A 144,179-nucleotide genomic window follows, 5' to 3' on the forward strand; every position below is an offset into this window, starting at 1 on the left:
ATTATTGAATATATGTATTGCTTATTAGAAATCCAATAAACCTAAAAGACCCTTACTATTATATGAGTACTTGAACTTTATGTGGAGACATAAAAATGGATTAGTTTCAAGTAAATAGTCAAAATGATTTATAGTATATGAATAAGATTGGGTGCCTTATTCTAGTAACACTATTGGATGCGGCCTACTCTGTAGTTGTTACAAAGAGTTGTAAAATACTACAAACAAAGTGATCCTAATTTTTACATGTTATGACATGAGGAATGGGGGCGTTCTGTGCAAATCGATTTGTACAAGATCGGACCACGATATCAGTCACACTTACTTTATAACGTTGTTTACTATTTAAGACTGACTATTTCAAAGCGATGACCTAGGTAACTTGACCTTAATCCTAAAGCTAACTATGAACTCCTGTTTATTTGGGATTATCCTTAGATTTGCATAGGTGAGGGCTGGCTTAATAGCGTCGGCTCAATAAACCTCCATTTCAGGGGTAAGACCAGGTAAATAGCTAGGGACATAGAGTGCAAGAAGGAATTCACTCTTACCCGCTTTTAGGGATAGTAGAGAGGTTGTTCCCTTAAGTGCTGACTCTGGGTCTTGAACAAGGGGACCCACCCTCTCATTGGCCTAAGAGGGACTCGGTTTGTTGTTGGATCACAAATCAATTGTTCATTAGAGAACCAGTGGGACTTAATGAACAAGAGGTGATCTTAGGGGTAAACTTATTACGAACAACCGAGATCATGAACAACCTGTGAAGGGTAAACTTACTAATCATGGTTATATCGAGTGGACATAATATATCTACAATGAAGGGAGTTCAATTATAGGCTTTAGTGGAGTGACCCATTAGTTAATGAATGGGGGTTAATTCGGTATAATGAGTTTAGCCATTTAATCTCGGATCGTTGGAGCTCATGATCTATAGGTCTGCGAGGTCCCCCTACTAGCTCATAAATGGATTAGCTTTAGAATAGCGTGATAAGTTAATTTGAAACATTCAAATTAGAATTAAAGAAATTAGTAATTATATGAAATATAATTACACACTTAATTTTAAGAATTAAACGGAATTGGAGAATTAATATTTAAATATGATTTAAATATATGAAGGCAGGTTTGTGTAACATTAATTTAATATTTGATACTAAATTAATTAGAATTAATTAAATTGTGTAATTAATCATTTATTAATTTTATTAGAAAAATTAATTTTGCAAAATTAATACTATTTTCAATTTTAGAAATCAAATTGATTTTTGAAATCATTTTGGTAAAAATTGAAAAGTTGGAATGTTGGTTTTTTCCAATAACACCTTCAACTTGCTCACACAAAACCCACCTATTTTTTGCTTCAATAACTACAAGCATGAGCTGCATCTCATGTAACCATCTTCTTTGTATGAAAGTTCTACAATTTATTGAGAAGATTGGAGTGGAATTGAGGCATGCATCCTTAGAGTTTTTGCTGGAAAATTCGAGTTGAAGAAGTTGTTCTTCACGAGGGGTTGTAGCAGTGAGTTCTTCTCGAAGTTGCCTTCATTCAAGCTTATTTTGAGTCCCACAACTTAATCTAATGCTCCAAGAGAATATGAGGAAGATCTTGAGGTAGTCTACAACAAGATTTGGAGAAGTTTGCAATTGAGAAGCAAGATTTGAAGAAGTTCTATAAAGGTATGGCTTGAAACCTTCTTGTTTTCGTATGAACATGCTTTTGTCAAAATTAATGAATTAGAGTGTTTATTGATCCTTGCTGTTTCCGCTGCTTACTGATATACTCCAACAATAATCCAATTACAAGTATACAAAACAATAAACTAGGGCATAAATGCCCAGTACAACATCTCCCACTTGCCTTAGTGCAACCGTGGTTTGTCTCGTAGACCCATACTCTGTAGGTGACCCTCAAACACTGTAGCCGCAAGGGCCTTCGTAAACGGATCAACAACGTTGTGCTCTAAAGCTATCTTTGTGATAATCACGTCTCCTTGATGCACAATCTCTCAAATGAGATTGTATTTCCGCTCAATGTGCTTGCCACGCTTATGATTCCGAAGCTCATAGGAATTCACCACAGCACCACTATTATCACAATAAAGGGTGATGAGCCTAGACATGTCTGGAACAACTTTCATATCAGTCTGGAACTTCTTGAGCCAAACGATCTCCTCAGCAGCTTCACAAGTCGTAACATACTCGACCTCAATGGTGGAGTCAGCGATGCACCCCTGCTTGATGTTTCGCCATACTACAGTCCCTCTGTTAAGAGTGAACACTTATCCTGAAGTGGATTTTTGGAAATCCTTATCAACCTAAAAATCAAAGTCTGTGTATCCTGTAAGGATCAAATCCTTAGAACCATACACAAGCATGTCGTTCTCCGAAGATACTTGAAGATGTTCTTGACATTTGTCCAATGGCCTTATCCTAGGTTAGACTAATATCTACTAACTATCCCCATAGTATAGCAGATGTCAAATCTAATACATAACATCGCATACATCAATTGCCTACGGCAGATGCATAGGGGACCCATCTCATTTTCTCAACCTTTTGAGGTGTCTTTGGATACTGTTCCTTAGACAATGTAACTCCGTGCTGGAAAGGAAATAGGCCCCTTTTGGAGTTTTGCATCAAGTACTTGATCAACATCTTGTCAATGTATGATACTTGAGACAGTGCTAGCATTTTGTTCTTTCGATCCCGAAAGATCTGGATCCCAAGAACAAACTGAGTCTCTCCCAAATCTTTCACTTGAAATTGGATCGCTAACCAATTCATAACTGAAGTCAATAAGCTTACATCATTCCCAATGAGTAGGATATCGTCTACATATAACACTAGGAAACTACTAAACTGTTGATGATTTTCTTGTAGACACAAGGCTCATCAACGTTTTGGTCAAAGCCATAATATTTGATCGTAATATCGAACCTTATGTTCCAAGATTGAGATGCCTATTTCAATCCATAAATGTACCGAATCAGCATGCAAACAGTTTGCTCTTGATCTTGGGATATGAATCCCTCGGGGTGCACCATATAAATGGTCTCCTCAAGATTTCCATTCAGAAAAGTAGTCTTGACATCTATTTTTCATATTTCATAGTCATAATATGAGGCAATGGATAGAAGGATGCGGATAGACTTCAGTATAGCAACAGGTGAGAAAGTCTCATCATAGTCAACTTTCTTTACCTGGGTATAACCCTTTACCACGAGTCTAGCCTTAAAGGTTTGCACCTTCCCATCAACACCTCGTTTCCTCTTGTAGATCCATTTACAACCTATATGTTTAACCCCATCAAGTTGATCAATAAGATCCCAAACTGAGTTAAAGTACAAAGACTCCATCTCGAGATCCATGGCTTTGACCCATTCATCTCTGTCAACATCCTCCATTTCCTTCTTGTAAGACAATAGATTCTCAACCTCGCCATTAGCTACCATAGCTAGGATTTCAGTTAAACCCATATAGCGAATAAGTGGGTTCGTAACCCTCCCACTACGTCGTGGTTTCCTCAACACTTGAGGTGGATTTGACTGACTAGATGAACTTACATCAATAACTCTTGTTGAGGTAGTAGGCTCTTCAACAACTCTTGTTGAAGTTTCCGTAGTTTCTCTAGAAAGCTCATTCAACACAATTTTACTTGTAGAACTGTGCTCCCTTATATGATCATTCTCAAGAAAAATAGCGTTTATCGATACAAATACCTTGTTTTCCTTAGGATCATAAAAGTAACCCCCTCGTATCCCTTTGGGGTAGTCGACAAATAGGCACAACCTCGAATGTGATTCCAATTCCTTAAGATTAGCCTCAAGCACATGTGTTGGGTAACCTCAGATGCGGAAGTGATGTAAAATAGCTTTATGCTCGTTCCACAACTCCAATGGTGTTCTGGAAACACTCTTGAAAGGAACACAGTTTAGGATGTAAGTTGCTGTCTCTACTGCAAAACCCCAAAATGGGTCCGATAAGGAAGCATAACTCATCATCAACCAAACCATATCCAACAAGGTTCAATTTCTCCTCTCTGATACACCATTCTGCTGAGGTGTACCAGGTGTTGAGAGTTGGGATACGATTCCATGCTCTATCAAATAGTTCTGGAACTCAGAATCCAAAACTCTCCATCTCGATCAGATCGAAGTGTTTTAATCATTTTACTTAATGCATTTTCAACTTCAGCCTCGAACTTTTTGAACTTTTCAAATGACTCAGACTTATGTTGCATTAAATAAACATACCCATACCTTGAATGGTTATCAATAAAAGTGATGAAGTATTCATTGCCTTCTCTGGCTCGCACATTCATCAGACCACAAAGGTCTGAATGCATTAACTCTAGAGGCTCTTTGGCTCTATAACCTTTTCCAGTAAAAGGTCTTTTAGTCATTTTACCTTCAAGGCATAACTCGCATACAGGTAAAATTTTTTCTTCAAACTCATTTAGAAGTCCATTCTTCATCAATCTCTCAATCTTATTGAGATTAATGTGCTCTAAACGCAGGTGCCAAAGTTGAAACTTTAAGTTGTTTGTTTTGAGTTACGACAGCTTTAAACATCTCTATGTTATTGAGGGAATTTATTGCCAAGGGCCTTAGCATAAACAAATTGTTTTTCAGTTGAGCCGAACATATAACAACACCATTTTTCAAAATAAACACTTTATTGACTGAAAAGTTCAAGGTGTAATTACATTCAAGCAATGACTTTATAGAAATTAAGTTCCTCTTTAACTTGGGAACTACATACACTTCATTCAAAATGATAAACCTATTCTGTAAAGTAGGGTTGGCAAAAAAAACTTGCGAGGCCCTGACCTGTTTAGGTTGGGGATTCCCCGGTTTGATTAGGGGTGGGGTCAAACTAGGAAAAAATTTTGGGACCCCGTCCGGGGACGAGACGAGGATGGGGCGGTATCCCTGCCCCGACCCCAACCCCGACCCCAAACCCAATTTGATATATTTATATTTTTGTAAATATATATTTATAATATATATAAAATAATTTATTTATATATATGTTTAAAATATGTTGTGTTGGAGTCCAATATTAAATATCCAAATTCTAACTCTAACCCCAAGAAGCCAAGCACAAACTTAAAAAACTAAAAAAAAGGCCCTAAATTGAAATATGACCTATCCGTAACATGTCGTATGTCATGTGTGTGCCCTATGCCATCTGATTTCTGCAGTGTGAACTTGAAGAAGACCACTTCCACTTCAAAGTTCAAGTCTTCAAGTCTTCAAGCGTGAAGACCATTTGCCATGAAGAAGACCTACCTGCCATCACCGTGTGTGTGCTTGTGCCGAGTGATTCGTGAAAATCCCTTCCCTTCAAGCCAAGCATGATTCGTGAAGAGTAAAGACCCCTTTCCTTCAAGTCGAGCGTGAACTTGAAGACCGTTCAAGCATGAAGATCACTGCCGTTCACACTTCAGGTGCCGTAAAGAAGACCTACCTGTCGTCGACGTATCCATTCAGGTCTTCTCCTTCACGTCGACGACCTGTTCTTTAGGCGTCCATTCAAGTTCGAGCCATTACCATCCGACTTCCGAGAGGTGACATCTAGAAAGGTAATACATGAGATTAGTTTTAAAAGTAGATAAGATGATTGGTAAGGATATATTTTGATTGTGTTGTTTTGTTTTTCATTTGAAAAAAAAAAGACTTGTGATGCTGCCCTAGACAAACGTCTGCCGAGATTTGTCCATTCAAGTCGCTGCCGTCTGACATCTATTGTTGCTCAAGCCGGTAAAATTTTTATAAAAATTAGTAAACAATAATAATAATTTCATGTGTATTGATATTAAATGATTTGAGTCTTTGTGTATGTTTGAATGCTTTGAACTTTAGGCTTGAATATGTTTGAAAAGTATGTTTCAATGCTTTGAATTTTGGGGTTGAATATGTTTGAAAATGCTTTGAGTCTTTGTGTATGTTTGAATTCTTGAATTTTAGGTTGAATATGTGCTTTGAGTCTTTTTAAATGCTTTTGGGGGTTTGAATTTTAATTTTAAGACATTTCATAATTCTAAGAAATTGTTTGAATGCTTTGAATATTGGGGTTAAATGCTTTGAAAATTAAGTCCAAGTCTAAAGAGGGCTTTTTTAAATTAAACCTTTGATAAGTTGAAAAAAAAAGTCTTCATCACTTTCTACAAATAAAGATTCTCCAAGTCCAATCCTAGATCCAACCCCAAATTTAACTACATACTCCTCGAATGATGATAATTTAAATGTGTATAATTGTGTTATTCTTGGTGAGGATATTGAGAAAGAATTTTTAAAGAGGAGATTGACATTGGTTGTTTCGAACCATTTTAAAAAACAAAAAGTAGATGGAGTAGACAAGGCGATTTGTAATTATTGCAAACGAAAATTAGGTGGTGAAAGTAAAAATGGAACCAAACATTTCCATGACCATATTAAGATATGCCCATATAAAGGACAAAAGGACATATGACAATCTCTATTGAATCCTAACAGAGAGAAGAACAATACATTAGGTTTATATAATTTTGATCAGGAAGTTGCAAAAAAAGCATTAGCTAGGATGATAATAAAACATGAATATCCTCTCTCAATAGTTGAACATGAAGGTTTTAGGGAATCTTGTAATGTCATCCAACCATTATTTAAGACGGTATCAAGAAACACAATAAAGAAGGAGATTTTAAAATTTATGAGACTGAAAAGCTGAAAATCGTGACATTATTGAATGAGATCAAAGGAAAAATTACCCTTACAACGGACATGTGGACTTCCAACCACCAAACAAAAGGTTATATGGTTGTCACTGCACATTTTGTTGATGATAGTTGGGTTTTGCAAAACAAAATAATCAGGTTTATATATGTCCCTTCTCCACACACTTCTAAGATACTTCATGAAGAAATAATGGAATGTCTGTTAGACTGGAATATTGATAGAAAATTGTCATCTGTAACTGTAGATAATTGTAGTACAAATGACTCCATGGTTAATATGTTTGTTGATACTTTGTGTGGAAACTTATCATTGGATGGGAGTTTACTTCATATGCGGTGTTGTGCTCATATTTTGAACTTAATTGTGAAAGATGGGTTGGCAGTGATAGGAGATGGGATCGAAAGAATATGTAGTAGTGTGTCTTTTTTGGGTGCATACATAAAAAAAGAAGGAGAAAATTGAGAAAACTGCTCGTCAGTTGAATGTTTATAATGGTCAGATGTTGATTCTTGATTGTTGTACTAGGTGGAATTCTACATATTTTAGGTTAGCCACTGCATTGAAGTACAAGGCTGGTTTTTATTGATTAAAACAACGAGAACCAAAGTACAAGTGTTTGCCTTTGGATCAAGATTAGTATTTGATGCGTGGAAAATGGAGCGTAAATATGTGTGCGTCTTATGATATGCGTTGATCTCCATGTGTCGATAGTCATGCGTTGGACTAAGAAATATGCAATATGTGTTTAAGAATATATGTGATGACCATGCATTCCTGCCACAAGTTTTCTTACTCTCTTACCAAGTATAACGAGATCACAAGTTTCTCGGGGTGATCCAAGGTCGAACTCAGGGACTTGTGACTGAATGTTGCGAAGTAATGTGTTTTCCGCAATGAATAAAAGAATAATTAAGTTAAAGGACTATGCACTACTCCTACTCTTAATTAAACAGATTAAGAAATGGAAGTATGACTATGAGAGTTGGTAGAGACGCGGCAACTGTTAACGGATAATAAGATGCATGGAAAAATAGATAAAATGGTGGAGGGGATAACTTCACTGCATCATTAAGCTTGATTACAAGGGTAACCCTAGCCAGCACAAGTTATGCAATCATGCTATACACAAATATACGCATGCGATGCATATACGAAAATGTCGATAGAACTTATTTCTAAGTTTCTATTCTTGCTTATGCGCACATAAGACAAGATGACCGTATACCACCATATCCTATTTCTAGGGTGCATGCGATGTGTAAATAGCAGATAGAACTTATGTCTAAGTTTCTACTTCTTGCTTATGCGATTCTAATCCGACTCTCTCAAGCCTAGATTCTATCTTTAGACTACTCTTTCAAGTATGTCCAAAGGGTGAATGGTGTACATAAGACAAGATGATCACATAAAGCATGGTTGACATAAGATTATTCCTATCTCTAGGAACACTGCTTACTTTGCTTAATACGTTCCACTACTACTTACCCTCTCGGGCAGTTAGTCATCGCTGATCAGCTTATAGACAAGCGTTGATACAGCCTCACACCAAGCAAAGAGGATTTACTCACAATACTCGCACATCGCGCACCTCTCGGTGGTTTATTACATGTTTCATATGTCTATGTCGCATGATTAAGTATACAATACTCTTGCAATCTTACTTAGTTCATTGCAATGAAAGTAAGGGATGATAAAGAAAAAGTTGAAGATGGAGTCGAAGGAAATAAAGAGATGCATTTATTACAAAATGTATTAATGTCTTAAGCCAAAATGTAATACAATACAGAGATAAGAAGAGAAGTGGAGGGCTAGATGTAGGCAATCTCCTGCTTCCATCAGATGTGTGTCAAGGCTGCTGGTGGTGCCATGGATGGGCAGTGGAGTAGTCTCTCTCAAGATCTATCTCCGGTAAAGCTCCGGTTGTCACTAGGAATAGGTGAAGGAATGAAGAACTCTCAAAGAATGTCTTCTCACGCTCCCATCTGTGATCACAAGGATCTGCTTTAAGGCAGAAGCTCAGATGCCTTGAATTTTGGGCTCTAAGGCTCTATTTATAGAGCTCAATCACCAACAGCATTGATGGTCCCACTCTGAGTCTCTATTACTAACGACGCGATGGACCTGCTCTGAATCTCTACTACTAACAGCATGGTAGGTGAAAGTCTACCTCATCTTTTTTATACTCCCAAGGTATGCGTTCATGCTTGGTTTCCGAAGTACCATCGCATTCCACCACCCTTGTGATCACCCTTATATCATGGTTATTACTCTATAGCTGCAACCTCCATGCGATGGACGCATGTGATTAATAGCCGCAACATCCATGCGATGAACGTATGCGATCACCCTTGCGATGGTCTAGGATTCACCGCATGCAATTGGTTCCTACGATAGCTACAAAAGACAGACATTTTGACGCAGAATAACACATAATATTGAGTTAGCCGAGATTTTCAATGCTGATCGACGCAAGTTCACTTTTCACATGAATTCTTAGTATAATCACTGCATATTCTACTTGTTAGCCCTCATAATTCTAAATAAGAGGCTACAATAACTTGTATTTCTACCAGCTATCAGTATTAGCAAAAGAGATATGTGAGAAACTGAAAATATTTCATCACGTGACTGAAATATTTTCTAGATCCAAATATCCTACTACTAATCTTTTTTTCCAAAAATTTGTAAATTGAAATTGGCTATTTCTGAGTGGACGAATTCTGGCATTCAAGAGATAAGAGACATGGCTTCAAATATGATTTCAAAGTTTGATAAGTATTGGAAGAAAATTCATGGGTTAATGGCCATAGTTGCAGTTTTAAATCCACATTACAAATTGAAGTGGATTGAGTTTTACTTCCCTAAAATTTATGAAAATAGTTTTTTTCTTGAGGTGGAAAGGATAAAAAAAATGTGTTCAGATTTGTGAATAGAATATCAGCCGAAGCATAAAGGTGAAGGTGATGATTATCGCTCTAAAAATTTAGATGGAACATCACAAAATATAGAATTTGATGATTTTGATTATTATGACTTGTTTGTATCAAATCCAATAATATGAATCAGAAGCAACAACTTAATGCATATTTGGATGAACCTGTCTTACCTCGATCATTTGATTTTAACATTTTGAGTTGGTGAAAATTGAACGATGTCAAGTATCCCATTTTACAAGAAATTGCAAGAGACATATTAACCATCTCGTTATCTAGTGTTGCATCATAGTCTGCTTTTAGTACCTGTGGTAGGATTGTAAGCCCATGTCATAATAAACTTCATTTGAAGATGATAGAGGCTTTGATGTGCGCTTAAAATTGGATTGCGACTGAATTTTTGACAAGTTAGTTAGTTTATTTTGTTTTACCTCTTTTTAGCATTTAATATATTAATAAATATTTTCTTTTATTACAAATATGTGACAATGTAAGGTACTAGCACGGAAAAGAAATGGTTAAACATTTAGCAATTGTTTTAGAAGATGTAGACGATTCTGATGAAGATGGCATGGTGACTAAGGTATGTTCAAGGATTAACATTATTTTCTTATGACACTTTTTATTTTTTGTGGTCTAGATTTTTTTTTGGTGACATTATTTGTTAATTACATTTTAAATATAGGAATGAATAATACTCGCAACTAAGGATGAGATGATGCTAAGAAAGGAGAGAGAATTGAATGTGAAGTCATCGGTGAAGAGAGAAAGACAAGCAATTTATATATTTTAAATGTATAAGATATTTGTCTTTAATTAACTTCCTTATTCAGACTTTATTTACTTTTAAGTTATAAACTTATTTAATGGATTTGTGAGCTTTTAAAACTTGTTTATTTCATAGATTAGCCTATTATTATTTGTTTATTTTTTGTGGACCAGTCAAATTTTAAATAAGATCGTTTGAATTAAAAAAAATGAGGAATCCGATAAACTTATTTAATGGATTCGTGAGCTTCTAAAGTGTGTTTATTTCATAGATTAGTAAATAAATTTTATTTATTTTTTGTGGACTAATCAAATTTTAAATAAAATCACTTGAATTAAAAAAAATGGGGAATCCTCGTGTGGAACTAATAGAGGAATCCTTGTGGGAATTCCCCGTGGGGAACTAGTAGGGGATTCACTACGCGAAACTAGTAAGGGAATCCCTGCGAGAAAACGAGAAATGGGGCCATGCGGGGACCTCGTTTCCCTGACAGGGAATCCCCGCCTCCATCTCTGCCTTCAAATGGCGGAAACGGGGCGGGGATGGGGGTGAATTTCCCCCACGGGACCGGGGACGGGGGACCCCCTGGCACCATTGCCAACCCTACTGTAAAGTCAACTGGAGACCTCTCACTGCCACAATTGAGACGATGTGTCCGATTCCAACTCGCATCGTCATCTCACCAGCATCAAGCTGCTGCCAAGGACTAATTCCCTGAAATGAAGAACAAACTAATGGGGTTAATGCCCTAAAGTCTCGTCACTTGTAGTTTGTAAACAATTTGCACGAATGCTTGTGTTGTTAATATATGATATTTTCTTCACATCTTGTATTTTTTTCTCATTTGCTTGTTTTATTTGCTTTGCCACAAACCAATAAACATAAAATCTCTGGTTATTTGTATGTGACTCAAGCATGTATGTGGTGACATACAAGTGAATCATGTCTTGAGTGATAACGGAAATGGTTTGTAGTATATGGATATAAGAGGGAAACCTTATCCTGGTAATGCTACGGATGCAGCCTGCTTTGTGGAATGGTCACAAGTGTTGTGACTTATCACAAAAGATCTCAATCCTGAGTGAGTTGAGAACTCCTACCATGGAGGGTGGTCCTTTGATTTGTATGGGTACGAGTGGCCAGATCGCCGATTTAAACCTACCATTTTGGGGATTCGTCTAATTTGAGAGCTGGGAACTCAGCTACACAAGATGGAATTCACTCCTTCCTTGAGGCAGGGATAAGTAGATAGATAGTTCGTTTAAGGACTGATTCCAGGCTTGAACGATGTGCCGCCACACACCTTCTCTTGGCCCGAGAGGTGTTCACACATAGTTGGACTATATTGTATTTGTTTATTAGAGGAATCAGTGGTACTTAAGAAGTGAGATGTAACTACAGGGGCAAAATAGTAATTTGGCCCAAGTGTAATTACGAGCATCTGTGAAGGGTCATCGTACTCATGATTGGTTATATCCGATGGACACAGAAATATATTTATGGTAAGAAGAGTTCAGTTGTTGGTCTTTAGTGGAATGTCTGACAATTAACGAATGGTGGATCTCGTGGCTAAAGAGTTTAGTCAGCTATTCACGACCTGTTGGAGCTTCGAGCCACAGGTTCATAAGGTCCCTTGGGTAGCTTGATAAAGTCGAGAACCAGTATTTCGGTTAATTTGAAATGTTCAAATTGACAAGAAGAAGTTCGATTATATATGATACAATTAGATTGGTTAATTATATATGATATAATTGGCTAAATGTATGAGATACATTATTTTGGAGGAAATTAGATATAAATATGATTTATATCAAGTAGAGGAGAAAATACTATAGTAGATATGTGATATCAAACTATAGGATAAAAATATAATATGATTATATTTATTAATATTTTATTTGATTAATTATATGATAATTAACCCAAAAAATCACGTTTGGACGTGAGTTGGTAGGGCAGCGTCGGTTATTGTAATTGATGAAATAAAAATGAAATTGTTTCATTTTGAATCGTTCGTTCAGATCGTCCAAAAGAAAGAGTGAACGCGCGTTGGTAGAATCCTAAGAGATCACTTAATAATTTCGAGAACCTATACGATAGTCCTCTCCGCCTAAACGATTGTCCTCCTCGTGCCTAAACGATCGCACATTAGTTCTTACACGATCGTATAGCTTCTATAAATGATTGTATAGTGTACCGATTTTGCTAAACGATCGTTCAATAAAATCTACACGATCGTATAGCTTCTCCTAAATGATAAGCATTTTGCTATGCGATAGCGCCTTTTTTCCCTCTCACTTGCTTATCGCCTACACGATCTAGTATTCCTCCTTCCTCTACCAAATTCACCAAAGGTCATGCTTTGGGCTCTCACTCCGAGAATACCCAGGGCTCTTTTCTGGTGGTGTTGTCCCCACGACGTTCGTGTTCATGCAGTTGTTCATGCTGTTGTAGTCGATGCTGCTGCTGGGTGTTGGTAGATCGTGTGGAGGGTTCCACTACGTTGACTTCTGAAGTTTGAAGATTGTCTTCAACTGGTATGGAAACTTTTTCCCTTGTTATTTTGTTGTTCAAAGCATGCTGTTAATTAAGAATTGTTTGCATAACTGTACGTATGAATGTATATTGTTGTATTTCGGTCACTGTGAGATCGAAACAATCCAAACGTGCTCATGGAACTCTTCAGTAAGAGATTCTTCAATTGGTATCATAGTCAGGTTCTGATACTCCGATTTCATATGTCTAGGCAAGCATTGCGGTTCTTCGAGGAAGGAGGTGATCTAGGGTTGACCGTATCGTGTAAAAGATGTGGTATGCGATCGTTGTTGATTGCATCATAAAGTCGATGGAGTACGCGATTGCTGTTGAACGCATCGGTTAAACGATGGGGTATGCGATCAAGAGTTGATCGTATCATTTTGACAATCGGGTAAGCGATCATAGAGTATCGGGTCGTGTAGACGATGAGATGCTCACGTATCGTTTAACGTGCACGCACTAGACGATCATTTAGGTCAGCAAGCTTCATCGCTTAGTAACTGACTAAACGATCGCTTAGTAACGCACGATAAATCATTTACCTGTTGTCACGCTACGCGATCGCATCGACGATCAGGCTTCACTGCCTCGTCATTGTCTACGCGTTCGTTTAATTATGCTCTTATCGTCTAGTGCGTGCTGAGCGATCGACTACCTACTGGAGTTTACTACATGATGGAGACCTCCTGGCGGTTCGAGACCCGATTCGCTTGTGAACCGGTTTGCTCGATGAAAAATGTAACAGATAGGATTTTTTCATTCCAGTTTTTGTAAAGGCTCATCTCAGTCCATTAATTCTTTATTTATTACATGCGATTTATGTTTTTTCATATGTCATATGGTACGAACATATAGTAAATCCCACCTTAGGTTATGCAATGGTCATGCATCATCTCTTTATTGTAATTGTTATAATTTAGAGAAGCATTATCTAATTATGTAAGAGCATGCTCATGCATCATATAATAATATAAGAGTTATATTTATGCATGCATAAAAAGCATTGACATGAATCATCTTTATATTATAATACTAGCTTCATCTCGAACCTTGATCCATCCAATGCTGGTTTCATGATTCTTGAGGAGAAATCATATCAGTTTGGTGACGCATAGTCCCGAATGGGTCCATTGCGATTATTTGCCAAGAGGATAGGATTTGTCATTATGTTGTTTTCATTTTCTACTCATTCTTCAGGTTGTTCAGCCATTCTGTGAGCTATTCTTTGTCATTTACGTCTGTTTTTCTGTCTTCTACGAAAGGTTCTTTCGATCTCTAAGTCGTAGTTAGGCTCAGGAGCATGTCCTTCACTCATGCGATGCTTCCTTCTTCCTTTACAGATGGAATGGCAATGCAACAAAGGTCGAAAGTTGCAAAGATCAAAGAGGTTTGATGTTAGCACAATCTATACAGTAGTCCCCGGCAACGGCGCCAAAAACTTGATGCATTGAATTATAATGTGATGATGTGTGGATGCGATGATCATACAAGTTTTCCTAACAAAGCCCAAGTATAAGCCTTCTTAGGTTCCTGGTAAGTCCAGGGTCGAACACAGGGACTACTAAATAGATATGCGACAGACTCTCTGATTCTATTGCGGTGGTGATAAAGAAGTAGATGGTGTTTTGATTTAGACTTTCCTATGCGATGGAGTTGAATGCGGAGTGATGGAAGCATAGAGTTATAACAAGTATGCGATGAAGGGGTTGAGAAGCGATTTAGCTAACATTTCTCAAGATCATGTACAAGTCATGCGATCATGCTATACACAAAATTAGTACTACATTTCTCAATACATAATGCCACATTTCCTATTTCTAGGACGCATGCGATGTGTATAGAATGCAGCAGATAGAACTCATTTCTAAGTTTCTACACTTGCTTATGCGATCTAATCCGACCCTCTCAAGTCTAGATTATATCTTTAGACTACTCTCTCAAGTACTTCCAAATAATGAATGACGCATACATAAGACAAGATGATCGCATAAAATGTATAGCTTAAGTCATGCTAGCTAAGTACTTCTCAACCCATTCACAAATTTAGTTACTCATGCATGGTGGGGAGAGACTGGACATAAATCAAAATGAAGTTTCTATTTTTTCAAATAAAGTGTTGAGTACAAATTAACAAATGGATTGAGAAATAACAAGCCAGGTAAGCAATATCTTGCTTTCCGTGGACTTGTACACTGCTCTTTATCACTTAAACTCTGTTCTAGTTCGCGGACACTTGCTCTCACAAGGGTTGGGCTTCTCTCTTTTGTATTATATTCTGAAAGTCTCTCGATCTGTCCGAAAAGTGATTTCTCTCGGCTTTGCCTCGTCTCCTTGCTCCCTCTCCGTCTCTGTATATGTATATGTATATTCTCTCTGCCTCTCTGGTAGCATTGGGTATTTATAGATTTCAAGGTGAAGCAGCTCTTCTTACTAATGATTGCAATGATGGGAAACATAATTTCCCTACTCTGTTGCACCGTTTAAAAGTCACCAAAAGTTTAATGTACTTGTAATAGTATGGTTTTTAATAACTTGTCAACTGAATTTGAAATCGACCATTATCAGCTTTACATCCCATCACGATTTATTATGTTGTCGCCTTGATGCGAGGTTTTTATGCGATCACTTTTGGAGAAACTTCTTACGATCGCAAATTCAAGCGCGCTGTCGCATTGTGCCCTTGGATTGCAATTTCATATTTGCCATCGCATTGTACCTGCATAGAATAGGCAAATTAACTGCTTTTATGCAATGAGCATTAGCGATCGCAATTCCTTTTAGTTTGGTGCTTTCAAACATAATATTGCCTATTTTATCATCGTTTTCTCTCATTGTTTTACTAATTTGAGCTGTAATAACTTGTATTTCTACCAGTTATCAATGCTCGAGTCTTTTCTTTCAACTGTGTCCAATTATTGAGAGGTGGAATAGGAGAACAATCCTCCATAAGGAAAAACCTTAGGTCATCGATGATTAGTATCGTGTTAATCGTGTTTTTCCAACTAGCGTAGTTCTCGCCAGTCAGTTTATCGGCGATTAAAAGTGCAAGAGTAGCAGTAGCCATTTAAATAAAGTTGCTGAAAAAAGAGCAAACTTAATGAGTCTACTTGCATTACCACTTTTAATACCAATTAAGTTTTAGAAAAATAGTTTGATTGTATCCTAAGTGACATCTATTTTTGCAATGATGCCCCAGTGAGGCAGGACATAAGTCACCATTGGGGTGATTCCCCTTCATTGGAATGAGACAATCTCAACCATTAGACAGAAACAACTCCTTGTAACTAAATCTAGCAATCATCATTTTTCGATCTAAAATATGTTAACATCCTTAACAATTTCGTGTAAGTGTAACCCCTCATTTTAGGCCTTAGAGTCCTGCCCTAATATGCCCACCATAGAAAAAAAACAGATTAGGACAAAGGATAAAGCAACCCTATCCATTTATGGAGATCAGATAAAGAGTTGTGCAAATACAGTCATCCTTTAAGGGGACACTCCCAGGGTGCCTCGAGGCGATACATGAAAATTTTATCCAACCAAATGAGAGAGACCGAGGGATATTTTATCACATGTCCCGCTCCTACTTACTATGAATATTCTCTCCATTCACCTTGGTATTGACCTACCCAAATGCCATCCTATAGGGGGACACTCCCAGGGTGCCTCAAGGTCGAGGATAAATCTCACGGTATGAACTTTTAAGGAGAAATGTGTAAAGGTAAAGTGAAGTATCATATACCCCAAGTACCTCCCACTTAATGTTCTACCTAAGGATTCATTAACTTAGACAATCCGGCTACTGATTTTATCTAAGTGGATGTTTAATTTACTAAAAAACAACACTTACTTTTGATAATTAAACAAGTTTGATTCAAGTCTTATTAAACACTTTAACAAACTTTCATCAAATCTTCATGCATACAACAAATCTATCTAATTCATCTTTCCAGGTAGGTTCCCAGGTAGGGGTGCGATGTTTCCATCGATAAGTACCCCAACCTAGCCAGAACCAGCCTTAGCCAAAAGGTCCCTTATAGATAGATTTGGTACATATTTAATCTTTTATTAGTCAATTTAATCCTATTAAATCGAATTAAAAGATTAAACTTAGGTATCTAATCTCATTATAATCGTGATCTTAGGTCTATCTCAATCAAATTCTAAAACTCTTTTAAAACATGATTAAATCCTAAGTTTGCATGCAACTCTTTCTTATTGACTTTAATTCTAATTTCATTAATTATAACACTTATAAAGAATGAAACAATCAATCAACCACATTGCTAAACGAGACATTCACAAGGCATTTATAACATTTATAAATAAATGTGTCATGCTTCATGCAATGTTCATTCATTACTACTATATAACTTTTATATAATAAGTAATGAACTAAACATACATGCTAATATATACCCTTATACTATAACACTTATAATACAAAGATGATGCATGAATATGCTTTGATGCATGCATATATTATCTCTTATATTATATAATGCATGAGCATGCATTAATGTAATTTAATCATGCAGACTACTATATTATAACACTTACAATATAAAGATGATGCATAAATAAATGCATAACCTATGGTGGGTTTTAAAACCATATGACATATATTATGGCAAATAATTAAACATACATCACATGTACATTCATTAAAAAATTGATGAACCAGGATAATTAGCCTCAAAACCAGAAAAAAAAGCTAACTATTACAAAAGGAATCAAGTCAACCGGTTCAAACAGGCGAACAGAGTCTTAAACCGCTCAGACGAAGCCTCGTCACTTGATTGTGTAGCATCTCCATCATCAAGTAACACCCATCGAGTATAAACGATCATGTAGCGTAGATCGTGTGGCTAAGGATTATGTGATGAGCATGAAAGTCCACGTGATCTTGCAGCACATATCGAGTAATGCATGCCATGTGATTGTGCAGATACTGACTATGCGATGAGCATGATTGTCTAAATGATCGAGTAGCAAGCGACGAGTATCATATACCTAGTGATCGTGTAGCCAGTGACTATGCGATGAGCATGCTGGCCTACATGATCGTTTAGGTCGCATGCCATGCGTCGAGTATCATATACTCTGCGATTTTTTACCCCGAGCATTTACGCGATCGAGTAGCCAATGCAACACGATCGAGTAAACTCTTTACTTGATCGCGTAGCATTAGCTATGCGATCATTTAGCAAATATTACACGATCGAGTAGAACTTTTCTACACGATCGCATAGCCAAATCTAAACGATCGTTTAGCTTGGGCTACACGATGCGACCAACGTTTCGTCTTCTTCCTCAACAACTCATTGCATCTGAAGCTTCATCATGAACGACTCAAACAAACAAAAACATGAATACAAACTCAAATAGCAAGTTAATTATGCAAAAAAACATAGGGGCCCTTACAAATTAACTTTTGTAAATATAAATGAAAGCTTTAAACAGAGGCAATTATCCCGTAAACATCCATCAATAACATCCACAGACACATCTAACACTTAAAACGCATTATAGAATTCATAAAACCCACCAAGACTGTAAATGAAATTCAATACAGTAATGGAATTTGGAAATCATTTATGACGGACAGAAATGCACGTTATCTTAGGCCTTTTATTTAGAATTATGAGGATTGTTAAGTGAAATATGCGGCGAATATGTTAGGAATTCATGAAAAAATGAGTTTGCGTCGTTCAACATTAAAAATCTCAGCTAACCCACTATTATGCGTTATTATACGTTCAATTATCTATCTTTGTAGCTAACGCAGGAAGCGGACACATACGTGGAAGCCGGGCTATCGCAAAGACGACCGCATGTGGAGAATTTCTCCATCGCAAAGGCGAACGCATGTGTTCGACGCATGGATGTTGCGGCCATCAACCGCATGCGTCCATCACATAGAGGTTGTGGTCATCAAGCGAATGCGGTCATCGCTGAGAAGTTGCGGCCATCGAGCGAATGCGGTCATCGCAAGAAGATTGCTGCTACATGATGATAACCATAATAGAGGGATGAACGCAAGGTTAGTGGAATGCAATATGAACGCATACCTCGGGAGAATCAAAAGATGATGTTGACATTTCACCTACCATCCGTTAGTAGTAGAGATTCAAAAAACGACTATCGTGTCGTGAATGTTCGAATCAGAGCAGGTCCATTAATGTTGTCGGCGATCAAGCTCTATAAATTGAAGCCGCTGAACAAAATTTCATATCATCCAAGGTTTTTTGCCTGAGGCTTGCCTTAGGGCAAATCCTTGTGATCCAGATGGACGTGTGAAAAGAAAGCTTGAAAGTTCTTCATCTCCTTCATCCATTCCGAGTGACGACTGGAGCCTTCCCCGGAGTTAGAGCTCGAGAGAGAGTCTACTCCACCGCCCATCCATGGAACCACCGGTAGCCTTGACACACATCTGCTGGAAGCAAGACATTGCTTCCAGATAGTCCTTTCATTTTCTCTTCTTTTCTTATAATGTATTATATTACATTTTGGCTTAAGAAATTAATACAGTGATCAATGCATTTCTATAGTTTCTTCGATTCCATCTCCATCTTTCTTTACTTAGCATCCTTAACTTTCATTGCATCACTTAGTGAGATTGCTAAAGTATCACATACTTAGTCATGCGGCATAGGAATATGAAGCATGTAGCAAACCACCGGGAGGTGTGCGTTGCATGAGTGTTGTGAGAAAACCTTATTTGCTTAGTGTGAAGCTGTAGCAACGCCTGTATATAGGCAGACGCAATGCTTGTCTATGAGTAAAGTCAGCAACAACTAATTGCCCGAGAGGGTAAGTGATTGGTCGCATTAAGCAATTTAAGCAAGTATTCACTAGAGATAGGAATAATCTTACGTCAGCCAGGTTTATGCGATTACCTTGTCTTATGAGCGCATCATTCATCATTTAGGCATACTTGGAAAAGTAGTCTAAAAACCAAATCTAAGACTCGAGAGAGCGGATTGGAACGCATAAGCAAGAATGGGGAACTGAGATAAGCTTCATTTGTTATTACACAGCGTATGCATCCTACAGATGGGATATTGCATGCGTCCAGAAGTAGGATACGGTGGTATGCGGTCATCTTGTTTATGTGTGGGAGCACATGAGTAGGAATATAGACTTAGAAATAAGGCCTCTCGACACTGTCGCATATACATCGCATGCGTCCTAGAATTAGGCTCAAGTGTGTGTAGCATGATCGCATAGCTTGCGTTGCCTGAAGTTACCCTTACGGTCAAGCTTAGGGTTGCGATGAAGAATTCCTCACATTTTATCTATTTTCCATACATTTTACTGCGCGTCAACAGTTGTCGTGTCTCTATCTCTCATTCATATTCCCACTGCTTTGTCTGTTAGTTAGAAGTAGGAGTAGTTTATTAGCTTATACCCCCATTATTCTTTTATTCATCCGCCGCAAACACATCACCGCATACATTTAGCTACAAATCCCTAAGTTTGACCTCGAATCACCCGAGAAACTTGCGTTCGCGTAATACTTGGCGTGAGCGCAAGAAAACTTGTGACAGGAATGCATGGTCATCGCATATAAGAGTAACGCATATTTTAATTCCAACGCATGACCACCGACGCATGAGTATAAACGCATAACCTAATTCATGCATCACAAAATTGCGTCCCACATAATTTTAGTCATCAAATTTGTGGCGGCTAAATTTATGTCACCAATCATAACAACCTGGCTCTGATACCAATTGAAGGAACTCTAAAACTAGAGGACCTATGAGAGGAAGCGGATCGTTCCAAACTCCATTGTGAAAGAACTCAAATATTTACAATCAAACAGAAACGATTATGCATTAAAGATAAATTACAACATGCTTCTTAATTAAATACAAAAGATTGAGTGAAAATACCTTTGAAGAACTCTTTCTTCACGTATTTCCCTCGATCGTTCAACAACGCGTCGAACAGCGCGAACGTAACAAGCAATTAGAACTTCCTCAATCACCAACGAGTAAAACTCGATCCTCAAATAGAACTAGACACCACGACAAGATTACCTTGGTATTCTCGATGTGAGAATCCAGGGATTGTGGGCTCTGTATGATTTTGGATAGAGGGATAGAGGAACAGAGGAGGAAGAGACGATCGAGTATTGGACATAATGATCATCTAGAACATGGAAGTCTATCACATAGACTCGACGCTCGATCATGTAGTAAACGAGTACTATTGTCTAGTAAACTCGTTCCCTCTTGTTTAGTCTCTCGATTAGTAATCTGATTACTTGTGAGTTTTGTTGTCTTAAGAATTTTTGAACTCATATTTCTTTTTATCTCACAGTCAGCCATAAAACCATATAACCACCCATTAAGGGTGGTTATTAGAGAAAAAGAATTATAAATTATCTCATAATTAATAAATTATAAATAATTACAATAACTAACTTATCTTATTATAATTATAACCTATAGTTTTAATATTGCATCATATGCAACATATAAACCATAGTTCTTTTTCTATTTTATGGCATTTAATATAAATCATATTTATATTAATTCCTCCAATCAAATAATAATGTATCAAATACATCATATCAATTATATCATATATAATTTAATTAATTTAATTATATCATATATAATCAAATTCCCTCTTGTTAATTTGAACATTTCAAACTAACCCAAAAACTGATTCTCAACTTGAATTCATTAAGCTACCAAGGGAACCTTATGGACCTGTAGCTTGAAGCTCCATCGGTACGTGAATAACTGACTAAACTCTTTAATCGCAATATCCATCATCCGTTAACTGTCGGACATTCCACTAAAGACCGATAGCTGCACTCTTTGCACTATGGTTATATTTATGTGTCCATTGGATATAACCAATCAACAGTACGATGACCCTTCACAAATTGCTCGTAAGTACAGTTGGGCCAAATTACCATTTTCCCCTGTAGTTACATCCAACTCCTTACTTACCACTGATTCCTCTAATGAATAATGGATTATAGTCCTACTATGACTAAACCCTTCTCAGACCAAAAGAAGACGAGGCGCCACATTGTTCAAGCCCCAGAATCAGCCCTTAAGGGAGCAATTTATCTACTTACCCCTGCATCGGGGAAGGAGTGAATTCCATCTTGTATAGCTGGGTTCCCAGCTTCCCACTCCAAAATGGTAGGCTTGTTGAGTTGGCGATCTGACCATTCTCACCCATGAAAATCAAAGGACTGTCCTCATAGGTAGGAGTTCACAACTCATTCAGGATTAAGGTCATGTTACCTATGGTCATCCTAGTGAAATGAAAATTTCAATTGTGAACGACGTTATATAACGAGACTAAATATTTCGTGGTTTGGTCTTATACAAACTCCTTTGTATAGAATATCCCCACTCGCATGTCTAATACATGAATGATTAGGATTAAATCATTTGTAGAACTTTACAACATTTGTAACACCTACAAAGTAGGCCACACTCATAGTGTCACCAGGATAAGGTATCCCTCCTTTATCCATATACTACAGACCATTTAGGTTATCACTTAAAGCACGATCCACTTGTATGTCTCCACATGCATGCTTAAGTTACAACGATAACCATGGATTTTAGTTTATTGGTTTGTGGTTAATGCAACTAAAATATCTCATATTTCATAGACTGGGGTTTATAAAATATCATATATTATAAATCACAAAGTATTTGTTCATACAAGTGTTTACAAACTACAGAACCCTACGAGATTTAGAGCATCAACCCCAACAAGGTCATCAAAATGAAATAGTCAGTTTTAACAGTAAACATTGTATAAAGAAAAATGAAAATTTCATGGCCTGGTCTTATGTAAACATTGTTTATGTGTGGGATGCCCTCATTTGCATGTCTCTACATGAACGATTCAGGATTATATTGTTTATCTTAAATAAAAAGTGGGTCGCATCTATAGTATTTCCAGGATAAGGTACTCAGCCCTATTCCTATACTTATAGACCATTTTTTTTATATACTCAAACTTGATCCACTTTTATGTCCCCACATAAAGTTCAAGCATTCATGCTATAGCCAAGGGTTTGTTAGTTTATTGGATTTAGGCTTTAACAAGTGCAATTTACATATTCAATAACAACTTTACTGAATATAACTCAATAACATCTTTATTGTAAAATAGAATATATTTAATGTTTACAAACTGCGAGTTTTAGGATATACAACCCAACACTTGAAGGCCTCGTGCCAGATCTGAGAAGACGCTTGTCCAAACATCTCCTGGAGAGACTCCATGATCTGATGTGCAGTGATCATGGTCTCGTGTTTTTTGGTAAGGACGTTAGACAGACTTGCCAACATGTAGACTCGGGCCTTGTCATTGGCCTTTGTTCAGTGGTCATATGCATCCCCCATTGCTTGGGATACATTTCGATCAGGGGTTGGAGAACACTCCTCTATTAAGACGAGCCGCAGATCATCTATAACTAGAATTGTATTCAAGTTAAATTTCCATGTCGCATAGTTTTCACCAATTATTTTTTCATTCTTTAGCAAGGAAATAGTCGTGGAAGACATGTTGAAGAGAATAACAAACAATTGATTGTATCAATTATATTTTCCTTAATTCATTACACAAAATACAAGCATCCAATCAAGTCAGCAGACACAAAAAATCAAAGAACCCTAGTTAAACTATTGATTTAGTTTTTGCAACAATACTTCAGTGGTTTAGAGCAACAACCATCTAAGGGTGATCAACCATCCCTCCCCTGAATTGAGACAATCTCAGCTAATCTTGGAAAAAGGTCGAATACCATTAAGTTCTTATCTACAATTTTTTGGCCAATGACTCATTAACTACTTTAATTCATCTCGTAAGTGTGACCTTACCATTTTTGGATCCCAAAGGTACGCTTCAACAGACTACCGTAAGGAAAGACAACTGTTGAATATTAACCTAAGAAATCTTATCCATTACTGGAGTTTGTGTTGTTCCAAATCCTATGATCAAGTCCTCCGAACGGGTGGTCACTCCAAGATGACACGCAGGTGGATCATAAAAATCTTACAATGCAACATAATGGAGGAGACCATGGATTACGTTGACACACGTCTTTCTCCCACTTACTATGAACACTTTCCTTATTCACCTTGGTATTGACCAATGCAAACACTTTTCGAAGGGAAGTCGTGTCTAGGATGCCATGAAGCCAAGCATGGATCTCACGGTGTGAACTCTTAGGGACATGAGAGCTAAAAACTTATATATCTCATATATATTTTTTCTCCCATTAAAGTGTTCTACCATTTCAGGGTTTTATTATACTTAGTTAAATTCCAATTAATGAATCTATATAAGTCTATGGCTATTATAAATCTTATAATAAGGTATTTACTTTAATGTTCTAGGTGAATCAAGTTATTTATTTAACCTAGTAATATTGCATGCTAACAGGACTAAAGTTAATTCAACTTAAGTTATGGGTCAATTCTCAAGAAAAAGGTGTTCCGTAAACTGTCATCTTAAATACCCCCAACCTAGACATAACTTTACTAGTAGAGTTCCCTTAAACCTAAAGTCTTATTTGTCCTACTCAGTCATATTTTAAATCTATATAAAAAAATAGGACTTAATTCTAATCTTATTAGAATTAATGTAATCTAAAGTCTAAATTACTTACGATCTTAAGGATTGAAATTAAAATCCTTAATATCCTAAGTTTGCATGCAACTCTTTATTATAGATTGTTAAGTTCCTAATTTACGTTGTTTAGAAATTGATGGAATATCGATTAGTTATGGATACTAACAAAATATATACTAATCGATTAATAACTCCTAATGCTTAAACTTAACTTTACCGATTTTTCTATTTTCCATGGAAGAATTAGGAAGATTGAAAAATATCCCTAAATTCTTAAACTTAACTCCAATTTTAGGGATTTTGTACAATGATTCTAAATTCTTCATCATCTTTCTTCTACATACCAGATGTATTTATCAACAAATAAAGAAACTAAAAGGCATTAATCTAAGAAAGTAAACCCATGTGTTATTGAATTTAGAAGTTAACTCGTTAAGTTCCTCATTTACGCTATTTAGAAATTGATGAAAAATTGATTGGCTATAGATACTAAAAAAATATATACTAATCGTTAATAACTCCTAATACTTAAACCTAACTTTACAAATTTTTCTATTTTTCATGGAAGAATAAAGACAGATCGACAAATGTCCATAAATTCTTAAAACTTAACTCCAATTTTTTTAGGTATTTAGGTACAAAGATTCTCAATTCTTCATCATCTTTCTTCTACATTCAAGAAGCACTACTACAAAAATCACATTACTTGACGCTTGAAACTTTTGAATACTTGACGTTTTTATCAAAAAAAATCAAGTAACATGTAAATTTGATGAAACACTTCAAGAATAATGAAAAGGTGGAGGTTGGTGAAAATTTTCGGATTTTTTCATCCCGTGTTTACTTGACGCTTTATAAACATCAAGTAATCTATGGTTTGTTTTTTCTAGGGTTTCATATATTAAAGAGATGAAAAATAGGGGGAGGCGCCTTTAAACCTCCAAATCACCCTAAACCCCCAAAACCACACCAAATGCATGTCCCTCTCCCATCAGTCAAAGAACACCGCACCTCTGCTCATTCTAATCGTCATCGTGTCGTCGTGTCGTCGTGCCAAAAGAAGAAGAAGAAGAAAAAGAAAAAGAAGAAGTAGATGGGACATTGATTAAAGTGGTGTTGATTTTCTTGGATTTAGTAGTAAACTAATCTTAGGTGAGTTCTTCCCTTTAAATTTCATCTCGTAATTGAAGAAATAAGTATAGTTGGATTGGGTATGATTCAAATTCGAAAGAAAACTGAAAGACAAAGTAGATACATGAAATTAGTGATATTTACTTTGATGGGCTAAAGGAAAATGAAAAAGTTCGTAAGGAGCTGGAGAATGCTATCCACATAATATGGAATTACAATCTGCCTTCGCAAAGAGTATGTCTATCCTATTTTTTGGTTGTAGTTTACTCATCTCTCTACTTTTAGCAAATGTCATTATTTTAAACGTCTTGTTGTTGACTGCAGGATGTTGTCATCGATGCCATTGTTGAACACAACTTGGTCTCTGCTCTTCAACTGTCTGCTTTTCCAGAGATTATCTTCAGTAAAGAAAATCTTATACCGTGAGAAGGGTAAGTACGAAACGAAGAGAGAACATTGTGAGTTTTTTTTATTTTTTATTTTAACTCTCAACTTTTGTAAGTTGAGCTCTGAGTTTTGGTTTGGTTCAGAATTTGTAAGTGCAGATGAGTTGTCCAAAATAATGGCATTCTCCTACTATAGAGCAACTAAGCCACCATGTTTAAATGACATTGGGGATTATCAGGAGACGATCCATCAGTTTTTATTGGGGATTATTGGAAGAAGAAGAAAAAAAAAAAGAAATAGATGAGATGTTGATTAAGGTGGTGTTGATTTTTTTGGAAGAATATTTAGTAGCAAACTAATCTTAGGTAAGTTCTCTCCTTTAAATTTCATCTCTTAATTGAAGAAATAAGTATAGTTGGATTGGGTATGATTCAAATTTGAAAAAAAACTGAAATAACAAAGTAGCTACATGAATTTTCATCTATTTTTTTTTTTTTATAAAGTTGCTACCTTTTTTAGTTTGTAGAGATGAAAGCGTTTTTCTATCCAAATATTAAAAAAAAAATTCATCCAATTTGAAAGCCCAAATTTATAGAAAAAAGTCATGCAACATTTGCATGAAACAAATTCATAAAAACCAACACCTCAAAATCCACTATCTATGTGGGCTTGATGTCTCCACTATAAGCCAACACCTAGCTCACTATCTTGTTAGTGGAATTATCCAACAAAAGTTTGGATTTTCCCATTAACTTTAGTCAAAGGGCAAAATGGTCATTTTGTCAAAGTCAAAATTTGACCAAAAAGTCAACATTTTGACTTTTTATAAATTTTTTTCGTGTTGACTAATTTTGACCTCCCGAGCATGAGTCCGTATTTATTTTCTTGAAATTCAAATCACATTTGAATATAACGGCGGTCAAAGTTTGACTTTTCAAAGTCAAAAGTCAATGATTTGATTTTTAACATCTTTGACCATTTCTATTATTTCCAAGCTTCCGAACATGAACGTATTCATATTCTTGATATTTAAATCACATTTAATCATTAAAGCTGTATCTCTAAATTGAAAACCGACTATATCACATATACTTGTCGGTTTCTCTCTCTTCGCCTAATTTCTAACAATTCGAATCATTCTATCATATTGTTCTAAGTTTATTTCATATGAACTAGTAGAGGAACCTAATGGACCTATAGATCATGGGCTCCAACGATCCGAGATTAACTGGTCAAACTCTTTTAGACGGAGCTAATCAACATTCGTTAACTAACGAGTCATTCCACTATAGTTCCGTAGTTGCACTCCCCTCACTATAGATATATTTGTGTCCATTTGATATAACCATGATTAATAAGCTAATCCTTCGCAGGTTGCTCGTAATCTCGGCTGGGTCATAAAAACCGTTTTACCCCCAAGACTACATCTTGTTCCTTAAGTTCCACTGATCTTCTAATGAACAATTGGTTTAAGGTCCAACCTATAAACCAAACCCCTCTCGGGCCAAGGAGAGGGTGGGGCCCCTTGTTCAAGACCTGGATTCAGTACTAAAGGGAACAACCTATCTACTTTCCTTATAACGGGTAGAGTGAATTCCATCTTACACTCTATGTTCCCAACTATCCACCTGATCTTACCCCTAAAATGGGAGGCTTATTGGACCAGCGATAATGAGTTGTTCTTACCTATGCAGATCTAAGGATAATTTCGAGTGAACAGGAGCTCATAGTTAGTCCAGGATTAGGATTAAGTTACCTAGGTCATCAATTAACGAAATAGTCAGTTTTATACATAAAACAGCGTTTAGAACGTAAAAAGTAACTATTTCATGGTTCAATCTTATGTAAACTCTTTACATAGGATGCCCCCACTTTCATGTCTCCACATGAACGGTTTAGGATCACATCGTTTGTACTAACTACAAAATGGGCCACATCCATAGTGTCACCAGAATAAGGCGTCCAACCTTATTCATATAAGACCATTTTGGTTGTATATTTGAACTTGATCCACATTTATGTCACTACATAAAGTTCAAACTAAATTAAATAGCCTCAGGACCTTAGTTTATTGGATTGAAGATTACAATTTCAATAACAATTTTATCGAAAAACAAAACTGAATATGTTTATCAATTTACAAACTACGAGTTTTATGACATAAAATTCAACATGTAGCATGAATAACCCCACTTTTGGTTTGAAACTTCCAGATTCTAGTATATGTAATGTCTTAGAATAGTTTTAAATTGAATTGAGCTTCAAATTTATGGAAATATGGATTAGCAAAGAATTAAAAGGATTGGAATAAGCCAGGTGATTAAAGTGACTTGTTTTGATAAGATCATTATATCATTTTTTTAGTTGGATCTAATTGGTCTTCCATTAGGACTTTAGTTATCGGGAGGGACTTGAACGAGACAAAAACAAGGACTCTTTGGAAAGTGGGAATGTTGGCTAGATAATGTTTGAAGATTAGGGGAATGCCTTAGACAAGCTCATAGTAGAACAAGGCAAGGCTAGGGACACGATTGAGAGTTATGAGAGAAGCAGTGTCCTTGAGTAATATCCTTGAAGTCTATTCTTAGGTACGCTGGAAAAAAAATGGTTGATGGGACTAGTATTTCCTTCCAACTACTTGTTGAGCTCTTTGGTTTTGGCCCAAAGAGTTATGTTCTGCAAGAAGATGTGATCGAATTTTGTAGCATGCAATAAGTGAAGACTTTATCAATGGTGGTTTATATCGCGTAAGTAAATGTTATTTATTTATGATATATTATCACTTTATTAATTAGTAATAAGTTAATGTGTTTGATCTATTATTGTAGGTACTTACGCTCGTTCATTGCTGATTCAAATAAAAGGGTCAAAGTACATTTTTGTAAATCCATCTCTTATATCCGTGGGCCAAAATACTCAAGAAGTTAGAGCTTGAAACCTTTATAGTAGATTAATGGCTTCCGAACAAAATCAACTAGTTATTGCTCCTTATAATCCTGAATAAGTAGAATTTTACTCGATTGATCATACTGGAGTTCTCAGAGGCATTCATTGTTCTACCTTACTTCTTGGGTGACTTGAAAGCAAAATCCCTTCTTTCTTTCTTTCTTTCTTTTTTTTTTTTTTTTTTCCTTTTTTTTTTCAATGTGGAATTGTGTTGGGATCATTGAACTTGTATACCAAATAATGGAATATAAGAAAATTAGGTTGAAAATTTTACATGTGTGGTCCATGATGGAGTAAAAAATATCATGTGCTTTTAGCCCAAGAAAATGTTAATGTAATGAATCGCCTTCATGTTCCATACTAATTAGTTGTGCATTTTATTTAGTGATCATTGGTCAATAATTGTTATTAATGCATATGATGATGTGGTGTACTATCTTGACTCATTGAGAACAAGTCTGTGAGAATATATCAAATATATAAGAAATATGTAAGCTAACTTTGTTTTTTTGTTTTTTTTTTTTTGGTGTAAAGTTTATTTCATTTTGAATAATATTTTATACTCTTTGGCAAATGTAGGGTAGTGACGATTTTTCAATCTCAACAGAATTTGCAAAAGTAAAGGCAAGTATAAGAGCATTAAAAAAATTATAGAATGATGTATATTGAGTGCATTTGTATGATATGTATTAATTATTGGTTTTGTATTGTAGTGTCCTTTACAAGTGGGAACTGTCAAATGTGAGAATTACGTTATGAGATATATTCGAGAAATCATGACTAAAGAGAAGAATATGATCACAAATGCGGTATGTTTTTAAATTACTTATGTATATATTGTAATATTATAAATAGTGTAAATAGTGTAAATAATGTATATTTGACTTTTTTATGTTTTATAGATTGATACGAGGAGTTCGTACTCGCAACTTGAATTGGATGAAGTACACATGTAATGGACTGAATATCTAGGTCGTTATATATGATGGACTTCTTGTAAATTTTGTGTATGTGGCTACAGGGGAATGCCATAAACTTTTTTTTGTGTAATGTTTTGTTCATAGGCATTATAGGTTATGTTACGAAATCAACAATTAAAGAACACACAAAGGAACGTAGAGATAGAGAAGATCGACACACAAATATACGTGGTTCACTAACAGTGTGTTAGCTATATCCATGGGCAGAGGGAGAACAGCATTATTAGGAAGAATGTTTTCAGAAAATTACATCAAACGGCACCTCTAGAGTTAGAGAGTTTATATAGCGCACTACTCTAAACCCTAGGGTCATAATCGTAAATAACTACAAATAAATAAATATGATAAACACAAGTGCGAGACCCCCGTACTTGGTTGTTTGAAGCGCCAACAAACAAATTCAAGGCATTCCAACAGGTTATATACTTCAAAGAAATGTGTAGTGGGGGATATAATTTTAGTTTTGTGATTTTTAGAGTATATAGCACATATGGATTCATCTTGTAATTTTGGAATTATCATACATTGGGGCGGGTTGATAGAATATATATTTTTGTAAATTTTAGAATCGTTCATATACATGAAAGGTAATAGAATAATGGAATTGTTAAGTTACGTTGGATATATTGGACTAATATATAGACCTGAAATATGTGCAACTGTTTATTTTAGTTGATAAAATTGTCTTATTGGAACACATGTAATGCAGGAAATAAGAAATGGAAATTAAATTCGAATGTTTAATTTTTTTTTTTTTAAAAAGCATAGATTACATTGGAAATGTGTCAAGAATTAAATAACTTGTCCATTATTTCGTGTCAAGATTAAATATATTTGACAAATAAAAAAATGTCAATAGTAATCACATATGATACGTAATAAATGTCAATAATTAATCAACTTGATACGTCATCAGTGTCAAGTGTATTATCTTTTTTTACACAGAAATTGTATTAAAAAATACTTGTCTTGACATTTTTTCAGAATCAAGTTATCACATTATATTTGACAATTAAATACTTGACGTTTTCATAAGCGTTAAATATACCCTTTATTTGACATTGAAAAAATGTCACGTAATCCAATTTTTGTAGTAGTGAAGCATTTATCAACAAATAAAGAAACTAAAAGGCACTAATCTAAGAAAGTAAACTCATATGTTCTTCAATTTAGAAGAAAACTTGTTAAGTTCCTAATTTACGTTGTTTGAAAATTGATGGAATATTGATTGGCTATAGATACTAGCAAAAGATATATCAATGGATTAATAACTCCTAATGCTTAAGCTTAACTTTACCAATTTTTCTATTTTCCATTGGAAGAATAAGGAATGATTGAAAAATATCCTTAAATTCTTAAACTTAGCTCCAATTTTAGGGATTTTGTATAAAGATTCTCAATTCTTCATCATCTTTCTTCTGCATACAAAAAGCATTTATCAACAAATAAAGAAACTAAAAGGCATTAATCCAAAAAAATAAACTTATATGTTCTTGAATTTAGAAGTTATCTTATTAAGTTCCAAATTTATGTTGTTATAGAAATTAATGGAAAATTGGTTGGCTATAGATACTAACAAAATATATACTGGTCAATAAATAACTCGTAATGCTTAAACTTAACTTTACCATTTTTTTCTATTTTTCATGGAAGAATAAGGAATGGTTGAAAAATATCCCTAAATTCTTAAACCTAACTCCAATTTTTCTAGGGATTCAATACAAATATTCTCAATTTTTAATCATTTTTCTTCGACATACGAGAAGCATTTATCAACAAATAAAGAAACTAAAAGCATTAATCTAAGAAAGTAAATTAATATGTTCTTGAATTTAGAAGTTAACTTGTTAAGTTCCTAACTTACGTTGTTTATATATTGATTTAAAATTGATTGGTTATAGATACTAACAAAATATATACTAATCGATGGGAATTTCACATAAAAAAAAATCACCTAAAAATGAGTGGGTTCTCTGAAAATAAGTGCCTTGTGGTTTTTCAAAGGAGGAAATCGTCAAAAAGTTGTATGAGTTTAGAAATCGGGGTTAAATATGTACTAATAGATAGAAATTTCATACAAAAATACGTGAAAATGAATGGATTCTAGGCAAACAAGGTTCCATTCACATTCGTATGAGTTCCATTTTGGCGTTCTGTCTAAATCGAGTGCAGAAACTCGTCCAAACAGGTGTAACAGCAGTCACTGTCCATTCGTGTCAGAGAAGATCGTCATCATCCATCCATTCAGGTGCACCAAGTATGGTCGCTGTCGTCCATCTATTCAGGTGCAACAGTAGTCGGCCATTCGCACATAGTAGTCGTGTTCCTCCGTTCGCTTCCTCTGTTTGCACACAACAGTCGGTCGTTCAGGTGCAGCAGTCATCCGACAGTGAAGTCGAGTGAAAGAGTGAGGGAATGGAGAGTTGAAAAAGGGAGAGAAACGGTGAGTGGGTTGAAAATGATAGGGAAAATGGAAGAGGGGAAATAATTGGGGGGAAGAAAGAGGGAGAGAGAAAAACCTAAAACTTTTAATTTTTTTTATATAAAATTATATATATATTTAGTGACACCTTTCTATGTTGCTAATATTAGGATTGGTGTCCTAAGTCTCTCTTGTATTCTCGTAGTTTGTAAACTTTGTGAATAAATTATTATCAATAAAATGATTATTATTTTATTAGCATACACTCAATTCAATAAACTAAGATCCTATGATATTTTATGTAATTTAAACATGTATGTATAGAAATACAGGTGGATCATGTTTAAATGGTTACATGAACAGTATGTAGCAAATGGATAAGGTTGGATACCTTATCATGGTGCTATTACGGATATGACCTGCTTTGTAGTTGTTACAAGTGTTGTAAAGTGCTACAAATGATATGATCATGATCATCCATATGGAGACATGTAAGGGAGGGTACCCTATACAAAGAGTTTGTAATACCAAACTACAAATGAATAATATCTCTTTATAACACTGTTGCTAGAAGATACTTACATTTCACTAGGATGACCATAGGTGACTTGACCTAAATCCTGAGTGAGTTTTGAACTTCCTGCCTATGAAGGCGGTTCTTTGATTTGCATGGGTGAGAGTCGCCAGTTTCACCGACCCGATATGCCTACCATTTTGCGGATTCGTTTGAGGAGCTGGGAACACAGCTACACAAGAAGAAATTCACTATTTCCCTATTGTTATAGTAAGTAGAAAAATTCTCCCTTAAGGGCTGATTTCGGGGATTGAAAAATGAGGCGTCTCACCCTCTTCTGGTCAAAGAGTGATTCAGTTATAGTTGGACTATAACTTATTATTCATAAGAGGGATCAATGGTACTTAAGAAGTTAGAGGTAACTATAGGGGTAAAATGGTAATGTTGGCCTTTGGCCTAATTGTACTTACGAGCAATTTGTGAAAGGTCGACATATTGTTGACTGGTTATATCCAATAGATGCATAAATATCTCTATATTGCGAAGAGTGCAGCTGTCAGTCTTTAATGGAGTGATCGGCAGTTAATGAAGGTTGATTAATTTAATTAAAGAGTTTAATTAATTAATCAAGTATCATTAAAGCTTCAACCTATAAATCCATAAGATCTCCTCATTAGCACAATTAGGATTAATGAGAATCGAGTTAGTTTTGGATTAATTTGAATTGTTCAAATTAATAAAAGGGAATTAATTATATCAGATATAATTAATAATGTATATCATACGTTATATTATAAAGTTTTAGTGGAAGAAATAAATATTTGAATATGACTTAAATATTACATATATGAATATGGTTCATATAAAAACTATACACTAAAATTAATGTGAATTTAATTCATTCTAATCTATTGGTTGTGTGAGAGACTTATAAACTATAGTTTATATTATATGTGATATAATATAAACTATACGTTATATGTTATATGTGGTATAGCATATGGTTTTATTATATGTGATATAATATAAATTATAGGTTATATGTTATATGTGATATAATATATAGTTCTATTAATAAAATTGGTTTTATTAATAATTTTTATTTAATTTAAATATTAAATAATAAGTGAGGAAGTTAATTTTAATAACCTCATTTCCTTTAATCTCTCATCATCTCTTAGTACGTGTAGGGAGTTACTTCTTTTCACAGAGAGATGGTTTTTTCCTTCCTCCTTCAACTTCAAGCAAGCCCTGGGCATAACATCTCTCATCATCTCCGTCTGTCTCTTCGCAGTATTGCAATGTTGTTGTACAGTGTCGATCTCCATCAAATTTACTCTGATTTGGACCTCGTTTTCTCTAGAAATTCGTCGAAAAGACCATGAATGAAACAGACAATAAATAAACAGACTTGCATATTAATGCTCAAAACAACGGGCCCTTACAAACCAAATTGTAAAATAAAGCAGTAAATTCTACACAGTCCAATCCTGAAATATCCATAATTGCAAAATCATACATTCATCAACATGAAATGCAGTATGGTAATGCAACCCACCATTAAAGAAATTTTAATTCTAGAAAAAATTAAAATTGGGACCAAGAACGTTGCTCTGATATCAATTGAAGGACTGTGAGGTCCAATGCGAAAGTGTAAATTGTGTCCCAATTTCAATTTCACATAATTGTAATATAGAGAATCCTAAATTATGCATTTTACAAAATTTTACAACATGCTATTTAGATTAAACAAAGAAGGATAAGGAATTAAACATAGAGATCTGGTCACTCTCACCCATGCAAATCAAAGTACCGTCTTCATAGTCAGAAGTTCACAACTCACTCAGGATTCAGGTCATGTCACTTATGGTCATCTTGGTGAAATGTAAGTCTTTATTATTAACGAATTATATAATGAGACTATTCATTTTGTGGTCCGGTCTTATACAAACCATTTTGTATAGAATACCTCCGCTCACATATTTCTACATGGATAACCTTGATGTTAGTTTATTGGTTTTGTGGATTAATGCTATTAAATGTCAAATAAAACACCTCAAATTTTATTAAATATATAAATTGTTTGATTACAAACTATAGGACTCACGAGATGTAGGGCATCAACCCCAACAGTTCACACACTTCCACCTAGGATTCAATCCCTTAAGTTAAAAGTATTCAGTATTTTATGGTGCTGGTAGCTACATTGCTAATTCTTTTAATGACGTTTAAGATGCATTGGTAATAAAAAAACTTTTTGTGATATTTTTACAAGACATCGTAAAAAGTTAAAATGAATTGGTCCCTCCGACTATTTTATTGTTGACTTGTTTTCTTAAGAAAATATTTAGTCTATATTAGTCTTCTTTAATATGCATTTTTAAAATATATTCACATCCAGTCTTTTCTTATATATAAATAATTATTATTATTTAACTAATTTAGAAATTAAAAAAAAAACTTTGTACTTACTAATTTTAAGATTTATTTAAGTAAGTAAATTAAATTTGGACCTTTAAAAGTATATTAATTAGAATAGACTGAAACTGGATTGTATAGAAATAGTATTTAAACATGTTTTCCGTACGGCAGAAGAAAATAGAATGTTTAGCATCATCGATATGCTCAATTAAATTGACCCTAATATTATAACTACAAATCCACTCCAAATGATCAATTGTAATTAAGAAAAAAAAATGAAAAATGACCTATCAATTCAATTGAGCTCAATAAAATTAATCATTTTTTGTTTTTAAGTTGTTCTTAAAGTCGATTTAATAGGAAAATGGAAAAACAAAGTTTGATTGAATCCCAACTTCGCTATACATAGTTGACTTTGTGATATTTAAATTTAATATGATGTGATATTAAAAATCAAGTATAATATATATTTAGTTTATAATTAGTTAAAAGATAAACATCAACCTTAATTATGGTGAGTTTATTATTGACAAGCAAAACTTAATTAGAATTATTGATGCCAAGTACTTGTTAACCACACATTCGTTCTAATTGTTAGCCACATCATGTTTCTACAAGAAAAAGAAATTTGAATAATTTATAACCATTTGATAATGCTTGTGTTTTTAATTTCTATTTTTGAAATGAACGGTGGTTTTCAATTTTCTTAAAAAATGAAAATATGGATAGAAAAATGAATAAAATCTATTTGTGAAAGTAGTATTTAATTTATATGTTTAATTTTTCAAAATTATATAAATGATTTTCAAATAAGATATTAATGGTTAAATTTCTATGTAAACCAAATAATATTTATTAAACGGGATCTCAGTCGTTCAATTTTATAAATCGAATTATCATATATATTATATATTAATCATCGATATTTGAACATTGTAACTATTTGATCACTACCGCATCAAAGTGTAACACTTGATCTTCATGATTCAAACTATTTGATTTTTAATTAATTTTTGAAGTTTGAATTTATTTCTAATTTCTAAATTGACTTCAAGTAAGATTTACACCAGTAAATCTAACAAAAAGACGACTGTTGGCCTACTTTACTTTCACGTTAAAGTAAATTAAAATTTTCACTTTAGATGAATTAATCAAGCAGTTTTACCTAATAACATAGATGATTAGAATTTTTTTTATTTAAAAGTTTTTTTTTTTTTTTTTTTTTTTTGTAAACTAAAAGAGTCAAATATAAACTAAGTTCACCAAATTATATTTTATCCTATTAGTTTGATATAATTTTTCTTTTAAAAAAAACCAGAATTATACTTCAAGTGCCGTACCGTTTTGAAGTTCTATATTGTATCAATTTATCAACAAGTACCGTACTGATCTGAATGGTTCAACGTACAGTTGATCATGTAGCTATTAAACATGCAATAATTAGTAAAATAACTAACAAAATATCTTATGAAAAAAAAATCTCTGGGAAGCCTTTCATACATACACAGAACAATATTTAGGTATATTTCAAGATACATCTATCTTTATACATTTCACTCTTAGAAAAAATAAAATATTTTTTAAAAAATTAATTCCGTCTCTCATTTTTCGCCTAAACGAGATTCCCAATCCTAATCCTCCAACTACAAGAAATGTCTCTCTAGAGTAGTATATTAATATCTCTCTACATCTAACCATATAAAATTATTGTTGGCTACATTATACAAACCTTATTAACTCCTTGATAGAGAGGTTCAAATATGAAAGCAACGTATTGATATTATGGTTTTTTTTTTTTCATTGAAGTTTATTTGTGATTGAAATTTTTAGGGGTGTTCATTTAATATTGTGGATGAGTGACCTAAATTGTTGTTACATTAGACTACTATAGCCATAATAAATTAAACAATCAAATAGAACGACGAAGAATCTAAGACTACCACAATATCATCTACAACTTATAATAATTTAGTGTGTACATTAAAGAGCATGTTGAATTTAGAATATATTTCCAAATTATTATTATGTTACAAGGTATCCAAGATTTTGTTCCCCTTTCTTGCTCTCTCTTTTTTTTTTTTTTTTTTTTTAATTTTATTATTTTATTATTTTTTACATGTTTGGTTAGAAAGCTGAATGAGATTAGCCCATTGTTTTGCTAAGAAAGATGTTAGATTAATGATCTAGTTACTCTATTTTATGGAACAATGAAAAACTATCCTCATATGGATCATTGATGTTGTTGGATAGAAGATTGATATCAAATAATAATGTGGAATCATTTTATTTTAATTGAGATTCTTTTGTTAATTAAAATTGTATAGAAGTCAATGTTGCTTAACGATTAAGACACTGACACCTTTAATTTTTTAATAGTTCAAAGGGTTCATTTCTCTAAAACGAAAAAAAAAAAAAAATAATCCCGTATGAAAATAGACTATGTACTAAAAGAATTAATTATATAAAATAGGTTAACCTAATTTTTGGTTTTATTTGATAAAAATCTTGTATTAATATGAATACATACTTTTTAAAATAAAACAAATTAATTGGGAGGATTTAAACCATACATGTCAATATACTACTTTGCCATATTAATTAATAAGAACATTATATATCATAAATGTTATACAAAAGACATAGACCAATCTAATTTTGAATATTGATAGCAGGTTAGTTATGTTCATTTTGGTATTTTAAATTTATAAATACATAAGTACATATTAAAGAATTAAAAGATTGATATTTTCAACCAACAACTTAGAAAGTTTCAATTGAACTACATTGTTGTCTGGTATAATATATTTCTAGAACATAAGTATATTTTTTATTTGAATTATAAGAAGTTAAGAGCACATTTTGGAAGTTAGAAACAAAAACTACAAGAAGGTCTTATGTGAAAATATCAAAAGACTACTTATATCTCATTCATCCACAAAAATTTTTATTCATTTTAATTCCATCCCTTAATCTCAGTGTATAATTCCTAACCATTTAAATAAAATTTAAGAAAATAATGTCATTGTATTTATGATTGATTGTTTAAAACTTGAATAATAAAACTTTAAATATATGGGCATATGTATATAGTTTTCTGAGTCCAACATGTGAGAGAATGAAAGAAATCGAACATTGGGCGACCTCCTAGTTGTGTTGGGATTTATATCCCGATCATTCAAAGTTAATTAGTTATTTGATATAATAGTTGATTATTTTAAATATGTAATAATGAGTTATCAATTACAGAAAAAATCTAAGGTTATTTCATGAGATTTGGACAGTATGTAGTGTACATACTGATGGATAATGTTCAAATAATAATCTAAATGGTCTATAGTATATGAATAAAGTTAGGTGTCTTATCTAGGTAAAACTATGGATACGACCCACTTTGAAAGTGATATCAATGTTGTAAGTGTTTGATCGCTTGCTATCGTGAGATGCTTTAGGAGTGTATAAAGTAAAACAGATTGGAAGAATAAAGTCTAAGTGTTGCATTCTGTCTTGATGCGTTTAAATGAATGCAACGCGTTGGAGCATTAGTATTATGCACAGAAGGCACACAACTCCTTATAATAACGTTCAAATTTTCTTAGATTAAACCCAAGTATAAATCTAATCTAGGTTCCTGGCAATTCCAGGGTCGATCACAGGGATTTAGTTTCACTAACACAGATTATGCATTGTACTTGCAGTAGGAGGTTTTTTCTAAATAAATATGAAAGATGTATTATTTACACTAACATGCTATGCATGTGCAAGACAATACAAAAGAGTTGAGTAGAAAATGAAGGATCATGTGAAAATGGAATTTAAGTAGGTGGACACACCGGGTAAAGATAATTGCACACAACTGATGTATTGTGGATGAAATAGGATGGGTTGCTTATCTTTCTATTCATGCGTTAGACATCATTCAACACTTCTCAATGAGAATAACATACAAGCCTATCTCTAGGGTGCATGCGTCTAACCTAGAATGCAAGAAACACCAGTAAGTCTATCTCTAGCTATACTAGGCGTTCTACTTAATGCGGCTTAGCTATTCTTTCGAACAACTAAGTAAAGAAGCTTTCACCAAGTTGTCAAGTTGGTTTAGGCGTTGGAATAGAATTATGCATGAAGTACTAATGCTTTTAACATAAACAGAAGATAAACAATAGCAAAAGTGATGATCAAATATATGAATTTTATAAAGGATCAATGAGTCTTTACAAAGAACTATATTTAATCAAAATAAAATGAAAATGATATTAAGAGAGAGACTGAGTCAAGCCAAAGAATACAATCTCTTGTAGTTCTTTGGCTCAATCTTGTTGTGTATAATCTTACTTTAAAGAGCTGAGGCCAGAGTATCTTTCTCAAGAATAACTTTCTCCACTCCCTGGCTGGCGATGGTGGTGGTTCTCAGCTCCTTCGATTGTATTACACCTCGGCACAGCTTGTACAAACTAAAACTAAGTCTACAAATTTACAGAGAGTATGGAGCTTCTAATTGTCTGAACTCTTAATTCTTGAGGGTCTTCAAGTATTTATAGGCGTGGTCTCTTCCACTTGGAGGATGGGCTGCATTTAAGTCCATGCCCTGGTCAGCATTAAGCTCCAAGTCATGGTTGGCCGCCTGACCTCTGGAAGCTTTTCAGACGTCGCCTGCTGCTGGAAGCTTTTCAGACGTCGCCTGCTGTAGGTGCCCATGCTTGCAAGTAGTGATGTGACACAATCAGCCCGGAGCAATGAATCTTCTATGTGTTGCATTCCCTTCGACGCATGGCTCATGTGTTAGTGCGTTTCTTGCGGCACTTATCTAATGCGTTATTGTCAGTTCTTGAGTTGAAATCCTGCAAAGTAGTGTGTTAGCGCCACGATTTTAGTGATAAACTTCTTTTACATGAAATTGCTATTGTTTAAGTAAATCCATGCGTTTCTATTAAAAATGAGGAGAGTTTATCATTAAAAACCCTAATTGTTCTAACTTAAGAGCAAGGATAACTTGTATTTTTACAAGTTATCAACCACCCCCAAATTTGAACAATGTTTATCCTCAAGAATTCTAAAATAATTCTTCGTTATTTCCTCTGCCTTAGATGTGCAAATTTCACCTCTCATCATATTAGTCTCAAAGCTGAAATAAGAGTTGGGAAAATATAACTTAGATTGACGCTTTTCTTAAAAGGACTAATATTTAGTTTCCGATGCGGTAGGCTTCTCATCTCAACTCCTTTCATTTCTCAAAACATTTCAATCTTTTCTAAACCAGCAATGCGTTAGATACTATTTCCTTTGAAAAACAAATGCTCGATAAAAAGAAAACTATTGTGTACTTGTTTACCCATGTGGTGCTCCAAGTATCCCACTTTTGTTTTGGCTTGCCTCCACAGGTGTCATGCGAGCATCCAACTACGGGTGAGAACCCTTTACAACTAAACTCATATCTAATATTCATTCCTTTTTCAAAGTATAGTTTTTTTCTTAAGACTAGATAGAGGAGTTTTATGGGACGCGTTGGTCTAGGATACTTAACTTCGTTTTGGCTTACCCCCATGGGTGTCATATGGCCATCCAACTACAGCTAAGTGCCTGTTCCAATTAAGCTCATGTCATTTGAAATTTCTTTCTTTTGAAGTAATGACAGAGGAGCTACGTTCAAAATTCTTCTTATTTTGTTTCCCTTTTTCTTTATTACATTGACGCGTCTACGCTCGGATTTCCTTCATCCCCAAATTTGGAGATGAGCTATATCTTCGTTTCTAAAAGAGAAAGAGGGTTTTAAAAGGCTTAGAAATTGAAAGGAGTTTAATACTTCAAGCTTGCATGCGTTAGAAAGTAAACTTAATCTTTTTAAGAGAAGTTCGAGCCTTGTCTATTTTCCTAATGCCTATCTTATGCTTATGAGTTCATAGAGTTGATATCATTGAGGTTAAGTTAAGCACAAAACTTAGAAAACAATCAAAAAACAAAAATAAAGTATGCTAAGGACAAACGCAAGGATCAAAGTGATAATAACTTCTCATTCATTTTTCATATTTTAACATAGATTGCATAAACACGGCAAAAAGATGCAAAAGGACAATTAAACCAAAATTAAAAAAACCCAACACCCTAAGGTTCTACTGTGCTGGCGCATCATCTCTACGTTCTTCTTCAGGTTCTCGTCCATGAAGCGTAAGGGATTTCTGAGATGGGCTGGTAACGGAGGCAAGGCAAACATTCCAACCAAGACCTGATTGATATACTGCGTCATGTAGACAAATTGGTCTTGCATGCGTCTTATCTGTTGCCTCAAGTAATCCTTTAATACCCAGTTTTGTTGTTGAAGATTTTCAATTGATGCAGCCAACGGTCAGAGTTGATCACTGATGAATGTTTTCAACTCCTCCAAGTCTATGCTACGTTGGGGTACTAGTTCTTCTCGTCCAACTGGGTCTTCAAATGCTACTGCATTACTAGACCTTAACCCAGTTGGCTCAAAGATCACTAGAAGTGGCACAAAATTTTGGATTGGACTTTATTGGGGCGAAGGAATGGAGTGAGGGAGGTCCTGATCTATGAATATAGGTTCTTGATGCGTCTGCTCAGGACTCCCCTCTAGCTGGGCTATTTGTAAGTCATGGAAAAATTCGAGTGCAGGCTGTGCTTCTTTAGCCAAGGCTTCTGGCTCAGCTTCACATTCTTCATTCTCTAAAGCTTCATCGATGTGTTCAACTACCATGACGTGTCTTTTTTTGGGGGTGCATTTTGTTGGTCGAGGTCTACGTGCCACTTCTTTGGCAGGTAAGGCTGGTTGATGCTGTGATACTCGAAGGAGACGCCTTACTGCCTTTATATCTATCAGACCATCGACTTCTTCATATTCATCCCCTAGAAGGATGCCCCTGCGTTCGTATAACGCGCAGTTCAGCCACGAAAAATATAGTTGCCCTCGAGGCTTATTCTTGATGGCTTTGATCTGGTCCCGTATAATCCTCCCAATATCTAACGGGATGCATTGCATTATGCAGTAAGTGGCCAGGACGCATTCTCTGGATAACGTTTCATCATGCGTTGTAGGCATGATGTTGCGTTTGATTAAATACCACATGTTAGCGTCTGGGTTCAGATTCCTGTAAGCAAACATCTTTGATCCATTCCTTGATGTCTGCCACTTTCTTCCAGGTTTGGCCACTATCTTCAACACATCTTCCAATTAACCAGGCGTTGGTTGCTCTAAGATGCAGTTTCCTTCTGTGTTAGGATTACTATTCAAGTTGAACACTTCATTTATCTTGTCTGCCGAGAAGCGCACTAACACGCCTTCCATGAAGGCAATGTTCTTTTCCATGTCGAATTCGCTGTTGTAGAACGCGCAGACAAGGTTGGGCCAGATGCGATCGTGCCCAATGCAGAATTGATTCCACCCTAGTGTGTTGATGGTTTCCATGATATAGACTGGCAATGGGTGGCGTTCAGGGAAGAAGCCTTTCTCTACTAATATGTCACTAAAATGACGCTTCCACCTACTTAAATTCCATTTTCACATGATCCTTCATTTTCCACTCAACTCTTTTGTATTGTGTATGAAATGGGATGGGTTGCTTATCTTTCTGTTCATGCATTAGACATCATTTAACACTTCTTAAAGCCTATCTCTAGGGTGCATGCGTCTAACCTAGAATGCAAGAAACACCAGTACGTCTATCTCTAGCTGTACTAGGCATTCTACTTAATGCGGCTTAACTATTCTTTCGAACAACTAAGTAAAGAAGCTTTCACCAAGTTGTCAAGTTGGTTTAGGCGTTGGAACAGAATTATGCATGAAGTACTAATACTTTCAACATAAACAGAAGATAAACAATAGCAAAAGTGATGATCAAATATATGAATTTTATAAAAGATCAATGAGTCTTTACAAAGAACTATATTCAATCAAAATGAAATGAAAATAATATTAAGAGAGAGACTGAGTCAAGCCAAAGAATACAATCTCTTATAGTTCTTTGGCTCAATCTTGTTGTGTACAATCACTTTAAAGAGTCGAGGACAGAGTATCTTTCTCAAGAATAACTTTCTCCACTCCTTGCCCGGCGGTGGTAGTGGTTCTCAGCTCCTTCAATCGTCTTACACCTCGGCACAGCTTGTACAAACTAAAACTAAATCTACAAATTTACAGAGAGTATGGAGCTTTTAATTGTTTGAACTCTTAATTCTTGAGGGTCTTCAAGTATTTATAGGCGTTGGTCTCATCCACTTAGAGGATAGGCTGCATTTAAGTCCATGCCCTGGTCAGCATTAAACTCCATGTCCTGGTTGGCCGCCTGACCTCTGGAAGCTTTTCAGATTCCGCCTACTGCTGGAAGCTTTTCAGATGCCGCCTGCTGCAGGTGCCCATGCTTGCAAGTGGTGATGTGACACAATCAGCCCGGAGCAATGAATCTTCTATGCGTTGAATTCCCTCCAACGCATGGCTCATATGTTAGCGCGTTTCCTATGGCACTTGTCTAATGCGTTATTATCAGTTCTTGCGTTGAAATCCTGCAAAGTAGTGCGTTAGCGCCGCGATTTTTAGTGATAAACTTCTTTTACATGAAATTGCTATTGTTTAAGTAAATCCATGCGTTTCTATTAAAAATGAGGAGAGCTTATCATTAAAAACTCTAATTGTTCTAACTTAAGAGCAAGGATAACTTGTATTTTTACAAGTTATCAGTGTTACACACGATGTAATCTATGTTGGGGATTGTGCCCTAAATTTCATGGTTTGTAATGTATAAACAAAATTCATTTATTTAATAAATTAAGATATAAAGTTATTTTATTTGATCATTAGACTTATGTAACTCAATCCAATAAATTAAGATATAAAGTTATTTTATGTAACTAGAACAGTATGTGGTTGACATATAGGTGAATCATGTTCAAATAATAATCTAAATGATTTGTAGTGTATGGATAAGATTTGGTGCCTTATCTTGATGACATTACGAATACGGCCAACTTTATAAATGTACAAGAGTTGTAAGTGTTACAAGCAATTTGATCCAAATCGTTCATGTGGAGACATGCAAGTAGAGGTATCTTATGCAAATAGTTTGTATAAGACAGGATCGAAAAATGATTAGTCTTTCTTTATAACATCGTTGACTGAAGAGATTAACATTTCATAAGATGATCGTAGGTAACTCGACCTCAATCCTGAGTGAGTTATGAACTCCTGTCTATGAGAGCAGTCATTTGATTTGTCTGGGTAAGAATAACCCAAGTCGTCGACTCAATAAGCCGATCATTTTAGGGATTTGTCCGACTAGGGAGCTGGGAACATTGTTACACAAGATGGAATTCACTCCTTCCGTTTTTAGGATAAGTAGATGAATTTCTCCCTTAAGTGCTGACTCCAAGTCCTGAACGATGAGGCATCTTTCTCTCATTCACCTGAGAGGAATTTGTTTACGGTAAGATCATAAAAAGGTTGTTCATTAGAGAATCAATGAGACTTTCAGAATAAGAGATAATTACAGAGATAAAACGGTAATTTGACCCAACTATAATTACGAGCAATTCGTGAAGAGTTGACTTACTGGTAATGGTTATATCCATGGACACATAAATATTCTACCATTCAAAGAGTGCAACTATGGGTCTTTAGTGGAGTGACCCACGGTTAATGAATATTGATTAATTTAATTAAACAGTTCAATTAATTTAATCTCGTATTATTGGAGCTTATAATTTATAGGTCTATTAGGTTCCTTTGCTAGCTCACTAAGAATAAAATAAGATCAATTAGTTTTGAAATAATTTGAATTGTTCAAATAAATAAGGGAATATAAATAAATTATATTAGTTACAATTAATATAATATATATGGATACATTATAATATAAAGTTAATTTTGAATTAGATACAAAATTAAACTATATAGTTGAAGAGACATATATATTTGAATAAGATTTAAATATTAATTATCTGAATGAGATTCATATAAAAACTATAGGTTAAAATTAATATGAATGAGATTTATATTTAAACTATAGATTAAAAGAGAGATATGAATTTTAACATGATTTGAATGCATAATTAATTAAATATATGATATTTAATTTAAATTGAGTAATTAATGATTAATTAATTAATTTTTTAATTTAATTATTATATATTAAATATGATTTAATATTTTTTAATTAAATATTAAAATTAATTACCCATGTGAGAAGTTATTATGGACGGGAGTTATTGTAACTCCCCGCTTTCACTCTCTCTCTCGTATATGTGTTTTAACATATTGAGATTTGAAAAACAAAAAAGATTTAATATATATATATATATATATTTTTCTTCTTTCCATTTCCTTCATTCTAAAAAGGTTTTTGGATCCCACAATCACAACCCTTGCCTGAGAATAACAAGGTAACCCAATGGTAGTATTCATCATCTTGTTTGTGGTAGTTCGTGCAAGCAAAGGTGTTGCTATTTGTGGAAAATTTTGTGTAGAGAAGAGATTTCTTGAAGAGGATCTTCAAGGGTATGTATTAAATCTTCCCTATATTCACATACTTAATTAAAATTATATGTTTATTATTCTTTGTATTTCTGTAAATTCGAAACTTAAATTAAAAGCACAGGTGATAAATCGCTTCCGCTGCGGGATTTGATCATTTCAATCCAAATTGTTTAAATGGAGACATGCGAGTGGGGGTATCTTATATAATGAGGTCACATAAGACCGGACCATGAAATATTTAACATCTCTTTGTAACATCATTGGCTGAATAGATTAATATTTCATAGGATATCCATATGTAACTCGATATCCATCCTAACTAAGTTTGGATAACTACCTGTGAGTGCTTGTCCTTTGATTTATATGGGTGAGAGTGGCTTGAGTTGTCGACTCAATAAGCCTACCATTTTAGGAATGAGACCGAGTGAGGAACTAGGAACATAACTACACAAGATGAAATTTACTCATTCCCACCTTTAGGGTAAGTAAATGAGTAGTTCCCTTTGCTAATTCTGAGTCCTTGAACAAAGGCTACCTGCGCTCTCACTGGCCCGGAAGGGACTTGGTTTATAATAGGACCATAAACAAATTTTTTATTAAATGGATCAGTGATACTTAAGGAGTAATAAGCAATTACAAGGGTGAAATGGTAATTTGATCCAATTGTAATTATGAACGACTCGTGAAGAATCGACTTATTTTTAATTGTTAAATCCATGGACGCAATATGTTCTAGAGTGAGAAGAGTGTGGCGATGGATTTTTGGTGAAATGATCCATAGTTAATGAAGGTTGGTTAATTTAAATAATTAATCTTGAATCGTTGGAGCTTCTAATCTGTAAGTCTTTGAGGTCTCCCTACTAGCTCACAATGGGTAAACAAAGACCAATAGTATTGAAATAATTTGAATTGTTCAAATTAATTAGTGAAATAATATTAATTGCATATGATACAATTAAAATAATGTATATAGATACACTATAATATAAAGTTAATTTTGAATAAGATTCAAAATTAAATTTTATAATAAAAGAAGATTTGTTGTATTTGAATAAGATTCCAATATTAATATGAATTAGATTCATATTAAAACTATAGGTTAACAATTTAATATGAATAAGATTTATATTAAAACTATAGGTTAAAATAATATGAATTAGATTCATATTGAAACTATAGGTTAAAATTTAATATGAATATGATTCATATTAAACTATAGATTAAGAACAAATAAATATTTGAATAAGATTCAAATATTTAATTAAATATGAGATATTTAATTTAGTAAATTAATTAATTTTTTGATTAATTAAATTAAATTAAGGGAGATTTTCAAAAATAGAAAAGTATGGGAAACTATTTACACAAAATAGTAAAATTTTAATCTTCTTTGATAGAGGTTGATAGAGACCGATAGAAGTCTATCAGTGTCCATCAGTGATAGAAACTGATGGAAGTCTATCATTGATAGACGCTGATAGAATTCTATCAGTGTCTACTAGTTTTATTTTTAATATTTCTATAAATAATTTAACATTTTTTTCTATATGTGAAAATTTCTCTTAAATTAAATTGTTTAGTTTAATTAAATTAGAAAGAGGGGGAGAAGTGGGTGGTTATTATCTCATTATCCTACTTCACGTTTTTTTTCTAGAAAGAGGGGGTCCCTGCCATAATACAAGATGTTGTAAATTTTTTTTTTTTTTTTTTTTGAAACCTCTAAAACTCTCTCTACTCTCTCAAGATTTTACAGAGAAATGATTCTCTATAAAAAAAAATTTGCTCCACAGCAAATATTCTCTCATTCTTTCAAAAGTCGGTTCCCACAAACTGGTCCTTGTCAAGAGAATAGTCGGGAAGACCCTACGAGGTGTCACTATCAAGTTCGAGAGAAGATTCATTGTTGTTCGTAGAGGAAGAGGAATTCCGTGGATTTTAGAAGAAGAGTGTATTCAAAGGTGAGTTCCTTTTGAAGGAAATTGTGAAGGCCTTGAGCGAAAACATAGATCGTCTCAATTTTTTATTTTCACATAATCGGATTACAGAAACAAATTATGCATAATCACAAATAATACAGCATGCAAAAGAATAAGACAATAGAAATCAAGGTTTAGAAAAACCTTACCTTTGAAGATCTGATCTTCATGAACTTCCTCCTCTCCAAAATTAATCAAGATCAAAATAATCTCTAATGGCCACCACCAATTGGATCCTTCTGTATTTTATGGGATAAGAATCCAGGGAGTTGTGAGCTCATGAAAAAATTAGAAGAGAGGGAGATATTGAGAGGGGCGGAAGAATGTCTAGGAAATTATAGAGAACTCTTCTTCTATCAATCTCTGTGTAATTTTCTTTGTAAAAAGAAAAAACCACTAAAATCTCACGTAACCTCTCACTAATTACGTGAGTTGAGAGAGATTAGGAGAAGGAAGTTATTTTTCTCCCTAAAATTCAAATTTTAAATTTAAATTAATTAATAATAAAATAATTATTTTTAATTTAATATATCTATATATAAAATAACTAACTTATTATTATTGTTGTTATATATATATATATAACTATATGTTATATCATATAGTTATATATGGTTTAATATTGTATCATATATAATATAACCTATAATTTTAATTCTTTCATTAATGGTTTTGATATAAATCTCATTTATATTAAATTCAATTATATGAATTCAATTCATATAATTAATATTTGAATCATATTCAAATATTTATTTTCTCTCAAATAAACTTTATATTATAATATATCAAATACATTATAGTAATTATATCATATATAATTAAATTGAATTAATTATATCACATATAATTAATTCCCTCATTTTATTTGAACAATTCAAATTAATCCAAAATTTATTCTCATTAAATCCCTATTGAGCTATAGAGGTGATCTCATGGACTTGTAGATTGAAGCTCCAATGATACTTGAATAAGTAATTCTCCTTTAATTAAATTATTTAACATTCATTAACTATCTGACACTCCACTAAAGATCGACAACTGCACTCTTCGCACTATAAATATATTTTTGTGTCCATTGGATACAACCAGTCAACAGTGTTCACAAATTGTACGTAAGTACAACTAGGCCAAAATTATTGTTTTGCCCCTGTAGTTACATCTAACTCCTTAAGTACCACTGATCCATCCAATAAATAATAAGTCATAGTTCAACTATGACTAAATCCCTCTCGGGCCAGGAGAGGGTGTAGCGTCACATTATTCAAGCCCTGGAATCAGTCCTTAAAGGAGCAATTTATTTATTTACCCGACACTGGGAAAAGAGTGAATTATGTCTTGTGTAACTATATTTCCAGCTCTCCAATCGGATAAATCTCTAAAATGGTAGACTTATTGAATCAACGATTGATAGCTCTCAAAAGAGCTATATTCCTAGCTTAATTCGGACTCGTTGTTGGATTTTACGTGTTTATTTTCCTATTTTTTAGGTATCGAGCAACCATGAGATGAAATTAGTGTTTTGGAGCTGAACAGGATTAATTTGAAGCAATTTGGAGGTGATTTGAACATCTGTGTTTCAAAGGAGCAGAAATTGCGAAAATGCCACTATCACAGAGCTACAACGCTAGCCTAACGCTTGCCTGACGCAATAAGAAAGAATGTGCAGCATTGCAACACTCTGAAGTTTGCATAATGCCAACATTGCAACGCTGTGATGATTTCTATAAATACCTCTATTTGTCTTTAGGTCAAAATATGCTAACTTTTGGGGCTGAATGGATAGAGGTCGAAGTTAATCTTCATTCTTCTTCTTTTCCCTTCAGAATTTAGTGTCTTTAGGTTAGTTTTTCTTTTTGTTTTAGGTTGTAATCGATGGATTGGATGTGTATCTTGTATTTGTCTATGAAAGATGTAAATTCTATCTAATTTTCTTTGAGCAAGAGCCTTATATTTAATTTTTTAAGTTCTCTGTAATTAAATTGTGATGCTCTTCAATTCTATATTTTTCTTTGAATCTTGTTGAATTTAGATTTGCATGTATGTTGGATTGATAACCCTATCATGATTGCATATCTTCACTAGTTAATTTCAAGCTCGCACGTTTCCTCGTAGTTTGTCTATGCTTGATTTTACCCTGGTAGCAATGGTTGAAAATGTATGCTTAAGATTTATAGGTTGTCCTTGAATTTTGGCATTGCATATTTAATCCATATTTGAAGAATAAATTGATTAGTTGAATATGGTTTTTCCTAACTTTTAATCGACGCGATTGAATCCTTATTCTTAATGCATATGTTTTTCTAATTATATATGATCTCTAAGAACACAATAAAATTGAGAGCATATAGTTTAATTAGGGCATGATCTTTCCGACCTTAATTAATAATTAGGACGCTTGATTGATTTCGATTTAATTGGTTATCGGCCTTTGTAGAGATTAATTAATTCGAATCGATTTAGTAGTCCTGCATGCATAGAATGAAATATTTACTTAATTATTGATTTCCATGATAGAAATTACATAGGATACTCTCTTTTGTTCCAAAAATTAGATAGGCCTCTATCCTAGATTACATTTACCATTTTATTTCAATTTCACGCATTTATCTCTTTCACACCAAAACCCCTCATTTACCACTCTAGTTAGGAAATTGGCTTAACGAAACAAATCGCGCTTCCCTACAAATTGACTCAGACTTACCACTATTGCTACGTCTTTGTAGTGATAGGAGTAGTTCAGTATTTACAAATTTTCTTTTGACCAAGTTTGGGGCGTAAGTCTCGGGCCTGCCAGCGATCTAGCCACCCTCACTCATATAAATTAAAGGACTGTTTTCACAGGCAAGAGTTCACAACTCACTCAGGATTCAAGTCATGTCACCTATGGTAACGTTATATAATAAGATTAGTCATTTTGTGATCCGGTCTTATACAAACTCCTTTGCATAAAACACCCCCGCTCACATGTTTCCACATGAATGATCGGGATCAAATCATTTGTAGCACTTTACAACAATTGTAACACCTACAAAGCGGGTCGTATTCATAGTGTCACCAGGATAAGGTATCTAGCCTTATCCATCTACTATAGATCCTATAGATCATATACGTTATACTTAAACATGATCTACTTGTATGTTCTACATATATGTTTAAGCTACATATGATAAACTTGGATGTTAGTTTATTGGCTTGTGGGTTTAATGTTACTAAATGTCAAATAAAACATCTCATATTTTATTAAAATAAATAAAATTTTTGCATAATACAATTACAAACTACATAATCCTACGAGATTTAGGACATCAACCCCAATACATTCTTCTTCTCTGTAAAATTAACCTCTAATTCATGCTTGACCTCCAATGCAATGTGAACGTCTTCTCTGTAAAATTAACCTCTAATTCATGTCATGCTGTGTTTTCTATTTTGTGTTGAATTTTCTTTTTTTTTAAAAAAAAAATTTGAAGTGATTACTCGCTTCCACTACAAGATTCTATCCCTTCAAATCGAATAGTGGACGACCTCTTTAGAACCAAATATATACCTAACTAAAACTATGTTTGAGTTAATAAATTCACACAAATTAGGGAATATTAATCAAAATCGAAATAGATTTTAAAAAGTTAAGATTAGGACAACAATGCTAGTTTTTAAGAATATATAAATTAAATGTATGTTATAAAATTAGATTAATTCATTAATCAAAATATCAAGATGAGCTCAATAATAATTAGTATGATCTTCCTCTCTAGAAGTGAGAGGGAACAATTTTATTTACAATCATGTTTACATGAAAATATATAACAGATTTATAATTCTAAATAAACGTAAAAAAGGATAATATAAATTATATTTAGGTCGTATTAAAAATTTTGAATCTCTATTCTTTTCACTAATCGATATATGCCAATTAGTAAAATATCCAATCCTTCACGTCAAGGCAAAAGTTAAAATCTTATTTTAAATCGCAATAAACCAAAACACTTAAAACGAATAAGTGACGATAAATTTAAATGTATAGCATCTAACACTTTCAAATATCTCTGTACTACAATAATTAATTGCAAAATAAATGTTATAGAATAGAACCAAATTTTAAGAACGAAAATTAATTGCATATACGGAGAATTGCATCTGGACTGTACAAACAAAAATTCAACTTCTTACAATTTCCAAAAAAAAAAAAAAAAAAAAAAGGAAAAGGAAAATAAATATTAAAAAAATAAAAAGTTTCCATTTCTTCGTCTGTACGGCCAATTGTCCTATATAAAAATAAAGATAAAAATAAAACCAAAGTTCATTGAGAGAGAAACAGAGCGAAAAACAGAAAGATGAAGCTCGTTTGGTCTCCAGAAACAGCTTCAAGAGCTTTCATAGACACCATTAAATCAGTAAGTTTCAATTTCATCTTCATCTTATCCACCTTCTCTTTTCTTTCTGATCATCAATTCATTTCATCTTCCTATTTACTAATTTTATTCAAATCTCTGATCGTTCTTAGTGCCACAATTTCAAAGAATTCGGTGTCGCCGAACTGCTCTCCGCCATGGCCGCCGGCTGGAACGCCAAACTGATCGTGCACGCTTGCTCCGCCGCCGCCTCCTCCACCGTCACCACTGTTGGCCTCGCCGTAGCCGCGAGGCACAGCGGCGGACGGTACGTGTGCGCGGTGGCCGACGAGAGGTCGAAATCGGAGTACGTGAAGGCCTTGCAGGAGGCCGGTGTTTCGCCGCCGACGGAAATTGTGGTTGGAGAGGCGGAGACGGCGATGGCGGCGGTGGTCGGAGTGGACTTTCTGGTTGTCGATTGTAAGCGGAGGGATTTTGCTAGGGTTTTGAGGTTCGCCAAAGTGAATGATGAAGGGGCAATTTTGATATGTAAAAATACATGGTCGAGAAGCTTCGAGAAGCTTGGTTACTGTGGGCTCCTCCCCAAGGGGACACGTGTCGTCAGGTCGGTGAGTTTGCCTGTGGGCCAGGGCTTGAGTATTATTCATGTGGGATCTTCTAACGGCGCCGGCGCCATCTCGACGAGCAAGCCCAGTCGTTGGATGAAGCACGTCGATGAGCGGTCCGGTGAAGAACACGTGTACCGGAAGCGAATTTGAAGCGGGTTTTTTTAATGAATAGTAAATAAAGAAAAAACCCGGTCGGACAAACCCGTAGAAGTTAATATTTCGATTTTAGTCGAATGAATCGAATCTCCGTTTCTTCCTACCATACATTTAAGTTTTTTTTTTTTTTTTTTTTTTTTCAATCATAAAAAAAGGTTATATACATGTTGCAGAAACAAAAAGAAATTAGAAGTCTCTAATGAGTTTAATAAAATTTTAAAATCTCTCTGATAGATTTTAAAATTTTTAATTTTCTTTTAAAGAACTTTTAATTTGTGTTTAATTGAACATTCGCTGGTCTTTTATTTTTAGCTTCTAAAAATTTAATCTACAACATCTGTAAGTTTTTAATTTTAATTTTGTTATCAGTTTTCTACTTGTATTTATAAAAACTAAGTTAAATTTTGAAAATAAGAAAAATATAGATACCAATCGATAATGATTCAATTTTTTTTTTTTATAAAAAAAAATCAAATCTATAAACACTCTTTTTAATTTTAAGTTTTTTTAATTTATTATGTACGTTTTATCAAAATTTTGAAATAAAAAAAGTTATTTTTTGTTTTGACAATTTGGTTAAAAATTCAACTCTTTTACTTATAAAAGATGTCATCATTATGAAATAAACTTCAATTTTAAGAAGAAAAATGAATGAAACAGTTACCAAACGAATTTTTATTTATAATTAAACTCTTTTACTTAAGAAGATGAAAACAATGATAAGAAATAAAGAAAAAACAAGCTTAATTTTTAAAATTATCTTCAAATTTTAATTTTAAATCTGCTATATCATTGACGTATTCAATCTTTATTTTTTTAGTTTACCTATTGGATATAAAGGTAAAAATTTAAAATTTTCTAAGACAATAAATTTTACTTTTTATCAATTAAACTTTAAAAATTTTGAATACTTCAAAAATGGAAGATTAAAGCTTTATTAGACAACTCTAAACTTTAAAGATCAAAATGAACTTGAAAATTCGTATATCAGTTAAACATCATTTAAAGTCAAGAATTAGATAAACATAAATTTGTGACTTTGCAATTAAATTCGTAATTTAACCATAGTCTGATTAGTATATAAATTAAAAATTTGTATTTATGTTACATATTTATTATTATTTTTTGAGGTGAATGAAATTCAAAAAGGGAATTTTAAATGAAATATACTTTATAAATGTAACTAACCTTAATTGGCATATAGTATGTATATGTATTAATAACCAATAGGTTGGCAAGTGCCGATCGGAGTGGAAAATCTCCGGTTTGACCAGGGATGGGGATCAAACCGTGGATCCTAACTGGGTCCTCGGTTGGAAATGGAAAGGGTATCCCCCTCCCATCCCTAATTAAATTATTTATTTATATATATATAAAGCCGGGATTTTTTGTATAAAAATAATTGCTTCCTCTTTCTATTGTATAAAAATAATTTCTTCTCATTTTTTTCCTTTTTTTAACCAAGTTATGGACCATTAGTCATCGTGATTTTTTGAAAATGAACAAAAAAAAGAAAAAAAGAAAAAAGAACATACATGTATATGTCAAATTTCTCTTAGTGATCAACATCATGAATATTAACTAATCGGTGAGCGTAGTTATTTTCCTTACAAATTATATTAAGCTTGCTTATTATTTTGTAAATGTAGGATATAAAATTGAAGTTTTGACTTAATGAATAGATTAAGATGTTTTCCAAAGTTATTTCTAAAATAATAAACTCGACAATTGAATAAGAGAATGACTTCTAATGTAATAAAACAATGGACCAAAAAGAAGCAATAATCATACTACGAACAAATTTGTTGTTAGTTGTTACACCTTTCTTCTTCTTACAATATTGAATTTCTAGCGTGGTTTATTATTTTAGAACGTCTTTAAAAATCTCCCTTAACTTTAAGAAGTTTATTATTAGAATATTAAATGTATGGTTAAATGTATTAGAGTGTATAAAGGCATTATTGTAATTTTATTTTTTTCTTGTATTTTCTCTATTTAATCTCATTCCCATTATAATGTTCAAGCGAACAATATTGAATACAAAATCTCTCTCTAAACTTGAGATGGGATTAGAGCAATAAGCTTGGGTTTTCTATTGCCGCCAAGCCTTCTCTACCTTCGTCGATCCAATCCGCCATCAACAGAGGCAAATCTATCTACGATTTGGTGTCCAGCTGTCTCAAACTTCAAATCTGTCCTAATCTTAGATCCATTCACAGACAACCCTCTACTTCATCGTCTGCAACCCTCTACTCATATCCTAGCTGTCGTTGCCCTCTATTTTTGTGGTTGCCGTCATCAATCGTTGATGTCTCCCTGCAGATCCCTTTCACCTCATGCATGCGTAGCTTAGCTTGTGCTTCCGAGAAAAGGTCTGCTTTCCACCGTTCAGGCGTTTTATTCATGCCACCACTCAGTCATTGTCGCGCACTTAGTCGCAGATGCTCCATTCGTGGTACTGCTTTCTAGACCGTTTAGATCGTTCGACACCTACATTTTCTGTCTGTCTTAATCGTTTGTCCATTTATTCACCTTCGTGGTTCTTCACCATGGTTCTTTGATCCTTGCACGTGTATTCCGTCAGATTCGTGATGCCTTCAGTCGAAGATCCGCGCCGTTCAAGCCATTTTTCTCCTCAAATTCGCTTTCATCCTCATATCTGCTGGTTGCTGGTTCGTTCATATCGCACCGCCTTCCAACCCAGATCTCTTTTTCATTGGAAAATTTGTACGAATGAAAAAAAATTGGACCAAAAATGTCAAATGACCCAATTTTTAAAAAAAATGTCAAATGACCTTTTGTTGACGTCAAATTCGATCAAATTACCAAGATATACTCGTGCGCACATGGAAAAGCATCTTGCTCTCAATCATTCTCGGTCTTACTCTCCCTCCCCTCTTGCTGATAATTCATTTGCGAACATTCATAGAACAATGGGTCATCTTCTTCCTCCCTCTCACTCACGTGGGTTTTGCTCTCGTCGGTTTCACTCTTCCTTTCCTCACTCTTCTCTCTCGCTCTTGAAGTTGGTCGCGTCGAAGCTGCTCATGGGAACTCTTCGTACCGAAAAAGAAGATGCGCAAAGGAGAAAAAGTTGGAGAAGAAGATGATACAAAAGAGATGGATAAAGGAAGAAGAAAAAGAACAAAAAAACTCAGCAAAGTGAAGAAAGGAAAAAAAAAAAAAAAAACAAGAAAGCAAGATCAATATTGTAATTTCATGTGACCATGACATTAGTAAAGAATCATTTGACATCTTTTTTTTCAAAATTTTGATCATTTATCATTTTGGACCTTTAAAGTACATTTTTTGTGCAATTATTTTCTTTTCATTTCATCATGGATTGAAGGGTTTAAAAAAATGAAAAAGATCATTTCCCGTTTTTCAATTCCCACTTTCCAATACACTCTCTTCTCACTTTTGCCAATACTACACTTTGCATTCTTCTCAACAAACCCCAACAAATCCTATTTTTTCCAACCTATCAATCTAACTTTCAAAACCATTTTATCTCTTATTTTATTTCTCTCTTCCCTACTTCGTTCTAAAATAAAGAAAAATCAGCTTAGTTAACCAAGTTCGATCTAATCCCTTGGTTTGGTTTAACTAGGTTCAATTTGATAGACCCCCTATAATTAAGAAATATGAAAGAAAACACAATAGGAAGATTAGGAGGGAGGGCATAAATGTAAATGAGGAAATAGACGGGAATAAAATTAGTTAGAAAATGAAGACTGTGTGGGGGCCACAAGGGTTGAGTTTGTTACCATTTTGGGTATAAAGATAGGGAGGGGGAGTGAGGCAAGCCATCCAAAATTTGATCTAAAAATAGCTCAGAGAGTTTATGTACGAAGGGAGTCTCGGCTTCCTAGGCTTATTTTAGCCAAAGTAGTAAATATATAATCGAGTTCTATCAATTTGGTATCAAAGTCGTTCCTCCTTGAGGATATGGTGAAGAAAATGGAAGTAAGAATGACAGCATTAGAGGAGCAACTTACCTTACTAAAAGTGGGGATGGAGACCCAATGGACCAAAGGTTTGTGGAAATACAGTAGGTTACCGAACACTCCATGGCAGCCAAGATGGAAGCACTGGGAGAGACGCTTGAGCAAAAGATGTTGCGGGCATTGGAGGTTTGGAAAAAAAAAACACAGAAGTTCCCGACGACGTGGAGTCAGGCTCATCTGAGCGAACTGTGACGGATAAGGGGAAGCAACCGACGAAGGAGGAGAGCAGGGAAAGGAAAGACATGCCACTGTTCGATATGAGATTAAGGAAGTTGGAGATTCCCATCTTCAAGGGAGAAGTAGGAAAAGATCCGTTAGGGCAGTTTCATCGAGTTGAAAGATACTTCGTGGTGAACCGACTGACTGAGAAAGACAAAATCGAGGCTACAATCCTGTGTCTGGAAGGGGAAGCCCTCGAACGGCATCAATGGGAAGAAGAACGGACGTCGATGGACATATGGTTTAAGTTTAAAGAACAACTACTATTACGATTCTTACTGGTCAAGGAGGAAGATCATCGAGCTCAGTTCCTCACGCTGAAGCAGGAAGGCAGCGTCCGAGAGTACCGACGGTAATTCGAACAGCTTTCTGGGCCGCTGAAAGATCTCTTGGATGAGACATTGGAAAGTAAATTTGTTAGTGGGCTTAAAAAAGATATACAGGTTGAAATGAGGATGTTTAAGCTTAAAGGATTAAGGAAAAAATGAGAATGGCCAAAATTATTGAAGATACAGAGGAGGCTCGGAGAAAAAAATGGGGAGGGAGCAGCCCAAGCCCATCGAAGCCAACCGGATCCGGGGTGGCAGCAGGCCTCAACGCAACCGCGGGTCAGATCGGCAACAACCCGAACCATTTCACCAACTTGACAGCCCAAAGCATTTCACTTAACCTGAACCGCAGCATAGGTACGTTCTCTAACTGTATAACCTTGAGGGATGTGAACAGAAAACCATTCACCATCGGTGCGTTCAAACGTTTGTCCAATAGCGAAATGCAGAACCGGAGAGACAAGGATCTATGCTATCGCTGTGATGAGAAGTACACCCTGGGCCACCACTACAAAAAAAAGTTAAATATCCTGATACACCATGACGAGGAAGAAGACAAAGGGATGGTCGGAGTAGAAGAAGAACAGGGCGAGCCCGAAGTAGCACCTCCAGCGACCTTGGAATCTATGGTGGTCAATACACGGAGGACGAAGTTGTAGAATTGTCGCTCAATTCCTTAGCCGGAATCGATTCACCACAAACGATTAAAGTTAAGGGACCGATTGGGGATAGAGACATGATTGTACTAATAGGCAACGAAGCATCCCATAACTTCATTGATAAGAAGTTGGTAGAGGTCCTCGAACTTCTGCAAACACCTATGACAAGCTATGGCATAATGCTGGGCACGGGGAGCTCTGTCTAGACGATCGACATCTGTAAAGGTGTAGTATTAAACTTTCTAAACCTTACATCATTAATGACTTCTTTCCCTTATCTTTGGGCAGTGCCGATGTGGTCTTGGGAGTCCAATGGTTGATGACGCTTGGGTGGGTAGAATGCGACTGGAGTACGTTTGAAATGGACTTTCAGGTCGACGACTAGAGAGTACACCTAAAAGGGGACCGAAGCTTGATGAAGGCCCAAATATCCCTTAAATCCATGCTGAAGCTCATAAAAGAAGAAGGCTAAGGGATTTTACTGGAGCTAAATTCTCTCATGACCAAAACGGAGGAGGAAAGTCAGCACGCAGATAAAGGGAAACCACCCCGATATCCGAGAGGTTCTATAGAGATTCTGGTCAGTATTTCAGACCGTGGAGGGACTTCCTCCAACATGGCACCACGATCACCACAGGGCCCTAAATCAGGTGACGGTACCAAACAATTTTCCCATTCCGATTGTAGATGAGCTACTCGATGAACTAGCCAAAGCAAGGGTTTGCTTCAAGGTTGATATGAAGTCAGGCTACCACCAAATCAGGGTAGCACCCACGGATGTCCATAAAACAACATTTCAAACCCATAAAGGCCACTATGAATTTTTTATTATGCCATTCAGATTGAGGAACGCCCCATCGACATTCCAATCGGTAATGAACGATCTCTTACGGCCTTATTTACGTAAATTTGTGTTGGTCTTCTTTGATGATATCTTAATCTATAGCCCCTCGATCCATGATCATGTTTAACATTTGTCCCTTGTGTTGCAAGTTTTGGAGGACAACCAGCTGGTGACCAATCTCAAGAAGTGTACATTTGCGTCCAGCCAAATTGAATATTTGGGACATATGATTTCAGCTGAGGGAGTAGGGCTGATCCATCAAAAATTGAAGCCATGGTGCATTGGTCAACACCGACCTCTGTGAAACAGTTAAGGGGATTCCTTGGGCTGACCGGGTATTACCGCATGTTAGAATAGAAGAATGCAAGGATCAATCAGGTAATACCATTCAAACACCTAAGCAAGGCCTTACCAAATCATCAATTCAACAAAGATTTGAAGGATATTAAAATAGGAAGAAAAGGCTATTTAGCCAATCCATTTTCGGTTATTCAATATCCTATGTAAGGCTGACATTTGGCAATTTGTTGTGAACATATTCATTCTTTTATTCTTTATTATTTGTGTAAATTAAACCCTAAGGGTTCTTTGTACAAACGGATATAAATTCCTCCTTTGTATCAATGCAAAATATTGGAAAATACAAAAAGTCTCTTGGGTTGCCATCTCTGTCTTCTTCCTTACTATAATCAAACTTGGTATCAGAGCCTTCTTTAATGGCCAACGCCGCTCGCTCAGGCATGAACACCACCGGGGCTGAGACTACAAAGTTTAGCACGCCGCCCCTGAATCAGCTTCTCAACCAAATCACTAGCACCAAACTCGAACGGGGGAACTTTATGCTTTGGAAGACACTAACATTGCCGATTCTCCGAGGGTACCGACTAGAAGGCCACCTATCAGATACAAAAATCTGCCCTCCCATGTTTGTTTCCCTCTCAACAGAAGGCGTATCAGTTCATGAGACAACTGCCACTATCTCCGACCCTTTGGGAAGTTCATCCAGCTCCACAGGTGAGCAAATGTTGAATCCCCTTTATGAGGCATGATTACAATGGATCAGTTATTATTAGGGTGGCTCTACAACTCAATGGCACCAGAGGTTGCCGTTCAACTGATGGGATATGAGAATGCTAAGGCACTGTGGGATGCCATTCATGCTCTGTTTGGTGTTCAGTCACGAGTTGAGGAGGACTATCTCCGACAAGTATTCCAGCAAACGCACAAGGGCAACTCATCTATGTCTGAATATCTCAAACTAATGAAGCTACACTCAGACAACTTAGCTCAAGCAGGCAGTCTGGTATCATCTCAAAACCTAATTTCACAAGTCTTACTTGGTTTAGATGAAGAGTATAACCTTGTTGATGTTATAATTCAAAGCAAGCCTGACATATCCTGGTTGGATATTCAATCATAACTCCTTTCCTTTGAGAAAAGGTTGGAGCATCAAAATTCTGCTAAAACGTTTGTCAGTTTTGTAGGAAATCAGATCCTGAGAATGCTTCTTAAGGATTCGCTGCATTGCCCCGAGCTTCCACTGAAACGGCCCCTCATTGATTTAAATGTGCCACAACCACCAAGACCAAAGAAGCAGCGCCGCAATGACAAAGGGAAGGAAATCGTCCAAGGAAGATCACCGCAGAAACAAACCAGTTTACCCTTAAACCCTTTGCCCCTATTCATTCACCCACCAAGCCTTACAAATGAACCCCTTTCCCTTCTTCCCGAACAATTCACCAACCTTCTCCTTGCCTCCGACTCCAACCTCGCATCTCCAGCAGCGTCCACCCACCATCCATCTCCACCCCACTTTTCACCGCCAACATCGCCACATGTTGATCACCTACATGGTTTGGGAGCATGCTCTTCCGCTCAATCCCAAATCAATGTTGGTGAAACATCGACGACGCAACCCTCCATCGCATCCCTTACTGCTGCCTTAGAAGATATGCGGGTCTTCTTATCTCAAGAACTATCTCTCTTCCACCATTCATTAATGGAGTTGTGAGAGAGCAACACAGAGCTGCGACAGGCGATGGTCAATATTCAATGTAACATTTTCACCATTTGCCTGAATCAAAGGTAGATGGTTGAACGCAATCATGAGTACTTCAACTTATTAACTGCCTATTTACATGGTCCCATGGTGCCTCAACATCTGCAGTAGCCTCTGCACTTTCAAGAAGCGCCACAAAAAGCTCCTCCGCAACACCCTCCTCACTAAGAGCCCCCGCCGCAACTCTAAATTTGGGGGTGTACTACCTTTTCCACAATTTTGCATTCTTTTTTTGCGGCCATTCAATTTTTTCTTATATAGATAACTATATCTTGTATTCTTCTGTACATACTTATAATTTTGTGTTTCGATCATTATAATTCTTTGTGTACTTGGACAAATTTTATACGACTGAGTAATCATTCTTTCCTTATGCATTGGCCTCTTTATTTTTATCATCCTTTGTCAATTTATTGCAGTAATTCTTTTCTTTTCTTTTGCATTGTTTATTTGCGCTGCCATGATGAGCAGTATGCGTAAACTTAGCAAAATTTCTTTATACATTGTATTTTCTGCCTAACACTTAGACAATTCATCGCAATAGCTCTACTTTACCTTCTCTATTACAAGACTCTACTCAAATCTTCTTTTCAAATTTTTGACTAAGTGTTTTGTCTTTTCTGTAAAAAACAATGCAATGAGAACCTTGCGCATCTCTAAATTTAGGGGTGGGGAAGGTCTGAGCAGATGCAACCAAGTGGATATGGTCATATCAGGCAAATGCGTTCATCATCATAAAAAAATAATAAAAAAAAAAACTCTGATGTTAGCGTAAAGGAAAATCCCAACCTGATAAGAGTTAAGTCGTGAAAGGAACCTGCTCGTAGTTGGATGTTCGCATGACACCCGTGGGAGCAAGTCAAAATAAAGGTAGGCTACCAAGATTGATGCAATACAAAAAAAAAAAAAAAGAGAAAAAAGAAGAGAAAATAAGAATAAAAGAGACAACTCCACTAACCAGCAAAAGTAAAACTTGGCTATGGATCAAGAGTTGAAGTTGAGCTTGGTACACAACCGAAGTTGGATGCTCGCATGACACCCGCGGGAGCAAGCCAAAACGAAGAATGTAACCATGATCAACGTTCTCTATAGGATGACACAAACTAGGCCACCGCATAAAAGGCGCACTTCGTTGTTTTTACAAGAATAAGTAAAATATTCTTTTTAAAACAGAAGAGAACTTTGGGTGAGGTTTGTCTTAGATAAGAATAAAGTAGAGCATGTTGAAGAAATGTCAGAGGATAGAAGGAATTTTGTAGTTTTGAGAAATTATGTAGAGGTGGAGCATTCGGAGTAGCCAATCGACGCAAAGTTATAATAGAAATTATACCGTTTTATTTAGATTATGTGGCAAAAAGAAGGAAAAGTTGCATCGACCGTATAGAAATTGACTTAGAAATGCGAAAATTGTAAAGTGTCGTAAGCACACCCGCTAACCCCATTACGATGGCAAAATGGAATGTCCAAGTCTTTGTTTTGCAAGAAACAGGTCACCACATGCGATAATCGCTCGAGGACAAAAATGAACAACGCATTCACACTGCATGCGACGGGCAATCGAGAATGAAAAAGAATAACGCAATTGCAGCGCATGCGAAAATCGATCATGGATGCAAACGATCAACGCATTTGTACCGCATGCGGCAATCGAAAAAATGATCAAAGCAATTAACCGCATGTGGTGATCGATCGCAGATGTAAAGAGTGACGCATTCACAAGGACTTCTGAAATTGTACAACTTTTCTATTGTAAATAGCTACATCAAATTCAAAGAAGGTAGGCTGGTCTGAAGAGATAATTTATAGAAATCCGGGGAGAGACGAGACAAGACCGAAAGGTAAGTCTCTGAAGCAAGCAACTATTTCCATTCCCAAAGAAGAAGCTCTGTGCAAAGATCACTTCTACTTGGAAAACAAGCCTGAGACGGAAGCTTTCCACTCCATTCCTACCATACGCCGGCAAGCACATCGTCTCCGATTGGGATTAATGTCAAGACATTGACACTCTTTCCGTATTTGTTCTCATTTTCTATTCATCTACTATGTTCATCTCTAATCTTTCATTCACTATCTATAACAAACGCTTATCTTTAGATTTCAATGTCATTATCGTATTCATCATCATCTCTCTATTCTTCACCATACATTCATCATCCATTTCTTTCACCATGTGTAACTAATCCCTTAGGGTAAAGGGGAAGGATTAAGCGAGTAAGTTAATCTTGTTGAAGAAATCGGCTAAGTTTAGCTAACGCATGCTCGACGGTAACTTCACCTGTGAAAGCAGAAGTGAAGATGTTATTCCGCCTCTCGAAAGAAGGTTGGAAGAATGCATTAACTAAAGCGAGAAGTATTTCCAAAGATGGAAACAACCTTGCGTTCACCACGTTCATCCCTATTTCACCATAGACATATGAGAACGTGGCCGATCACTGAAAGGTATAAGCCAAGGGAAAGCGGAACCTTAGTTGCGCTCAATAAGATTGACGAACTTGCGATGTTCTTTCCCTCAAACCATTCTCTTTCTGACTCATTTCACAAGACTTGTCATCGCATTCATCAGATACTTTTGCACATCTTCACAGCCAGTCCTCAACTTGTATATTTAATTGTTTATTCATTTACTTTATTACCACAACTTTATTTATCACCGCAATTTATTTTATCATCGTATTTTATTATTGCACTTTATTTATCATCGCATTCTATTCTTTATCGCAATTTACTCTTTACCGCATTTTACTTTTCTCAAATCAATTCATTATTCTTTTTGTATACCGGTCGCATATATCACATCAGTATCGCATTAATCATCACAATCCTCATGTTCGACCTCAGATCACTCTGAGAAACTTGCGTTGGAATTATACTTGGTTCCAGTATAAGAAAACTTGTGACACACGCACACTACACAAACGCATACTACAAAAGCATCTAAGCATCACCACATACATCATTTAGAACATAGTATCGCATATTAACATTGTCGCAAAGTGCATACATAAGTCAGTCCTAAAAAGTTGTTTGACCACGAACGATCAAATAATCAATCATCACATCAAATTCAAGCTTACAAGTTTTTGGCGTCGTTGTCGGGGATCGAAAACTTGAATCAATCATTTTCAAATCTATTATAGTAAGCATCTCTAGACTAACTCAAGACAATAACATTTTTGTGGAATTTCATGGAACTTACTGTTTGATAAAGGACAAACGTACGGGCAATACTTTGGTGAAAGGCACACTTAAGGATGGCCTCTATCAGCTTAGGGAGACGACAGTTCAACCATATGATATTTCGAAGTTTAGAAGATCAGATGATCCCAGATCATTGGACAAAAATAATGACTCCAAAGTTCTTTACCTATCAAATATCAGTGTTAATGTTGTTGAGTCAACCGATCTGTGGCACAAGAGATTAGGTCATCCCTCCCCCAAAATTTTGAAAACCATACTAAATCAGTGTAAACAGTCGATCAAAGTTAATGAAAAACAGTTGTTTTGTGATTCGTGTCAGTTGGGCAAAGCACACTCTTTTCCTTTTCCTCTATTTGATTCTAGAGCTAAAAACAGTTTTGAACTAATCTACTTTGATGTATGGGGACGAGCTCCAATACAGTCCACAGCAGGTTTTCAATATTATGTTTCATTTTTGGATGATTATAGTCGATTTCTGTGGACATATCCACTTAAAAAAAAATCGGATGCCCTGGCAGCTTTCAACCATTTCATACAATAGTAAGAAATCAGTTTGATACTACAATAAATGTATTTCAATTGGATAATGGCACTGAGTTTACAAAAATACATCAGCTTTGCTCTTCTCTTGGCATTGTAAGCAGATACTCTTGTCCCTACACCTCAGCACAGAATTGAAGAGTGGAACGAAAACACAGACACTTAGTTGAAATGGGGCTCACTCTCCTCGCTCAAGCTTCCATGCCGTATCAGTATTGGTGGGATGAGTTTGTTAATGCCAACATCCTAATCAATGGCTTACCCACCTCTGTGTTGCAAGGACAATCTCCAACACAACAACTGTTTAACCGAGTACTAGACATCACCAAGTTAAGAACGTTTGGTTGTGCATGTTTTCCCTACATCCGACTATATCAGCAACATAAATTTCAGTATCATTCTGAAAAGTGTGTATATCTAGGCCCAAGCATACTTCATAAAGGTCATCGATGCCTAGCTAAGTCAGGTAAGGTGTATATCTCTCGAAATGTTGTATTTAATGAGACTGAATTTCCTTTCTCTCTTGGTTTTCAGGTGATCAATGATCCTTCAAAAGTCAGCTCTCCATCACTGCCTGTCCAAAGTCCCTCTCCTCTTGTCTAAGTCTTACTCAATCTGTTGCAAACCACATCCAACATCACTCCTACCTCAAATCTGTCCCTCAACTCTACCAGTCAGCCTATCCTATCAGAACCATCGACTAATCACTCAAACCAAGACATACCTTCTATATCTCCTATCCCACAACCTGACAATCCCATTACTCTATATTCCAACAGTAATCCACTTCAAACGACCAGTTCACCATCCCATACAAGCCCTGCTCCTTCCCAGACAGATCACTCCACCTCAATCCCACCCCCATAACAAACCACTACCATGACTGAGCGTCTACAACCCTTAGCTCCAATTCAACCAACACATCCAATGGTCACTAGAGCAAAGGTTGGAATCTTTAAGCCCAAACTACTACTTACAACCAAAACTGACTGAACCATTACAGAACCGACGAGAGTCAAAGAAGCACTTAGTACACCTTAATAGAGAATAGCTATGGATAATGAGTACCAAGCACTAGTTCAAAGAAACACGTGGCAACTTGTACCACCATCTAATTCATACAATGTCTTGGGTAATAAGTGGATATTCAGACTGAAAAAAACGTCCAGATGGCTCCATTGACAGGTACAAAGCTCGCTTGGTTGCCAAGGGTTTTCATCAGCATCAAGGGGATAGACTTTTTTGAGACGTTCAGCCCAGTTTTAAAGGCATCCACAATTGGAGTAGTACCCAGCATAGCAGTCTCAAGAGGATGGGAGATTCGCTAACTTGATTTCAATAACGCTTTCTTAAATGGTGGCCTACAAGAGGAAGTATACATGAAACAACCTACTAGATATGTTAGTACTGACCATTCGGACTATGTGTGTAGGTTAAATAAATCTATTTATGGCTTGAAACAAGCCCCTCGGGCGTGGAGCAGCACACTTAGAAATGCTTTAGTCAATTGGGGGTTCAAAGCTTTGAAGGCAAACAATTCCTTGTACACTTTTCACACTTGAGAAACTGTCATTTTTCTGCTAATATATGTAGATGATCTGATAATAACAGGCAATAATACTCAAGTTATATCCCAACTCATCCAACTCTTTTACAGCAAATTTGCACTGAAGGATTTTGGTCGTCTAACATACTTTTTGGCCATCCAAGTGCACTATCTCAAGTCTGGCTTCATACTTAATCAAGCAAAGTATGTGGAAGATCTACTCCACAAACTTGGACTCACTAATCTAAAGCCAGTATCTTCCCCCTGCACAGTAAGTAAACACCTATCTATAACTGATGGACAACTATTGACTGATCCATATCTGTTTAGAAGCACCATTGGCGCGCTCCAATACTTGACAAACACTAGACCAAACATAGCTTACATTGTCAACCGTCTGAGTCAGTTCTTGAAAACACCTACTGATGTACATTGGCAGGCCACCAAATGAGTACTCCAGTATGTCAGTGCCACCATACATTATGGCATTATGTTCTAACCAAGCATTGACCTACAACTCACAGCTTATTTGGATGCTGATTGGGCCTCCAATGTTGATGATAGGAAGTCTATTGCAGCCTACTGTGTGTATGTTAACAACAACCTGGTCTCTTGGTCTTCTAAAAAGCAAAAGCAATTGCTAGATTCAGCATAGAGTCCGAATACCGAGCACTAGCTCACACCACAGCAAAAATCATTTGGCTTAAACAACTACTCACTGAACTACAACAAACTGATAATATAGTGTGACAACATCAGTGCTGGAGCCTTAGCATCAAACCCTGTGTTTCATGCTCGAACGAAGCACATTGAGCTCAATGTCCATTTTGTACGAGATCAAGTTGTCAATGGCCATCTTGAAGTCAGGTACATCCTTTCATCTGATCAGATTGCTGACAACTTAATGAAACCATTGACATAGTCTCACTTTAAACTACTTCGAAGAAAACTCTGTGTTGTAGAACTCCCCACAAGTTTGAGGGGGGATGTTAGAATAGAAGAATGTAAGGACCAATCAGGTAATACCATTCAGACACCTAAGCAAGGCTCTACTAAATCATCAATTCAACAAGGATTTGAAGGATATTAAAATAGGAAGAAAATGCTATTTAGCCAATCCATTTTCAGTTATTCAATATCCTATGTAAGGCTGACACTTGGCAATTTGTTGTCAGCATATTCATTCTTTTATTCTTTATTATTTGTGTAAATTAAACCCTAAGGGTTCTTTGTACAAACGGATATAAATTCCTCCTCTGTATCAGTCCAAAATATTGGAAAATACAAAAAGTCTCTTGGGCTGCCATCTCTGTCTTCTTCCTTATCATAATCAAACTCCACAAATTTGTAGCAAACTATGACACCATCGCATTTCCACCAACTCAACAACTCAAAAGAGAGAATTTTTGATGGAATGAAGAAGCCTAGGCGGCCTTCGAAGCATTGAAGCAGAGGATGGCACACCTCCCTGTCTTAAAACTACCCGACTTAAACCGAGTGTTTGTGGTGGAAATAGACGCATCAGAGGTAAGCGTTGAGGCGGTACTGATGCAGGAGGGTCGACCGATAGCTTATTTCAGTTGAGCACTACCACCAACACATCACCTCAAAGCCACGTATGAACATGAATTGATCGCGATAGTCATGGCTGTCCAAAAATGGAGGCCTCACCTATTAGGCCGAAAATTCACTGTGCGCACCGATCAGAAGAACCTCAAGTTCTTGTTAGAACAATGGATCATCGTCGGAAAATATCAGAAATGGGTAGCCAAATTGATTAGGTATGATTTCGAAATTGAATATAAGAAGGGCTTGGAAAACTCAACCGACGATGCACTGTCCCGACTGCCTTCCTCAATGGAGCTGACATTGTTGAGCATGATCGACTCGCTTAATCCAGCCGTGTTTGGCAGCCAAATTGATCAAGACCAGGAGCTACAAGGCATCCGAGAGAACATCCGAACAAGGCAACCACATCCGCAAGGGTACACGGTCAAAGGGGAACTCTTGTTGTACAAGTAGCGGATCGTACTACCACCTTCATCTCCAACAATCTCACTGCTACTCCAAGAATTTCACAGCAGCCCGATTGGAGGTCATAACGGAGTAGTCAAGATATACCAACGGCTCACGAAGGAGTTCTTTGGAAGGGAATGAAGGCCCGGGTAAGAGCATTTGTTGGTGAATGTTCGGTTTGTCAACAAACCAAATACTTGTCTCTAGCGCTGGTAGGGTTACTGCATCCATTGCCAATACCGGAACTCATTTGGAATGACATCAGTATGGACTTTATAGATGGATTGCCGAAATCCGAGGGACATAATTCCATCTTGGTGGTGGTAGACCGCTTGTCCAAATATGCACACTTCATCGCCTTTCACCACTCATACACCGCAGCCATAGTAGCAGAGATATTCCTTCGAGAGGTCGTTCGATTACATGGAGTCCCCCAGAGCATCGTATCAGACAGAGACAAAATCTTCACTAGCCTGTTTTGAGAAGAACTATTCAAGCTAATGGGTACTCAGTTGAAAAGAAGCACGTCATATCATCCACAAACAGGTGGGCAAACCGAAGTGGTTAACTGTAAATAAGAAGCCTACCTCCATTGTTTTTCCATTGAAACACCATCGAAATGGTCTAAATGGTTGGCATGGGCAAAATATAACTGCAATACATCAGACTACACAACAATAAAAAAAATCACCTTATGAAGTAGTCTACGATCGACCGGTGCCTCCATTAGTCTCTTATGAGTCAGGGAATGTAGTGGTGGGAGAAGTAGATGTGTTATTGAAAGACAGGGATAAAATGCTCACACAGCTCAAAAGCACACCACCGACATGGCAAAAAGAAGGGCAAACAACACCTCATCCAATGGCTATTTTGGGGATTAGAAAGATTGACACCACTATACTATCACCAATTGATTTTGAGGTACTTATTCAATAGGAGGGAATGCCAATCGAAGATGCAACTTGGGAAAATGGAGCACAAATCACCAAACAATTTCCAAATTTTCACCTTGAGAATAATGTGGTATTTTGAGAGGGTAATGATAGAGAAAGGATGGCAGAAATGTAAATGAGGAAATAGAAGAGAATAAAATTAGTTAAAAAGTGAAGATTGTGTGTAGACCACAAGGGATAAGTTTGTTATTATTTTAGATATAAAGATAGAGAGGGAGAGTGAAGCAAGACATCCAAAATTTGATCTAAAAAATAGCTTAGAAAACTTGTTTACCGAGGGAGTCTCGACTTCCTAGGCTTATTTTAGCCAAAATAATTAATACATAACCGAATTCTATCACAATCCTCTCGACTTGATCCAATTCATTCCAATCGATTCGATTTAACTTTTAATTAAATTCTACCGATTCAATTTGATCATCTTAGTCTAATTTAACTCAACCAGATCAGTTAATTCATTTCTATCAGATCAATTTAGTTCTATTTTTCAGATGTTTCAAAATCTATGTTTCTAGCCCGTGGTTTTCTCCATTTTTTTTTTTTGTTCATTCCCTAATGTTTTCAAATTGTTATTCGATTTTTCTTCCTTTATTGTCCAAGATGAGAGTGATGAATACTCACTTTTCATGATATTAAATATATTAGAACGTTAAATACATTATTGTAATTTCATTTCTTTATATTTGAGTATTTGATCTCATTCCCATTATAATGTTTAAGCCAACAATATATAGAACACAATCTCTTTCTAGACTTGATATTTATAAATTACAATCTTCCAGATCCCTAGATTTCAATTTTGTAAAATTTTAAACCATTTAAATAATTTGACACAAAATTGAGTGAATTATTACACAAAATTTAAAATACAAAATTGAAAAAAATATCAACAACCTTGTTGTAACCATTTCAATTTTCAATTTTCATTTTTAAAGATTAAATATATTTTCTCTCAATTTCTTGAGAACCAATTTGCAAATAATTTATATAATACAATGGTTGAATTTTCAACCAGATTCTAAAAACAAAAACATAACTTTAAAAAGCTAACTTTTTTTTAATTTTTAAAATTTGACTTATTCTTTTAATCCATTAATAAAGCGTAGATAACAAAAAAAAAAGATATTTAAAAACAGAATTAGTATACATACACTTAATTTTCAAAAACAAAAACAACAAACCAAATAATTCCCAAACAAAAACTCATTTTTAAAAAGTTGACTTAGTTTCTATAAATATTGCTAAAAAAATAGATAACAAAATAAGAAATTTAGAGCTAGTATTAATAGATTTAATTTTTGAAATCCAAGAATAAAAAACAATATTGTTACCCAATGGAACTTAATTAAGTAATTTATAATTATTTTTGGAATTTATTCAGAAATGCTCACAAAAGTTAAAAGAAAATAACCTGCAAAAACAACTTCTAAAAGGAAACTCTTTAACTATGGCAAAATGTTTCAAGCAGGAAGATACTATAGTATTTGAACTAAATGTTTGAATTTCCAAAAAACAACCTGAAAGATTATAAAACTATCTTTCCTCGAAAAAGACGCTATACTTCCATTCAACTATATGCAATATCTCTTTCTCTTGCATCATCTTCTATTCTATGTTGATCCTGACTACCTTTTTGGTCCTACCAGAACTAGAGCTGTCCCTAGCACCATCATTTTCATTTCTCCTTTCAGCAAAAAATGGAAAACCCCAACTGGACATCTCACTGTTTCTACTGCCGCTGGATTCTGCATTGTTAATGTTAATCAAAATTAAACACCAACATCAAAGAGCATGGTGAAGTGCCAGTATAAAGTTATTTTACAGAGCAAAATCTTGAGAAAACCAGTACAACATATTACATATTTCAATATATTTCACAGTTGGGGTATTTGAGAGTTATCAACCAAACCAAACCAAACTACACTATATGATGTTCTGGGTTTACTTATTAAGAAAGGAACTGTCTCCTTCACATGGCAATGGAAGGTATGATGTTAAAAATGGGGTTAGGTTAGAGTGATTGATAAAAAACTGCTTCTGGAAAAGCAAATAATCAGATTACCTGCATTGGGATCCATATGAAATTGACCTTTTGGAACATGTTTATGCCCTTGAAAGTTACCGTTCCATGCTTGGTCAAAACCAGGAAGCTCTTCTGTAAGAAAGTAGTGCAACACGATACGATGTTATAGCTTCTACATGAAGAAACCAAGATAATTATTAATTATGGATAAACAGATAGAGCAGACCTTCGTTAAGATTGTGCAGAGTCTGAACTATGTCCACTTTACCATCTGGGTTCAGTTTCCTTGTAACTGAATGACCCTGCAGAAGCAATGCAATCGTTTAGTCCGCATTTTTCTGTTTCCCCATCACATCTCAAGGAATAAAAATTAGAAGCGAATTTCAGAAAAAATACACAAAAATAGAACTTGTAACACACTGCATCACATGCAAATTGGAAAAACATAACACTGACACTCTAAATGGAAACGATTAGATTACAAACATAATAAAGGCAATTTCGCACATTCGGCATAAGCTTAAAATTACACATTTAGATAACACCACCAATGGATCCTCTGGGTTCTACGAATACTATCGTCTTCTCAAAAAAGAAACAAGTCTTTCATTTCCAACAGCTATGCATATTAGCTACATGGTTTCACAATACTGACCAAGGAATAACCACTCAAAACTTGTATGAACCAAACAGAAAACTTGGAGGGAAAACGATTATCAGAGTAAGTAGCTGTATCTTCCTATATTTCATGGATTCAATGCCAAGCCACCATTAAAGATAATCAAGGACAAGACATTAAGTGATGTCAAACAATTAAAGGATAGCAGTTCCATTTTCAATCTATACCTTATCATGAATTCCTCTAGAGATCCTATGAGTGGCCTGACCTGTTGTCTTATCTGCTTCTTTCGTCTCTTCAAGCAATACCTGATTTACAAAACCTGTTATCAAACCCAATACTTTATTCATAAAGCTCACAGTCATTCCATAAGAACTTGACTTACTCCCTCATTATCTACCCTTCTAGTTCTAGTAGAAGAGTAGTACGCCCCATCTACACCGCCATATGTGACCTTACAAGAATGCGTACTGGCTTTACTAGCCTTTGGCTGAACTCCAAAACTATTATCTTCATTACCTCTCAGAGTCATTATCTGGCACTCTACATCAACCGATGAAATAATTGAAGCATATTGGAATAATATGGTTTATGAAAACAATGAACATCAAAATCAAACCTCAATTACCATCATTAGAATCATCAGGATGCTCAACTGATGGCTCCTTGCCCGACCCAGAATTATTCTCATTCCTGTCCTGCTTCTGATCCCTAAGGTCATCATCTTCCTCGTCAGAGGAGATTTCTTGAATTACAAGTCCTTGTGCCCCATCTTTCTTCCCTTTATCATAAGCAGTGATATGAGAACCGGATACACTGGACTCGAACATGCTACCAAACGGGCGAGTAAAAAAAGGATCATCAAATGGATCCCTCTCCCCGAAAAGGTTAGGGATCATACTTCTGTGGGATCCAAATAAACCAAATCCAGGGAAACCACCCATGAAGTCGCCTGAGAAAAGCGAGTCCTTCTCTTCGGCTCCTCTCCTTTGCTGCATATTATATCTGCTAATTTCTACAGAAAAATAGTAATCTAGAGAAGCTACAACAAAGAAAACAGTAGATAGAAACAGAATTTAGAGGCAATCCATAAAGGATTCAGCGTCGTGAACAAGCATGCGAAGAACACATTGGAGTGAGATGAAAGTAGATATGATTGAAATCCACCAATCTCTCTGATTACATCGAACTTAAAAACCGTAACGACAACAGGGAAGAAGCCAGGAACTACAATAATCAACTAAAACCTCATTCAAATGGAAAAGGCACAACATCAGTGTAAATTACATTTCCGTTCCGTTCAGATTCTTAACGATTCCAGCAATAAATAGTAATTTCGAAGTTCGAATCCCAAAAATGCAACAATTGTTTGAAAATAAACAAAAAGATAAACTAGTAGCGTCTCCATCATCATCCAAATCATGCTCCGTCAGCAATAAACCAAAATAAGAAAAATCGAACGATTTGTTTCGTTACTAAGGTCTGCTATGAAAAATGAGGAACGAGAAGATAGGAATTACCTGGAAATTTTCGAGGGATTGAGAAACCCGCGAACACGGGGAACTGCGAAGAAGAAACCAGACAAGCCGACGTTCTTCTCAAGTGGCCGTTGAGGATCTTGCGGGCTTTATATATCACGTCTAACTTCTCGAGAGCTCCACTTATGTTCTTGAAAGTTCGAAAATGATTTTTTTCCTCGATCGAAAATTTTTCTTAAATACTTGTAATGATGATGCGGATTCTATAAAATAAAATAATATATCATCAAATGATCGGGATAAAATATAAAGGTTAATTAGATTTTTCATTTTAGTATCAATAAAAACAAGTTTGGAATGGAGCGTAACATTGTGCCTTTTTACGTCTTTCAAGTTTAAATCAAGTTGTTAAGTAAGCTATATTCATTTGTTTTCTACGCCTCTGCTTGATTTTGAGGCTTCTATTGAGAGGTTTTATGTAGTTTTTATTTCATAGGTTTCCTCTAAGCTTGTATTTAGGTCTTGTTGAATGAATATGGTTGATTTCTATCTTTCTCGTGAACTTTTGTTGTTGGTTTTAGTTTGTACCCAGACGATTATGAGACCCCTTTTATTCATGCAACTAGTTACTTTTGCTTCAAAGAAAGGGAAAGATATATATGTACCATTGTACTATTATAAATTCTCTTTTTAATACTGATTAACAAATATATTTGTTACTAAGCTTAAGATGTTAAAATACATTTTAGTCGTACAAACTCATGAGCAAAATTTAACCCATATATTTTTAACTTAAATATTAATATGAATATAACTCAATTATTTTAGACCTATGTTATTGACTCAAGAGGTTATCTGTTTGTGATAAAGGGAACTAACTCAATCACATTTGAGAACTCCCCCTATTCAAGACGAATCCTCACAACAATACTAAACTTAATCCAATCCCTAATAACTACTTGATGAGCAACCCGAATGAAAGTTAAACATATTTGGCTTAGAAAATTGATAAAAAAAACCAAGAAGAAATGAGAATTTGATCTAACTTTAAGGGGTGTTTTGTTTCGAGGGTTGAGCTTGGGATAGGTCAGGCATTCTAAGCCCAACCCTTGTTCGGGACAAGAATTTAGTAAGCCAAAGATTTCCTATACTTTTTCCCATGGGTTTGAATAGTAAACACTATTCAAATCCATGGTTACATTTTTTAAAAGTTTTAATTTAGGAAATTTGCCAGCCAACTTCCAGACACTATCTTCGACGATCGCTGCCAGTCAACTTCGGCCATCACCTCCAACGACCACTGCCAGCTACCTCCAATCGCCACTTTCGATGATCCTGCTGGCGAACTTCTGACCACCGATTCTGGTCAAAATTCGGCTATTGTAGCGTAATTTCGATCGCCACCCTCGACGACTGCTGCCGGCCAACTCCAACGACCACCGCCAACCACCTCCGACAACCCTGTCGATGAACTTTCGACCACCGACTTTGACCAGATTTCGGCCCCCACCAACCAACTTTGGAAAACATCAATAAAAACACTTTTAATATATAACAAACTAAAATACTTCTAAGGAAGAGTTTTCAAACACATTGTGTTTTTATTTTAAGATTTTTTTTAAATCAAGAATATTTAAATTGAAATGAATTTTTGAAAAATAATTTTTGCTCATTTAAAATAGCCCCTAGTTTAATTGCAAATAATACTTTTAAAATACATGTTCTCTTTCTTTTTAATTATTATTATATTATATAATCTTTTTCAATTCTTTCTCTTCCAACGACAACAACGACGACGACGACGACGACAACAACAACAATGATGACGACGATGAAGACGACGACGACAACAACAACAACAACAACAACAACAACGATGACAACAACAACAACAACAACGACGACAACAACAACAACGACGACGACGACGACTTCAACAACAACAACAACGACAACGACGACTTCAACAACAACAACAACAACAACAACAACGACGACGACGACGACGACGAAGATGACGACGACGACTTCAACAACAACAACAACGACGACGAAGACGACGACGACGACGACAACTACAATATACAACGACTTCAATATACAACATTTTATTTCAAAACCTAGTAAAATCAAAATATCAAATTATTAAAACAATAAATTAAATAAAATTATAATTTTAGTCAAATATCTATTTCAAAATTCAAGAAAACAAATATTCTTCTAAAGATCATTTTAAACTTAAATATATTAAAATAATTAAGATGACGAATTTTAACTAATCTAAAATCCAACCATTGATTAAATATAAGAAAATACTATAAACATGCATTTTATTCGTAGGCTTTCTAAGCTTGCACTTCAAACACAAGTTTCTTAAACTCAGACTTCCAAAACTTACACTCTAAACACAATTTTCTTAAACTAAATCTCAGGCTTAAACATTCCCAAACTTAGCATTCCAAACATGCGCACCAAATGTCCTCTAAAATTTCAAATTTTCCACATCTAATTAATCAAACTAAATTGAAAGTTGTCAAACATAACATCTAAATACAAGACTACAAAGAAAGATAAAAACTCGAGAGGTTAAACTGGATGATAATTTTCATTCAAATTCTAATTCCACCTCGAAGGACAAAAACACATAGGTATTGTATTAATTGAAAAAATACTTTGAGATAATATAACCTTTTATCTATATTGTCTAAATTCAGTTCACCCTTGAAATTCATACATGTAGCTTCAATAAATATATACCTGAAATAAATAGGTACATAGAATATTAAATACAGATTCATAGCAACTCTTGAATGAAGGGGTGATGCATAAAAAGTTGTCCCACATCCCCAACAATAATAGAAATGTTTGGTAAAAGCTTAAACGAAAAGTGAAGTATAGGAACAAACAATACTAAAAATGTAATATGGAGAAAGAAAGACGTAATGATTAATGTGTAGAACTTTCCATCGGTAAAAGGCTAATTCTATCAAAAATAGATTATAAACCACCAAAATTTCTAAAAAAACAAACACCCATATATAAAAATTGTCATTTTCATAAAAACCTGGTTTCCAAAATACCATTGTCTGGCCGTCTTATCCTTTTCGCTTGGACTGTCAAAGGCCATAGCCATTGTCTTTTACAGCAAATTTTTGTCATCGTCGAAAGCAACGAAGTATCTTTCATTTCATTTTGATTTAACCATTAGCCCTCTTTCCCAGATCGAAATGGGTGTTTCTTTTTTCAATATAAACAATTGGGTGGGATTCCGTCATATACAAAACGTTTCTACAGAGAGCAGAAATCGAGAGATATGGAAAGTGGGGCGAAGGGTAAAGTTTGTGTAACTGGAGGCACTGGATTCATAGCTTCATGGTTGATCAAGAGGCTTCTTGAAAATGGCTACTCTGTTACTACCACTGTTAGAGCCGACCCAGGTAAAAATAAATAAATAAATAAATAAACCCCTTTCCTCATTCCATTTTTAGTCTCTGTTTTGCTTTCTTAGATTTGCATGGCTGAGGTCACATTATCTTCTTGGATGTTTTGGCTTTCTGATGCTGGTTGTTTGCTATTGATGATAATTTCTTTGAACTGTTGGATTGTAAAGGATAAAATCATTTGGTATGAGTGTTTTGAATCTCAGAAACGGGCTATGGATTGAGATTTCTTTTCCTATTCTGTACTTGAGAGTCATTTGAATATTATTTGGGCCTCTTTTGTTTTGGTTCTTGCTGCTATGGATTCTTTTTCTATACTTCATTTCACTTCTTCGACTTCTTTTGAGGTTTGCATGCTTGGTGTTTGGGGAAAGTACCGTGAGAGTTGATCACCTGGATGCTATTTAAGCACAGTGGCTTTGACTCTTTGATTACTACATAAAAACAGCTCTAATATTAAACTAATAGGTTATAGTATATTTAATTTCTTATACATATACTTCAACCCATCTTCACTTGTGGGTTTAATAATACTGACGAGGAAACGATGTCATGGGAGTTGGAACACAAAACTATTTTTATTAAACTATCACTAAGTTCAAGTGGATAGGTTAGTGTAATATGGAACAATACATGGGTGCAGTAGGTTGCATCTAACTTCTATACTCCCCTTTCTATACATACACAAAATTTATATTTTTAAATATTTTTTAAAAAAAGAATTTAACATGTGTCAGTTTTTCTATATTATATCCTTGCCATAGTAGACTAAATGTTAATATTTCATTTGTACTTTCTGCTTTTAAATAATTGGGCTAATTTATAATTGTCATGAGTTGTTCTAGGGGTAAATAAAGAGTATGTGTTCAATAAAGGGCTAAGAGAGAATAAGTTCAACCCATGACGGTCACCTTAGGATTTAATATCCTATAAGTCTACTTGACACTCAAATATGTATGGTTAGGTGGGTTGTCTTGTGAGATTAGTTGAGGTGCGCGTAAGCTGGTCCTGACACTCATGGATATTCAAAAAAAAAAGAAAAAGAAAAAAGACAAAAATGGGCTAATTTACCTCGTAAACTTAATTGGTTACTTCCAATTACGTAAATCAATAGTTCAAACGACACTCAATAGGTTTTTGGAATTCATTAAGGATTTTAGGAGGTATATCCAACTATAAATGAAATTATCACTGAACAAAGTATGAATTTGTAAACAAGCCACCAAAAATAAATCGTTCTCGAATAGATTAATAGGTATAAGCTCATGCAATACTTGTTAATATGTTTACATTTTTATTACTGAATAGATCAATCGTGGAACTTGGCTTTCCTCATCAAAATTTGCTTACATTTTAATTTACACAGAGAAGAGAAAAGACTACAGTTTCTTGACAAATCTACCCAGTGCATCAGAAAAACTGCAAATATACCATGCTGATCTCAACGACCCAAACAGTTTTGCTCCTGCCATTGCGGGTTGCATTGGAGTCTTTCATCTTGCTACCCCCATTGATGTGCATGACAAAGAACCTGTGGAATTGTTAACGAGAAGAACGATTGAAGGTACAATGGGGATCCTTAAACTTTGTCTAGATTCAAAAACGGTAAGGCGAGTTGTATACACTTCCAGTGCAGCCACCATGCAGTTTAGTCACCACAGTGTAGACTTCTTGGATGAAAGTTGTTGGAGTGACATTGGATACATCAATAGTATTGCACCATACGGAAGATCATACCCGATTTCCAAGACGTTAACTGAGAAAGCAGTTCTTGAGTTCTCTCAGCAATATGGATTGGAAGTTGTCACTGTCCTTCCAACTTATGTCGTCGGTTCCTTCATTTGTCCAAAAATTCCCGGCTCTGTTCATGTGACAATGTCTCTGATATTAGGTATTTGTTTGTTTTCACCTTTAAAGTATCTTATGCTCGTTGAATGCATCTTCCACTTTGCTTATAGACTTATGTTTTTGTATAGTGCACATCGTTAATACCAATGGTTTAAAGTTGTTATGTTATAACATGGCCATTTGATTGATTTGATTCGGTTGGCATGATGTAACATATAGTTGAATATGTTAATGAACATGCAATTTCATGTCATTATTTTGTGGATGGTATTGATGATAAGGATTAAATAGAAATGTAATTCAAACTTGGATAAATAGAAATGTAATTCAAACTTGGTTTGAAATTTTTAAACTTTAGAGACTATGTAGAGTTATAGACTTAATTGTCAAGATTATAAGAGTCAAATTTGTAAGCTAGCCCAAATTTTAATCCATAGGAAACACTAAATTTGAATCATAGGAAACAATTTCTATCTTTATTTGCTTGGGATAGCTCTCTCATCTCAGTTGACTGCAATGATCTATACAACTCCATGAAATTATTGGCTACTCTAAGGTTGTTTGGATTGACTTTTTATGTGCTTAAACATGAGAAGAGCACTCTAGCTTCATTTACAGATGGTTGAAAATTAGTAAATTACACTTTGATTGTGACTTAGTTCCAAGTTGATCTTAAACATGAATCTTGTGCAGGTAATGAAGCAGAGTATGGATTGATCTTAAAATCAAACATGGTGCATGTAGATGATGTGGCAAGAGCACATATATTTCTATTTGAACATCCAAATGCAAATGGGAGATATGTTTGCTCTTCCCACATAATCACTTTGGAAGAATTGGCCAACTTCCTTTCTGCCAAGTACCCAGAATTTCAGATACCATCTCCTGAGTGAGTTCCACTGCATATTTAAGTGTCCCATTATCATTGCAAAATCTTTTCTCTAAAACCCCGTTTTATAAACTTTTTTTTTTAATTTATTTATTTATTATTTTTAATTTAAGTCTATTTCATCCACATTTCTTACAATGATTTGCATATTTTTAAGTATAATGGTTGAATTATTAGTCAAATTCCAAAAACAAAAATAACTTTTTGAAAGTTACTCTTTTTAGTTCTCAAATTTTGGTTTAGTTTTTTAAATCATTGGTAAAAAATAGATAACAAATGAAGAAATTGGAAGTAAAAGTAATATCCATAGACTTAATTTTCAAAAACAAAAACAAAAAACAAAATGGTTACCAAACGGGACCTAAGTTATATGACAAATATAGTTTCCATTTGATAATCATTTGGTCTTTGAAAAGTAAGCTTGTAAATATTATTTTTACCTATCGATTTGTTTCTTTGTTTTATTTATTTTTTTTCTAGTTCTCAAAATCCATTTTGAAAATTAAAAAAAGTAATTCTTAAAAACTTGTTTTTATTTTTGTAATTTGGCTACGCGTTTAAATTTTTATTTAGAAAAGATGAAAACTATGGTAAGGAAATTGTGAGAAAACTAGAGATGTCCATTTAACCCGCTTGAACAGGGTGAGAAATTCTTAATTAGATGGGGAATGAGGGAAGGGATGTGGAGAATTTTTTTTCTATTGACTGAACGGGGATGGGGATTATATTCCCTGTCCCAACCCTAACCCAAAACACCCTGATTAAATAAATAAATAAATATATAAAGTTAAGATTATAACATGTTAGTAATCGTTCAATTTTAATTTTTAAAATTTATGAAAATTAAACATTTTGATTATAACATTTGTCATTTAGGAGTGAGAAATTTACCTATTTAATTAGAATTTTTCCATAATAGTAATTTGAGTTAATTATTTTATCTTATTTTTAAAAATCAAACGGAGAAAAATTCCTCACGGGGAACTCGAACTACACGAATTCTTCATAGGTGGAGATGTCCATGGGATGGGGAAGCCCTCTTCATCTCCGTCCCCACCCTCTATTCTATTCTTTGTTCCTGCCAATTTTTGGAATGGGGTAAGGATTCCCTACGAGAATTTTTTTTTCGTCATCATTTTTTTTAACAATTTTTTAATTTCAATTAAATATATATTTTTAACAATTCCTTAAACATATTCAATATAACTTTCATTAAGTAAAATATTATCAATTTTGGTAATAAAAATAATAATATGCATTCAATTTAAAAAGATATAATTAAAATGCTAAATTCTCATAATTTTTATAAATTAAAATTTAACAATTAGAACATTCGATATTAAATATTATATCTAAGGAATTAAAGTAATAAGGTTTAAACTTAAAGAATTAAAACCTTTATAATTATCCTAACAAAATCTACAATATTAATACTAGTATTAATAGGTTTATATATATTATAAATTTATAATTTATATACAAAAGTTGGGGTGGGAATGGGTCGGGGTTGGAGAATATGTTCTTTGTCCCCAACTCCGAATTGCAAACGGGAAAAAAATTCTCCACTCTCTTTCCCGGTCCTATGGATTTTTTGGACATCTCTACTCTTGGGTAATTTCTGCTCCGATCTTCACAAGGAATGGTTATAAAACATGCCTTTTAACTGTTGGATTTTGATTGTGGTGTCTATTTATTCATTTTTGAATCTAATTCTATGTTGGCCTTTCTTGCTAAACAATTATATGATATGGTTATGGGTTAAATATTGATTGAACTGGACATGACTTGATAGGCAGAAGATAAAAGAAAGTTGATACCTAGTCAAAATAATGTGGCTTTGTACAATATGCTCATATTTTGAATTGAAACCAAGTATAGAATCTCTTTTATAGACTTCTGTTTAGATGTTAACTATATTTTTATCATTTATTTGTCGGGACACAATTGGTTTGACTGCAGGTCTTTGAAAGATGTCAAAGGCTACGTATTCACTGATGTCTCATCAAAGAAGCTTTTGGATGCTGGTTTTCAATACAAGTATAGTATCGAAGAAATGTTTGATGGAGCAATCCAAAGCTGCAAAGAGAAGGGTTATCTTTAGCTCATGTTTTTGTGTTGATAAATATATAAAAGTAAACGTTGAAATGATATTAATAAATGCTTTTGATTGCAAAGTTTGATGTTGTTAGTTTCTCTAGGCTTTGGACCATACAAAATCTGTATGTTACAATTATCTTTCTCAAGGAAGTAGTACCTGTTTCTGTTTTGCATAGTCTCTTATCTTCTGGAAACATGTATATTTGAATAGTTTTTGGCTTCTGTAGCATGCAACTGTTGTGTACTTTGCAGTTAGTTTTAGGGAAATACTTGGCTGCTTCATGCGTTGTATCTATATCTATATGTGCAGCTGTTAAATAAAAAAACTGTCATGCAACAGTTTTTATTTTTTTTTTCTAAAAAATAAAATTTTCATTTTTTGTCTTTTTTGTGTGAAGGAAGGGGAGAATGAAGTTAGGTGTAGTTTAGGTTATCCCTAATCATTTCTCTTAATTTTATAAAGGTCATCTGTGTTTTAGGCATGAAGAGGCTGTACCTAATCATCTCTTAATTTTATAAGGGTCTTTCGTGTTTTCCACTCTTAGGATTATGTTTATTGTGTTGAATTAATTAGGGGACTTTTTAGACCTAATTTTTTTGTTTGTTTATCTTAATATTTAAAATACACCCATTTTTATTAAATTTTGTGGGGATCAAAATTTTAGAGTGGTTTTTGCCGTTTTTCTAAAAATACTATCATTATGATGAAGGAACTGTGAGGTCCACTATGGGAGCAAGGAGATCGTTCCCAATTTTCCAAATCACAAAATTAAAATATAGAGAACATAAATTATGCATATCTCAGAGAATATTTTAGAACATGCTTTACAAGGATGAATTAAGATGAAGTAGTTATCATATAATGAGAGAAAATAGGGGAGGGAGTTACAACTTCTTCCTTAATTAAATTTAAATAATTTAATAAACAAAATTTAATATATATATGATAATCAACTTATCATATAATATATATTAAACTATATATTAAATCGAATATAACACATAACTTATAGTTTTATATTATATCAAATACAATATAATCTATAGTTTGAATTCTCTCAATCATTCATGGTATTTAATATAAATCAACTTTATATTAAATTTAACTATATGAATCTAATCCATGTAATTAGCATTTGAATCATATTCAAATATTTATTTCTTCTCATAATAATGTATCAAATATATTATATTAATTATATCACATATAATTAATTAAAATTTATATAATATATAATCAATCCCTTAATTAATTTGAACAATTCAAATTAATCCAAAATTAATTCTCAATAATACCAGTTGAGCTACAGAGGGGACCTTATGGACTTGTAGATTGAAGCTCCAATGATATTTGAATAATCAATTAAACTATTCAACATTCATTAACTGCCAGTCACTCCACTAAAGACTGACAACTACACTCTTCGTACTATAAATATATTTTTATGTCTATTAGATATAACTAGTCAACAACATGATGACCTTCCACAAATTGCTCGTAATTACAGTTGGACCAAAATTACTGTTTTGCCCCTATAGTTACATTTAACTTCTTAAGCACCACTAATTCCTCTAATCAATAATAAGTCATAGTCCAACTATAACCAAACCCCTCTCGAGCCAAAAGAGGGTGTGACGCCATATTGTTCAAGTCTCGGGATCAACCTTTAAGGGAACAATCTATCTATTTACCTTGACATTAGGGAATGAGTGAATTCCGTCTTGTGTAGCTGTGTTCTTAGCTCCCCAATCAGACAAATTTCCAAAATGGTAGATTTATTGAGTCGACGATCTGGCCATCTCACCCATACAAATAAAAGGATTGCCTCCATAGGCAGGAGTTTGCAACTCATTCAGGATTCAGATCATGTCACCTATGGTTATCTTGGTGAAATGTAGGTATCTACTATTAATGACGTTATATAATGAGACTAATCATTTCGTGGTTCGGTTTAATACAAACCCCTCTGTATAGAACAACCCTGCTCACATATCTTTACATGAATGATCGAGATCAGATCATTTGTAGCACTTTACAACAATTGTAACAACTACAAAGCGGGTCATATAGACTATAGACTATTTAGGTTATCACTTAAACATGATCCATCTATATGTTTCTACATATATGTTTAAGCTATAGAAGATAACTTCGGATGTTAATTTATTTGTTTTGTGGGTTAATGCTACTAAATTTCAAATAACATACCTTGGATTTTATTAAATAAATAAATCGTTTGTACATTACAATTTCAAACTACAAGACCCATGAGATTTAGGGTATCAACCCCAACACGTGACTCATATAAGTCTATGTAGCTCTAATTTGTTCAGGATCACACATTGGAAAAATTAAGAGACCTTACTATGTTTATGATTTCAGGAAGCTACTTCTTTCATTATCAATTGGTGTTGAAATAAAACCCCTAAATGAAATCTAATATGGTATTAGAGCCCATGAAAAGTCCAAACAGGCATTCGAACAAAAAAAAACGGAGATCTAATTTAGTAATGGTGAACCCAGAAAAGATGCTACTTTGATGGGGCATGTGGAAGCTCTCACATTAGATAAATCAAAAGACCTCATAATGTTTATAAGATTAATGAGTTACTTATTTCATTGTCAATTAATTTTGAAATGAAACTCCATATTATTTAATATAATACATATTTGCATCATTTTTACATCATTCATATAATATCTTTTTGTTATAATCAAAATATAGATAAACACCCTAAGTGAATATTTTTACAAAAATAAGTTCAACAGTTAAAATAAGAAATTTAGGAATTAAAATGGAATAATCTTAAATGTGGATCTGAAAATGGAAAATGAGAAAAGGAAGGAAGAAAGGGAAGGAAGAGTCGAGTAGAGAAAAAGCACTGATAAAGGAAATACTTCCCTTTTTATTAGACTACCTCTTGTAGTATTGCTTGTCCTCCATTAATAATTTAGAAAATCTTGCACCTTATCACTTATGTACTCCAATAAATTAAAACAAACAAATAAGTAAAGGTAGATAAACAAGAGCCTTGAATATTCTTAAACACTATCTCTTAGTTTTGCAGAAAAATGGAAGGTGGGATGAAGGGGAAAGTTTGTGTAACAGGAGGCACTGGATTTATAGCGTCATGGCTCGTCAAGCGACTTCTCGAGGATGGTTACTCCATCAAAACCACTGTAAGACCCGATCCAAGTACGTTTACGATCAAGAAGGAAAGACTCTTTAGTTTATCGTAATTCAAAAAGTATATGTAACAAATTTTTTAGAATCAAAAGATTTAAATGAACCAGACTTTTTGAGCTTTTTTTTTTTCACTGAGCTATGTTTAGACTGGCAATCCAATTTGATTTTTTTCTCTCTCGTTTACACTTTTATAGAGAAAAAAAGAGATTATAGCTTCTTAAAAAATCTACCAGGAGCATCAAAGAATCTCCAAATATATTATGCTGATTTGAAGGAGCCAGATAGTTTTGGTGCTGCCATTGAAGGTTGTATTGGAGATTTTCATGTTGCTACTCCTATGGATTTTGAGGACAGAGAAGATGTTGAAGTGGTGATAAGAACAATGGATTTTGGGGATATTGAATGCTTGCTTAAATTCAAGAACAGTAAAAAAGAGTCGTGTACAATTCAAGTGAGATCATACCCAATTTTCAAGACATTAACTGAACAAGCAGTTCTTGAGTTTTCACAGCAATATGGATTGGAAGTTGTCACTGTTGTTCCAACTTTTGTGGTTGGTCCTTTTATTTGTCCCAAGCTTCCTGGCCCTGTTCCCATAACATTGGCTTTGATTTTAGGTATGTTTTTGTTGCTCTTCATCTTTATAATCTTCATTGAAAGTAGACAATTTTTGTTTAGTACAACATTTATAGGGATGAGGGCTAGAATCTTCGACCTTAAGAGATGGAGTGTATGTCAATTATAGTAGAGCTAAGTTTACTTTCACTACAAGAATTCTGGACTTTAATGTTAGTTTAAAACTGACATTAAAGAGCTTTAATGTTAGTTGACAACTAACATTGAAGATTGTATTATAAAAGGTCTTTAATGTCGGTTTTAGACCGACATTGTACATCATCTTCAATGTCGGTTTAAAACTAACATTAAAGACATCCGACGTTAAAGATCTTTTATAACACGATCTTCAATGTAGGTTGTCAACGACATTAAAGTCCTTTAATGTTAGTTTTAAATCGACATTAAAGCCCAGAATTATTGTTTGTTTTTTTAAATGCCATTGTTGAATCCATTTTAATGTCAGGCAAAAAGTTAAAAATGAGATTATATGTCTTGTGTTGGATCAGAAAATGCCTGTCATTGTTTTTTTTATTAAAAATATAAAAAAAATTTCAAAAACTATCATATCCAACACTCATATGGAACCACCTGCCTCTCAAAAACTACAATCAGAAATATCAACCATCTCTATAATATTAATAATCATTTCTCCTATTCACAAATATCAATTAGTACTTCCATGAATACTTACACCAAATACCCATAAACAAAAAAACTATACATAAGTCTTCCAATAAAAAGATCATGGTTAGATAACAATTCGTCTATTCACAAATCAACGGTTAGTACTTCGAATTCATTCTAAACTTGCATATTTTACTCAAAACTCGATAAGATTCATTCTAATCTAGTGTTTACATTCTATTGAGACAAAAAAAAAAAAAGAAAAAAAAAGAAGTATATCCTTACATAAATCGGGCAACAAAACTTACTCATTGTGTTCAAATTATGTCAATCTCTCCGGTATATGCATTTTTTGTATTGAACTACAAAAAAAAAAAAAAAAAAAAAAAAACTCAATATAAGTTTACACCATTTATTAAATTAAAGCTAGTATATATAAAAAATAAATAATTTACATACGAGGCTAGTAATGGGAGTAGTAAGATTATGCACTATTTCGTGTATATACTTTTGCACATAGTACCCGCATCCTACAAAATCTAATTGATGGGGGTACTAACATATGAAGAAGTTGAAAACAATTATTTTTATGTTTGGATGAATATAAATTATTATAAAATGAATGCAAATTTACCTTTACAGGTTTCCATTTTGGAGAAGACCGATAGTGTTGGAGATCGTGCTTGGCTTGCCATGTTTTCAATCCACTAGTCTTCAATCCACTAAATATTTTGAAAACATTAGTCAAGCATAAATACTTGAATTAAGAGTTAAGAAAATTCAATTACACTTACATATTTATAACTCCATAAAAAGCCTCTTGAACCTTACTTTGAATAGAATCCAAAACATAAACACAAAGGTTCATTACATTTAAATTAGAAAACATTTAGAATAGTCTAATACTAGTATAAGCTGTTTGTGTCAGTAGCTAAACTTTGAGATATGACTTTGTTGATTTTTATTTGTTAAGTGATGATGTGGCATAATGATTATTGATAAACAATGACTAATTTAGCACAATGTAATATACATATGACAAACTACAATTATTATTATTTTTAAGTACCATATTAATTATTGTTAAATTGTAAACTAACTTTTAGGATTTTAGGTTTCAAAGTAAAGTCTCCTTTTCTTATATACATATTAATTATTGTTAAATTGTTAGATAATTTTAATGTTGTACTAAGCTATTTATACATGTACAATTGACCAATAGATACACATAGAAAATCATCCATTCAGATCTTGTCTTCACATGGTATCAGTATTGGAATTAATGTCCTAAATCTCTTTATAATCTCATAGTTTGTAAAATTCGTATAAACATATTATTGTTAATAAAATAATTGTTATTTTATAAGCATATACTCAATCCAATAAACTAAGATTCGAGGTTATTTCATGTAATTTAAAAAAGTATGTAGAGACATACAAGTGGATCTTGTTTAAATAATAACCTAAACGGTCTGTGTAGTAGATGGATAAGGCTGGGTACCTTATCCTTATGACACTATGGATACGACCCGCTTTGTATGTGTTACAAGTGTTGTAAAGTGCTACAAATGATCTGATCCTAATCATTCATGTAGAGACATGTGAGCAGGGGTATCCTATACAAAGTGTTCGTATAAGACTGGACCATGAAATGATTAGTCTCTTTATATAACACCGTTAATAATAAAGACTTACATTTCACTAAGATGACCATAGGTGACATGACCTGAATCCTGAGTGAGTTGTAAACTTCTGCTCATGAAGGTGACCTTTGATTTGTATAGGTGAGAATGACCAGATTGCCAACTCGACAAGCCTACCATTTTGGGGATTCATTTGACTGGGGAGTTGGAAACACAACTACACGAGACAAAATTCACTTATTCCCCGATACAGGGACAAGTAGATAAATTGCTCCTTTAAGGGTTGATTTCGGATCTTAAACATAGTGGTCACACTCTCTCTTGGTCCGAGAGAGACTTAGTCATAGTTGAACTATGACTTATTGTTCATTAGAGGGATCAGTAGTACTTAAGGAGTTAGATGTAACTACAGGGGCAAAACGGTAATTTTGGCCTAGTTGTACTTACGAGCAATTTGTGAAGGGTCATCGCACTATTGATTGGTTATATCCAATAGACACAGAAATTTATCTGTAGTATGAAGAGTGCAACTGTCAGTCTTTAGTAGAATAACTGGCAATTAACGGATGTTGGGTAATTTAATTAAAGACTTTAATTAATTATCCGAGTACCATTGGAGCTTCAATCTACAGGTTCATAAGGTGCCCTCTATAGCTCAATAGGGATTTAATTGAGAATTATTGGATTAATTTGAAGTGTTCAAATTAATTTAGGGAATTAATTATATATGAAATATAATTAATATAATGTATTTGATACATTATAATATAAGGTAATATGAGAGTAATTTGAATATGATTTAAATATTAATTATATGAATGAGATTCATGTAACTAAATTTAATATAAATATGATTTATATTGAGAGGAATTAAATATTTGGATATGATCTAAATATTAATTATATGAATGAGATTCATATAAGTGAATTTAATATAAATGTGATTTATATTAAATGTCATGTATTGTTGAGAGAAAATAAATCTATAGGTTATGTTGTATTTGATGCAATATAAAACTATAGGCTATATGTTATATTTGATATAACATATAGTGTGTATATATAAAATAAAGTGGTTATTATATATATATATATATATATATATATATATTAACTTAATTGAAATTAATTAAAGGGAAGGAGTTACAACTCCCTCCCCATATTTTCTCTCAATTAATATACGTTGGTTGTGTGAAAAAAGAGTGGATGCGATTTTCATCTTCTTCCTAGAAAACCGTTGAGAGAAAAGTTCTCTCTGGAAAAACAAAAAAAGAGAAGAAATTTTTTTGTCTCTCCTCTCCATCTCCTTCCCTCTTCCAAGGATTCAAGCAAAACCCATGGTGATGAAAAATTAGCCTTCATGGATTTGATGACTAAAATTAAGTGAATGAAATATGCGATGCATGTTTCAAATGTATGCGTTGATTATCATGCATCGGTGGTCATGCGTTAGACTTACAATATGCGTTAACAAATGTCTACGATGACCATGCGTTCCTGTCACAAGTTTTCTTGCGTTCACGCCAAGTATAACGCGAATACAAGTTTCTCAGGTGATCCGAGGTCGAACTCAGGGACTTGTAGCTAGATGTATGTGGTAATGTGTATGCGGTGGTTGAATAAAAGAATGATGGGGGGTTTAAGCTACAACCTACTCCTACTCCTAACTAACAGACAACGCAATGAGAATATGAATGAGAGGTAGAGACACGACAACCGTTGATGCGTAGTAAATGCATGGAAAATAGATAAAATGTGAGGATGTCTTCATCACAACCCTTAAGAGTGACTGCAAGGGCAACCTCAGTCAACGCAAGCTATGCGATCATGCTACACACACTAGAGCCTATTTCTAGGACGTATGCGATGTGTATGCAAAAGGGTCGAGATGACCGCATACTGCCACCGTATCCTACTTCTTGGACGCAACCATTATTTTCTCCGTAGGGTGCATACGCTGTGTAATAGAAAACGGAGCTTATTCCTAAGTCTCCATTCTTGCTTATGCAAACCTAATCTAGCTCTTTCGAGCATCGATTCTAACCTAGCTCTCTCAAGTCTTAGGTTCTTTCTTTAGACTCTCTCTCAAGTAGCTCTAAAGGTGTAATGGACGCATACATAAGACAAGATAACTGCAAAAGCCTGGTTGACGTAAGATTATTCCTATCTCTAGTGAATACATGCTTACATTGCTTAATACGACCAATCACTTACCCTCTCGGGCAGTTGATTGTTGCTGACTTTACTCATAGACAAGCATTGAGTCCGCCTATAGACAGGCATTGCTACAACTTCACAATAAGTAAATAAGGTTTTCTCACACACTCACACAATGCACACCTTCCGATTGTTTGCTACATGCTTCATATCTCTAATCCGCATGACTAAGTATGCGATACTCTAGCAATCTCACTAAGTGATGCAATGAAAGTTAAGGATGCTAAGTAAAGAAAGATGGAGATGGAATCGAAGGAAACATAGAAATGCGTTGAACACATAATGTATTAATTTCTTAATCTAAAATGTAATACAATACAATATAAGAAAAGAAGAGAAAATGAAATGACCAGCTGGAAGCAATGTCTTGCTTCAAGCAGATGTGTGTCAAGGCTACCGGTGGTGCCATGGATGGGCGATGGAGTTGACTCTCTCGAGGTTTAACTCTGACGAAGGCTCTGGTCGTCACTCGAAATGGATGAAGGAGGTGAAGAACTCTCAAGCTTTCTTCTAATGCGTTTGTCTGGATCAAAAGGTTCTGCCCGAAGGTCGAAACTTGGATGAATTAAAATTCTGCTCAGCAACTTCTATTTATAGAGCTTGAATCGCCGATAGCATTTATGGACCTGCTCTGATTTTGACATTAGCAGCGCGTTGATCCTTTTCTGAGTCTCTGCTGCTAATGGTGTGATAGGTGAAATGTCAACATCATCTTTTGATTTTTCCGAGATATGCGTTGATGCTTTCATTCTACTAATCTTGCGTTCATCCCACTATTATGGTTATCGTGTAGCCGTAATCGTGTAGGGACCACATTCGCTTGATTACCGAAACTTCTACACGATGACCGCAATCGCTTGAGATCGCAACTCCTATGCGATGGACGCATGTGGCTGATCACTGCAACACCCATGCGTTGATCGTATGCATTCGCGTTTGCGATGGAGAGTTTCTTCGCATGCGGTCACCTATGCGATAGCCCGGCTTCCGCGTTTGCGTCCACTTCCTGCATTAGCTACAAAAATAGACAATTGAACGCATAATAGCGTATAATAATGGGTTAGCCGAGATTCTCAATGCTGAATGCCACAAACTCATTTTCTCATGAATTCCTAACATAATTGCCGCATATTATGCTTAACAGCCCTCATAATTCTAAATAAAAGCCCTAAGATGACGTGCATTTCTGCATGTCATCACACTCCCAAACTTAGAATCATGTTTGTTCTCAAGCATGCGTTATACTCAAGAAATTCTAACTCACCTTCCGGCTTTCCTTTGTGATGACCAGCTTCTTAGAATATAATTTACTCATACCTCTAACCATCACCACAATGCTCTCCTCCACTTCAGCTGCTTCTTTAAAAAGATATTTTCTAAGTTTAAATCCGGCAAGCCTTTGCTCAAAAACTTTTTATTCATTCACCGAAACTTTGAGTTTAGCTTTTGAGAATGCGTTCGTTCAAAACAAAATTTGCGATGACTTATTCGAATGCGGCTTTGAACTTGGTTACGCTTTTCGTTTTGGCTTACCCCCACGTGTGTCATGCGAGCATCCAACTTCGGTTGCATTCCATATTCAACTCAACTCTTGTCTTGCTTGATTTGGCTTGTGCCGGATAGAGGAGTTGCGCTTATGCGTTGATCTTGACGACTTACTTTCGTTTTGGCTTGCCCCCATGTGTGTCATGCGAACATCCAACAACGGGCAAGTGCTTGTCATAACTTAACTTTTATCGACATAGGTTTCCCCATTGCGTTGACAGTGAAGTTGTTATTCTCAAGATTCTTTTTTTTTTTTTTTGCAAGAATTGACTGCAATGTAATGAATGCCATTCTCTGACACCGTTGCCACCCTCAAACTTAGAGGTTGACTGTGTTCTCTCTGCAAAACTAAAAACAAAATCAACAGGAATGCGGTAATAAATGTTTGAGCAAAAGTTTGCGCGCAATAAAACTTAAGACTTTCAAAATTTGGAGAAGCTATTAAAAGTAAGAAGCGTCTTGCAATGCTTAGTTAGCAGATGCGGTGAATTAAACGTACCATCATAGATAACTCTCACCACATATAGTTGTATGGTAAATATTTATATTTGTCCAAATGAAAATCTTTTGCTTGCCTGTCACAATAAGATGTGGGTAAAAATTTCAAACTATCCACCCAATCCAAAAAAGCTTCTAAGGTAATGAAATAGGGAACTCTTACGATATACTGCTTCATAACTAAGACTTGTAGTCTCCCACATTTCTCTATTTTGATTCCATTTGATTTTTGTCTTTGTTTCTATCCTTGTCTTTTTCTCTTTCCTTAAGTAGAAAGTGATTCCAAGACTGAATATAATAGTTTTCAAGAACTAAGGAGTTAGTGAATGTGGACAAAAAGTAGTGTGGGCTTAGTGAAATGCATTTTTTTTTTGTTTCTGTCGATGCTTATTTTAGTTTTTGCTCACGCAATATGCATGAGCAAAAAACTTTAGTATCTACAATGCAAAAAATGTGGCAAATATTACATGGGCGGAAATTGACCTCTGCGGACGCAACTTGCGTCAACAAAGGTTGTATTTTATAAAACCCTAACCAAAAATTTTCCCCACACTTTCTTTTCCCTTTTTTTTTTTTCGATTTTCCCTCTCACTCTACCCCTTCATCTACCATTTCCTCTCACTTTCGTTCTCACTCTCACCTCTATCTTCCATTGTCCCTATCATTTTCACCTTTCCCCTTTCTTAATTTCGAAAGCCTTATATCCCTCTCTTTTAGTTTTCTTCTAACCAAAATGTCGCTCGTCTACCTCTGCTCAACCGCTGCCACCCCTTCGCCATTCACCCACTGCTTCCTCTACTGCTGCTCGCCATTGTCGCATTTGGTTATTTTTTCCTTTGAAAACTGATTTTGTTCTATTTCTTTCTCATAAAGATTTTTTTAGCAATGTATGGGGTTATCTTGTTGTTGTTGTTTTTTCTACTTGTTGGATTTTCTATTGTTGTGTAGAAGACAACATATTAATTGAAAATAAGCATTGAACAGAAATCACTCAGATGCTGGTACGCCTGGTTTTACCTCAATTTTCATTCAATTTCAAATCAGGGATTGATAGTTTTGTTTATGCATCTTTCCTATTTTGATGTGTTTCCATATTGATAAGAGTTATTTTTGATTTGATATATATGACGTAATTCTGGTTAATTTCGATGATTTTTTTTTTATCATTTTTTCAGAAATTCTTAAGGAAATTCTCAATCGAACGAGGGTTTGAAAGCCTCATTTGATTGATGATTCTGTTTAATGAGCGAAATTTCCTCTCAACTACAGGTCTCTTTTGCTTGTTAGAGATGAGGAATGTGGGTAGATCGAGGAGTTTGTCATAAGAATTGGGGACAGTGAATGTACTCCTATTAATTCCTGACTATCAAGTTGAAACTATGGAGTTTTTAGCCTATTTGAGTGCAGTTATGTTTATATAAGCCACGTGAATGTGTTTGGGATTCAACATTTTTTATTAGTTAAATTACATTTTTAGTCCATGTGTTCCATTTTTGTTCTCATTTTTCTTTTATTTATCAAGACTCATCAAATACTCTTACCAATAATCAATAGTAACATATTCAATGTAGTAAGATCTATTCTTCAACCCTAGTTGTACTTTAAAGTTTGATCCAAAGTGATATTTCTCAACTAATATGATCTATGGGACTTGCGTTATCCTCTACTAAATTGGGGGATTTTTGGTAACCTTTAATCAATAAACATCTTTGTGGACCGAATTAATACATGCGTGTAAATATAGGGCCTGGGAGTACAATGTGAATTAACTATGCTTTTCATTTGTATAGTGAGTATTTAATCAATGACTCTATCCTTGGAATACTCATTAAAATGGCGGTTGTTGGTTCATTTGGGGTGGATATAGAATATAGGAGACTTGAAAGTCACAAAATTAGGTTCATTTTAGTTTCTAAAATGCAATTCGGCGCTTTTTAAAAAATGTTTGCTGGTTTTAGAAGGCGGGTAGAGACTTCCAAATTTCTTTTCTAGTAGAGTGTGGTTCCATACGCTTGAGATTGGTTTGTTACATCTTCTTTATAAGTTTGCTTTATAAATTTTGATGTATGCTTCATTTCAAAAAAGCAAGATCATGAACATCTTGTATTTATTGGGACTTAATATATCTTTTTAGATTTATATATCTTGAAGGCGAATGGCACAAATGAGACTTTTACGGAGAAACCAAGCCAAGCTTTTTGTGTGTGTGTAATTAATCTTTTTTGTTCATTTTTTCTTGTGAAAACTAACTTAGGAAAATAACAAACAAACGCTACATAATTTTTTGTATAGATGATATATTATGCTTAAGGAATTATGTATGAATATTTCCTTTTTTGAATTTGCTGTTGCAGTTTTGAATATATTGTTACAGGAATTTAAATAGTTTTTGTCAAAAAATAAATATATTTTGAAGCACATAAATAAGGGCAAAAAAATTATGTCGATGTTTCTTGCATTGTTAGAGATATATGTTGGTAGTTATAAAGCTCTAGTCATGCTTTTTGCGTGGGTAGAAATGACAATTCTACCTATATTTACCTTCCTGTTGACAAAAATAACTATCTGTCGATGTATAATGATGGGCAAAAATATTATTTATACCCACGAATGCTATTCCATTGGCATATTATCCTTTCGGTCGACGTATGATGCATGGACAAAAATGATATTTCTGCCCACGAAGGATGTTGCATTGGCAAATACACTATCTGCCAACATATTATGCTGGGCAGAAATCTATTTTTGTCCATATTTTTTATTTTTTCGATGCAACGTCAAAATGCGTGGGTAGAAGCTTTGCCGACGAATTTCTACCCACACTATCTGCCCACGCAAAAAAAACGTTGACAGAGGCTTTGCTTAATCTTTTCTTAAGATTTTTCAACGTTTTTCTTAAGATTTGCCAATGTATAATGATGGGCATAAATATCATCAATCTCTTATTGTTCAAGAGATTTTCTATACATACATTCATCTTTAGAAAGAGAGTTTTCTTTATGCCTTTGTTGTCTTATCCGACACTTGGCTCTCAGCTAAATTCATATTCTTACTCAAACTTCTAATCCATTACGAGGCCGATGTTACGAAGTAGTAAGATGCTCTTTTTTAACAAAAAAAAAAAAAAAAAAAAATCCATAACATAATCAATTGGTGCAAATGCACTCAAGTCCTATCCTAACACTCATGCACATGCATTGCCTCATGGCCGTGCCTAACTTCATTGGACAAGCTAAAGAGAGTTAAAGCACATATTGCCATGCATTGCTAATAGAAAATTATTTCTTAAAATCAATTAAGCATGTTAATTGCATCAGCAAGATTCACGCATCGCATCTCAAGAGTTGAAATCATTGGCCAACCCAAAGGAATTAAAGCACATATTTTCATACATTGCTAGTGTATAATCACTTAAGTCAATTGAGCATGTCAATAAAATGTCTTGGTTTGCTTATGTTGTATCCAGGAGACTTATAGATGCACATCATTGTATCACAGGTCGAATGTTTACTTCATTGGTCTAGCAACAAAGAATCGAGACATGCTACCATGCATTGCTAATTGCATAATTCATTCTTAGGTTTCATTAGGCATGTTTTTACCTAAAAAAAGCCTTTGCCTATCATGTTTCATCTGTAATATTGAGAAATTGCATTCGTCTAGCTCACATGTGTAATTTACCTAAGCATAAATTCATCACATCAATATAACCTTGCAAATCTTGCACTCACATAAATGTTTTAACTTAAACTTGCACTTTTGCCCAACCTCGAGTACTGTTTATGAGTGTGATTTATTTTATTATTTCATGCATATAGACCATTACCATAAATGGAAGTTTTCAAAGTTTACTTAAAAAAGGAGGGGGTTGATCTAGTGTGTTTCCAAAGGACTTAACCTTTTAAGCGTTTTTTATTGGTTAAATGGAACCTACTTGCTAATTAGCCGAGGTCGAAGCCTGGTCAAGTTAGGCTCATTTATTTTACTATTTGTCGAATTAAACCTTGCTATTTAGTTGAAGCTGAAGCCTTGTTAACCCATGTCTATTTTCTTTAATGTTGGTTAAATTGAATCAGCTTGCTAATCAGCTAAGGTCGAGTCAGGTTTGTTTATTTTACTATTTGTCAAATTAAACCTTGCTATTAGTTGAGGTTGAAGCCTTGTTAGACTATGCTATTTTCTTTAATGTTGGTTAAATCGAACCAGCTTGCTATTTAGCTGAGGTCAAAGCCTAATCTAGTGAGGCCCGTAATTTTACTATTTGTCAAACCAAACCTTGCTGTTAGTTGAGGTTAAAGCCTTGTTAGGCTATGCTATTTTCTTTAATATTGGTTAAATCGAACCAGCTTGTTAATTAACTAAGGTCGAAGAATGGCCGAGTCAGATCTGTTTATTTTATTGTTTATCAAATTAAACTTTGTTGTTTAGTTGAGGTTGAAGCCTTGTTTGACTATGTTATTTTCTTTAATGTTGGTTAAAATGAACGAGCTTGCTAATTAGCTGAGGTCAAAGTCTGGTCAAATCAAGTTGATTTATTTTATTGTTTTTCAAATCAAACCTTGTTGTATAGTTGAGGTTGCATCTTTATTAGGCTATGTTATTTTCTTTAATGTAGGTTAAATCAAACTACCTTGCTAATTAGCTGAGGTCGAAGCTTGGTCGAGTAGGTCCCTTTATTTGATTGTTTATCAAATTAAATCTTGTTATTAGTTGAGGTTCAAGCCTTATTTGACTATGTTATTTTCTTTAATGTTGGTTAAATTGAATGAGCTTACTAATTAGCTAAGGTCAAAGCCTGGTCGAGTGAGGTCTGTTTATTTTATTGTTTTTCAAATCAAATTTTGTTGTATAGTTGAGGTTGAAGCTTTGTTAGGCTATGCTATTTTCTTTAATGTTCGTTAAATCGAACTACCTTGCTAATTAGCTAAGGTCGAAACCTGGTCGAGTCAGGTCCATTTATTTTATTGGTTGTCAAATTAAACCTTACTATTTAGTTTGAGGTTGAAGCCTAGTTAGGCCATGTTTATTTTCTTTAATGTTGGTTCAATCGAACCAACTTACTATTTAGTTAAGGTCAAAGTCTAGTTGAGTTAGGTCCATTTATTTATTATGTGGCTAGAGTCAAACCCTATAACATTTGATGGTGTTCCACTAAAGTTCCATTACTTTTTCAAATTAAACTTTCGCCTTCCAAACTACTGTCTTTTTCTTTTTATTTAATTATTTGTCTTTCTTTCGATGTACTTATTATTTATTTTATTTTATTTTTCCATTTCATTTATTTTAATTTAATTCACGTTTTCTTAATTTCAATTTCTATTTCAATTGTATTTATTTATTAGATTTGCTTTATTTAGTTATCTATTTACTAATTTTGTTGTTAACATTTATTTATCCATATTATTTTGATTTTGATTTTTAGTTTATTTTTATCTTATTTTATATTCTATATTTCATTATTTCGTTATCTTATTTATTTTGTTTATCTTCTTCTTCTTATTTTATTTTATATTTTTCTTATTCTATTTATTATTATTATTATTATTATTTTACTATTAGTTTATTTTATTTTTGTTAATTAATTAATTATTTTATTTTTCCTTTTTTCCTCCCACCTTCCAACGTATTCATCAACCTTCCCCCCATTTTTCTTAATCTTCAACCTTCATCGGCATTCTTTTCCTATCTTCTCTCATTCCCCATTTGAATTTTCTCAACTCCAAACCTTGCCTTCACCTATAAATTAAGGTCGAGTACACCGTAAAAAGCATTAAGAAAAAAGTGTTGACACAATAGGGGGAGGAAAATTTGGGTCCATAATGCCAAATGACCCAATTTCTTAAAAAATTTTCAATTGACCTTCTGCTGACGTCACGATGGTATAAGATTACAAGAATTGCCATTGATAATTGTCTCACTCTCGCCGTTTGTCTATCTTCCATCGTGATGTGATTATTTGTCACTATACGATTGATTTAAAAATTTTGACGAAATCATTTGTCTACAACTTAAAATCATTAACCCACAGCAAACATGTAATGGTGAATTCTTTAATATCTAAACTTCATTTGAATGAAGTTTTTCGGAACCAAACGGAGTTTTTAGAACGTGTTTTTCAGAATGGAACGAATTTTTATTAAATGTGGTTTCATTAGTATTTGTAGGAATGTGGTCTCAAAAAAGATATGTAAATAGCATAACGAAAGGGGTGTGAGAAAGAGTGACAACAAGAAACGTGGAGAGAGAGAGCGACAGCGACTTAGGTGGAGAGAGAGAGCGATAATGAGAGAGCGAGATAGAGCGACAACGAGAGCAAGAGGGAGCGACCGGGAAAGCGAGAGAGAGCAACAGCGAGAGGCGACAATAAAAGTCACGAGAGTGAGAGCAATTGAGAGCTATAGTGAGAGAGATCCATGTGTATTAGACGATATTCATCTGCTTAATTAAAAAAAATGTTCTCTTGCTTTGTAGGATGACAGAAAAGTGTCTACTAATTTAATACGGAGGTGATTGGGATGAGAACCAAAATTTATATGTTGGATGCGAGCTAACAGGAATTATTTTGCCTATTACATTGAATGAAGAACTTAGAGCTCACATTTATAGGGTTGTAAATATAAGTTGCTCAGAGTTTGATGTTGTTATGAGAGTTAAATATAAGCTTGATTATGAAGCCCCTCCACAATACATACGCAATGACGATGATGTTCGTTTCCTTCTTTTCCGAATCTTTGTAGAGTTCAGCTATATATAACACTTAAATCGAACCATGACGGAAATGTGAATATGAGTTATGATGGTACAGGGTAGACAGACAATACGAGGTATCATATGAGCTTAATCAAGAATAGGTTGATATTCCATTGTCTATGAACACTCAACCAGCAACATTATCAATAAATAATGACATTATTCATGCATGAGACTTGGAAAGAGAAACTCAATGTAATAGACTTGTGATTGGTAATGAGAGATCAGAAGGAGTTACTTCAATGGATTGTGGTCCTTCAGAAGAACATGATCCTTTTGTGGTTGGTAATGAGAGATCAGCAGGAATGAATTTTATGGATTGTGGTCCTTTGGAAGAGTGTGATCTTTTCGTGGTTGATAATGAGAGATCAGCAAGATTGAATTTTATGGATTGTGGTCCTTCGAAAGAGCTTGATCCTTTCGTGGTTGATAATAAGAGATCAGTAGATTGAAATTCTAGAGACTATGATCCTTCAGAGATGCATAGACTTGCAGTGGCTGTTGATGAGAGATCAACAGGATTGAATTCCATATCTTCATGTCGTAGAGGGGAATTGATTATGCCTGGTACCTTTTCATTTGAGACAGATATTGAAGTTGGTCAACTTTTTCTTGAGTAAGAGTGGCTTAAAAATGAGATTGTCTATTCTGTCCATAAACAATAATTTTGAATATAAGGCAAGTCTTTGTTTACTGTCAAATGTATTGAGAATAATTGTAAGTGGATTCTTCGTGCAGTGAAAACCTCATGGTGTGATATATTTAAAATCACAAAGTATATGTGGTGGCACACATGTTCTATTGGAATTTTAAATCATGACCATAGACAAGCAACGACTGCGATAGTTGGTGAACTAATCAAAGACAAGTTTATAGGTATAGAACATGTTTATAAACCCCCTCAATTGTTGAGGATATGAGAAAAGAGTACAGCATAAACATAAGTTACAATAAGGCGTGACGTACAAGGGAAACTGCTTATGCTCTTGCTAGAAGTACTCTAGAAGAGTCGTACACTATTCTACATGCATATGGTGAAGCGTTAAAAATGGAGAATCCAAGTACAAGATTTGAAATCGAACTTGAAAATGATGTGCATTTCAAGTACATGTTTATGGCATCAGGGCCTTGTGTTAGAGGTTTTGCAAGTTGTTGGCCTGTGATAGTTGTTGATGGATCGCGTTTGGAAGAAAAATACAAAGGGACCATGTTGGTTGACGTTTCCATGGACGATAACAACCAAGTATATCCACTAACATATGCCATAGTGGACAATGAAACTAATTGAACTTGGAAGTGGTTTATGTCGAATTTGAAGTGTGCCATTGAAGAACCCTCTAACTTGGTATTTGTGTCTGATCGAGCGATATTTATTGGCAATGCCACTCATGCAGTTTTTCCTACGACATTTCATGGATTGTGCACATACCACATAAAAAATAATATTCTTTCCAACTTTAAGGATAGTATGATTGTTGGGATGTTCAAGGATGCAACCAGGGCATTGCGCATGTCAGAATTCCAATTACACTGGGACCAACTAAGTACTTTTCGAAATGGTACTGTATCAAAATATTTGGAGGATATTGGTCTCGAAAGGTGGGCGCGTGTCTACTAAACAAAACGAAGATACGATAACATGACGTTCAATAGTGCAGAGTGTTTCAATTTATTGACTAAAGAATATCAATAGCTGCCTATAATGTGCTTATTGGAACATGTTCGAGGTTGCATCCAGTCATGGTTTTATGATCGGAGAAATTATTGGACATCTCGAATGACGCACAATCGGACTACTGTGAAAATCGATTAGCAAATGGTTTTATGAATGGAGGTTCACAATACCGTCCAATCGATTTTCACAGTAGTTCAAATGTGATGTCGTTCGAGATGTCCAATAATTTCTCCATTCATAAAACCATGACTAGATGAGGCCTAGAACATGTTCCAATGAGCACATTATGGCAGCTGTCGATATTCTTTGATCAATGAATTGAAACATTCTGCACTATTGGATGTCATGTTATTGTATCTTCATTCTATTTAGTAAACACATGCCCACCTTTCAAAACCAATATCCTCCAAATATTTCGATACAACACCTTTTCAAAAAGTACGGAGTTGGTCCCAGTGTGATTGGAAATCTGACATGCAAAATACCTTGGTTGCATCCTTGAACATCCCAATAATCATACTATCCTTAAAGTTGGAAAGAATATTATTTTCTATATGATATGTGCACAATCCATGAAATGTCGTAGGAAAAACTGCATGAATGGCATTGTCAACAGATACCGCTCGATCGGACACAAACACCAAGTTAGAGGGTTCTCCAATGGCACATTTCAAATTTGACATAAACCATTTCCAAGCTCTATCAATTTCACTGTCCACTATAGGATATGCTAGTGGATATACTTGGTTGTTACCGTCCATGGAAACACCGACCAACATGGTCCCATTGTATTTTCCTTTCAAATGTGATCCATCAACAATTATCACAGGCCGACAACTTGCTAAACCTCTAATACAAGGCCCTAATGTCATAAACATGTACTTGAAATGCACATCATTTTCAAGTTCGATTTCAAACCTTGTAGTTGGATTCCCCATTTTTAACGCTTCACCATATGCATGTAAAATAGTGTACGACTCTTCTGAAGTACCCCTAACGAGAGCATAAGCAGTTTCCTTTGCACACCACGCCTTATCGTAACTTATATTTACGTCGTACTCTTTCCTCATATCCTCAACAATGTGACAAGGTTTATAAACACGTCCTATAATTGTAAACTTGTCTTTGATTAGTTCACCAACTACCGCAGTCATTGCTTGTCTATGGTCATGATTTAAAATTCCAATAGAACATGTGGGCGACCACATATACTTCGTGATCTTAAATATGTCACACCATGAGATTTTCATTGAAGTAAGTCCTCCCAATCTCTCATGGATTGTCACACATGAATATGTCATACAAAGACAAGTTTACACCATAAGCGGTTTCCCTTGCACACCACGCCTTATCGTAACTTCTGAAGGACCACAATTCATTGAAGTAAGTCCTTCTGATCTCTCATTACTAAGCAAAGGTCCGTTACATTGAGTTTCTCTTTCCAAGTCCCATGTATGAATGTTGTCATTATTTATTGATAATGTTGATGGTTGAGTGTTCATAGACAATGAAATATCACCCTCTTCTCGATTAAGCTCATATGATACCTCGTATTGTCTGTCTACCCCTGTACCATCATAACTCATATTCACATTTCTGTCATGGTTCAATTTTAGTGTTATATATAGCTAAACTCTACAAAGATCTTCTCAAAAAAGAAGGATACGAACATCATCGTCATTGCGTATGTATTGTGGAGGGGCTTCATAGTCAAGCTTATATTTAACTCTCATAACAACATCAAACTCTGAGCAACTTACATTTACAACCGTATAAATGTGAGCTCTAAGTTCTTCATACTTCAATGTAATAAGCAAAATAATTCCTGTTAGCTCGCATCCAACATATAAATTTTGGTTCTCATCCTAATCACCTCCGTATCAAATTAGTAGACACTTTTCTGTCATCCTACAAAGCAAGAGAACATTTTTTTAATTAAGCAGATGAATATCATCTAATACAAATGGATCTCTCTTGCTGTAGCTCTCAATTGCTCTCACTCTCGTGACTTTTATTGCCGCCTCTCGTTGTTGGTTCGATTTTAGTGTTATATATAGATGAACTTTACAAAGATCTTCCTGAAAAAGAAGGAAGCGAACATCACCGTCATTCTATATGTACTGTGGAGAGGCTTTATAGTCAATCTTATATTTAACTCTCATAATAACATCAAACTCTGAGTAACTTACATTTGCAACTCTATAAATGTGAGCTTTAAGTTCTTCATACTTCAATGTAATAGGCATAATAATTCTTGTTAGCTCACGTCCAACATATAAATTTTGGTTTTCATCCCAATCACCTCCGTATCAAATTAGTAGACACTTTTCTATCATCCTACAAAGCAAGAGAACATTTTTTTATTAAGTAGATGAATGTCATCTAATACACATGGATCTTTCTCATTGTCGCTCTCAATTGCTCTCACTCTTGTGACTCTCGTTGTCACCTCTCGTTGTCGCTCTCTCTCGCTTTCCTTTCCATTCCCTCTCGCTTTCGCTGCCCCTCTATCTCGCTCTCTCGCTGTCACTCTCTCTCTCCACCTAGTCGCTGTCGCTCTCTCTCTCCACCTTTTTCGTTGTCGCTCTTTCTCACACCCTTTTCATTATGCTATTTACATACCTTTTTTGAGATCGTGTTCCTACAAATACCAATGAAACCACGTTCAAGAAAAGTTTGTTCCATTCTGAAAACTCCATTTGGTTCCCGAAAACTCCGTTCAAATGAAGTTTAGATATTAAAGAATTCACTATTACATGTTTGTTGTGTGTTAACAATTTTAAGTTGTAGATAAATGATTTCATCAAAATTGTCAAATCAATCGTATAATGACAAACAATCACATCATGATGGAAGATAGACAGACAGCGAGAGCGAGACAATTATCAGGGGCAATTCTTGTAATCTCATACCGTCATGATGTTAGCAGAAGGTCAATTGATAGTTTTTAAAAAATTGAGTCATTTGCCATTATGGGCCCATATATTAGGCCATTGGCCCAAATTTCCCATAAATAAATCGAATGAGGTACTTCAAATAAAGTAAATATATATTTTATGAGACTTAAATCAAATTCAAATAGGTTAAATATATGTTTTAGGCCCTATAGGACATGTGACTTTAATCAAACTATGCATATGATAACTTAGAAATCTCCCTATATGTTTTTCCTCTCAAATTCATGTTTCTTGATGAGTGCAAGTAATAGGAAGCAAAGCTTGTGAAAGTCATTTAGAAATTATATACTTATGATGTGAAGGTCTTGAAAGTTTTCCAAGACCAAATCCCAAAATATTCAACTTTAAAATATCGTGATCTTTGTTTATTGTTCTATAAATAATTTATTGTTTTTGAAGCTACAATATTATCGATCTATATATTTCATAATCATTACAAACTATTGTATCAATAGAAATTCTTTGATAGAAGTATAGTTGTCCCATATAAAAATGATTTAAGAAAGTCAAAGGCTGGTCCTACATAGGTTTAGGAAAGTCATGGGCTTGTCCTACATCGAAAATGTTTAGTTAAGTCATGGGCTCCAAGTTTATAAAGGAGTCACGCCTTTGGTTTTCAGTCGTTCTAGTTAGAAACACTTTAAGCATGAGTATGCTAACTATAGTTAAATTCCCTTTATGTATTCTCTAGTTTGAAAGTGAAAAAATGGTGTGAGTAATATAAAAGCTTTGAGAGAGTGATCTTGTAATTGGGATAGAGAGAGAGAATTGTTTTGTTTGATTGTAACAATCTTTCACATAGTGGATTTTTTTTTGTGGCCCGTGGTTTTTCTCTGAGTTAAGAGTTTTCCACATAAATTTTTTTGTTTCTAGTTTTTATTGCTTTTTATTAATTTCTTAGTTATTTTCTGCTTATTCCTACAGTAGAAGTGGGAGGTTTTTCCTAAACAAGTGGTATTAGAGCATCCGATTCGTAGTTTCTTGAATGTTTGATGCTCTGTGGTTGCAGCTTTGTCTGAGCTTCCACATCAGAAAAGAATTCTTGAAATAGGTTGCAATGTTTTATGAATAGTGTAAACTATTCACTATTTACTGATTTTCTAGATCTAAAGCAGATGTGTGTCAAGTTTTACAAGTCTAATAAAGTTTGATGTGTTGAAATTTGACGAAAGGATCAACTTTGGCTTGTGAAAAGTGTAATTCAAGGATGTGTTGATACAATTCGATTTATACAAGGGCAAGGTAAACGATGATGTTGGAATAATGCAGTTTAAGAGTGATTCCAGCAAAGGTTCAAAGAAGAGAGTCTTCGAGTAGAAGAAAGGTTGTTGGGGATACGGCCAGACTGACACATGAAAAACAGAGCAGGTTTGTCAAATGGCTCTAGATCAGATGTTGACAGTGTCTTTCTCGTCAAGGGAGACAGTGACTTCCTCTGAAGAAGACAGAAATCATCCTCATGGTATGTCCGTTTTACCATGATAAAGAATGTGATGAGCGGTTCCATAAGTTTATACACGAGCATTGACTTGGTGATTATGTAAGGGGTGTGGTGGAAGTTATGTCGATGGTTGAAGGACTTCTAGGTGAGCCAAGTAGGTAGAAGTTGTACTATAAATATCAGCAAGGTTTATTAGCATGTGACGAAAAAGGAAGTCTACCTTTTATAGTGTAGTAGGTTATAATTCTATGATATAAGAATTATGATTATCGATGAAGACAATGAATGTTGCAGAAGTTATGGATTCATCAAATATCTTGCCAAGGTAGAATTTGTTGGGTTTTCGAAAAATATTAGAAGTGTAGTTGTCCCACATAAAATATATTTAGGAAAGTCATAAACTCGTCCTACATTGAAAAGGTTTAGGAAAGTCATGGGTTTGTCCTACATCGAAAAGGTTTAGGAAAGTCTTGGGCTCTAAGCCTATAAAAGGAGTCCATGTCTTTGGTTTTCAGTCGTTCCAGTTAGAAACACTTTTAAGCTTAAGTGTGCTAACTCTAGTTAAATTCCCTTTATGTATTCTCTAGTTTGAAAGTGAGAAAATGGTGTGAGTAGTATAACAGCTTTGAGAGAGTGCTCATGTAATTAGGATCGGGAGAGAGAATTGTTCTATGTGATTGTAAAATTTTTTCACATAGTAAATTTTTCTTGTGGACCATGGGTTTTCTTCGAGTTGGGAGTTTTCCACGTAAATTCTTGTGTTTTCAGTTTCTATTGTTTTTTTTAATTAATTTCTTAGTTATTTTCTGTTTATTTCTGCAGTAAAAGTGGGAGGCTTTTCCCAACAAACATTTGTATGGATCAAGTCTAAGGAGTTGTTTGAGGTGGTAAGTGGAGTTTTGCAGTATAGAGTTAATATGTTTATGGAGTTGGGAAATCTGTGTTTGTGATGCATAGTTGTTAGTATGGAGTTAGAAAAGTCTGTGTTTGAATTACAGAACCGAGTTATTAACTCAATGGTATCTGGTGCAATTTTTTTGTAATATAAAATGTATTCTTTTCTTGTGGCTTTTTTTTTTCCTTAATTTTTTGTTTAATCCTTTAATTGCACACATTAAAATGTTAACACTCAGAGATATCAACTTAAAACTTTTATTGAGATTTTAACTTAAAACATTCTCATATTTTACATTTTTTTATATGTAACTATTGTACTTGAGGTGGACAAAATACTCTTGTTTCATACAAACAACAAAGTTACGATATATTTTTACATTAGTGGAATCTACGAGTGTAATGACACAAAAAAGTAGGTTATCGAGAGGTTTAGAGTTTTTTATGACATCTTACACCAAGTGGTAGGTTATGGTTTATTATGCAGTATGTTGGTGTTAGGAATGCAAGCAAAGTCTCACGTTAGCTAGATCAAGAGACATAGCCATAGGTATATATGGAATGTGAATTGTCATCAATGGTATGAGTTATTTTGGGCGAAACTAAAAGTAAAGTCATGAGGATATAAACTATTATATAAGATGACTATTAAACACTATGAACTAATAATTTCAATTATGTATTTAAAAACCTTTCATCGAGCAAGTTTTTTAATTTTTGTTTTTGTTTTTGAATATTCATATTTGAGTTGGTCGTTAGAATTAGTCTTGGAGATAATCGATGGAGTTGGTGGTCATAATTGGTTACCGGAGGTAAACGTCAAATTTGGTTTGTCAGAGGTGGTATTCACTTGAGGTTGGCGTGGGTGGTTATCGTTGAAGGTGGCTATCAAAGTTTGGCCATCAAAGGTGGTTATTGAGGCAAGTTGCTGGAGTGAGGTGGCAGCATTCGTCGACAATAGTTGTTGTCGAAGTTAGGATGTCAAAGGTGGCTGCTTAATTTGATCACTGGAGGTGGTTATCGAAGCATGTCGCCAATAATGGCTGTCGTCGGAGTTGGTCCTTGACAGTGGTCGACAAATAGTCATTAAAAACCTTAAAGGGAGATAAAGATAAAGAGGGAAAAATAAAATTATTCGATAAATGTGCAAACTTTAATAGTAAACATTATCGAAGTGGGTGGAGTTGAGTTATTTGATACCGACTTATGAATTTTGTAGGCCAAATATTAGGTTGAGTTAAAAACTTTATACAACTAAACTTAAGTTAATGTCCCAAACACCCATTTAAAGAATGCATTCAGATACTTGGAAATTAGGTTTATCTCAAGAGACCGAGTTTATTGTCTTTTATAGTTCGTTTTTATTCAATAATTTATTTTATATTTCCATTTAATTTTGCGGGAGTTGAAGCGAGAATTCTCCACCAGAAATGCATGGGATGGATTTTTGTATTTATGTCCATTTAATTTTGTTAAAAATCGAATAGATTAAATAAGTTATATTAAAAATGTTTAATTATATAGTTAATTTGTAGCATATATTATTAATATGGTAAAGTCTCCTTTTTCTTTTTTCCTCAACACAATGTGAAATTCTAAATGGATGGAGGGAGGATGAAGATGAAGGTATAATTATGTGATTTCATTAACACTAAACCTTTCACACCACACAAACACGAAACAAAAAAAAACCATCCAAAGAAAAATTAAGAACACTTTTTCTTAATTTCGATGGCCAAAAATTCCTCCCACTCCCGTTTCTTATGCTTCCCTTAAAACTAATTTTTAATTTTCACCACCTTCTTCTTCTTCTTCCTTCCCCCACTTCTTTCACACATCCATGGCTGCCGCTTCCTCCTCTATTTCTCAATCACAATTCACAATGCATCTCCCTGAAAGTTCCCCCATTTTCCCCCTTCCCACCGCCATGCGCCGTTCTCATACCATGTCCAAATTCAACCCTTACGAACATCTCAGCGTCTCCCTTAACCCCGACGGCTCTCTCTCCCGCCTCCTCCACCTCCCCGCCGTCTCCTCCTCCGCACCCGGAGATCCTGTTGCTTTTAAAGACATCACGCTCAACGCCTCCGCTGCCACCTGGCTCCGCCTCTTCCGACCCACCAACATCCCCGCCAACGACGGTGTCGCCGCCCGTCTCCCCATCGTCATTTACTTTCACCACGGCGGCTGGATCCTCCACACCGCCTCCGATGCTATCACTCATCGGAACTGCGCCGACCTTGCCGCCCAGATCCCTGCCATTGCCATCTCTGTCAACTACCGCCTCGCCCCTGAGAGCCGGCTGCCAGCGCAGTACGACGACGCTGCGGATGCCCTCCGGTGGGTGAAGACCCAAATGACGGATCCCGACGGCGAGAAATGGCTTAAGGATTTCGGCGACTTCTCCCGTTGTTACCTTTACGGCGTCGGCTGCGGCGGCAACATTGCGTTCTTCGCTGGACTGAAGGCGGCGGGGTTGAAGCTTGAGCCGATGAAGGTGGCCGGAATCGTAATGAACCAGCCAATGTTTGGTGGTGTTCAAAGGACTGAATCGGAGCTCCGATTCGCGGCGGACCAGTTGCTGCCGTTGCCGGTGCTGGATTTGATGTGGGAACTGGCGCTGCCGAAAGGGATGGATCAGGACCATCGGTACTGTAATCCGATGGTGGGGGGCCCACATAAGGAATTGATCGGACGGCTGGGACGATGCCTGGTAATCGGGTTCGGCGGTGATCCGATGGTAGACCGGCAGCAGGAATTTGTGAAGATGTTGACCGGATGTGGGGCCCAGGTGCTGGCGTGGTTTGATGACATGGGATTTCATAATGTTGACCTTGTTGACCATCGACGGGCTGCTGCGGTTATGAGTCTTGTTAAGGAATTCATTATTTGATTTTAGCCCCCAGAAAAGCAAAAAAAGCCAAAAAAAAAAAAAAAACCCTTTTTGAATTACATTTGTTTTTTTCAAAAAAGAAAAACTTAACCTTTTTAAACTACAATTAAAAAAGTATTTAATCCGTAGTGGTAATTGTAAATGGAAGGTTTTTAACATTTTTTTAAAGAAAGAAAATTAGATTTTTTTAAAAAAATTTTTGTTAGAGATTTTTTAATATAACAAAATATGGAAGTTAAAATTTGAATTTCGACTTCTTTTAGATCTCTAATCCTTTGAATTAAACTCATGCTAAATTTGTATAGATTGAATATGTGTTAAGTATGAATGGTGCGTATGTTTCACTTAACCGATTTTAAGAAGTTTAATTACATCGTCTTTAATTATATGTTTTTTAGCATATTTTTCTTTAATTATATGTTAACTAGATAATCCATAGAGTTATTATGTTAGTTAGCTTCATGTGACAATTAGAGAATAGAAGGGAAAAAAGATAAACCGATTAGATGAAGTAAGAACGAGATAATAATACAATTAAGAAAAATTGCATTGAATAATAAATTAAATATAAGATTTTAGCAACCATATCATCAACTATTCAAAATTTGCAAAAATAGAAAAATGCTGATGTAAAAAAACAAGAAGATATTTAAGTGGGTTTAAACTTAAAAGTAATTAAGCTTGATGGCAATTTTGTAAATATGTGGATTTTCCCAGCTATAGGACACCCATCATGAAACGCTAGAGAGAGATTGAAGTTGATGTCGTCCGATTGGGTCTCAGTGTATGGACTTCGAACGATAATGAATATTTGGTAGTGGGTTGAGAGGCATTTTCGGCGTGGGTGATCTCCAGTTTGTAGAGCGTTTTCAGCAATGTGGATCTTTGTTCGGTGCTAAGTAGGTGTCGTTAGTTCTACCTAACCCGAAACGAACAATATTTGTAAAGCTCGAACAACAACCTAAACTAACTTGTAGTTAAAGTGGAAGTAAGAGGTCGATCCACATAGAAATATTATTTAATCTTTTCTTTAACCAAGCTTAACTATAAAAGTTAAAAAACGGGAGTTTTTTTATTAAGACAAGAAACATGCTAAAAATTAAAAGACAAAGGATAATTGTAAATAAGTTTAGAAAATCTTGCTTCTAATCCAAGTTAGATGTTCAATGCAATTCCTATAATTGAATTCTACAAATTTAATTTACAATCGGATTAAGCTCGCAATTACCCACTTAACTAGATTAAATTAGTCTCTACAAAGGCAGACAACTAGTATTAACCTAGTCAAGAGAGCGTCCTAATCATCAATTACAGTATGATAGCCCTAACCCTAATCAATCTACATGCTTCTACCTCTATTGGGTTCGATAGCGGCCATATAGGAGAGAAAACACGCACATTAAGTTCTAGGATTCAATTGCACCGATTAATTGTCAAGATAGCTTACTCAATTAACCGGATTTTCTTCAAATCTAATAATTAGTGCATCCTAGGATAGCCATTAAACACAAAATTACTATTTCCTCTTGTAGATCTTGGCTAGATATTCTTTCGAACACATTAAAAGCAATGTATTCAATCATGAGTGTGATGAAACCAAGCATCTAGGCTAAACATGTTCAAGGTATAGATTATTCAACATGCTTCAAGAATTAAAAATAGATTCAAGAATGTTCAATCAGATTGCAAATGATAAAGACAAGTAGAAAACTCAAAAGAATTTGCAAGAACTCTTGAAATAGAAACAAGATTCAATTACTTCACAAATTCATAGACAAATTCATGAAGAATTACAAGTTATTGATTACAACTAAAAAAGAAATCAAAATCTAACCTAAATAGGAAACAAAATTACCATAGAGACTAATTGATACAGAGAGAATTCTAGCCTCCATCGAAATTATGCTTCCTCCCTTACAAAAATGAAAGAAAAACTATTTATACTTGCAGGGTAGCGTCGTGATGCTGAGGTCAGTGTTGCAACGCTAAATTGCAAAAAAGCCAAGAAGCATTGTGCTTGAGACGTGACGCTGGTCTTGACGCTGCGTGCATGAGGCACACGCGGGATCAATCGCATCAAATTTCGAAGCATTGCAACATTATGGGGAGCGTTGCAACGCTGCCCTGTTTTGCAACAAAAGTGAGCTTTCTGTCTTCAAGCGTTGCTCAACGCTTCTCCTAGGGTCATGACACTTGGACTCGATGGAATTTTAGTAAATTATCTGATTCTCTTCCATTTTGTTGACTCTCTTATTCCGTTTTTATCCTTTTGGCCCAATTTTCTCGAAATGACTCCTAATTACCTTTGGGACTGTTTTACCTACCAAATTAGCATTAAAATCAAATAATTAACAAGATTTTGGAGGAATTAACATAAAAAATATGTCTTTTAAAGACCTAACAAAACACCCCAAACTTAACTCTTGGTCGTTCTGAGCAAGTTTAAACTAGAAATATGCATACATTCATGCAAAAACATGTTAAACAACATGAACATATTAACATCTTTGAATGACTTCTCTAAATTGTGCATTCATTTAGAGAAGTCATTCAAAGATGTTAATATGTTCATGTTGTTTATGCAAAAATTTGATTCATATCTCTCTTTTCAACAATCAAGTAAGCGAATGATAGAAATGAGCAATTAAACCTTTAAAAAAAAATTTAACAAAGATTTGAAACCTATTTTTGAAAAAGAAAATGTCTTTTTCTTGTAAAGCCTTAAAAGAAAAGACTACTCAGTTTAGTTTATTTAAAGGCTAAACTAGTAGAAAAGCTATATCCAACTCTTAATTCCTCTTCACCTTACAATGGCTCGGTTATTAGTCTAAAGAATACCTATTTTTCAAAAAAGAGAAACACTTCTAGGACAAGGGTGCCTTTTAAACTCATGCACAAAAAATGTAATTGACATTACTTTTACCTAGAGGGATAACTTTCACACTCACACCCGCAGGGAACTTATCACTCTTTTCTCATGGGCCCTAACTAACATGATGGAGGTAGCTCTTTTCACCTCTATCCATGCACACACACACATTAGTGAAGATTAAGATAAATAAACAAGCTTGCTCCTTTTTTTTTTTTTTTTTTGTGCTAGCAATTTTTTTTATTTTCCTTTATATATATATATATATAAAACACTAGGTCATTTTTATCCTTTTTGTCTAGACTTATCTCTAAAACAAGATAGTTTACCTTAGACTAAAAATTGTCCTATTGGGGTGACAAAGAAAATTAAGTGGGTATGACGTTTCTAAGAGTTTTGAGATTCTAAATAAATCTAAAGACTAAGTATTCAATTTTTTTATGAAGCTAAAAGGAAAAGAAAGATTCTTTGGAAAAATGAGTTTCAAAATTTTGTTAGGAAAGATTTTAAGAAGCTTAAAATTTGATTTGTATCATTGCTTGAGAGAGTGTGTCATCAAACTTCATTTATAGGAATCAAAAGATTGAGAAAAAATAAATGAACATGACAAACAAATTGAATGTAATTCTTGAATGAATGATCATACTTAGTAATGAATCATGCATTGAAAACAAAATTGAGTCATTAAAAGGAAAAAATGCCAAGATCATGGTATTGTGTTTCTTTAGAGAATAAAAAAGTATGCTATAGAAATGTAATAGAGCCTCATCAAGATATATTTAATCAAGATAATAAAGTCCACATAACCCGAGCTCAGGTGCTCAAGGGTTCCAAACATGCAAGATAATAGAGCACAAATTTTTGTAAGGCTCATTTTTATAACCCTATAAAATGTTAAGAACATGCAATATACCTCCACCTCCAACTTAAAAACTAAACATTGTAATGTTTATAAAACTAAGATATGAGCGAGAAGACAAAAAGAAAAGGGAATAAAAAACTCCCCTGATTTCGCGTAATGGGTGGTGGTAGAAATTTTTCCTTGTTTTTGGTCTTTTTTTTTTTTTTTTTTGTTCTTTTCCTGCATCAAATTTTTGTTTTTCTTTCATTTTGTTGTTCCTACAAAATAGAGAAGAGAAAATAAAAAGAAGGGAAAAGAAAATTTACAAGAAAAGAAGAAAGTTAGTCTAAAATTTTCTAATCCTAGAAAACTAATAAAAGAAAGCAAGAGAATGAAAATGAAAAATGAAAAATAAAAGATAGGGCAAAAATGAAGAAGATACAGAGAAATATATGTGTGGTCAATATCAGTCCGAGTCTGGTGAGTTAGGCTCTCGCTGGAGGTCGTACTGAAAACCTATGCTGGCATAATAGAGACGGTCTCTTTCACACATGAAATCAACAGTTCTCTCTATACGCCAAACTTGACAAGCGGTCTCACAGCTCACCCTTAAGGCTTCAGTGGTAGTTCCAAGGGCTTGCTCACCTAATGTGTCACCACTAATGAGTTGCTCATGCGGATGACTGGGAAGTTCTACTCTAAGTGGTTCCTTTATAAAATACTTATCTTCCCCACCTAGCTTTTCTTCTTCTAGTTCGTGGAGTTCCTCAACTCCACGGCTTTGGAAGGTTCATATGGACGTCTTAGAAATTAGAGCTTTACGCCCCATACATTCCTCATTTCTGGGTATTTCAGGTATTTTGGGTATTTCTACCCTGGACCTCTAGCATAACAAAGTTATTAAGATAGGGTGTCCAAGGTTACCCGTTGTAGTGTTGGGTGTTATGTCCTAAAACTCGCAGTTTGTAAAAGTTAAACATATTCTATTATCAATAAAAGATGTTATTTAACATTTTTTCAATAAAGGTATTGAATCTATTAATTGCATTAATAGAGTCTAAATCCAATAAACTAAGATCCATGGCTATTAAATGAATACTTGAACTTTATGTAGAGACATAAAGATGGATCAAGTTCAAGTAAATAGTCAAAACGGTCTATATTACATGATTAAGGTTAGATACCTTATTCTGGTAGCACTATTGGATGCGGCCTACTCTGTAGTTGTTACAAGTTGTTGTAAAGTTACTACAAATGAAGTGATCTAGATTCGTTCATGTAATGACATAAGGAGTGGGGGTATTCTATGCAATCAGTTTGCATAAGATCGGACCAAGAAATAAGTCATTCTTACTTTATAACGATGTTTACTGTTTAAGACTGAATATTTCGCTTAGATGATTTAGGTAACTCAATCTTAATCTTGAGCTGACTAGGAATTCCAGTTTATTCGAGATTATCCTTAGATTTGCATAAATGAGGGTTGGCTCAACAGCATTGGCTCAATAAACCTCTCATTTCAAGGGTAAGATCGGGTAGATAGCTAGGGACATAGGGTGCAAGATGAAATTCACGCCTACTCGATTTAGGAATAGGAGAAAGGTTATTCTCTTAAGTACTGAATCTAGGTCTTGAACAAGAGGTCCCACCCTCTCACTGACTCGAGAGAGATCCGATTTAGTGATTGGATCATAAACTAATTGTTAATCTTAATCGTTGGAGCTTATGATCTGTAGGTCCATAAGGTCCCTTTACTAGCTCGTAAAATATGAACACCTTAAATTATTAAATCGAGTGAATTTGTTATGATATTAATTTGAAGTGTTCAAATTGAAATTTTCAAATTGAAACTAGGGTTTAAATTTGGATAGCTCAAATTCAAATTAGAGTCTGTACAATAATATTTGATATAATTAATTAACGTTTAATTTATTGAGATTAAACGAAATTGGAGAGTTTATAATATTTAAATGTTGGTTTAAATATTAGTTACATAAATAGGATTTATGTTTAAATTTAGTGTTGGAGAAGGTGAGCCATCCCATCATTGAAAAGAGAAGAAGAATAAAGAAAAGAAGGAGGATGAAGAAGATGAGGAGGCCAAGCTAAGGAAGAAGAAAGAGAAGAAAGAAAGGAAAAAATGCAGGCGTGAGGAAAGACACCTAAAGAAAGAAGAAGAAGAGGGCTGCAAGCCCAGAGATGGATGGAGAATCCACCTCCGAGAGGGAAAATAGGGGGGAACCAGCGCAACTTAGGGAGTTGGCGCAACCTGAAATAACGTAAGTTGTTACGGCTGATGAATGCAAAAAAGGAAAAGCTACCCCTCTGATGCGGCGTCGCAAAGGTTTATCGTTGGCCCTTTAATTTTGATCAATGCATTAGAAGAAAAAAAATGAGGAGAAAGGAAAAGGAAGAGAGACAAGAGAAAATGGAGCGGGCGAAACTCATCATCGCAGAAGGTGATAGAAGAAGAAGACTGCATGATGAAGAGGTTCAGCACAATAACGAAATCTCGAGGCTTGAAGAAATAAGGCAGTTTGAAGAGGAACAACACCTTTTATGGGCCTCTGAGAAGTTTGTGGAAGAGTTTGAAAGAGAAATGAAAGAAAAGGAAGAAGAAGAAAAGAAAAAGAAGGCAGAAGAAGAAAGAAGAATGAGAGAAGAGAAGGAGAGGAAGTGCGAAGCCAATAGGCAGTGTTTGATTAAGAAGAAGGGCAAGAAACTTGCTGAGCAAGAGAAGGAGGAACAACGCAAGGAATGGGAAAGAAGACAAAGGCAACAATCCCACCTTGCGTTGGCCAAGAGAAAGGGCAAAGTGGTCGCAGAAAGCAGCAAGCCTGCGTTGGCAAAGGTGCGTCCATCAAGAAAGAAAGAGAATGACGATTTATTGATGAAGATGGGCTTTTTCCCTGCGCCAACGCCACTACCAGATCTAATCATGAGCGTGATCGTGGAGCATGGTTGGGACACATTTTACCATTGCCCAACCATTATTGTTCCAAAGGTAGTGCGCGACTTTTACCATGGATGACTACATGACACCAAGAATGTTGTGACCATAAAAGGGCAAGTGGTGCCTTTCAGTGCAAGGGACATCAATGAACTATACCAAATGAAGGATAACCTAGATGCACCGGGCAACAAAATCATCGATTATCCCATGGAAGAACAGTTGGAAGATGCACTGCGAGTATTAACACAACATGGTCGATTTATTTAAAAGGCATCAAGACCCTGGCATCTAAGACTCTGCTTCCAGAGGCAAGGCTTTGGGTTTATTTGGTTAAAAAGTGGCTGATCCCACTTCCCATGACAAGTTAATTTCAAGGGATCAAGTTATGGCCGTATATCGCATTGCGCACGACGTTCCAATCGATGTAGGCTGGTTGATCGCAAGTCAAATTCGAGGCTTTGTGGGGCACATTAGAGGACAATACTTCTTTCCATGGACTGTCGAAAGTCTGTGCCTATCAATGGGCGTAGGCATTGAGGAGGAGCCCATGCAAGAAGTCCACGACCTCATCAATATCAAAATCCTGAGGTTGTTCCTCAAAGACTCCCTGCATTGCCCAGAGTTACCTTTAAAGAGGCCCGCAATCAATCTCAATGTGCCACAAGAACCCAGGCCAAAGAGACAGCGTAGAGATGTTAAGGAAAAGGGAAAAATCCAAGAAGAAACAATGCAAGATCCAGAACCCTTGGTCCTTTGCCCTTAATTATCCGCCCTTCAAGCCCTCCCGCACAACCTTCTTCTTCTTCCCTTCTTGAGCACTTTACCAACCTTCTTCTTACCCTAAATTCTCCAACTGCATATCTAGTAGCCCCATCCTTACATTCAGCATCATCATCGCAACCTTCCATTCCATCGCTGAATATTGATGACCCACACGATTTGGGTGAAGGCACCTCTGCCCAACCCCAAAATGTTGTTGGCGAGACATCGCAGGCACCACCCACTGTCACCTCCTTAGCTGTTGAGTTAGCAGAAATGCAGTCCCTCTTCTCCCAACAAAAACAACTCTTCGCTCAGCAACAAGCCTTCTTCAACTAGAGATTTGATGTGGTAATGGAGCAAGTCGATGATATATAGCGCAGTGCTGCTACGTCAAGGGAGGCATTTATTAATATTCAGTGCAACATTTATAAGGTCCATAGCCACTAAAGACAGATTGCGAAGTGCAACCATGAGTACTTTAACTTTCTCACAACATATCTTCATGGTCCCATGGTGCCTCCGCATCTCAAGCAGCACTTGAATTTTGAAGAAGCCCCTTTAGTACCACCTCAAAACCCTCCTCCAGATCCTCCTACTCCTCAACAATGATCTTTACACTTTTATGCGGCCATTCTATACTTTTATTCAATTCATTATTTTTCTAAGTTAATGATATTCTTTGATTCTTTGTACAGGCACCAATTTTTGTATTGCATTAATTTTTAAGTATTTGTATACTTTGTTAATATTCAATACAATTGAGTAAATATTCTTTCCATTTGCCTGTGCCTTTTTCTTTATCATCCTTTGTCAATATTTGCAATGTTCTTGATCTTTTTCTTTTGCGTTATTCATTGCGCTGCCATGATGTATAAGATGCATGCACTTAGAAATATTTCCCACACTTTGTAATTTCTAACTAACACTTAGTTAATTCGTAGCTTAGCAGTACTTTACCTTTTATCTTTCAAAGTTCTGCTCAAACCTTCTTTTTGAAATTTTTTTTCTAAGTGTTTGTCTATTCTGTCCAAACAACACAATGAGGACCTTGCGCATCTCTAAATTTGGGGGTGGGGAAGGTCTGAGCAGATGAGATCAAGATTATGCGGTCATTAAGAAAATGCGTTCATTTTGTATATTTAAAAAAAAAAGAGTTAGTTGTGAAAGGAACCTACTCGTAGTTGGATGTTCGCATGACACCCGTGGGAGCAAGCCAAAACGAAGGTGGGTTTCCAAGAACAACGCAATGTGAGAAAGAAAAAAAATTAAAATAAAATAATGCGAGAGACAACTCCTCTGAAATTCATGAGTTAAAGTTGAAATTGGCACACAACCGTAGTTGGATGTTCGCATGACACACGTAGGAACAAGCCAAAATGAAGAGTGTAACCATGACCAACTGTCTCTAATAATGATACAAAATTTGACTACCGCATATGGACGCATCAAGTTGTTTTGATAAAGAAGAGGTAAACATTCTTTTTAAAACTAGAAAAGCATTTTGAGCAGAAATTTGTAGGGTAGAAGAATAATGTAGGGCTTTGATATGAATTAGCAAGGATAGAAGGAAATTGCATTGTTAAGTAATGTGCCTAAGTGGAGCATTCAGAGCAACCAATCGAAGCAAAATTTAGGATAGCAACTGAGCATTTTTGCCTTAGTAGAAGATATGCTTAAGGACAAGCATATATCTAAATTTGGCGGTGTGATAACTTGTAGAAATACAAGTTATTTATACTGCTTTATTTAGATATTGTGGCCAAAAGAGAGGAAAGTTACGTCAATTGTATAGAAATTGGCTAAGAAATACAATAATTACAAATTGTTGCAAATACACCCACTAAGACCATTAAGATGGTAGAAAAGGATATTTCAAGTTTGTTTTGCAGGAAACCAAGTCACCGTATGCGCTCATGGCTCAAGAGAGAAAGATTAACGCATCTACGTCGCATTGCGCCCATCAGTCAGGAATGAATAGATGATCAACGCAATGACGGCACATGCGATAATCGATCCAAAGCTGAACTTCAACTACATGCGGTAATAAAAACAACACCGCATGCGGGCACACGATCGAAGATGAAAATGAGCAGTATAATCACAGAGGATTTTGACACGAGTACAACTAACCGTTGTGCATTTTCAACGGACTAATTGCATAACAGAAGGAATATTTATTCCATCGTTCTCGGAATTTCCATAACAATATAGTGGGGACCACAAGTCAAAGAGTCAAAACTTTCATCTATAAATACCCTTAAAGAATTCACTGAAAAATATACTTGATACAATGGATAATTGATACGAGGCTATTGAGAGAGAGCTGATCTGAGTGCTGATCGAAGGAAATCCGGGAAGAGAAGAGATAAGGCCGAGAGGTGAGTCTCAGTGCATTTCTGCCAAATCCCTGACGAGAAGCTCTGTACTTAGATCCCTTCTACCGGTTGAGCAAGCCTGAGAGTGAAGCTCATCTTTCCATTCACTCCATCAACGCCAGCAAGTGATTCTCCATTCCAGATCTGTGCCAAGACGTTGGCGCTTATTTGTATTTGTTTCTAACTCTCATTCATAAATTGTATTTCATCTTCTTAATCTGTTCATCCGCAACCATGTATCAGACGCTAAATAGTATTTGAATGTCTCGATCATTTCCATTTCCACCTCTCTGTCTATTTCAGTTCCTCCATAAATAATTTTCTCCATGATGTTTTCTTAATCCCTTGGTGATTAATATGAATTAAACAAGTAACTTAATTTGTGCTAAAGAAATAAAGATGTTTAGCTAAAGCATGCTAGATGACATTTTCACCTATGAGAGCAGAAGTGAAGATGCCATTCTGATCCATCGAGAGAAGGTTAGAAGAATGCGTTAACTAAAGCAAGAAGTACTTCTAGAGATGGAAGCAACCTTGTGTTCATTACGTTTGTCCCTGATTCACCACAGAGATGTGGAAACGCGACCGATCACCGAGAGGTGTACACCAAAGGAAAAGCGGAACCGTACTTATGCCTTTAACGCAATTAAGGAACTTGCAATGTTTGTATGAATTATCTTTTCTCTTTCTGTTCCACACATAAGAATTGCCAACGCACAACACGATCTTTGTATATTCTTCACAATCAGTCTCAACCTCGATATCTTGTATCATGTAACCTATAACTTGTATCATCATAGCTTAGATTTATTTTATCACACTTTACTTTTATCACAATTTACTTTATTATCGCATTTTTTTTATCGCTTACCTTTACTTTATCGCATTTTCAAATACCTATACACACAACCTTTTTATAAATTGAAAAACCTCTGATCGCATATATCACAAATGTAACGCAATAACCTCAAACAGTCCCTGTATTCGACCTCGGATCACACCGAGAAACTTGTGGTGAAATTATACTTGGTTTCAACGCAAGAAAACTTGTGACAATGTGCAATATACTACAAGAACATTCATTAATAACGTATATCTACAAGTAGTATCGCATATCATCGCATAAAATCTATGTCTTCAAGTTTATGGCATAGACTTGTAGGTTAGCATAGCTACAAATTTTTGCATTTCAAGTTTATGACGTCGTTGCCGCAAAACTGGTAATGGGGACATGGACTTGAACCTTGCTTGCATCATTGTATAGTTTACGTCACAACACCTACCCATAAGTTCACACAAATCCCACCTAAATCCACTTCAATTCTCAACTAGCCGTTGGCCTTGAAAAAGAGCTTCAGTGTTGCATGTTGAGGATTATTAAAATTTCTTGAATTGAAGAAGAAAGGGGTTGGTTGAATGAGCTGAAAACTGTTTTCTACTACTTCATCTTCTTGCTCTTCAAACCCACAAATACCTTAAAAAATTCACTCAAATCTAAGTTCCACCACTCAAATTCAAGGCTAAGAATAGTAGAGAAGATCTCTTAGTGGTTCACGATTTATTTGGAGCTGAATTAGAGTGAAAAACAACTTAGAATTTGAAGAATTCACAAGAGATATGTAACATGAAACCCACTTGTGATTTTCTGAAAATGAATGCTTTAAAACTCAAATTGAATGCAATTAGATTGCTTCTTGATTATGGTTTCTTTCGTTGCATACTTGTGTATTCCTCAATTAGTATCAAAGCGTGATTTAAGCACTCAAGTAACGTTAATTTGAGTTTTGGTGGGAGAATTTATGAAATTGCATGTTTTGAACTGATATAGATTGTTTTTCAGATTTGGCATTATATTTCTCTTTGAATTCCAAGTTAAATTTGTAATTGGCTCTTGATTAACGAGCTTATATGTGTGCTCTAGAGTTTGTAATTTATTTTCAGTCATTAGAGTCCAAATTAGGTTGTAGTTTGATGATCGAAGCAAGCAAGATCCAGGAGAAAATTCTGTAGAATGGCTTCTATCCAAGCAGCAGCAACGTTGCAGCGCTGTTCTTCGTGGTTGCCCAAATTGTGTTGTTCTTCCCACAGCGGTGCAACATTGGGATGCAGCATAACGACGTTGTTCATCCTAGCCCAGATCCAAGGCGCACGCTCGAGATGGTTCACGCAGGGTTTTTCCGATTCGACCGATTCAACTTCTATCTAGTTCGGTTTGACCATTTTTGGACCGATTCAACCCATTTTGACACTTTAGATGTCCGGTTTGAGTCGGTTCAATTGGTTCTACACCAATTTGAAGCTGTTTTGGACCTGTTTTTGCAATAATTTAGTTATTATGCTTGTTTAGGATGCCAAAGTTGAACCATATTAGTGTTTATTTAAATAATTATGCATGTGATGTATATTGTATTTAAATTTAAACATGTTTGTACATATATTATGCCATTTAGATTTAAAATCCCATCATAGGAAGCATGTTACATGCATTGAGTATATGTTATAAATTGTTATAATGTATAAAATGCATGTTTAGTGTTTCTGTTTTTAATATAATTGTTATATTAAATTTGAGTGCCTTTGATGAGTGTTGTGGATGTAAAAGCATGTCTAATTTTTTATAAGTTGTTATAAAATTGAATTAGACATTAAAATTCATAACAAAGATAAGTTCCATGCTCATGTAAGTTAATCACCCGTTTAAATAAGTTAAAACAGGTCGACATCTTGTAAAACACGGTTACAAACTCAATCAGTATATAATCATATCTAAAGCTGGGGGTACTTAAGTTGATGGTCATTGGAACACCTCTTACCTGGGGATTTTGGCTGAATAATTGAGTTTTGTTAACTTGTTTTATAAGCGTACGTGAGCGGTGTGAGGTGATACAACAGTTTATCATCTAGACATTGTAGGTTAAAATTCAATTATAAGCGTTATACTTGGATAAAACCACTTAGACTTAAGGTTGTTTTAATTAGCCAAAAGAACTTAAGTATAATTTTACCCAATTAATAGAACACTTCAGTGGAAGTTTAATAACTTATATATGATAAAGTTATTAGAGCACTTATGTGGGAGATTAATAACATGTGTGATACGATATTTTTAGTTATCACGTCTCTAAGAGTTCATAATCGAGATTTAAGAGGTACTTTTTGTCACTCTTGGAGTGACCTCCATTCAGAAAGTATTTACATAAATCTGGATTCTGGTGAATAAGGGGAAGTTGTTTGAACATAAATCAAATATATGATAAATAGATTTCAATTGTCACGTCTCCACATAGTTCAAACTGTGAGATTCATATGACGCTTCGTGTCACGCTGGGAGTGACCTCTATTCAAAAAGTGTTTGTATGAGTCAATAATAAGGTGAATGGGGGAAGTAGTTCATAGTAAGTGGGTGAAGGATATGTGTTAACGTGTCCTACGGTCTCTTCCGACCGTGAGATTCCTATGTTGCACCTGCTGGTTTGCTTTAGACGGCCCTTGCTAGATCGTTTAACGATGGCTATCCCCTCGGAAGGTTGTAACATAGGATTCAAAACAACTCAAACTTCAGAGATGGATAGGATTTCTTAGGTCCATTATCAACCTTGACTCTACATTTCGGTAGCATAGTCGGGGCTGACCTCTGATGCCTGAATACGGAGGGTTACACTTACAGAGGTACTAAAGTGTTAGTAATTTCTGACCGAAAACGATAACTAAACAACTATAGGAATAAAAGTTATTCTGGAGATAGTGTCAAAATTTTTTACTTTAGTGAAGGAGTATCTAACTGCCCCTTGGTAGCACGTATTCTGACTCATTATAGTATCGCTGCAAATAAATAATGGTTATAGATATATTATTACTTGTTTTGCTAAAACTTGATTTTGGATTTAGTTGTAGTTTGCTAATTAGAATTTGTTTAAAAATTTCAACATGTTGAAATCTTCTAGAATACTCACTTCCAAATTAGTTAACGGTAAATCGAATCGACATACAAATTACTCGTGGTTAATGGTTCTAAAAGGGTTTTAACATAGGATTATCCTTTATCTCCCAATTCATCTAAAGTTTTCAACTACATAGATGAGAATGCAAAATTCGAAAAACAAGATGAATATGATTTACTTGTTATTGAAACATGTTTAGTGGAAAACGATAAGACCTGGATAATTGATTCAGGTACCGCTAATCATGTCTATACTTTCTCTCAGGAAATAAGTTCTTGGAGATAGTTGACAGAAGGCAAAAGAATTTTAAAGGTAGGGATCATGGAGGTTGTTTCAGCTAAAGCAGCGGGAGATATGAAGTTATTTGTAGGAGATAGATATATTTATCTTAAAAATGCTTATTACATTCCTTCTATGAAAAGGAATCTGATATCCATCTCTTGTTTGTTAGAACAAAATTATAGAGTTTCTTTCGAAAATGATGAAGTGTTCATCAATTCAAGAAATAATAATATTTGTTCTGCAAAATTAGAAAATAACTTATATTTGTTAAAACCAATTGAGGTAAAGGCCATTTTGAACATAGAGATGTTTAAAACTGCTGAGACTCATAAAAAAAGGAAAATTTCTCCAAATGTCTATCTTTGACACTTGAGACTAGGTCACATAAATCTCAGTAGGATTGAGAGACTGGTTAAGAACGGTCATCTAAATAAGTTAGAAGACAATTCATTACTGCCATATGAATCATGTCTTAAGGGTAAAATGACTAAAAAATCTTTTTCTGGAAAAGGTTTTAGAGCTAAAGAACCTTTAGAGCTCGTACATTCTGACCTTTGTGGTCTGATGAATGTTGAAGCTAGAGGAGGGTATGAATATTTCATCAACTTCATTTAGTATTCGAGATATGGGCATATTTACCTAATGCACCAAAAGTCTAAAACATTTGAAAAGTTCAAAGAATATAAGGCTAAGGTTGAAATCTAATTAGGTAAAAAGATTAAAACACTTCGATCAGATCAAGGTGGTGAATATATGGACTTAGAATTCCAGAACTATTTGATATAACATGGAATCCAGTCTCAACTCACAGTCCCTGACATACCTCAACAAAACAGTGTGACAGAAAGGAGAAACAAAGTCTTGTTGGACATGGTTCGTTCCATGATGAGTTATGCTCAGTTACCAAATTCTTTTCGTGGACACGCAGTTGAAACTGAAATTTATGTTTTGAACATGGTTCCCTCGAAAAGTGTTTATGAAACACTTTACGAGCTCTGGAGAGGACGTAAAGGAAATTTACATCACTTCAGAATTTGTAGTTGCCCGACACATGTGTTGGTGCAAAATCCTAAAAGTTGGAACGTCGTTCAAAAGTATGCCTATTTGTAGGCTACCCAAAAGAAACGAAAGGTGGTTTCTTTTATGATCCTCAAGAAGACAAGGTATTTGGATCGACAAATGCAACCTTCTTGGTGGAAGACCACATGAAGAATCATCAACCTCGCAATAAGCTAGTAATAGAAAAAATGACCAGAGAAATGACAAATGCATCAACAAGAGTTATTGACACAGTAGGTTCATCAACAAGAGTTATTGATGATACTAGTACTTCACATCCTTCTCAAGAGTTGAGAATGCCTCGTCGTATGGAAGGGTTGTGTAACAGCCTGACTGGTACATGAGTTTAACTGAAACTCAAGTCATCATACCAAATGATGGCTTAGAGGATCCATTGACTTTCAAACAAGCAATGAATGATGTGGATATAAACCAATGGATTAAAGCCATGGACTTTGAAATGGAATCTATGTATTTCAATTCTATCTAGAATCTTGTAGATCACCCTGAAGGAATAAAACCCATCAGTTGAAAATGGATCTACAAGAGAAAACGAGACCAAGATGGTAAGGTACAAAGCTACAAAGCAAGACTTGTGACAAAAGGGTTTACCTAAAGAGAGGAGGTAGATTATGAAGAAACTTTCTCTCCAATTGCCATGATAAAGTCAATTAGAATACTCTTGTCCATAGTTACATTTTATAATTATGAAATATGGCAAATGGATGTCAAGACAGTCTTTCTTAATGACTATTTTGAAGAGAGTATCTATATATCTCAACCAAAAGGGTTTATTGAACAGGGTCAAGAACAAAAGGTCTGCAAGCTTAATCAATCCATTTATGGGTTGAAACAAGCATCTATATCCTGGAATATGAGATTTGATACTGTAATCAACTCTTATGGCTTTGAACAAAACGTTGATGAAACTTGTGTTTACAAGAAAATCGTTAACAAAGCTATCGATTTTCTGGTGTTGTATGTTGATGATATTCTACTCATTGGAAATGAAGTAGAATTTCTAGCCGACGTTAAGAGAAGGCTGGCTACGCAATTCTAAATGAAATATTTGGGAGAAGCAAAGTATGTTCATGGGATCCAAATAGTTTGGAATCACATTATCAGAACATTAGTACTATCTCAAGCATCTTATATAGACAAAATGTTGTCTAGATAGAAAATATAAAATTCCAAAAAAGGAATGTTGTCTTTCAGACATGGAGTTCATCTGTCTAAGGAATAAAGTCCTAAGACACCTCAAAAGGTTGAGGATATGAAACGAATTCCATATACCTCAGCGGTAGGGAGCTTGATGTATGCAATGTTGTGTACTTGTCCTGATATATACTATGCAGTTGGAATAGTCAACAGGTTTCAGTTTAATCCTAGATATGATCATTGGACTGCCGTTAAGAACATTTTCAAGTATCTTCGGAGAACGAGAAGTTACATGCTCGTGTATGGTACTAAGGATCTGATCCTTACTGGATACACTGATTCTGACTTCCAAACTGATATTGATTCTAGGAAATCGACTTCGGGGTCAGTGTTCACTCTAAATGGAGAAGCTATTGTATGGAGAAGTGATTCGTTATTTATGCCCGTTATCACACCCCCAAATTTAAACAATGCTTGTCCTCAAGCATAAGCTAAAGATTCCTTTAGCAAGTCCACCACAAAGTTCTTTTTCAAGATTTCTCAAAGATACTTCATTCAAGTCCTATATACTAGAATTTTCTTAAGTCTTATTCAAGTCTATTCTTAAAATATTTCTAAGACCTAGGGACTGCAAGTTTAACTTTCAAAAGAACTTTACTGAATTCTTGGAGCATCGCATGATTTATTTCAACAAGAAAATTTTCTACCGGGGTGACAAAAGATTTATCCTTGCACAAAAATTTTCTTTATTACTAGTTTTTTTTTTTCTGACCTTGCACTGATCCAAGTGCCTTGCCTTCGTTTTGGCTTGCCTCTACGAGTGTCGTGCGAACATCCAACTACGAGCAATGCACTATTTCTCAGACTAAACTCATACCGATTCGGCATTTGAGTTGCGATCATCGATTTATGCGTTGATCTTAGTAACTTACTTTCGTTTTGGCTTGCCCCCACGTGTGTCATGCAGACATCCAACTACGGGTAAGTGCCTTTTACAACTTAACTCTTATTAACATGAGTTTCCCCTTTTTGTTAACAGTGGAGTTGTTATTCTAAAAAAAGGTATTTTTTTTTAGAAATGAAAATAGCAAGATCAAAAAATAAATACCTCACCCCCAAATTTAAAATGCGGCAATGTCCCCATTGCCAAAAGATTAAAATAACTTATGTGATGTTCTAGAATACGTTATAAAAAGAGTTTGAAGAAAGCTAGCAAACCCCTAATTTCTAGAAATATTTTATGAGTTGACTATCTTAAGATTAAGTTGACTCTAATATATACGAAAGAAATAGAAGCATATTTTTTATCATTGAAATCTCACTTGGTAAAGAAACAGAATGCGGTAAACTACTAAATTTATCTACTTGTTAAATGATTGTGGTAATCAAGAAGGATGCAGTGATAAAACTTTGAAAAGCGATATGCAATGTGATAATGCAAAATTTGAAACAAAGATAAGGAAGAGTACACCCCCAAATTTTGCGTTGTCGCCTGCATTGTGTTGACGCATCCATCCTTGCGGCGATCTTTCTTTTATGGGTTGCAGCGATGGAAAAAGATGAATGCTTCTTCACGGGACATCGCCACAATCCAGCACCTCGATCGTTGTAAGAAACACAAAGAGAGGGTCAAATTATTTTAAACAAAAGAAAAATCGTTAACGCAAATTAAATCTTTTTTATTTATAGAACTGAAAAATGAAAAGATAGCTGAAAGATAGTGAAGTTTCTGAGTTAGTGGAGAAAAGGGTTGAGGACACGAAGATTTCTCAAGCCTGCGTCCCTAAGAAATTGCGATCATGTGACAACATAGGGACCACCTACTTTCTTCTTTATTCAAAGTTTCTTAGTTCCATGGAGTCGACTTGGCGATGCCTGTCTTCTCCATGGTATACCTTAACTCTCTACCCATTGACTTTGAATATGTTGGTACCACTGTCATTTGATAATTCCACCGTGTCATACGGAAGTACTTGTTGAGTTATGAACGGTCTGGACCAACGAGACTTTAGCTTTCCTGGGAAGAGTCACAGACGTGAATTGAAAAGCAAGACTTTCTGTCCGACTTGGAGGTTCTTTCCACATATGCATTGATCGTGCCAGCGCTTGGTACGCTCCTTATAAATTTTTGCATTTTCATATGCGTTGTTCCTCCATTTTTCTAGCTCAATCAATTGCATTTTCCGCACTTCCCCTGCTTTCTTTAAATCGAAATTCAGTTTCTTGACCACCCACAATGCTTTATATTCCAGCTCCAAGGGAACGTGACACGCTTTGCCAAATACCAATGCATAGGGGGACATGCCTATAGGCGTTTTAAATGCGGTCCGGTATGCCCATAACGCATCATCAAGCTTCATTGCCCAATATTTCCGCGAAGGTTTGACTACCTTCTCAAGTATCAATTTAATTTCCTGATTGGACACTTCAGCTTGGCCATTTTTTTGCGGATGCTATGCGGTGGCCACTTTGTGGAGGATGTTGTACTTGCGCAGCAGCTCCTTTATATTGTAGTTGACAAAGTGTGATCCTTCATCACTTATGATGGCACGAGGAGTGCCAAAACGTGTGAAAATATTTTTCTTCAGAAACTGGGAGACTACCGCCGCATCACATGCGACACATGAAATTGCCTCTAGCCACTTGGAGACATAGTCAAGGCATAAAATATAGTGTTTACCGTTTGAATGAGGGAATGGTTCCATGGAATCAATTCCTCATATGTCGAATAGTTCCAGCACCAAGATAGAATTCATCAGCATTGCGTTCTTCCATGAAATGTTTCTTGTGTGCTGGTACTGATCACATTTCATTGTGTAGTCAGCAGCATCCTTGAATAATGAAGGCCAAAAGAATCCACTTTGCAAAACTTTAGCTGCAGTACGTTGTCCTCCAAAGTGTCCTCCATAAGGTGAATCATGGCACTGTAACAATATGCATTGTTGAGCAGCATCCGGCACACATAATCAAATGATTTGGTCTGCACCTTTTTTATACAGATTCGGCTCATCCCAATAGTAGTGTTTGCATTCATTCTTGAGCTTCTTCCGTTGGTGGTAGGTGTAATCTTCAGGAAATTGTTCATAGACCAAATAATTAACGATGTCCGCATTCCATGGCATTTCTTCTATGCGAAACAAATGCTCGTCCGGGAACACGACACTTACTTCAGATTCATTGCGGTCAACTTGATTCTTGTCCCCTTACGCTCAATTATCTCGATATCAAATTCTTGAAGGAGGAGAACCCATCTGATCAATCTCGGCTTTGTGTCCTTCTTTGTCATCAAATATTTGATTGTAGAGTGATCAGTATGAATGAGTACCTTGGTTCCCAACAAGTATGCCCGGAATTTTTCCAATGCAAAAATCACAGCAAGAAGCTCTTTTTCAGTGGTGGTGTAATTAAGTTGAGTAGGGTTGGTTTTACTCACATATGCGATGGGGTGTAAAATTTTTTTCTTCTTTTGCGCTAATGCAGCTCCCATCGCATACCCACTTGTGTCACACATGATTTCGAACGGCAGTGTCCAATCCAGCGCAATTAAGACGGGTGCAGTACTCAGCGCATCCTTTAAAATTCGAAATGCGTTGAGGCAATTGTTGTCAAATTCAAACTTTTTGTCTGCTTCTAGTAACGCACTCAATGGTCTTTCTATCTTAGAAAAATCTTTAACGAATCATTTGTAGAATCCAGCATGCCCCAGGAAGCTTCGTACTGCCTTCATGTTGGTTGGAGGTGAAAGCTTTTCAATTGCGTCAATTTTTGCTTTGTCCACCTCCAACCCTTCTCTAGAGACCTTGTGCCCCAACACTATACCCTCTGTCACCATGAAGTGACATTTTTCCCAATTAAGCACTAGGTTTGTCTCTTCACATCTTTTTAGTATTTTCTCCAAATTGGCCAAGCAGACTTCATAAGTATTCCCATAAACAGAGAAGTCATCCAAAAATATTTCTACTGAGTCCTCGAGAAAATCTGAAAAGATTGCCATCATGCACCTCTAAAACATGTTTGGCGCATTGCAGAGGCTGAACGGCATACGGCGGAAAGCGAATGTCCCATATGGGTAGGTGAATGTGGTCTTGTCTTGGTCTTCAGGAGCTATCATGATTTGATTTTACCCGGCATATCCATTCAAAAAGCAGTAAAAATCATTCCCTGCTAGTCTGTTCAGCATTTGATCAATGAATGGAAAAGGGAAATGATCTTTCTTTGTGGCCACATTCAGTTTGCAGTAGTTCATATATATGCGTCATCCAGTGATGGTTCTTTGCGGTATTAATTCATTGTTCTCATTAGGGACTACCATCATTCCGCATTTTTTAGGCACACATTGCATGGGGCTGACCCACGTGCTATCTGCAATGGGATAGATAATGCCCGCATACAGCCATTTGATAATCTCCTTATTGATGACCTCTTGCATCGTAGGGTTAAGTCTACATTGATTTTCAATGGTTGATTTGTGGTCGTCCTTAAGACGAATGTGGTGCATGCAGTACGCGGGGCTAATTCCTCTGATATCAGCGAGCGTCCAGCCGATTGCTCGCATATGCTTTTTGAGAATGCTCATCAACACATTCTCTTAATCTGCGTTAAGTGCGGAGGAAATTATCACTGGCAGCTTCTCATTCTGCCCCAGAAATGCATATTTCAGATGTGTTGGTAGGGTTTTTAGTTCAAGGGTTGGTGGCTCTACGAGAGAAGGTTGCGTTATTTTTCTTTCTTCCTTCAGCTTTTTTTCTTGCATTGCGATCAATCCTTATTCTTTGTTTGTTTTTGCTATGATCGCATTGCAGGCAGCTACGGATGCGTTGGCATCCTCTTTTTCATACTCTTCATCAAACTTTTCTTCTTCAATCAAACTCACGTCATCTTTCGAATCTGGCAGGTCTTCCTCATCAGGAAATTTCATGGCACGAATTATATTATTTGAGCTTCTATCCATTTATTCTCAAAGTGATCTTGCCCTTGTGCACATTAATTTGAGCATGACCTGTTGATAGGAAAGGTCGCCCTAAAATGATGGGCACATCTTTATCGGCCTCATAATCCAGGATGATGAAGTCAACTGGAAAAATAAATTTATCAATCGTGATCAGTACGTCCTTCACCTTACCCTCTAGATGAACCAGAGATCTGTCGGCCAGTTGGAGAGTCACGGATGTAGGCACAAGTTGCCCTACATTTAGTTGTCTAAAAATCGACAGCGGCATGAAATTTATGCTGGCCCCCAAGTCACACAAAGCTTGCCCAATATAGAGTCCTTCTATGGAGCAAGAATAGTGAAGCTCCTAGGATCACTCATCTTAAGTAGGATAATAGATTTGGAACTTTGCGTTAATGCCACCATGGCAAATTTTCCAGTGCCTCTTTTCTTGGTTACCAGGTCCTTCAGAAACTTGGAATAGGCAGGCATTTCCTCAATCGCTTCACTAAAAGGAATGTTAACATGTAATTTCTTTAACATTGATAGGAAGCGTTGGTACTGTACCTTTTCGTTTTTCTTCTTCTTGGGAAAGGTGGTAACTGGACTTTCGCGGTTCCTATTTTATTTGTCTTTGAGGTTGATGCAACTTCAGGTTCTACTACTTTATTTTCTTTTTCTTCTTCTTGTGTTACCGCAATTGTAGGATCAACTACGATGAAGGTTGATCTGTTCTGATCCTTCTTTTCTCCTTCCACAGTCTTTCCACTACGCAATGTCACAACCTGATATTGCTCCTTACAGGAACCCCCTGGGTTGCGTGGAAGCTCAGTTAAAGTTGAAAGTGCCCCTTACGGTCTAGTTTTAAGCTCATTTGCAATCTGGCTCATTTACAATTCAAGGTTGGGGATGGATGTAGCCTGACTTTGAAGCACCGTTTCATTTTTCTCTATATATTGCTTCAATATCCTTCTAGGGAAGAAGATTGCGGTGGTTGTTATGAGTTGCTTGCTTGGTTGCTCTGTTGACCATTGCTGCGTTGAAAGAACCCTAGTGGCCTTTCTTTTTGTGCCACAGATGGAAAGTTTTGATGTGGATTCTTCCAAGCAAAGTTTGGATGGTTTTTCCACCCGGGGTTGTAGGTGTTGGAAAAGGGGTTGTTCTTTACAAATATACAGACTGTGGGTTTTGTGGACAATCCTCCATCGCATGCCCATCACCCCAAGTCGCACACCTTGTGCTGTTTTGACTTATTGCGTTGATTTGCCCACCTTGTGGTGTTGGGCTGCTGATCGTCATTCTTTGAATCAAATTCATCATTGCAGTCATTTGGTTCTGCAATGAAACAATAGCACCGTTATTTGTGACAAAATCTTTGAGTCTTAATCTTTGGTCGCTCTCCCTCCAGTCTTCATGATTCTTGGAGATGCGATCTAGGATATTCTTCGCCTCATCATAAGTCTTGTCAAGCAGACCACTAGCTGATACCGCATTGGCAGTAGTCTGCGAAGCAGGATTCAAACCGTGGTAGAAAATTTCCATATGAAGGCAGTCTGGCAGCCCATTATGTGGACAATCTCGAACCAACCTTTTAAACCTCACCTAGGCATCGCTGAGCGATTCGTCCATGTCTTGTTCAAAATTAGTAATAAGCTTTCTTCGTCTCGCGTTCTCTGTAGGTGGGAAATACTTCTTCATTAAACTTCTCTACCACCTGCTCCCAAGAAGTGATCTCTCCTGGTTCGAGTGAGTAAGCCTATTTCCTAGCCTGATCACACAAAGAAAATGGAAACAGTGTAAGTCGAACCTCCTCAACAGAGATATTCGGGAACACAAAAGTATTGCAAATTTCATTAAAACTTCGGAGGTGGGCATGCAGATCCTCACCACATCTTCCTCCGAATTGACCTACAGCCTGGATCATCTACAGCATCACCAGTTTCATTTCAAATCTACTTCCGTCTAAGGCAGACCTCATGATTCCCGGAGAGAAATCATAGAGGTTTGACTATGCATAGTCCCTAATGGGCCTATTGCGATCATTGGCCAATAGAATTAGATTTGCAATGACATTGTTGTTGTTTGGTACTTCATTCCTAGGCTGCTCCACCATCTCTTCTTTATCGGATTGTGGTTGCTGTTGCCGGTTCCTCAGTCTCCTCCTAAAAGTCTTCTGGTTGCTGTTGTCGGTTCCTTAGTCTCCTCCTAAAAGTCCTCTCAATCTCCGGGTCGTAATTCGCCAGAGATTGAGAGTCCTGCAAAGAAATTAAAAAAAAAAAAAAAAACTACCATTAACAAACTATTTTGCTGAAGTCCCCGAAAACGGCACCAAAAACTTGATGCGTTATTTTATTGAATTGAAATATGGATGATACGTGATGATGGAATTACATTGTGCACTCAAGTTTCCCCAGCGGAATCCAAGTGTAAATTCCTCTGAGTTTTCTGATAAGTCAAGGATCGATCACAGGGACTTGTGAAAATAGTTTACGTTGATAATTTTCTTATGAAAACTTTGCGATAATCGGTAAATAAATAAGGTGGTTGGTTTGTTGTTGCGTTAATAAAAATAATAATAAATGCGGCAGAGTTTGAAAAGAGTTGGCAATGGGAAATACGATGAATAAGCGGGGAATGGGTTGAGAAGGGTTTCGACTAACACTCCCTCGATTGCATTCATGCCTTGCAATCATGCAATATGCATACAATAGTAAACCATCTCTCGTCGTGAATGCCACAGCTTCTAAGGCTAAAACGTATACGATAAATATGCAATAAGTTTATAGGGTTTACACATAAACCTCTATTTCTAGGGTGCAAGACGGAATTCACGCCTACCCGATTTAGAGATAGGGGAAAAATTGTTCTCTTAAGTACTGAATTTAGGTCTTGAACAAGGGGCGCCACCCTCTCACTAGCTCGAGAAGGATCCAGTTTAGTGATTGGATCATAAACCAATTGTTTAGTAAAGGATCAATTGAAACTTAAGGAACAAGACATAATATCGAGGGTAAAACAACACATTGACCTAATCGGTATTACGAACAACCTGTGAGGGGTCGACTATTGGTTATGGTTAAATCATATGGACACAAATATAACTATAGTGAGGAGAGTGCAACTATCACGCTATAGTGGTGTGACTCGATAGTTAATGAATACTGATTAATTCAATCTAAAGAGTTTAGTCAATTAATCTTAATCGTTGGAGCTGATGATCTGTAGGTCCATAAGGTCTCTCTACTAGCTCGTAAAACATGAACACCTTGAATTCTTAAATTGTGTGAATTTTGTATGATATCAATTTGAAGTGTTCAAATTGAATTTCAAATTGAAATTAGAGTTTGAATTTGGATAGTTCAAATTCAAATTAGAGTTTGTACAATTATAATTGATATAATTAATTAACGTTTAATTTATTGAAATTAAATGAAATTGCAGACTTTATAATGTTTAAATGTTGGTTTAAGTATTAATTACATAAATAGGATTCAGTTTAAATTTAGTGTGTGATTAAATTGATATTTGATATTAAATAAATAAATTAATTAAATATGTTTAATTAATTAAAAATGAATAATTTCCATTTTTAAATTGAATTTGAGAAATCAAATTCTGTAATTTTAGATTTGATTAATTGAGATTTAATTAAATCAAATTTTGATTAATTATAGAATTAATTAAAAGAAATTGAGAATTTTAGAAATTGAACTCACAAGTAAGATGTGTCATACCCATAAGTTCACACAAATCCCACCTAAATCCACTTCAATTCTCAACTAGCTACTGGCCTTGCAAAAAAATTTCAGTGGTTGCATGCTGAAGATTATTAAAAGTTCTTGAATTGAAGAAGAAAGGGGTTGGTTAAGTGAGCTGAAAACTGTTTTCTGCTACTTCATCTTCTTGCTCTTCAAACCCACAAAATACCTGAAAAAATTCATTCAAATCTAGTTCCACCACTAAAATTCAAAGCTGAGAATAGTAAAGAAGATCTCTTGGTGGTTCACGGTTGATTTGGAGTTGTATTGGACTGAAGAACAACTTGGAATTTGAAGAATTCATTAAGAGGCATGTAATATGAAACCCACTTATGATTTTCTGAAAATGCATGCTTTAAAACTCAAAGTAAATGTAATTAGAGTGCTTATTGATTCTGTTTGCTTCCGTTGCATGCTTGTTTATTCTTCATGTAGAACATCGTCCACATCGTCGGATGGAAGCATGGATAACTCTCCCTATGTTAGTGGACATACCTTGTGTTGGGAATGTTCTAGAACTCGCAGTTCGTGTTAAACATTCTATTTATCAATAATAATGACTTGTTGATTTTGCATCATATTATGAAAATCCAATAAAGATATCCTTGGCTATAGTCTGAATACTGTAACTTTATGTACTGATATAAACAGGATCAAGTTGACAGTATATAGCCTAAATGATCTAATAAGTATATGGATGAAATTGGGTATCTCATCTTGGTAACACTATTGGATGCGGCCCACTCTGTAGTTGTTACAAGAAGTTATAAAGTGCTACAAACGATGTGATCCATAAATCGTTCATGTTGAGACATGTGAGTAGGGGCATCCTATGCAATGACTTTGCATATAGACTGGACCACAAAAATAGTCACTTTTCTTTATAACGACCGTTTACTGTTAAAACTGACTATTTCATTTATTAAATAACCTAGGTTAACTCGATCTTAATCCTGAGCTAGTTATGAACTCCTGTTTGTTCGGGATTATCCTTTGATCTACAAATGGTGAGAGTAGTCCAACAACACTGCTCAATAAGCCTACCATTTGGGGATAAGACTGGATGAATAGCTGGAGATGTAGCCTTGCAAGATAGAATTCACTCCTACCCGATTTAGGGTTAGTAGATAGGTTGTTCTTTTAAGTACTGATTTCAAGTCTTGAACAATCGGGGCCCCTCCTTCTCATGATAGAGAAATGATTTGATTCATGGAGATTATTAATCAAAATTATTCATTAGAGGGCCAATAGGAACTTAAGGAACAAGATGTATTCATATGGGTAAAACGGTAATTTTGACCTAGCTGTGATTACGAACAATCTGTGAATGATTGACTTACTGATTATGGTTATAAAATGGACATAATATATCTACAGTGAGAGGAGTTCAACTATGGGCTATAGTAGAATGCCCCATTAGTTAACGAACGGGGGTTAGATCGGACTAATGAGTTTAGCCGATTAATCTCCAATCATTGGAGCCCATGATCTGTAGGTCCACGAGGTCCCTCTACTAGCTCGTAAATGGTTAAGCTTTAGAGTTTTTTGAGAAATTAATTTGAAATGTCCAAATTAAACGGAATAGGAGAATATATATTTAAATATGATTTAAATATATGAAGATGATTATTATGTAAAAATTAATTTAATATTTGATATTAAATTAATTAATATTTTAAATTAATTTATGAAATTAATTTTAGAAAATTACTTTTCAGTTTTAAAATCAAAATGGTTTTTGAAATCAAATTTTGATATTAAAGAAAAATTGAAAAATTAGTTTGCATGTACCAAAATGGGAAAACTTGATTTTCCAATATCATCTTCTTCATGCTCACAAAAAGTCCACTTTCTCTTCTTCATTAATACTCCAAGCATGAGCTGCAAGCCATGTATATCTCTTCTTTTCATGTTCATCTGCAATAAATAAAGAAGATTGGAATGAATTGAAGACATGCATAACACAGAAATTTTGAGAGAAAATTTTAGTGAGAAGAAAGGGTCCTTCGAAGTGTGCTACTGAGAGCTTTTCTCTGTTCTTCATCGCTTCAAGCTGTTCTTGAGTCCCACAACTCGGTCTAAAGCTCCAAGAGAATAGAAGGGAAGATTTTGAGGTGGTTCATGGTGATCTTTGGTGAAGTCTGCTACTGATTAATCAAGTTCTTGAAGAGTTCTACAAAGGTATGATCTAAAACTCTCTTATTTAGATGAGCATGCTTTTGTTTCTACCAAGATTAATGAATTTGAATACTTATGGATTCTTGATATTTCCATTGCATATTTTTTTACTCTAACAATTGGTATCAGAGCATCATTTAAGCATTCAATTCAGATTAATTTTTGTGTGGTGGGTGTTTTTCATGAGATATATGAAACTGATGCACTGATATGGTTTTCTGAGTTTTGGCATTTTAATTCTCTTTAATTTCTCAATTAAATTTTTAATTGACTCTTGTTTCATGAGCTTATATTAGCAAGAGTATATAATTTATTTAGAGTCATTAGAGTTGAAATTAAGTTGTAATTGAAGAAACAAGTGAAGGAGGCCGAGCCGCTATTCTAGTTTTTCAACTTCTGCTCAAAATTGTTCTTGAGGCTCAATTGCTAAGTGATCATCTAGTTCCAGGCATTACATAATGTGAAGAAAAGCTAGACAATCGTATAGCAATGGGTGTTGGTCGTTGTGATGTTGAACACTAAACGATCGTGTACCTGCGGTAGCTAAACAATGCGTTCAAATGCTATACGACAGCACTACACGATCTGTTAGCTTTGGTGTGGGAACTAAATGATGGCACTACATGATCGTGTAGCGGCGGCGCACGCTAAGCAATGCGATGAAGTACTATACGATAGCATTGAGCGATCGTTTAGATGTGGCGCTAAGCGATCGTGTAGATGCAGTTCTAAGCGATGCGTTGAAGTTTCTATTTGATGGAACTAAACGATCGTTTAGCTACGATATTGAATGACGTGATGATGTTCTATATGATAAAGCTAAGCGATCATTTAGCTGCGGCAAACACTAAATGATGACATGAATCGCTAGGTGATGGTGTCAAGCAATCGTGTAGTTCTATACGATAGAGCTAAGTGCTCGTTTAGCTGCAGTAGACACTAAGCGATTGTGTACCTCTTCTCAACACAAGGCGATGGTGTTAGATGATTGCCTTCAGTGCTACACAATCGACCTTAGTAAGACTTTGAGGTTGGTTCGAGATCAGTCGGTTCGACCAATTTTCTCGAGGTCCAATCCGGTTAAGCCTCAAAGTATTTTTGGCTGGTCCGGTTTAGACTTTGTTGGTCCAGTTCAGACTTATCCAGTCCGATTTAAGATGCTTGGGTTTGGTTTGGAACGGTTAGAGGTTAAAAGACGGTTTTGAAGCTGTTTGTAATAGTTAGGTTTCTGTTTGCTTGTTTACAACCATATCAGTCTGTGTTTCATTATTTATGCATTTGATGTATGTTATAATTAAATAAATCTTGTATGTGCATACAGTATGCCATTTAGATTTAACATCCAACCATAGGAAGCATGTTACATGCATTAAAAATATGTTATAATCTGTTACAATATATAGTATGCATGTTAGGGTTTCTTGGATTTAATATAAGTGTTATATTAAATATTGAATGCCTTTATGTATGTTATGGATGTTTAGCATGTCTAAAGTTTTATAAGTTGTTATAAAATTGGGATAGACATTTAAAATTCATAAACAACAGCTGCAACTTACGTACGTTGACCACTTATTTTAGTAGTTAAAACTTATAAAACTCAGGTTACAAACTCAACCGGTATATAATCCTGTCTAAGGTTGGGGGTACTTAAGTTGATGGTTTACGGAACACCTCCTACCTAGGGATTATCACCAAATTATTGAGCATTGGTAACCAGTTTTATGAGCATACGTGAGTTATGTAAGGTAATAAAATGATTTATCACCTAGACATTGTAGGTTAAAATCCAATTATAAGAGTTATACTTGGATAAACCACATAGACTTAGGGTTGTTTTATTAGCTGAAAAGAACCTAAGTATAAATCTACCCAATAGAACACTTCACTGGCAGTCTATTAACTTCTATATAATATATGATATGTTATTCTTAGCTCTCGCATCTCTAAGAGTTTACAATCCAGATTTAAGCGGTACTTCGTGTCACCCTAGGAGTGACCTCCATTCGAAAAGTATTTTGTAGCTTAAATCTAAATTTGCTAATTATAATTTGTTTCAATTTTATCAGCATGTCAAATTCTTCTACAATACTCACTTTCGATTTAAATAACAGTAAAATCAAATCAATAAACAAATTACTAGCGATTGATGGAGATAGAGATGGAGTTGAAGGAAAATAAAAAAATGTATTGATCACAAAATGTATTAATTCCTTAAGCCAAAATGTAATACAATACAAGGAAAGAAGAGAAACGGAGGGCTAGCTGGAAGCAATGTCTTGCTCCCAGCAGATGTGTGTTAAGGCTGCCGATGATGCCATGGATGGGCGGTGGAGTAGACTCTCTCAACCTCTAACTCCGGCGAAGGCTCCGGTTGTCACTCGAAATGATTGAAAGGGATGTAGAACTCTCAAGCTATCTTCGCATGCTTTAGTCTGGATCCCAGGGATCTGCCCTAAGGTAGGGAGCCTCAAGCGAAAAACCTTAGATTATTTGAAATTCTGCTCAATAGCTTCTATATATAGAGCTTGATCGCCGATAGCATTTATGGACCTGCTCTGAATCTGACATTCGCGATGCGATGGTCCTTTTCTGAATCACTACTACTAACGGCATGGTAGGTGAAATGTCAACATCATCTTTTGAGAGGATATTTAGAAGAAGATTGAAAGACCGCCAACAGCAACCACAATCAGACAAAGAAGAGATGGCAGAGTAGCCTGGAGATGGAGCACCAAATGATAACAATGTCATGGCAAATCCAATTTTGTTGGCAAACGATCGTAATAGGCCCATTAGGGACTATGCATCGCCAAACCTTTATAATTTCTCTCCAGGAATCAGGAGGCTTGCTCTTGTCAGAAGCAGATTCGAAATGAAACCGGTGATGCTGTAGATGATCCAGACTGCAGGTCAATTTTCTACCTATCGAGAACGCCAGACGAAGTAAACTGATTACAAATTTTGACAAGACAAGGACGAATCGCTTAGCGATCCTTGGGCGAGGTTTAAAAGGTTGGTCCAGGATTGTCCACATAATGGGTTACCAGACTTCCTTCAAATGGAGATTTTCTATCATGGTTTGAATCCCGCTTCGTAGACAACTGCCAATGCGGCCGCCACTGGTGGTCTACTTGACAAAACATACGATGAGGCGAAGAATATACTAGATCACATCTCTAAGAACCATGAAGACTGAAGAGAGAGTGATCAGAGATTGAGACTCAAAGACTCTGACGCAAACAACGGTGCTATTGTTTCATTACAAAACCAAATGACCGCAATGTTGAATTTGATCAAAGGAATGGTGATCAGCAGCCCGACACCGCAAGGTGGGCAAATCAACGCAATCAGTCAAAACACTGCAAGGTGTGCGACTTGTGGTGATGAGCATACGATGATACTTTGTAAAGAATAATCCCTTTTCAAACACCTACAACCCTGGGTGGAGAAACCACTTCAATTTTGCTTGGAAGAATAAAAAAGAAGGGCCACCAGGATTCCTCCCTCGCAACAACAGTCAATCGAGCAATCAAGCAAGCAAGTCACAATAACCACCGCAATTCTCTTCTTTGGAGATCCTATTGAAGCAATACATAGAGAAAAACGAGACCATGCTTCAAAGTCAGGCCACGTCCATCCGCAACCTCGAATTACAGATGGGCCAGATTACGAGTGAGCTGAAAAGTAGACCGCAAGGGGCTTTGCCAAGTTCAACCGAACTTCCACGCAACCCAGGGGGATCAAGTAAAGAGCAATGTCGGGTTGTGACATTGCGCAGTGGGAAGACTGTGGAGGGAGAAAAGAAAGAGCATAGTAAAACAACTTCCATTGCAGTTGAACCTGAGATTGCGGTAACGCAAGAAGAAGAAAGAGAAAATGAAGCAGTAGAACCGGAGGTTGCATCGAGCTCAAAGCCAACTGAAATGGGAACCGTGAATGTTTAGTTACCCCCTTTCCCACAGAGACTAAGGAAGAAAAAGAATGAAGAGGTACAGTACCAATTCTTCTTATCTATGTTAAAGCAATTACATGTTAATATTCCTTTCAGTGAAGCGATTGAGGAAATGACTGCATACGCCAAGTTTCTGAAGGATATGGTAACTAAGAAACGGGGCGTTGGAAAATTTGCCACGGTAGCGTTAACGCAAAGTTCCAAATCAATAATCCCACCGAAGATGAGTGATCTTAGGAGCTTTACCATTCCTTGCTCCATAGGAGGACTGTACATTGGGCAAGCCCTATGTGACTTGGGAGCCAGCATAAATTTGATGCCTTTATCAATCTTTAGACAATTAAATGTCGGGAAACTTGTGCCCACATCAGTGACTCTCTAACTGGCCGATAGATCTCTGGTTCATCCAGAAGGAAAGGTGAAGGATGTGCTGATAACCATTGACAAATTTATCCTGCCAGCTGGCTTCATCATTTTAGACTATGAGGCCGATAAAGATGTGCCCATCATTCTGGGGCAACCTTTTCTATCAACGGGTCGTGCCCAAATTGATGTTCATAAAGGAGAAATCACACTGACTATCAACGGACAGAAGCTCAAATTTAATATAATTCGTGCCATGTAGTTTTCGAATGAAGAAGACCTACAACATTCTGATGATGACCTGAATTTGATTGAAGAAGAAAAGTCTAATGAAGAGTATGAAGAAAAGGATGCCAGCATATCCGTTGCTACCTACAATGCGATCACAACAAAAACAAACAAGGAAGAAGAAACGATTGCAAGGCAAGAAATAGAGCCAACAGAAGAACGAAAAATAATGCAACCTTCCTTAGTGGAGCCACCAACACTTAAATTAAAGACCCTACCAACCCATTTGAAGTACGCATTTTTGGGGCAGAATGAGAAGTTGCAAGTGATCATTTCCTCTACGCTCAACAAAATCAGGAGAATGCGTTGATGAGCATTCTCAAGAAACGTGTGCGAGCAATTTGCTGGATGCTCACTAACATCAGAGGAATTAGCCTTGCGTACTGCATGCACCGCATTCCTCTTGAAGACGACCACAAAGCAACAATTGAACATCAACGCAGACTTAACCCTACGATGAAGGAGGTCGTCAAGAAGAATATTATCAAATGGCTAAATGTGGGCATTATATATCCCATAACAGATAGCACGTGGGTCAGCCCCATGCAATGTGTGCCAAAGAAGGGCGGAATGACGGTAGTCCCAAATGAGAACAACGAATTGATACCACCAAGGACCATCACTAGATGACACATATGCATGGACTACTGCAAGTTGAATGCGGCCACAAAGAAAGATCATTTCCCTCTGCCATTCATCGATCAAATGCTAGACAGACTAGCAGAGAATGATTTTTACTGCTTCCTGGATGGGTATGCCAAATACAATCAAATCATGGGACGTTTGCTTTTCGTCGCATGTCGTTTGTTCTCTGCAATGCGCCAAGCACGTTTCAAAGGTGCATGATGGCGATCTTTTCAGATTATCTTAAGGACTCTGTGGAAATATTTATGGATGACTTCTCAGTTTATGGGAACACTTATGAAGTCTGCTTAGCAACCTTGGAGAAGATTCTGACAAGATGTGAAGAGACGAATTTGGTGCTCAATTGGGAAAAATGTCATTTCATGGTTAAAGAGGGCATAGTGTTGGGACATAAGGTCTCTCAGGATAGATTGGAGGTGGACAAAGCAAAGATTGAAACAATTGAAAAACTTCCACCTCCAACCCACGTGAAGGCTGTTCGAAGCTTCTTCGGTCATACTGGATTCTATAGACGATTTGTCAAGGACATTTCAAAATAGCATGACCACTGAGTGCGTTGTTAGAGAAGGACAGAAAATTTGAGTTTGACAACAATTACCTCAACACATTCAAAGTTTTAAAAGATGTGCTGATTACCGCACCCGTCTTGATTGCGCTGAATTAGACACTTCCATTTGAAATCATGTACGACACAAGCGGGTATGCGATGGGGGCAGCTTTAGCGCAAAAGAGAAAAATAATTTTGCATCCCATCGCATATGCGAGTAAAACATTAAACCCTGCTCAAACAAATTATACCACCACAGAGAAAGAACTCCTGGCAGTGATTTTTGCATTGGAAAAATTTCGGGCATATCTGCTGGGAACAAGGGTACTCATCCACACGGATCACTCGGCGATCAAATACTTAATGACAAAGAAGGACACAAAGCCGAGGTTGATCAGATAGGTTCTCCTCCTTCAAGAATTTTATATCAAAATAATTGATCGGAAGGGGACAGAGATTCAAGTTGCGGATCACTTGTCTAGACTGAGAAATCCTAAGGTTGACCGCAATGAGTTTGAGGTGAGTGTCGTATTCCTGGATGAGCAGCTGTTCCACCTAGAAGAATTGCCCTCGTATGCGGACATCATCAATTATTTGGTTTGCGAACAATTCCCTGACGATTACACCTATCACCAACAGAAGAAGCTCAAGCACAAATGCAAACATTATTATTGGGATGAGCCAAATCTGTATAAAAGAGGTGCAGACTAGATTATTCGATTATGCGTATCAAATGATGCTCAACAACGCATATTGTCACAATACCACGACTCACCATATGGTGGGCATTTTGGAGGGCAGCGCACCGCAGCCAAAGTTTTGCAAAGTGGATTCTTTGGCCTACATTATTTAGGGATGCGGCTGACTACGCAATGAAATGTGATCGGTGTCAACGCACAGGAAACATTTCAAGGAAAAACGCAATGCCAATGAACACTATCTTGGATCTGGAATTATTCGACATATGGGGGATTGATTTCATGGGACCATTCCTTCCATCCCATGGCAAGCATTACATTTTATTGGCCATCGATTATGTCTCCAAGTGGGAAGAGACAACAGCATGCGCCACAATTGATGCGATGGTAGTCTCCCAGTTCCTGAAGAAGAATATTTTCACTCGTTTTGACACTCCCCGTGCCATCATAAGTGATGAAGGATCCCACTTTGTCAATATCTTCCACAACGTGGCCACCGCATACCATCCGCAAATGAATGGTCAGGCTGAATCCAAATGAGAAATTAAGTTGATACTTAAGAAGGTAGTGAAGGCTTCACGGAAGAATTGGGCAACAAAGCTTTATAATGCGTTATGGGCATACCGGACCAAATTCAAAACACCAGTAGGTATATCCTCCTTCGCGTTGGTATTTGGCAAAGCGTGTCATTTGCCTTTGGAGCTGGAGTATAAGGTACTGTGGGCAATCAAGAAGTTGAATTTTGATTTAAAGAAAGCAGGAGAAGCGCGAAAAATGCAATTGGTCGAGCTAGAAGAATGGAGGATCAACGCATATGAGAATGCGAAGATTTATAAGGAGCGCACCAAGTGTTGGCATGACAAACGTATATGTGGTAAGAATCTCCAAGTCGGGCAAAAGGTCTTACTCTTCAATTCAAGGCTGCGCCTCTTCCTGGGAAAATTAAAATCACACTGCTCCGGTCCCTTCATCATTAAAAAAATATTTTCACATGGTGCGGTGGAGTTGAACACTGAGGATGGCGGCCGGACATTTAAGGTTAATGGACAACGAGTTAAAGCATATTGCAAAGGTGATTTCCAACCAGAAAAAGTCTTCGTGAAGCTGAAAATCTCGGACTACCCCCTACATGATTCTTGAACACTTATTCCTCCGTCACTTTTAATAGTATTTAGCTATCTGAATCTTACTTAATTTTACTTCTATAAAAAAAAATAATAAAAAATAATAAAAAACTTGTTTTGTTTTAAATTATTTGACCCTCTCTTTGTCTGTTTACAATGATTAAGGCACAGGATTGCGGAGATGTTACAATAAGAAGCAAATGATCTCACTCTATCACCGCAATCTACAGAAGATAGATCGCTGCAAGGATGGATGCGTCAATACACAATGCGGGTGAGAATGCAAAATTTGGGGGTGTAATCTTCCTTATCTTTATTTCAAATTTTGGGCTATCACATCACATGTTAGTTTTAAAAGTCTTATCACCGCATCCTCTTTAATTACCGCAATCGTTTGACATAGATAAATTTAGTAGTTTACCGCATTCTGTTCTTTGCCAAGTATGATTTCAATGATGACAAATATGCTTCTATTTCCTTCGTATATACTAAAGTCAACTTAGTCTTAAGATAGTCACCTCATGAAATATTTCTAAAAGTTAGGGGTTTGCTAGCTTTCTTTCAAACTCTCTTTACAACGCATTCTAGAACATCACATGACTTATTTTAATCTTTTGGCAATGAGGACATTGCCGCATTTTAAATTTGGGGGTGAGGTATTTATTTTCGACCTTCCTATTTTCAAAAAAAAAAAAGTGAGAATAACAAGTCCACTATCAACACAATGGGAAACCCATTTTGATAAGAGTTAAGTTGTGAAAGGCACTTACCCATAGTTGGATGCCGCATGAC

The 144,179-nt window shown here is 35.5% G+C and overlaps 5 protein-coding genes and 1 pseudogene across 8 annotated transcripts; 4 read left to right on the forward strand and 2 right to left on the reverse strand.

Moving 5' to 3' along the window:
* Positions 1-52,118: 52,118 nt before the first annotated feature.
* On the forward strand, positions 52,119-53,237 carry LOC120068075 (uncharacterized). Its single transcript, XM_039019752.2, has 2 exons — positions 52,119-52,232; positions 52,343-53,237. The coding sequence occupies exons 1-2, from the start codon at positions 52,173-52,175 to the stop codon at positions 52,946-52,948; spliced, it is 666 nt and encodes a 221-aa protein (XP_038875680.1). The 5' UTR covers positions 52,119-52,172; the 3' UTR covers positions 52,949-53,237.
* A 17,511-nt stretch (positions 53,238-70,748) lies between these two features.
* LOC120092566 (myeloid leukemia factor) lies at positions 70,749-73,825 on the reverse strand. Of its 3 annotated transcripts, none has more exons than XM_090308504.1 (7): positions 73,487-73,825; positions 72,595-73,008; positions 72,352-72,509; positions 72,194-72,274; positions 71,574-71,649; positions 71,387-71,479; positions 70,749-71,069 (listed from the first exon to the last, which is right to left on the reverse strand). In XM_090308504.1, the coding sequence occupies exons 2-7, from the start codon at positions 72,962-72,964 to the stop codon at positions 70,930-70,932; spliced, it is 918 nt and encodes a 305-aa protein (XP_090164630.1). In that variant the 5' UTR covers positions 72,965-73,008; positions 73,487-73,825; the 3' UTR covers positions 70,749-70,929. The 3 variants fall into 3 exon arrangements, with proteins under 3 accessions (XP_090164630.1, XP_090164631.1, XP_090164632.1); XM_090308505.1 differs by having other exon boundaries at positions 72,595-72,981; positions 73,487-73,734; XM_090308506.1 differs by having other exon boundaries at positions 72,595-72,971; positions 73,487-73,656.
* Positions 73,826-76,510: 2,685 nt separating this feature from the next.
* LOC120092657 (vestitone reductase-like) lies at positions 76,511-81,893 on the forward strand. The gene is made up of 4 exons (XM_039050804.2): positions 76,511-76,881; positions 78,251-78,775; positions 79,426-79,621; positions 81,581-81,893. Exons 1-4 carry the CDS (start codon positions 76,758-76,760, stop codon positions 81,720-81,722), a joined length of 987 nt encoding a protein of 328 aa, XP_038906732.1. The 5' UTR covers positions 76,511-76,757; the 3' UTR covers positions 81,723-81,893.
* Positions 81,894-84,628: 2,735 nt separating this feature from the next.
* LOC120067990 (vestitone reductase-like) lies at positions 84,629-93,530 on the forward strand (annotated as a pseudogene). Its single transcript, XR_016525079.1, has 3 exons — positions 84,629-84,915; positions 85,101-85,523; positions 93,321-93,530. The product of XR_016525079.1 is annotated as a vestitone reductase-like (transcript).
* A 7,377-nt stretch (positions 93,531-100,907) lies between these two features.
* Positions 100,908-101,630, reverse strand: LOC120067676 (protein FAR-RED ELONGATED HYPOCOTYL 3-like). The gene has a single exon (XM_039019213.1). It carries the CDS (start codon positions 101,628-101,630, stop codon positions 100,908-100,910), a length of 723 nt encoding a protein of 240 aa, XP_038875141.1.
* Positions 101,631-107,371: 5,741 nt separating this feature from the next.
* LOC120068486 (putative carboxylesterase 9) lies at positions 107,372-108,878 on the forward strand. Its single transcript, XM_039020271.2, has one exon. It carries the CDS (start codon positions 107,609-107,611, stop codon positions 108,659-108,661), a length of 1,053 nt encoding a protein of 350 aa, XP_038876199.1. The 5' UTR covers positions 107,372-107,608; the 3' UTR covers positions 108,662-108,878.
* Positions 108,879-144,179: the final 35,301 nt, after the last annotated feature.

This window comes from Benincasa hispida, chromosome 12 (genome assembly GCF_027475165.1).
Source record: "Benincasa hispida cultivar pf3 chromosome 12, pf3_genome.v1.1, whole genome shotgun sequence".
Taxonomy (NCBI): domain Eukaryota; kingdom Viridiplantae; phylum Streptophyta; class Magnoliopsida; order Cucurbitales; family Cucurbitaceae; genus Benincasa; species Benincasa hispida.

What these genes read in the sequence shown, in the direction of transcription:
- LOC120068075 (XM_039019752.2), top strand. Translation starts at nt 52,173, where the DNA reads ATGAAGCTCGTTTGGTCTCCAGAAACAGCTTCAAGAGCTTTCATAGAC. An exon ending in TCATAGACACCATTAAATCA is followed by an intron (nt 52,233 to 52,342) that starts GTAAGTTTCAAT and finishes GATCGTTCTTAG; the next exon opens with TGCCACAATTTCAAAGAATT.
- LOC120092566 (XM_090308504.1), bottom strand. Translation starts at nt 72,964, where the DNA reads ATGCAGCAAAGGAGAGGAGCCGAAGAGAAGGACTCGCTTTTCTCAGGC. An exon ending in TCCTGATGATTCTAATGATG is followed by an intron (nt 72,510 to 72,594) that starts GTAATTGAGGTT and finishes CGGTTGATGTAG; the next exon opens with AGTGCCAGATAATGACTCTG. An exon ending in CTAGAGGAATTCATGATAAG is followed by an intron (nt 71,650 to 72,193) that starts GTATAGATTGAA and finishes TTGCTTCTGCAG; the next exon opens with GGTCATTCAGTTACAAGGAA.
- LOC120092657 (XM_039050804.2), top strand. Translation starts at nt 76,758, where the DNA reads ATGGAAAGTGGGGCGAAGGGTAAAGTTTGTGTAACTGGAGGCACTGGA. An exon ending in GACAATGTCTCTGATATTAG is followed by an intron (nt 78,776 to 79,425) that starts GTATTTGTTTGT and finishes AATCTTGTGCAG; the next exon opens with GTAATGAAGCAGAGTATGGA. An exon ending in TTTCAGATACCATCTCCTGA is followed by an intron (nt 79,622 to 81,580) that starts GTGAGTTCCACT and finishes GTTTGACTGCAG; the next exon opens with GTCTTTGAAAGATGTCAAAG.
- LOC120067676 (XM_039019213.1), bottom strand. Translation starts at nt 101,630, where the DNA reads ATGACTGCGGTAGTTGGTGAACTAATCAAAGACAAGTTTACAATTATA.
- LOC120068486 (XM_039020271.2), top strand. Translation starts at nt 107,609, where the DNA reads ATGGCTGCCGCTTCCTCCTCTATTTCTCAATCACAATTCACAATGCAT.